Genomic DNA, 138,567 nt, shown 5'->3' on the forward strand with positions numbered 1-138,567 from the left:
AGCTTGCACTTTCAGAATCTGAGTGACTGAGACACAGCAGGGTGGCCCGAGGAGCGAAGCTTCTTTCAATAGCTTGCACTTTAAGAATCTGAGTGACTGAGACACAGCAGGGTGGCCCGAGGAGCGAAGCTTCTTTCAATAGCTTGCACTTTAAGAATCTGAGTGACTAAGAAACAGCAGGGTGCCCCGGGGAGCAGAGCTTCTTTCAATAGCTTGCACTTTCAGAATCTGAGTGACTGAGACACAGCAGGGTAGCCTGAGCAGCAGAGCTTCTTTCAATAGCTTGCACTTTCAGAATCTGAGTGACTGAGACACATTAGGGTGGCCCGAGCAGCAGAGCTTCTTTCAATAGCTTTCACTTTCAGAATCTGAGTGACTGAGACACATTAGGGTAGCCCGAGCAGGGGAGCTTCTTTCAATAGCTTGCACTTTCAGAATCTGAGTCTCTGAGACACACCAGGGTAGCCCGAGCAGCAGAGCTTCTTTCAATAGCTTGCACTTTCAGAATCTGAGTGACTGAGACACATTAGGGTGGCCCGAGCAGCAGAGCTTCTTTCAGTAGCTTGCACTTTCAGAATCTGAGTGACTGAGACACAGCAGGGTCGCCCGAGCAGCAGAGCTTCTTTCAATAGCCTGCACTTTCAGAATCTGAGTGACTGAGACACAGCAGGGTGGCCCGAGCAGCAGAGCGTCTTTCAATAGCTTGCACTTTAAGAATCTGAGTGACCGAGACACAGCAGGGTGGCCCGAGCAGCGGAACTTCTTTCAATAGCTTGCACTTTCAGCATCTGAGTGAACGAGACACAGCAGGGTAGCCCGAGCAGCGGAGCCTCTTTCAATAGCTTGCACTTTCAGACTATGAGTGACTGAGACACAGCAGGGTGGCTCGAGGAGCGGAGCTTCTTTCAGTAGCTTGCACTTTAAGAATCTGAGTGACTGAGACACATCAGGGTGGCCCGAGCAGCAGAGCTTCTTTCAGTAGCTTGCACTTTCAGAATCTGAGTGACTGAGACACAGCAGGGTCGCCCGAGCAGCAGAGCTTCTTTCAATAGCCTGCACTTTCAGAATCTGAGTGACTGAGACACAGCAGGGTGGCCCGAGCAGCAGAGCGTCTTTCAATAGCTTTCACTTTCAGAATCTGAGTGACTGAGACACAGCAGGGTAGCCCGAGGAGCAGAGCGTCTTTCAATAGCTTGCACTTTCAATCTCTGAGTGACCGAGACACAGCAGGGTGGCCCGAGCAGCGGAGCTTCTTTCAATAGCTTTCACTTTCAGCATCTGAGTGACCGAGACACAGCAGGGTGGCCCGGGGAGCTGAGCTTCTTTCCATAGCTTGCATTTTAAGAATCTGAGTGACTGAGACACTGCAGGGTGGCCCGAGCAGTAGAGCTTCTTTTGATAGCTTGCACTTTCAGCATCTGAGTGACTGAGACATAGCAGGGTGGCCCGAGGAGCGGAGCTTCTTTCAGTAGCTTGCACTTTAGGAATCTGAGTGACCGAGACACAGCAGGGTGGCCCAGACACAGCAGGGTGGCCCGGACACAGCAGGGTGGCCCGAGGAGCAGAGCTTCTTTCAATAGCTTGCACTTTCAGAATCTGAGTGACTGAGACACGGCAGGGTAGCCCGAGCAGCAGAGCTTCTTTCGATAGCTTGCACTTTCAGAATCTGAGTGACTAAGAAACAGCAGGGTGGCCCGAACAGCGGAGCTTCTTTCAATAGCTTGCACTTCCAGACTCTGATTGACTGAGACACAGCAGGGTGGCCCGAGCAGCGGAGCTTCTTTAAATAGCTTGCACTTTCACCCTCTGAGTGACTGAGACACAGCAGGGTGGCCCGAAGAGCGGAGCTTCTTTCAATAGCTTGCACTTTAAGAATCTGAGTGACTAAGAAACAGCAGGGTGGCCCGGGGAGCGGAGCTTCTTTCAATAGCTTGCAGTTTAAAAATCTGAGTGACTGAGACACAGCAGGGTGGCCCGAGCAGCAGAGCTTCTTTCAGTTGCTTGCACTTTAAGAATCGTGACCGAGACACAGCAGGGTGGCCCTAGCAGCAGAGCTTCTTTCAGTAGCTTGCCCTTTCAGAATCTGAGTGACCGAGACACAGCAGGGTGGCCCGGGAGCGGAGCTTCTTTCAATAGCTTGCACTTTAAGAATCTGAGTGACTGTGACACTGCAGGGTGGCCCGAGCAGCAGAGCTTCTTTCGATAGCTTGCACTTTCACAATCTGAGTGACTGAGACACAGCAGGGTGGCCCGAGGAGCAGAGATTCTATCAGTAGCTTGCACTTTCAGAATCTGAGTGAATGAGACACAGCAGGGTGGTCCGAGCAGCGGAGCATCTTACAATTGCTGCACTTTCAGACTCTGAGTAACTAAGAAACAGCAGGGTGTCCCGGGGAGCGGAGCTTCTTTCAATAGCTTGCACTTTCAGAATCTGAGTGACTGAGACGCAGCCGGGTGGCCCGAGGAGCAGAGCTTCTTTCAATAGCTTGCACTTTCAGAATCTGAGTGACTGAGACACAGCAGGGTGGCCGGAGCAGCAGAGCGTCTTTCAATAGCTTGCACTTTCAGAATCTGAGTGACTGAGACACAGCAGGGTGGCCCGAGCAGCAGAGCTTCTTTCAATAGCTTGCACTTTCAGACTCTGAGTGACTGAGGCACAGCAGGGTGACCCGAGCAGCAGAGCTTCTTTCAGTAGCTTGCACTTTCAGACTCTGAGTGACTGAGACACAGCAGGGTGGCTCGAGCAGCAGAGCTTCTTTCGATAGCTTGCACTTTCAGAATCTGAGTGACTGAGACACAGCAGGGTGCCCGAGGAGCGGCGCTTCTTTCAGTAGTTTTCACTTTCAGAATCTGAGTGACTGAGACACAGCAGGGTGGCCCGAGCAGCAGAGCGTCTTTCAATAGCTTGCACTTTCAGAATCTGAGTGACTGAGACACAGCAGGGGAGCCCGAGCAGCAGAGCTTCTTTCAATAGCTTGCACTTTCAGAATCTGAGTGACTGAGACACAGCAGGGTGGCCCGAGCAGCAGAGCTTCTTTCAGTAGCTTGCACTTTCAGAATCGTGGCAGAGACACAGCAGGGTGGCCCTAGCAGCAGAGCTTCTTTCAGTAGCTTGCCCTTTCAGAATCTGAGTGACCGAGACACAGCAGGGTGGCCCGGGAGCGGAGCTTCTTTCAATAGCTTGCACTTTAAGAATCTGAGTGACTGTGACACTGCAGGGTGGCCCGAGCAGCAGAGCTTCTTTCGATAGCTTGCACTTTCAGAATATGAGTGACTGAGATACAGCAGGGTGGCCCGAGGAGCGGAGCGTCTTTCAATAGCTTGCACTTTCAGACTCTGAGTGACTGAGACACAGCAGGGTGGCCCGAGCAGCAGAGCTTCTTTCGATAGCTTGCACTTTCAGAATCTGAGTGACTGAGACACAGCAGGGTGGCCCGAGGAGCGTAGCTTCTTTCAGTAGTTTTCACTTTCAGAAGCTGAGTGACTGAGACACAGCAGGGTGGCCCGAGCAGCAGAGCGTCTTTCAATAGCTTGCACTTTCAGAATCTGAGTGACTGAGACACAGCAGGGGAGTCCGAGCAGCAGAGCTTCTTTCAATAGCTTGCACTTTCAGAATCTGAGTGACTGAGACACAGCAGGGTGGCCCGAGCAGCAGAGCTTCTTTCAATAGCTTGCACTTTCAGACTCTGAGTGACTGAGACACAGCAGGGTGGCCCGAGCAGCAGAGCTTCTTTCAGTAGCTTGCACTTTCAGAATCGTGACCAAGACACAGCAGGATGGCCCTAGCAGCAGAGCTTCTTTCAGTAGCTTGCCCTTTCAGAATCTGAGTGACCGAGACACAGCAGGGTGGCCCGGGAGCGGAGCTTCTTTCAATAGCTTGCACTTTAAGAATCTGAGTGACTGTGACACTGCAGGGTGGCCCGAGCAGCAGAGCTTCTTTCGATAGCTTGCACTTTCACAATCTGAGTGACTGAGACACAGCAGGGTGGCCCGAGGAGCAGAGATTCTATCAGTAGCTTGCACTTTCAGAATCTGAGTGAATGAGACACAGCAGGGTGGTCCGAGCAGCGGAGCATCTTACAATTGCTGCACTTTCAGACTCTGAGTAACTAAGAAACAGCATGGTGGCCCGGGGAGAGGAGCTTCTTTCAATAGCTTGCACTTTCAGAATCTGAGTGACTGAGACGCAGCCGGGTGGCCCGAGGAGCAGAGCTTCTTTCAATAGCTTGCACTTTCAAAATCTGAGTGACTGAGACACAGCAGGGTGGCCCGAGCAGCAGAGCGTCTTTCAATAGCTTGCACTTTCAAAATCTGAGTGACTGAGACACAGCAGGGTGGCCCGAGCAGCAGAGCGTCTTTCAATAGCTTGCACTTTCAAAATCTGAGTGACTGAGACACAGCAGGGTGGCCCGAGCAGCAGAGCTTCTTTCAATAGCTTGCACTTTCAAAATCTGAGTGACTGAGACACAGCAGGGTGGCCCGAGCAGCAGAGCTTCTTTCAATAGCTTGCACTTTCAGAATCTGAGTGACTGAGGCACAGCAGGGTGGCCCGAGGAGCGGAGCGTCTTTCAATAGCTTGCACTTTCAGAATCTGAGTGAATGAGACACAGCAGGGTGGTCCGAGCAGCGGAGCATCTTACAATTGCTGCACTTTCAGACTCTGAGTAACTAAGAAACAGCAGGGTGGCCCGGGGAGCGGAGCTTCTTTCAATAGCTTGCACTTTCAGAATCTGAGTGACTGAGATGCAGCCGGGTGGCCCGAGGAGCAGAGCTTCTTTCAATAGCTTGCACTTTAAGAATCTGAGTGACTGAGACACTGCAGGGTGGCCCGAGCAGCAGCGCTTCTTTCGATAGCTTGCACTTTCACAATCTGAGTGACTGAGACACAGCAGGATGGCCCGAGGAGCAGAGATTCTATCAGTAGCTTGCACTTTCAGAATCTGAGTGACCGCGACACAGCAGGGTGGCCCGCGGAGCAGAGCGTCTTTCAGTAGCTTGCACTTTCAGAATCTGAGTGAATGAGACACAGCAGGGTGGTCCGAGCAGTGGAGCATCTTACAATTGCTGCACTTTCAGACTCTGAGTGACTAAGAAACAGCAGGGTGGCCCGGGGAGCGGAGCTTCTTTCAATAGCTTGCACTTTAAGAATCTGAGTGACTGAGACACTGCAGGGTGGCTCGAGCAGCAGAGCTTCTTTCAATAGCTTGCACCTTCATACTCTGAGTGACTGAGACACAGCAGGGTGGCCCGGACACAGCAGGGTGGCTAGAGTAGCAGAGCTTCTTCCAATAGCTTGCACTTTCAGAATCTGAGTGACTAAAAAACAGCGGGGTGGCCCAGGGAGCGGAGCTTCTTTCAATAGCTTGCACTTTCAGAATCTGAGTGACTAAGAAACAGCAGGGTGGCCAGAGTAGCAAAGCTTCTTCCAATAGCTTGCACTTTCAGAATCTGAGTGACTGACACACAGCAGGGTGGCCCGGACACAGCAGGGTGGCCCGAGCAGCAGAGCTTCTTCCAATAGCTTGCACTTTCAGAATCTGAGTGACTGACACACAGCAGGGTGGCCCGAGCAGCAGAGCTTCTTTCAATAGCTTGCACTTTCAGAATCTGAGTGACTGAGAGACAGCAGAGTGGCCCGAGCAGCAGAGCTTCTTTCAATAGCTTGCACTTTCAGAATCTGAGTGACCGAGACACAGCAGGGTGGCCCGAGCAGCTGAGCTTCTTTCAGTAGTTTGCCCTTTCAGAATCTGAGTGACCGAGACACAGCAGGGTGGCCCGAGCAGCAGAGCTTCTTTCAGTAGCTTGCTCTTTCAGAATCTGAGTGACCGAGACACAGCAGGGTCGCCCGAGCAGCAGAGCTTCTTTTGATAGCGTGCACTTTAAGAATCTGAGTGACTGAGACACGGCAGGGTGGCCCAGGGAGCGGAATTTATTTCAATAGCTTTCACTTTCAGAATCTGATTGACTGAAACACAGCAGGGTGGCCGGAGCAGCAGAGCGTCTTTCAATAGCTTGCACTTTCAGACTCTGAGTGACTGAGGCACAGCAGGGTGGCCCGAGCAGCAGAGCTTCTTTCAGTAGCTTGCACTTTCAGAATCTGAGTGACTGAGACGCAGCCGGGTGGCCCGAGGAGCGCAGCTTAATTCAGTAGCTTACACTTTAAGAATCTGAGTGACTGAGACATGGCGGGGTGGCCCGAGTCAATAGCAGTGACTGAGACACAGCAGGGTGGCCCGAGCAGCAGAGCGTCTTTCAACAGCTTGCACTTTCAAAATCTGAGTGACTGAGACACAGCAGGGTGGCCCAAGCAGCAGAGCGTCTTTCAATAGCTTGCACTTTCAAAATCTGAGTGACTGAGACACAGCAGGGTGGCCCGAGCAGCAGAGCTTCTTTCAATAGCTTGCACTTTCAAAATCTGAGTGACTGAGACACAGCAGGGTGGGCCGAGCAGCGGAGCTTCTTTCAATAGCTTGCAATTTCAGAATCTGAGTGACTGAGGCACAGCAGGGTGGCCCGAGGAGCGGAGCGTCTTTCAATAGCTTGCACTTTCAGAATCTGAGTGACTGAGACACAGCAGGATGGCCCGGGGAGTGGAGCTTCTTTCAATAGCTTGCACTTTCAGAATCTCAGTGACTGAGACACAGCAGGGTGGCCCGGGAGCAGAGCTTCTTTCAATAGCTTGCACTTTAAGAATCTGAGTGACTGAGAGGCAGTCAGGTGGCCCGAGGAGCAGAGCTTCTTTCAATAGCTTGCGCTTTAAGAATCTGAGTGACTGAGACACTGCAGGGTGGCCCGAGCAGCAGAGCTTCTTTCGATAGCTTGCACTTTCATACTCTGAGTGACTGAGACACAGCAGGGTGGCCCGGACACAGCAGGGTGGCTAGAGTAGCAGAGCTTCTTCCAATAGCTTGCACTTTCAGAATCTGAGTGACTAAGATACAGCAGGGTGGCCCAGGGAGCGGAGCTTCTTTCAATAGCTTGCACTTTCAGAATCTGAGTGACTAAGAAACAGCAGGGTGGCCAGAGTTGCAGAGCTTCTTCCAATAGCTTTCACTTTCAGAATCTGAGTGACTGACACACAGCAGGGTGGCCCGGACACAGCAGGGTGGCCCGAGCAGCAGAGCTTCTTTCAATAGCTTGCACTTTCAGAATCTGAGTGACTGAGACACAGCAGGGTGGCCCGAGCAGCTGAGCTTCTTTCAGTAGCTTGCCCTTTCAGAATCTGAGTGACCGAGACACAGCAGGGTGGCCCGAGCAGCAGAGCTTCTTTCAGTAGCTTGCCCTTTCAGAATCTGAGTGACCGAGACACAGCAGGGTGGCCCGAGCAGCAGAGCTTCTTTTGATAGCTTGCACTTTAAGAATCTGAGTGACTGAGACACGGCAGGGTGGCCCAGGGAGCGGAATTTATTTCAATAGCTTTCACTTTCAGAATCTGATTGACTGAAACACAGCAGGGTGGCCGGAGCAGCAGAGCGTCTTTCAATAGCTTGCACTTTCAGACTCTGAGTGACTGAGGCACAGCAGGGTGGCCCGAGCAGCAGAGCTTCTTTCAGTAGCTTGCACTTTCAGAATCTGAGTGACTGAGACGCAGCCGGGTGGCCCGAGGAGCGCAGCTTAATTCAGTAGCTTACACTTTAAGAATCTGAGTGACTGAGACATGGCGGGGTGGCCCGAGTCAATAGCAGTGACTGAGACACAGCAGGGTGGCCCGAGCAGCAGAGCGTCTTTCAACAGCTTGCACTTTCAAAATCTGAGTGACTGAGACACAGCAGGGTGGCCCAAGCAGCAGAGCGTCTTTCAATAGCTTGCACTTTCAAAATCTGAGTGACTGAGACACAGCAGGGTGGCCCGAGCAGCAGAGCTTCTTTCAATAGCTTGCACTTTCAAAATCTGAGTGACTGAGACACAGCAGGGTGGGCCGAGCAGCGGAGCTTCTTTCAATAGCTTGCAATTTCAGAATCTGAGTGACTGAGGCACAGCAGGGTGGCCCGAGGAGCGGAGCGTCTTTCAATAGCTTGCACTTTCAGAATCTGAGTGACTGAGACACAGCAGGATGGCCCGGGGATCAGAATCTCAGTGACTGAGACACAGCAGGGTGGCCCGGGAGCAGAGCTTCTTTCAATAGCTTGCACTTTAAGAATCTGAGTGACTGAGAGGCAGTCAGGTGGCCCGAGGAGCAGAGCTTCTTTCAATAGCTTGCGCTTTAAGAATCTGAGTGACTGAGACACTGCAGGGTGGCCCGAGCAGCAGAGCTTCTTTCGATAGCTTGCACTTTCATACTCTGAGTGACTGAGACACAGCAGGGTGGCCCGGACACAGCAGGGTGGCTAGAGTAGCAGAGCTTCTTCCAATAGCTTGCACTTTCAGAATCTGAGTGACTAAGATACAGCAGGGTGGCCCAGGGAGCGGAGCTTCTTTCAATAGCTTGCACTTTCAGAATCTGAGTGACTAAGAAACAGCAGGGTGGCCAGAGTAGCAGAGCTTCTTCCAATAGCTTTCACTTTCAGAATCTGAGTGACTGACACACAGCAGGGTGGCCCGGACACAGCAGGGTGGCCCGAGCAGCAGAGCTTCTTTCAATAGCTTGCACTTTCAGAATCTGAGTGACTGAGACACAGCAGGGTGGCCCGAGCAGCTGAGCTTCTTTCAGTAGCTTGCCCTTTCAGAATCTGAGTGACCGAGACACAGCAGGGTGTCCCGAGCAGCAGAGCTTCTTTCAGTAGCTTGCCCTTTCAGAATCTGAGTGACCGAGACACAGCAGGGTGGCCCGAGCAGCAGAGCTTCTTTTGATAGCTTGCACTTTAAGAATCTGAGTGACTGAGACACTGCACGGAGGCCGGAGCAGCAGAGCTTCTTTCGATAGCTTTCACTTTTAGAATCTGAGTGACTGAGACACGGCAGGGTGGCCCAGGGAGAGGAGCTTCTTTCAATAGCTTGCACTTTCAGAATCTGAGTGACTGAGACGCAGCCGGGTGGCCCGAGGAGCGGAGCTTCTTTCAATAGCTTGCACTTTAAGAATCTGAGTGACTGAGACACTGCAGGGTGGCCCAAGCAGCAGAGCTTCTTTCGAAAGCTTGCACTTTCAGAATCTGAGTGACTGAGATGCAGCCGAGTGTCCCGGCAGCGGAGCTTCTTTCAATGGCTTGCACTTTCAGAATCTGAATGACTGAGACACAGCAGGGTGGCCCGGGGAGCGGAGCTTCTTTCAATAGCTTGCAATTTCAGAATCTGAGTGACTAAAACACAGCAGGGTGGCCCGGGGAGTGGAGCTTCTTTCAATAGCTTGCACTTTCAGCATCTGAGTTACCGAGACACAGCAGGGTGTCCCGAGCAGCAGAGCTTCTTTCAGTAGCTTTCACTTTCAGATTCTGAGTGACCGAGACACAGCAGGGTGGCCCGAGCAGCAGAGCTTCTTTCAGTAGCTTGCACTTTCAGAATCTGAGTGAGTGAGACACAGCAGGGTGGCCCGAGCAGCAGAGCTTCTTTCAGTAGCTTGCACTTTCAGAATCTGAGTGACCGAGACAAAGCAGGGTGGCCAGAGCAGCAGAGCTTCTTTCAATAGCTTGCACTTTCAGAATCTGAGTGACCGAGACACAGCAGGGTGGCCCGAGCAGCAGAGCTTCTTTCAGAAGCTTGCCCTTTCAGAATCTGAGTGACTGAGACACAGCAGGGTGCCCCGAGCACCAGAGCTTCTTTCAGTAGCTTGCACTTTCAGACTCTGAGTGACTGAGACGCAGCCGGGTGGCCCGAGGAGCGGAGCTTCTATCAGTAGCTTGCCCTTTCAGAATCTGAGTGACTGAGACACAGCAGGGTGGCCCGAGCAGCGGAGCTTCTTTCAATAGCTTGCACTTTCAGAATATGAGTGACTGAGACGCAGCCGGGTGGCCCGAGGAGCGGAGCTTCTATCAGTAGCTTGCCCTTTCAGAATCTGAGTGACTGAGACACGGCAGGGTGGCCCGAGGAGCGGAGCTTCTTCCAATAGCTTGCACTTTCAGACTCTGAGTGACTAACAAACAGCATGGTGGCCCGGGGAGCAGAGCTTCTTTCAACAGCTTGCACTTTCAGAATCTGAGTGACTGAGACACAGAAGGGTGGCCTGTGCAACAGAGCTTCTTTCAACAGCTTGCACTTTCAGAATCTGAGTGACCGAGACACAGTAGGGTGGCCCGAGTAGCAGATCTTCTTTCAATAGCTTGCACTGAGTGATCGAGACACAGCAGGGTGGCCCGAGCAGCAGAGCTTCTTTCAGTAGCTTGCACTTTCAGAATCTGAGTGACCGAGACACAGCAGGGTGGCCCGAGCAGCAGTGCTTCTTTCAGTAGCTTTCACTTTCAGAATCTGAATGTCCGAGACACTGCAGGGTGGCCCGAGCTGCAGCGCTTCTTTCAGTAGCTTGCACTTTCAGAATCTGAGTGACCGAGACACAGCAGGGTGGCCCTAGCAGCAGAGCTTCTTTCAGTAGCTTGCCCTTTCAGAATCTGAGTGACCGAAACACAGCAGGGTGGCCCGAGCAGCAGAGCTTCTTTCAGTAGCTTGCACTTGCAGAATCTGAGTGACCGAGACACTGCAGGGTCGCCCGAGCAGCAGAGCTTCTTTCAGTAGCTTGCACTTTCAGAATCTGAGTGACCGAGACACTGCAGGGTGGCCAGAGTAGCAGAGCTTCTTTCAATAGCTTGCACTTTCAGAATCTGAGTGACTGAGACACAGCCGGGTGGCCTGAGGAGCGGAGCTTCTTTCAATAGCTTGCACTTTCAGAATCTGGGTAACTGAGACACGGCAGGGTGGCCCGAGTCAATAGCAGTGACTGAGACACAGCAGGGTGGCCCGAGCAGCAGAGCGTCTTTTAATAGCTTGCACTTTCAGAATCTGAGTGACTGAGACACAGCAGGGTAACCCGAGCAGCAGAGCTTCTTTCAATAGCTTGCACTTTCAGAATCTGAGTCACTGAGACACAGCAGGGTAGCCCGAGCAGCAGAGCTTCTTTCAATAGCTTGCACTTTCAGAATCTGAGTGACTGAGACACAGCAGGGTGGCCCGAGCAGCAGAGCTTCTTTCAATAGCTTGCACTTTCAGAATCTGAGTGACTGAGACACAGCAGGGTGGCCCGAGCAGCAGAGCTTCTTTCAGTAGCTTGCACTTTCAGAATCGTGACCGAGACACAGGAGGGTGGCCCTAGCAGAAGAACTTCTTTCAGTAGCTTGCCCTTTTAGAATCTGAGTGACCGAGACACAGCAGGGTGGCCCGAGAGCAGAGCTTCTTTCAGTAGCTTGCACTTTTAGAATCTGAGTGACTGAGCCACAGCAGGGTGGCCCGAGCAGCAGAGCTTCGTTCAGTAGCTTGCACTTTCAGAATCTGATTGGCCGAGACACAGCAGGGTGGACTGAGCTGCAGAGCTTCTTTCAGTAGCTTGCATTTTCAGAATCTGAGTGACCGAGACACAGTAGGGTGGCCCGAGTAGCAGAGCTTCTTTCAATAGCTTGCACTGAGTGATTGAGACAGAGCAGGGTGGCCCGAGCAGCAGAGCTTCTTTCAGTAGCTTGCACTTTCAGAATCTGAGTGACTGAGACACAGCAGGGTGGCCCGAGCAGCAGTGCTTCTTTCAGTAGCTTTCACTTTCAGAATCTGAATGTCCGAGACACAGCAGGGTGGCCCGAGCTGCAGAGCTTCTTTCAGTAGCTTGCACTTTCAGAATCGGAGTGACCGAGACACAGCAGGGTGGCACTAGCAGCAGAGCTTCTTTCAGTAGCTTGCCCTTTCAGAATCTGAGTGACCGAGACACAGCAGGGTGGCCCGAGCAGCAGAGCTTCTTTCAGTAGCTTGCACTTTCAGAATCTGAGTGACCGAGACACTGCAGGGTGGCCCGAGCAGCAGAGCTTCTTTCAGTAGCTTGCACTTTCAGAATCTGAGTGACCGAGACACTGCAGGGTGGCCAGAGTAGCAGAGCTTCTTTCAATAGCTTGCACTTTCAGAATCTGAGTGACTGAGACACAGCCGGGTGGCCTGAGGAGCGGAGCTTCTTTCAATAGCTTGCACTTTCAGAATCTGGGTGACTGGGACACGGCCAGGTGGCCCGAGGAGCGGAGCTTCTTTCAATAGCTTGCACTTTAAGAATCTGAGTGACTGAGACACGGCAGGGTGGCCCGAGTCAATAGCAGTGACTGAGACACAGCAGGGTGGCCCGAGCAGCAGAGCGTCTTTCAATAGCTTGCACTTTCAGAATCTGAGTGACTGAGACACAGCAGGGTAGCCCGAGCAGCAGAGCTTCTTTCAATAGCTTGCACTTTCAGAATCTGAGTGACTGAGACACAGCAGGGTAGCCCGAGCAGCAGAGCTTCTTTCAATAGCTTGCCCTTTCAGAATCTGAGTGACCGAGACACAGCAGGGTGGCCCGAGCAGCAGAGCTTCTTTCAGTAGCTTGCCCTTTCAGAATCTGAGTGACCGAGACACAGCAGGGTGGCCCGAGTAGCAGAGCTTCTTTTCATAGCTTGCACTTTAAGAATCTGAGTGACTGAGACACTGCATGGTGGCCCGAGCAGCAGAGCTTCTTTCGATAGCTTTCACTTTTAGAATCTGAGTGACTGAGACACAGCAGGGTGGCCCAGGGAGCGGAGTTTCTTTCAATAGCTTGCACTTTCAGAATCTGAGTGACTGAGACGCAGCCAGGTGGCCCAGGCACAGCAGGGTGGCACGGACAAAGCAGGGTGGCCCGAGGAGCGGAGCTTCTTTCAATAGCTTGCACTTTCAGAATGTGAGTGACTGAGACACAGCAGGGTAGCCCGAGCAGCAGAGCTTCTTTCGATAGCTTGCACTTTCAGAATCTGAGTGACTGAGACACAGCAGGGTGGCCCGAGGAGCGGAGCTACTTTCAATAGCTTGCACTTTAAGAATCTGAGTGACTAAGAAACAGCAGGGTGGCCCGGGGAGAGGAGCTTCTTTCGATAGCTTGCACTTTCAGAATCTGAGTGACTGAGATACAGCAGGGTGGCCCGAGGAGCGGAGCGTCTTTCAATAGCTTGCACTTTCAGACACTGAGTGACTGAGACACAGCAGGGTGGCCCGAGGAGCGGAGCTTCTTTCAATAGCTTGCACTTTAAGAATCTGAGTGACTAAGAAACAGCAGGGTGGCCCGGGGAGAGGAGCTTCTTTCAATAGCTTGCAGTTTAAGAATCTGAGTGACTGAGACACAGCAGGGTGGTCCGAGGAGCAGAGCGTCTTTCAGTAGCTTGCACTTTCAGAATCTGAGTGACTGAGACACAGCAGGGTGGCCCGAGCAGCAGAGCTTCTTTCAATAGCTTGCACTTTCAGAATCTGAGTGACTGAGACACAGCAGAGTGGCCGGAGCAGCAGAGCTTCTTTCAATAGCTTGCACTTTCAGAATCTGAGTGACTGAGACACAGCAGGGTGGCCCGAGCAGCTGAGCTTCTTTCAGTAGCTTGCCCTTTCAGAATCTGAGTGACGGAGACACAGCAGGGTGGCCCGAGCAGCAGAGCTTCTTTCAGTAGCTTGCCCTTTCAGAATCTGAGTGACTAAGAAACAGCAGGGTGGCCCGGGGAGAGGAGCTTCCTTCAATAGCTTGCATTTTAAGAATCTGAGTGACTGAGACACAGCAGGGTGGCCCGAGCAGCAGAGCTTCTTTCGATAGCTTGCACTTTAAGAATCTGAGTGACTAAGAAACAGCAGGGTGGCCCGGGGAGAGGAGCTTCTTTCAATAGCTTGCAGTTTAAGAATCTGAGTGACTGAGACACAGCAGGGTGGCCTGAGCAGCAGAGCTTCTTTCGATAGCTTGCACTATCAGAATCTGAGTGACTGAGACACAGCAGGGTGGCCCGAGGAGCAGAGCTTCTATCAGTAGTTTGCACTTTCAGAATCTGAGTGACCGAGAGACAGCAGGGTGGCCCGAGGAGCAGAGCGTCTTTCAGTAGCTTGCACTTTCAGAATCTGAGTGACTGAGACAGAGCAGGGTGGCCCAGACACAGCAGGGTGGCCCGAGGAGCAGAGCTTCTTTCAATAGCTTGCACTTTCAGAATCTGAGTGACTGAGACACGGCAGGGTAGCCCGAGCAGCAGAGCTTCTTTTGATAGCTTGCACTTTCAGAATCTGAGTGACTAAGAAACAGCAGGGTGGCCCGAGCAGCAGAGCTTCTTTCAAAAGCTTGCACTTTCAGAATCTGAGTGACTGAGACACAGCAGGGTGGCCCGAGCAGCAGAGCTTATTTCAATAGCTTGCACTTTCAGAATCTGAGTGACTGAGACACAGCAGGGTGGCCCGAGGAGCGAAGCTTCTTTCAATAGCTTGCACTTTAAGAATCTGAGTGACTGAGACACAGCAGGGTGGCCCGAGGAGCGAAGCTTCTTTCAATAGCTTGCACTTTAAGAATCTGAGTGACTAAGAAACAGCAGGGTGCCCCGGGGAGCAGAGCTTCTTTCAATAGCTTGCACTTTCAGAATCTGAGTGACTGAGACACAGCAGGGTAGCCTGAGCAGCAGAGCTTCTTTCAATAGCTTGCACTTTCAGAATCTGAGTGACTGAGACACATTAGGGTGGCCCGAGCAGCAGAGCTTCTTTCAATAGCTTTCACTTTCAGAATCTGAGTGACTGAGACACATTAGGGTAGCCCGAGCAGGGGAGCTTCTTTCAATAGCTTGCACTTTCAGAATCTGAGTCTCTGAGACACACCAGGGTAGCCCGAGCAGCAGAGCTTCTTTCAATAGCTTGCACTTTCAGAATCTGAGTGACTGAGACACATTAGGGTGGCCCGAGCAGCAGAGCTTCTTTCAGTAGCTTGCACTTTCAGAATCTGAGTGACTGAGACACAGCAGGGTCGCCCGAGCAGCAGAGCTTCTTTCAATAGCCTGCACTTTCAGAATCTGAGTGACTGAGACACAGCAGGGTGGCCCGAGCAGCAGAGCGTCTTTCAATAGCTTGCACTTTAAGAATCTGAGTGACCGAGACACAGCAGGGTGGCCCGAGCAGCGGAACTTCTTTCAATAGCTTGCACTTTCAGCATCTGAGTGAACGAGACACAGCAGGGTAGCCCGAGCAGCGGAGCCTCTTTCAATAGCTTGCACTTTCAGACTATGAGTGACTGAGACACAGCAGGGTGGCTCGAGGAGCGGAGCTTCTTTCAGTAGCTTGCACTTTAAGAATCTGAGTGACTGAGACACATCAGGGTGGCCCGAGCAGCAGAGCTTCTTTCAGTAGCTTGCACTTTCAGAATCTGAGTGACTGAGACACAGCAGGGTCGCCCGAGCAGCAGAGCTTCTTTCAATAGCCTGCACTTTCAGAATCTGAGTGACTGAGACACAGCAGGGTGGCCCGAGCAGCAGAGCGTCTTTCAATAGCTTTCACTTTCAGAATCTGAGTGACTGAGACACAGCAGGGTAGCCCGAGGAGCAGAGCGTCTTTCAATAGCTTGCACTTTCAATCTCTGAGTGACCGAGACACAGCAGGGTGGCCCGAGCAGCGGAGCTTCTTTCAATAGCTTTCACTTTCAGCATCTGAGTGACCGAGACACAGCAGGGTGGCCCGGGGAGCTGAGCTTCTTTCCATAGCTTGCATTTTAAGAATCTGAGTGACTGAGACACTGCAGGGTGGCCCGAGCAGTAGAGCTTCTTTTGATAGCTTGCACTTTCAGCATCTGAGTGACTGAGACACAGCAGGGTGGCCCGAGGAGCGGAGCTTCTTTCAGTAGCTTGCACTTTAGGAATCTGAGTGACCGAGACACAGCAGGGTGGCCCAGACACAGCAGGGTGGCCCGGACACAGCAGGGTGGCCCGAGGAGCAGAGCTTCTTTCAATAGCTTGCACTTTCAGAATCTGAGTGACTGAGGCACGGCAGGGTAGCCCGAGCAGCAGAGCTTCTTTCGATAGCTTGCACTTTCAGAATCTGAGTGACTAAGAAACAGCAGGGTGGCCCGAACAGCGGAGCTTCTTTCAATAGCTTGCACTTCCAGACTCTGATTGACTGAGACACAGCAGGGTGGCCCGAGCAGCGGAGCTTCTTTAAATAGCTTGCACTTTCACCCTCTGAGTGACTGAGACACAGCAGGGTGGCCCGAAGAGCGGAGCTTCTTTCAATAGCTTGCACTTTAAGAATCTGAGTGACTAAGAAACAGCAGGGTGGCCCGGGGAGCGGAGCTTCTTTCAATAGCTTGCAGTTTAAAAATCTGAGTGACTGAGACACAGCAGGGTGGCCCGAGCAGCAGAGCTTCTTTCAGTTGCTTGCACTTTAAGAATCGTGACCGAGACACAGCAGGGTGGCCCTAGCAGCAGAGCTTCTTTCAGTAGCTTGCCCTTTCAGAATCTGAGTGACCGAGACACAGCAGGGTGGCCCGGGAGCGGAGCTTCTTTCAATAGCTTGCACTTTAAGAATCTGAGTGACTGTGACACTGCAGGGTGGCCCGAGCAGCAGAGCTTCTTTCGATAGCTTGCACTTTCACAATCTGAGTGACTGAGACACAGCAGGGTGGCCCGAGGAGCAGAGATTCTATCAGTAGCTTGCACTTTCAGAATCTGAGTGAATGAGACACAGCAGGGTGGTCCGAGCAGCGGAGCATCTTACAATTGCTGCACTTTCAGACTCTGAGTAACTAAGAAACAGCAGGGTGTCCCGGGGAGCGGAGCTTCTTTCAATAGCTTGCACTTTCAGAATCTGAGTGACTGAGACGCAGCCGGGTGGCCCGAGGAGCAGAGCTTCTTTCAATAGCTTGCACTTTCAGAATCTGAGTGACTGAGACACAGCAGGGTGGCCGGAGCAGCAGAGCGTCTTTCAATAGCTTGCACTTTCAGAATCTGAGTGACTGAGACACAGCAGGGTGGCCCGAGCAGCAGAGCTTCTTTCAATAGCTTGCACTTTCAGACTCTGAGTGACTGAGGCACAGCAGGGTGGCCCGAGCAGCAGAGCTTCTTTCAGTAGCTTGCACTTTCAGACTCTGAGTGACTGAGACACAGCAGGGTGGCTCGAGCAGCAGAGCTTCTTTCGATAGCTTGCACTTTCAGAATCTGAGTGACTGAGACACAGCAGGGTGCCCGAGGAGCGGAGCTTCTTTCAGTAGTTTTCACTTTCAGAATCTGAGTGACTGAGACACAGCAGGGTGGCCCGAGCAGCAGAGCGTCTTTCAATAGCTTGCACTTTCAGAATCTGAGTGACTGAGACACAGCAGGGGAGCCCGAGCAGCAGAGCTTCTTTCAATAGCTTGCACTTTCAGAATCTGAGTGACTGAGACACAGCAGGGTGGCCCGAGCAGCAGAGCTTCTTTCAGTAGCTTGCACTTTCAGAATCGTGGCAGAGACACAGCAGGGTGGCCCTAGCAGCAGAGCTTCTTTCAGTAGCTTGCCCTTTCAGAATCTGAGTGACCGAGACACAGCAGGGTGGCCCGGGAGCGGAGCTTCTTTCAATAGCTTGCACTTTAAGAATCTGAGTGACTGTGACACTGCAGGGTGGCCCGAGCAGTAGAGCTTCTTTCGATAGCTTGCACTTTCAGAATATGAGTGACTGAGATACAGCAGGGTGGCCCGAGGAGCGGAGCGTCTTTCAATAGCTTGCACTTTCAGACTCTGAGTGACTGAGACACAGCAGGGTGGCCCGAGCAGCAGAGCTTCTTTCGATAGCTTGCACTTTCAGAATCTGAGTGACTGAGACACAGCAGGGTGGCCCGAGGAGCGTAGCTTCTTTCAGTAGTTTTCACTTTCAGAAGCTGAGTGACTGAGACACAGCAGGGTGGCCCGAGCAGCAGAGCGTCTTTCAATAGCTTGCACTTTCAGAATCTGAGTGACTGAGACACAGCAGGGGAGTCCGAGCAGCAGAGCTTCTTTCAATAGCTTGCACTTTCAGAATCTGAGTGACTGAGACACAGCAGGGTGGCCCGAGCAGCAGAGCTTCTTTCAATAGCTTGCACTTTCAGACTCTGAGTGACTGAGACACAGCAGGGTGGCCCGAGCAGCAGAGCTTCTTTCAGTAGCTTGCACTTTCAGAATCGTGACCAAGACACAGCAGGATGGCCCTAGCAGCAGAGCTTCTTTCAGTAGCTTGCCCTTTCAGAATCTGAGTGACCGAGACACAGCAGGGTGGCCCGGGAGCGGAGCTTCTTTCAATAGCTTGCACTTTAAGAATCTGAGTGACTGTGACACTGCAGGGTGGCCCGAGCAGCAGAGCTTCTTTCGATAGCTTGCACTTTCACAATCTGAGTGACTGAGACACAGCAGGGAGGCCCGAGGAGCAGAGATTCTATCAGTAGCTTGCACTTTCAGAATCTGAGTGAATGAGACACAGCAGGGTGGTCCGAGCAGCGGAGCATCTTACAATTGCTGCACTTTCAGACTCTGAGTAACTAAGAAACAGCAGGGTGGCCCGGGGAGAGGAGCTTCTTTCAATAGCTTGCACTTTCAGAATCTGAGTGACTGAGACGCAGCCGGGTGGCCCGAGGAGCAGAGCTTCTTTCAATAGCTTGCACTTTCAAAATCTGAGTGACTGAGACACAGCAGGGTGGCCCGAGCAGCAGAGCGTCTTTCAATAGCTTGCACTTTCAAAATCTGAGTGACTGAGACACAGCAGGGTGGCCCGAGCAGCAGAGCGTCTTTCAATAGCTTGCACTTTCAAAATCTGAGTGACTGAGACACAGCAGGGTGGCCCGAGCAGCAGAGCTTCTTTCAATAGCTTGCACTTTCAAAATCTGAGTGACTGAGACACAGCAGGGTGGCCCGAGCAGCAGAGCTTCTTTCAATAGCTTGCACTTTCAGAATCTGAGTGACTGAGGCACAGCAGGGTGGCCCGAGGAGCGGAGCGTCTTTCAATAGCTTGCACTTTCAGAATCTGAGTGAATGAGACACAGCAGGGTGGTCCGAGCAGCGGAGCATCTTACAATTGCTGCACTTTCAGACTCTGAGTAACTAAGAAACAGCAGGGTGGCCCGGGGAGCGGAGCTTCTTTCAATAGCTTGCACTTTCAGAATCTGAGTGACTGAGATGCAGCCGGGTGGCCCGAGGAGCAGAGCTTCTTTCAATAGCTTGCACTTTAAGAATCTGAGTGACTGAGACACTGCAGGGTGGCCCGAGCAGCAGCGCTTCTTTCGATAGCTTGCACTTTCACAATCTGAGTGACTGAGACACAGCAGGATGGCCCGAGGAGCAGAGATTCTATCAGTAGCTTGCACTTTCAGAATCTGAGTGACCGCGACACAGCAGGGTGGCCCGCGGAGCAGAGCGTCTTTCAGTAGCTTGCACTTTCAGAATCTGAGTGAATGAGACACAGCAGGGTGGTCCGAGCAGTGGAGCATCTTACAATTGCTGCACTTTCAGACTCTGAGTGACTAAGAAACAGCAGGGTGGCCCGGGGAGCGGAGCTTCTTTCAATAGCTTGCACTTTAAGAATCTGAGTGACTGAGACACTGCAGGGTGGCTCGAGCAGCAGAGCTTCTTTCAATAGCTTGCACCTTCATACTCTGAGTGACTGAGACACAGCAGGGTGGCCCGGACACAGCAGGGTGGCTAGAGTAGCAGAGCTTCTTCCAATAGCTTGCACTTTCAGAATCTGAGTGACTAAAAAACAGCGGGGTGGCCCAGGGAGCGGAGCTTCTTTCAATAGCTTGCACTTTCAGAATCTGAGTGACTAAGAAACAGCAGGGTGGCCAGAGTAGCAAAGCTTCTTCCAATAGCTTGCACTTTCAGAATCTGAGTGACTGACACACAGCAGGGTGGCCCGGACACAGCAGGGTGGCCCGAGCAGCAGAGCTTCTTCCAATAGCTTGCACTTTCAGAATCTGAGTGACTGACACACAGCAGGGTGGCCCGAGCAGCAGAGCTTCTTTCAATAGCTTGCACTTTCAGAATCTGAGTGACTGAGAGACAGCAGAGTGGCCCGAGCAGCAGAGCTTCTTTCAATAGCTTGCACTTTCAGAATCTGAGTGACCGAGACACAGCAGGGTGGCCCGAGCAGCTGAGCTTCTTTCAGTAGTTTGCCCTTTCAGAATCTGAGTGACCGAGACACAGCAGGGTGGCCCGAGCAGCAGAGCTTCTTTCAGTAGCTTGCTCTTTCAGAATCTGAGTGACCGAGACACAGCAGGGTCGCCCGAGCAGCAGAGCTTCTTTTGATAGCGTGCACTTTAAGAATCTGAGTGACTGAGACACGGCAGGGTGGCCCAGGGAGCGGAATTTATTTCAATAGCTTTCACTTTCAGAATCTGATTGACTGAAACACAGCAGGGTGGCCGGAGCAGCAGAGCGTCTTTCAATAGCTTGCACTTTCAGACTCTGAGTGACTGAGGCACAGCAGGGTGGCCCGAGCAGCAGAGCTTCTTTCAGTAGCTTGCACTTTCAGAATCTGAGTGACTGAGACGCAGCCGGGTGGCCCGAGGAGCGCAGCTTAATTCAGTAGCTTACACTTTAAGAATCTGAGTGACTGAGACATGGCGGGGTGGCCCGAGTCAATAGCAGTGACTGAGACACAGCAGGGTGGCCCGAGCAGCAGAGCGTCTTTCAACAGCTTGCACTTTCAAAATCTGAGTGACTGAGACACAGCAGGGTGGCCCAAGCAGCAGAGCGTCTTTCAATAGCTTGCACTTTCAAAATCTGAGTGACTGAGACACAGCAGGGTGGCCCGAGCAGCAGAGCTTCTTTCAATAGCTTGCACTTTCAAAATCTGAGTGACTGAGACACAGCAGGGTGGGCCGAGCAGCGGAGCTTCTTTCAATAGCTTGCAATTTCAGAATCTGAGTGACTGAGGCACAGCAGGGTGGCCCGAGGAGCGGAGCGTCTTTCAATAGCTTGCACTTTCAGAATCTGAGTGACTGAGACACAGCAGGATGGCCCGGGGAGTGGAGCTTCTTTCAATAGCTTGCACTTTCAGAATCTCAGTGACTGAGACACAGCAGGGTGGCCCGGGAGCAGAGCTTCTTTCAATAGCTTGCACTTTAAGAATCTGAGTGACTGAGAGGCAGTCAGGTGGCCCGAGGAGCAGAGCTTCTTTCAATAGCTTGCGCTTTAAGAATCTGAGTGACTGAGACACTGCAGGGTGGCCCGAGCAGCAGAGCTTCTTTCGATAGCTTGCACTTTCATACTCTGAGTGACTGAGACACAGCAGGGTGGCCCGGACACAGCAGGGTGGCTAGAGTAGCAGAGCTTCTTCCAATAGCTTGCACTTTCAGAATCTGAGTGACTAAGATACAGCAGGGTGGCCCAGGGAGCGGAGCTTCTTTCAATAGCTTGCACTTTCAGAATCTGAGTGACTAAGAAACAGCAGGGTGGCCAGAGTTGCAGAGCTTCTTCCAATAGCTTTCACTTTCAGAATCTGAGTGACTGACACACAGCAGGGTGGCCCGGACACAGCAGGGTGGCCCGAGCAGCAGAGCTTCTTTCAATAGCTTGCACTTTCAGAATCTGAGTGACTGAGACACAGCAGGGTGGCCCGAGCAGCTGAGCTTCTTTCAGTAGCTTGCCCTTTCAGAATCTGAGTGACCGAGACACAGCAGGGTGGCCCGAGCAGCAGAGCTTCTTTCAGTAGCTTGCCCTTTCAGAATCTGAGTGACCGAGACACAGCAGGGTGGCCCGAGCAGCAGAGCTTCTTTTGATAGCTTGCACTTTAAGAATCTGAGTGACTGAGACACGGCAGGGTGGCCCAGGGAGCGGAATTTATTTCAATAGCTTTCACTTTCAGAATCTGATTGACTGAAACACAGCAGGGTGGCCGGAGCAGCAGAGCGTCTTTCAATAGCTTGCACTTTCAGACTCTGAGTGACTGAGGCACAGCAGGGTGGCCCGAGCAGCAGAGCTTCTTTCAGTAGCTTGCACTTTCAGAATCTGAGTGACTGAGACGCAGCCGGGTGGCCCGAGGAGCGCAGCTTAATTCAGTAGCTTACACTTTAAGAATCTGAGTGACTGAGACATGGCGGGGTGGCCCGAGTCAATAGCAGTGACTGAGACACAGCAGGGTGGCCCGAGCAGCAGAGCGTCTTTCAACAGCTTGCACTTTCAAAATCTGAGTGACTGAGACACAGCAGGGTGGCCCAAGCAGCAGAGCGTCTTTCAATAGCTTGCACTTTCAAAATCTGAGTGACTGAGACACAGCAGGGTGGCCCGAGCAGCAGAGCTTCTTTCAATAGCTTGCACTTTCAAAATCTGAGTGACTGAGACACAGCAGGGTGGGCCGAGCAGCGGAGCTTCTTTCAATAGCTTGCAATTTCAGAATCTGAGTGACTGAGGCACAGCAGGGTGGCCCGAGGAGCGGAGCGTCTTTCAATAGCTTGCACTTTCAGAATCTGAGTGACTGAGACACAGCAGGATGGCCCGGGGAGTGGAGCTTCTTTCAATAGCTTGCACTTTCAGAATCTCAGTGACTGAGACACAGCAGGGTGGCCCGGGAGCAGAGCTTCTTTCAATAGCTTGCACTTTAAGAATCTGAGTGACTGAGAGGCAGTCAGGTGGCCCGAGGAGCAGAGCTTCTTTCAATAGCTTGCGCTTTAAGAATCTGAGTGACTGAGACACTGCAGGGTGGCCCGAGCAGCAGAGCTTCTTTCGATAGCTTGCACTTTCATACTCTGAGTGACTGAGACACAGCAGGGTGGCCCGGACACAGCAGGGTGGCTAGAGTAGCAGAGCTTCTTCCAATAGCTTGCACTTTCAGAATCTGAGTGACTAAGATACAGCAGGGTGGCCCAGGGAGCGGAGCTTCTTTCAATAGCTTGCACTTTCAGAATCTGAGTGACTAAGAAACAGCAGGGTGGCCAGAGTAGCAGAGCTTCTTCCAATAGCTTTCACTTTCAGAATCTGAGTGACTGACACACAGCAGGGTGGCCCGGACACAGCAGGGTGGCCCGAGCAGCAGAGCTTCTTTCAATAGCTTGCACTTTCAGAATCTGAGTGACTGAGACACAGCAGGGTGGCCCGAGCAGCTGAGCTTCTTTCAGTAGCTTGCCCTTTCAGAATCTGAGTGACCGAGACACAGCAGGGTGGCCCGAGCAGCAGAGCTTCTTTCAGTAGCTTGCCCTTTCAGAATCTGAGTGACCGAGACACAGCAGGGTGGCCCGAGCAGCAGAGCTTCTTTTGATAGCTTGCACTTTAAGAATCTGAGTGACTGAGACACTGCACGGAGGCCCGAGCAGCAGAGCTTCTTTCGATAGCTTTCACTTTTAGAATCTGAGTGACTGAGACACGGCAGGGTGGCCCAGGGAGAGGAGCTTCTTTCAATAGCTTGCACTTTCAGAATCTGAGTGACTGAGACGCAGCCGGGTGGCCCGAGGAGCGGAGCTTCTTTCAATAGCTTGCACTTTAAGAATCTGAGTGACTGAGACACTGCAGGGTGGCCCAAGCAGCAGAGCTTCTTTCGAAAGCTTGCACTTTCAGAATCTGAGTGACTGAGATGCAGCCGAGTGTCCCGGCAGCGGAGCTTCTTTCAATGGCTTGCACTTTCAGAATCTGAATGACTGAGACACAGCAGGGTGGCCCGGGGAGCGGAGCTTCTTTCAATAGCTTGCAATTTCAGAATCTGAGTGACTAAAACACAGCAGGGTGGCCCGGGGAGTGGAGCTTCTTTCAATAGCTTGCACTTTCAGCATCTGAGTTACCGAGACACAGCAGGGTGTCCCGAGCAGCAGAGCTTCTTTCAGTAGCTTTCACTTTCAGATTCTGAGTGACCGAGACACAGCAGGGTGGCCCGAGCAGCAGAGCTTCTTTCAGTAGCTTGCACTTTCAGAATCTGAGTGAGTGCGACACAGCAGGGTGGCCCGAGCAGCAGAGCTTCTTTCAGTAGCTTGCACTTTCAGAATCTGAGTGACCGAGACAAAGCAGGGTGGCCAGAGCAGCAGAGCTTCTTTCAATAGCTTGCACTTTCAGAATCTGAGTGACCGAGACACAGCAGGGTGGCCCGAGCAGCAGAGCTTCTTTCAGAAGCTTGCCCTTTCAGAATCTGAGTGACTGAGACACAGCAGGGTGCCCCGAGCACCAGAGCTTCTTTCAGTAGCTTGCACTTTCAGACTCTGAGTGACTGAGACGCAGCCGGGTGGCCCGAGGAGCGGAGCTTCTATCAGTAGCTTGCCCTTTCAGAATCTGAGTGACTGAGACACAGCAGGGTGGCCCGAGCAGCGGAGCTTCTTTCAATAGCTTGCACTTTCAGAATATGAGTGACTGAGACGCAGCCGGGTGGCCCGAGGAGCGGAGCTTCTATCAGTAGCTTGCCCTTTCAGAATCTGAGTGACTGAGACACGGCAGGGTGGCCCGAGGAGCGGAGCTTCTTCCAATAGCTTGCACTTTCAGACTCTGAGTGACTAACAAACAGCATGGTGGCCCGGGGAGCAGAGCTTCTTTCAACAGCTTGCACTTTCAGAATCTGAGTGACTGAGACACAGAAGGGTGGCCTGTGCAACAGAGCTTCTTTCAACAGCTTGCACTTTCAGAATCTGAGTGACCGAGACACAGTAGGGTGGCCCGAGTAGCAGATCTTCTTTCAATAGCTTGCACTGAGTGATCGAGACACAGCAGGGTGGCCCGAGCAGCAGAGCTTCTTTCAGTAGCTTGCACTTTCAGAATCTGAGTGACCGAGACACAGCAGGGTGGCCCGAGCAGCAGTGCTTCTTTCAGTAGCTTTCACTTTCAGAATCTGAATGTCCGAGACACTGCAGGGTGGCCCGAGCTGCAGCGCTTCTTTCAGTAGCTTGCACTTTCAGAATCTGAGTGACCGAGACACAGCAGGGTGGCCCTAGCAGCAGAGCTTCTTTCAGTAGCTTGCCCTTTCAGAATCTGAGTGACCGAAACACAGCAGGGTGGCCCGAGCAGCAGAGCTTCTTTCAGTAGCTTGCACTTGCAGAATCTGAGTGACCGAGACACTGCAGGGTCGCCCGAGCAGCAGAGCTTCTTTCAGTAGCTTGCACTTTCAGAATCTGAGTGACCGAGACACTGCAGGGTGGCCAGAGTAGCAGAGCTTCTTTCAATAGCTTGCACTTTCAGAATCTGAGTGACTGAGACACAGCCGGGTGGCCTGAGGAGCGGAGCTTCTTTCAATAGCTTGCACTTTCAGAATCTGGGTAACTGAGACACGGCAGGGTGGCCCGAGTCAATAGCAGTGACTGAGACACAGCAGGGTGGCCCGAGCAGCAGAGCGTCTTTTAATAGCTTGCACTTTCAGAATCTGAGTGACTGAGACACAGCAGGGTAACCCGAGCAGCAGAGCTTCTTTCAATAGCTTGCACTTTCAGAATCTGAGTCACTGAGACACAGCAGGGTAGCCCGAGCAGCAGAGCTTCTTTCAATAGCTTGCACTTTCAGAATCTGAGTGACTGAGACACAGCAGGGTGGCCCGAGCAGCAGAGCTTCTTTCAATAGCTTGCACTTTCAGAATCTGAGTGACTGAGACACAGCAGGGTGGCCCGAGCAGCAGAGCTTCTTTCAGTAGCTTGCACTTTCAGAATCGTGACCGAGACACAGCAGGGTGGCCCTAGCAGAAGAACTTCTTTCAGTAGCTTGCCCTTTTAGAATCTGAGTGACCGAGACACAGCAGGGTGGCCCGAGAGCAGAGCTTCTTTCAGTAGCTTGCACTTTTAGAATCTGAGTGACTGAGCCACAGCAGGGTGGCCCGAGCAGCAGAGCTTCGTTCAGTAGCTTGCACTTTCAGAATCTGATTGGCCGAGACACAGCAGGGTGGACTGAGCTGCAGAGCTTCTTTCAGTAGCTTGCATTTTCAGAATCTGAGTGACCGAGACACAGTAGGGTGGCCCGAGTAGCAGAGCTTCTTTCAATAGCTTGCACTGAGTGATTGAGACAGAGCAGGGTGGCCCGAGCAGCAGAGCTTCTTTCAGTAGCTTGCACTTTCAGAATCTGAGTGACTGAGACACAGCAGGGTGGCCCGAGCAGCAGTGCTTCTTTCAGTAGCTTTCACTTTCAGAATCTGAATGTCCGAGACACAGCAGGGTGGCCCGAGCTGCAGAGCTTCTTTCAGTAGCTTGCACTTTCAGAATCGGAGTGACCGAGACACAGCAGGGTGGCACTAGCAGCAGAGCTTCTTTCAGTAGCTTGCCCTTTCAGAATCTGAGTGACCGAGACACAGCAGGGTGGCCCGAGCAGCAGAGCTTCTTTCAGTAGCTTGCACTTTCAGAATCTGAGTGACCGAGACACTGCAGGGTGGCCCGAGCAGCAGAGCTTCTTTCAGTAGCTTGCACTTTCAGAATCTGAGTGACCGAGACACTGCAGGGTGGCCAGAGTAGCAGAGCTTCTTTCAATAGCTTGCACTTTCAGAATCTGAGTGACTGAGACACAGCCGGGTGGCCTGAGGAGCGGAGCTTCTTTCAATAGCTTGCACTTTCAGAATCTGGGTGACTGGGACACGGCCAGGTGGCCCGAGGAGCGGAGCTTCTTTCAATAGCTTGCACTTTAAGAATCTGAGTGACTGAGACACGGCAGGGTGGCCCGAGTCAATAGCAGTGACTGAGACACAGCAGGGTGGCCCGAGCAGCAGAGCGTCTTTCAATAGCTTGCACTTTCAGAATCTGAGTGACAGACACAGCAGGGTAGCCCGAGCAGCAGAGCTTCTTTCAATAGCTTGCACTTTCAGAATCTGAGTGACTGAGACACAGCAGGGTAGCCCGAGCAGCAGAGCTTCTTTCAATAGCTTGCACTTTCAGAATCTGAGTGACTGAGACACAGCAGGGTGGCCCGAGCAGCAGAGTTTCTTTCAGAAGCCTGCACTTTCAGAATCTGAGTGACTGAGACACAGCAGGGTAGCCCGAGCAGCAGAGCTTCTTTCAATAGCTTGCACTTTCAGAATCTGAGTGACTGAGACACATCAGGGTGGCCCGAGCAGCAGAGCTTCTTTCAATAGCTTGCACTTTCAGAATCTGAGTGACTGAGACACAGCAGGGTGGCCCGAGCAGCAGAGCTTCTTTCAGTAGCTTGCACTTTCAGAATCGTGACCGAGACACAGCAGGGTGGCCCTAGCAGCAGAGCTTCTTTCAGTAGCTTGCCCTTTCAGAATCTGAGTGACCGAGACACAGCAGGGAGGCCCGAGAAGCAGAGCTTCTTTCAGTAGCTTGCACTTTCAGAATCTGAGTGACTGAGACACAGCAGGGTGGCCCGAGCAGCAGAGCATCTTTCAGTAGCTTGCACTTTCAGACTCTGAGGGACTGAGACACAGCAGGGTGGCCCTAGCAGAAGAGCTTCTTTCAGTAGCTTGCCCTTTCAGAATCTGAGTGTCCGAGACACTGCAGGGTGGCCCGAGCAGCAGAGCTTCTTTCAGTAGCTTGCACTTTCAGAATCTGAGTGACCGAGACACAGCAGGGTGGCCCTAGCAGCAGAGCTTCTTTCAGTAGCTTGCCCTTTCAGAATCTGAGTGAGCGAGACACTGCAGGGTGGCACGAGCAGCAGAGCTTCTTTCAGTAGCTTGCACTTTCAGAATCTGAGTGACCGAGACACAGCAGGGTGGCCAGAGTAGCAGAGCTTCTTTCAGTAGCTTGCACTTTCAGAATCTGAGTGACCGAGACACAGCAGGGTGGCCCGAGCAGCAGAGCTTCTTTCAGTAGCTTGCACTTTCAGAATCTGAGTGACCGAGACACTGCAGGGTGGCCCGAGCAGCAGAGCTTCTTTCAGTAGCTTGCACTTTCCAAATCTGAGTGACCGAGACACTGCAGGGTGGCCAGAGTAGCAGAGCTACTTTCAATAGCTTGCACTTTCAGATACTGAGTGACTGAGACACAGCCGGGTGGCCCGAGGAGCGGAGCTTTTATCAATAGCTTGCACTTTCAGAATCTGGGTGACTGAGAGACGGCCGGGTGGCCCGAGGAGCGGAGCTTCTTTCAATAGCTTGCACTTTAAGAATCTGAGTGACTGAGACACAGCAGGGTGGCACGAGTCAATAGCAGTCACTGAGACACAGCAGGGTGGCCCGAGCAGTAGAGCGTCTTTCAATAGCTTGCACTTTCAGAATCTGAGTGACTGAGACACATTAGGGTGGCCCGAGCAGCAGAGCTTCTTTCGATAGCTTGCACTTTCCGAATCTGAGTGACTGAGACACAGTAGGGTGGCCCGAGGAGCGGAGCTTCTTTCAATAGCTTGCACTTTCAGAATCTGAGTGACTGAGACACAACAGGGTGGCCCGAGCAGCAGAGCTTCTTTCAATAGCTTGCACTTTCAGAATCTGATGCTAGCCTCGTCGTTTGTTTGATGTGAGCCACCAAGACCACCTGTAGGGAATCAGTGAAGAGAAGCCAAATCACAGGCATATTTGCGTTCCGTCACAAATGCCAGACTCCTCCCTCTAAACGCCATAGTGTATGCCTCTGCTGTCAGGGTGGCCTTGCCCGCTCACGCCCTACCCTGTGTACGCCTCTGCTGTCAGGGTGGCCTTGCCCGCTCAGGCACTACCCCGCCTACGCCTCTGCTGTCAGGATGGCCTTGCCAGCTCACGCCCTACCCTGTGTACGCCTCTGCTGTCAGGGTGGCCTTGCCCGCTCACGCCCTACCCTGTGTATGCCTCTGCTGTCAGGTTGGCCTTGCCCACTAACACCCTACCCTGTGTACGCCTCTGCTGTCACGGTGGCCTTGACCGCTCAGGCCCTACCCCGCCTACGCCTCTGCTGTCAGGATGGCCTTGCCCGCTCACGCCCTACCCTGTGTATGGCTCTGCTGTCAGGGTGGCCTTGCCCGCTCACGCCCTACCCTGTGTACGCCTCTGCTGTCAGGGTAGCCTTGCCCGCTCAGGCCCTACCCCGCCTACGCATCTGCTGTCAGGATGGCCTTGCTCGCTCACGCCCTACCCTGCCTACGCCTCTGCTGTCAGGGTGGCCTTGCCCGCTCATGCCCTACCCTGTGTACGCCTCTGCTGTCAGGGTGGCCTTGCCCGCTCACGCCCTACCCTGTGTATGCCTCTGCTGTCAGGGTGGCCTTGCCCGTTCACGCCGTACCTACCCTGTGTATGCCTCTGCTGTCAGGGTGGCCTTGCCCGCTCACGCCCTACCCTGTGTATGCCTCTGCTGTCAGGGTGGCCTTGCCTGCTCACGCCCTACCCTGTGTATGCCTCTGCTGTCAGGGTGGCCTTGCCCGCTCACGCCCTACCCTGTGTACGCCTCTGTTGTCAGGGTGGCCTTGCGTGCTCACGCCCTACCCTGTGTACGCCCCTGCTGTCAGGGTGGCCTTGCCCGCTCACGCCCTACTCTGTGTACGCCTCTGCTGTCAGGGTGGCCTTGCCCGCTCAGGCCCTACCCCATCTACGCCTCTGCTGTCAGGGTGGTCTTGCCTGCCCAGGCCCTACCCCGCCTACGCCTCTGCTGTCAGGATGGCATTGCCCGCTCAGGCCCTACCCCGTCTATGCCTCTGCTGTCAGGGTGGCCTTGCCTGATCAGGCAATAGCCCCCTCTATGCCTCTCCTGTCAGGGTGGCCTTCCCGCTCAGGGTGGCCTTGCCCGCTCACGCCCTACGCTGTCTATGCCTCTGCAGTCAGGGTGGCCTTGCCCGCTCATGCCTTACCCTGTGTACGCCTCTGCTGTCAGGGTGGCCTTGCCCGCTCACGCCCTACCCTGTGTACGCCTCTGCTGTCAGGGTAGCCTTGCCCGCTCACGCCCTACCCTGTGTACGCCTCTGCGGTCAGGGTGGCCTTGCCGCTCACGCCCTACGCTTTGTACGCCTCTGCTGTCAGGGTGGCCTTGCCCGCTCACGCCCTACCCTGTGTCTGCCTCTGCTGTCAGGGTGGCCTTGCCCGCTCACGCCCTACCCCGCCTACGCCTCTGCTGTCAGGGTGGCCTTGCCCGCTCACGCCCTACCCTGTGTACGCCTCTGCTGTCAGGGTGGCCTTGCCCGCTCAGGCCCTACCCCGCCTACGCCTCTGCTGTCAGGATGGCCTTGCCCGCTCACGCTCCACCCTGTGTAGGCCTCTGCTGTCAGGGTGGCCTTGCCCGCTCACGCCCTACCCTGTGTATGCCTCTGCTGTCAGGGTGGCCTTGCCCGCTCCCACCCTACCCTGTGTATGCCTCTGTTGTCAGAGTGGCCTTGCCTACTCACGCCTTACCCTGTGTGTGCCTCTGCTGTCAGGTTGGCCTTGCCCGCTCACGCCCTACCCTGTGTATGCCTCTGCTGTCAGCGTGGCCTTGCCCGCTCAGGCCCTACCCCGCCTACGCCTCTGCTGTCAGGATGGCCTTACCCGCTCACGCCCTACCCTGTGTATGCCTCTGCTGTCAGGGTGGCCTTGCCCGCTCATGCCCTACCCTGTGTACGCCTCTGCTGTCATGGTGGCCTTGCCCGCTCACGCCCTACCCAGTGTACCCCTCTGCTGTCAGGGTGGCCTTGCCCGCTCAGGCCCTACCCCGCCTACGCCTCTGCTGTCAGGATGGCCTTGCCCGCTCACGCCCTACCGTGTGTACGCCTCTGCTGTCAGGGTGGCCTTGCCCGCTCATGCCCTACCCTGTGAATGCCTCTCCTGTCAGGGTGGCCTTGCCCACTCACACCCTACCCTGTGTATGCCTCTGCTGTCAGGGTGGCCTTGCCCGCTCACGCCCTACCCTGTGTACACCTCTGCTGTCAGGGTGGCCTTGCCGGCTCACGCCCTACCCTGTGTACGCCTCTGCTGTCAGGTTGGCCTTGCCCGCTCACGCCCTACCCTGTGTACACCTCTGCTGTCAGGGTGGCCTTGCCGGCTCACGCCCTACCCTGTGTACGCCTCTGCTGTCAGGGTGGCCTTGCCCGCTCACGCACTACCCTGTGTATGCCTCTGCTGTCAGGGTGGCCTTGCCCACTCACGCCCTACCCCCCCGCCTCTCCTGTCAGGATGGCCTTGCCCGCTCACGCCCTACCCTGTCTATGCCTCCGCTGTCAGGTTGGTCTTGCCCGCTCACGCCCTACCCTGTGTACACCTCTGCTGTCAGGGTGGCCTTGCCCGCTCACGCCCTACCCTGTGTATGCCTCTGCTGTCAGGGTGGCATTGCCCGCTCACCCCCTACCCTGTGTACGCCTCTGCTGTCAGGGTGGCCTTGCCCGCTCACGCCCTACCCTGTGTACGCCTCTGTTGTCAGGGTGGCCTTGCCTGCTCACGCCCTACCCTGTGTACGCCCCTGCTGTCAGGGTGGCCTTGTCCGCTCACGCCCTACTCTGTGTACGCCTCTGCTGTCAGGGTGGCCTTGCCCGCTCAGGCCCTACCCCATCTACGCCTCTGCTGTCAGGGTGGTCTTGCCTGCCCAGGCCCTACCCCGCCTACGCCTCTGCTGTCAGGATGGCATTGCCCGCTCAGGCCCTATCCCGTCTATGCCTCTGCTGTCAGGGTGGCCTTGCCTGATCAGGCAATAGCCCCCTCTATGCCTCTCCTGTCAGGGTGGCCTTGCCCGCTCAGGGTGGCCTTGCCCGCTCACGCCCTACGCTGTCTATGCCTCTGCAGTCAGGGTGGCCTTGCCCGCTCATGCCCTACCCTGTGTACGCCTCTGCTGTCAGGGTGGCCTTGCCCGCTCACGCCCTACCCTGTGTACGCCTCTGCTGTCAGGGTGGCCTTGCCCGCTCACGCCCTACGCTGTGTACGCCTCTGCTGTCAGGGTGGCCTTGCCCGCTCACGCCCTACCCTGTGTCTGCCTCTGCTGTCAGGGTGGCCTTGCCCGCTCACGCCCTACCCCGCCTACGCCTCTGCTGTCAGGGTGGCCTTGCCCGCTCACGCCCTACCCTGTGTACGCCTCTGCTGTCAGGGTGGCCTTGCCCGCTCAGGCCCAACCCCGCCTACGCCTCTGCTGTCAGGATCGCCTTGCCCGCTCACGCTCCACCCTGTGTAGGCCTCTGCTGTCAGGGTGGCCTTGCCCGCTCACGCCCTACCCTGTGTTTGCCTCTGCTGTCAGGGTGGCCTTGCCCGCTCACACCCTACCCTGTGTATGCCTCTGCTGTCAGGGTGGCCTTGCCTACTCACGCCTTACCCTGTGTGTGCCTCTGCTGTCAGGTTGGCCTTGCCCGCTCACGCCCTACCCTGTGTATGCCTCTGCTGTCAGGGTGGCCTTACCCGCTCAGGCCCTACCCCGCCTACGCCTCTGCTGTCAGGATGGCCTTACCCGCTCACGCCCTACCCTGTGTATGCCTCTGCTGTCAGGGTGGCCTTGCCCGCTCATGCCCTACCCTGTGTACGCCTCTGCTGTCATGGTGGCCTTGCCCGCTCACGCCCTACCCAGTGTACCCCTCTGCTGTCAGGGTGGCCTTGCCCGCTCAGGCCCTACCCCGCCTACGCCTCTGCTGTCAGGATGGCCTTGCCCGCTCACGCCCTACCCTGTGTACGCCTCTGCTGTCAGGGTGGCCTTGCCCGCTCATGCCCTACCCTGTGAATGCCTCTCCTGTCAGGGTGGCCTTGCCCGCTCACACCCTACCCTGTGTATGCCTCTGCTGTCAGGGTGGCCTTGCCCGCTCACACCCTACCCTGTGTATGCCTCTGCTGTCAGGGTGGCCTTGCCCGCTCACGCCCTACCCTGTGTACGCCTCTGCTATCAGGGTGGCCTTGCCCGCTCAGACCCTACCCCACCTACGCCTCTGCTGTCAGGGTGGCCTTGCCCGCTCACGCCCTACCCTGTGTACGCCTCTGCTGTCAGGGTGGTCTTGCCCGCTCAGGCCCTACCCTGTGTACGCCTCTGCTGTCAGGGTGGCCTTGCCCGTTTAGGCCATACCCCGCCTACGCCTCTGCTGTCAGGATGGCCTTGCCCGCTCACGCCCTACCCTGTCTATGCCTCCGCTGTCAGGTTAGCCTTGCCCGCTCACGCCCTACCCTGTGTACACCTCTGCTGTCAGGGTGGCCTTGCCCGCTCACGCCCTACCCTGTGTACGCCTCTGCTGTCAGGGTGGCCTTGCCCGTTCACGCGCTACCCTGTGTATGCCTCTTCTGTCAGGGTGGCCTTGCCCACTCACGCCCTACCCCCCCACGCCTCTCCTGTCAGGGTGGCCTTGCCCACTCAGGCCCTACTACCCACGCCTCTCCTGTCAGGGTGGCCTTGCCCGCTCACGCCCTACCCTGTGTATGGCTCTGCTGTCATGGTGGCCTTGCCCGCTCCTGCCCATCCCTGTGTACGCCTATGCTGTCAGCGTGGCCTTGCCCGCTCCTGCCCTTCCCTGTGTACGCCTCTGCTGTCAGGGTGGCCTTGCCCGCTCACGCCCTACCCTGTGAATGCCTCTGCTCTCAGGGTGGCCTTGCCAGCTCATGCCCTACCCTGTGTATGCCTCTCTTGTCAGGGTGGCCTTGCCCGCTCACGCCCTACGCTGTGTATGCCTCTGCTGTCAGGGTGGCCTTGCCCGCTCACGCCCTACCCTGTGTATGCCTCTGCTGTCAGGGTGGCCTTGCCCGCTCACGCCCTACCCTGTATACGCCTCTGCTGTCAGGGTGGCCTTGCCCGCTCAGGCCCTACACCGCCTACGCCTCTGCTCTCAGGGTGGCCTTGCCCGCTCACGCCCTACCATGTGTATGCCTCTGCTGTCAGGGTGGCCTTGCCCGCTCACGCCCTACCCTGTGTATGCCTCTGCTGTCAGGGTGGCCTTGCCCGCTCAGGCCCTACTCCGCCTACGCCTCTGCTGTCAGGAGGGCCTTGCCCGCTCACGCCCTACCCTGTGTACGCCTCTGCTGTCAGGGTGGCCTTGCCCGCTCAGGCCCTACCCCGCCTACGCCTCTGCTGTCAGGGTGGCCTTGCCCGCTCACCCCCTACCCTGTGTATGCCTCCGCTGTCAGGGTGGCCTTGCCCGCTCACGCCCTACTCTGTGTACGCCTCTGCTGTCATGGTGGCCTTGCCTGCTCACCCCCTACCCAGTGTACCCCTCTGCTGTCAGGGTGGCCTTGCCCGCTCAGGCCCTACCCCGCCTATGCCTCTGCTGTCAGGATGGCCTTGCCCGCTCACGCCCTACCCTGTGTACGCCTCTGCTGTCAGGGTGGCCTTGCCCGCTCATGCCCTACCCTGTGAATGCCTCTCCTGTCAGGGTGGCCTTGCCCGCTCACACCCTACCCTGTGTATGCCTCTGCTGTCAGGGTGGCCTTGCCCGCTCACACCCTACCCTGTGTATGCCTCTGCTGTCAGGGTGGCCTTGCCCGCTCACGCCCTACCCTGTGTACGCCTCTGCTGTCAGGGTGGCCTTGCCCGCTCAGACCCTACCCCACCTACGCCTCTGCTGTCAGGGTGGCCTTGCCCGCTCACGCCCTACCCTGTGTACGCCTCTGCTGTCAGGGTGGTCTTGCCCGCTCAGGCCCTACCCTGTGTACGCCTCTGCTGTCAGGGTGGCCTTGCCCGTTTAGGCCATACCCCGCCTACGCCTCTGCTGTCAGGATGGCCTTGCCCGCTCACGCCCTACCCTGTCTATGCCTCCGCTGTCAGGTTGGCCTTGCCCGCTCACGCCCTACCCTGTGTACACCTCTGCTGTCAGGGTGGCCTTGCCCGCTCACGCCCTACCCTGTGTACGCCTCTGCTGTCAGGGTGGCCTTGCCCGCTCACGCCCTACCCTGTGTACGCCTCTGCGGTCAGGGTGGCCTTGCCCGCTCACGCCCTACCCTGTGTACGCCTCTGCTGTCAGGGTGGCCTTGCCCGCTCACGCCCTACTCTGTGTCTGCCTCTGCTGTCAGGGTGGCCTTGCCCGCTCACGCCCTACCCCGCCTACGCCTCTGCTGTCAGGGTGGCCTTGCCCGCTCACGCCCTACCCTGTGTACGCCTCTGCTGTCAGGGTGGCCTTGCCCGCTCAGGCCCAACCCCGCCTACGCCTCTGCTGTCAGGATGGCCTTGCCCGCTCACGCTCCACCCTGTGTAGGCCTCTGCTGTCAGGGTGGCCTTGCCCGCTCACGCCCTACCCTGTGTATGCCTCTGCTGTCAGGGTGGCCTTGCCCGCTCACACCCTACCCTGTGTATGCCTCTGCTGTCAGGGTGGCCTTGCCTACTCACGCCTTACCCTGTGTGTGCCTCTGCTGTCAGGTTGGCCTTGCCCGCTCACCCCCTACCCAGTGTACCCCTCTGCTGTCAGGGTGGCCTTGCCCGCTCAGGCCCTACCCCGCCTATGCCTCTGCTGTCAGGATGGCCTTGCCCGCTCACGCCCTACCCTGTGTACGCCTCTGCTGTCAGGGTGGCCTTGCCCGGTCATGCCCTACCCTGTGAATGCCTCTCCTGTCAGGGTGGCCTTGCCCGCTCACACCCTACCCTGTGTATGCCTCTGCTGTCAGGGTGGCCTTGCCCGCTCACACCCTACCCTGAGTATGCCTCTGCTGTCACGGTGGCCTTGCCCGCTCACGCCCTACCCTGTGTACGCCTCTGCTGTCAGGGTGGCCTTGCCCGCTCAGACCCTACCCCACCTACGCCTCTGCTGTCAGGGTGGCCTTGCCCGCTCACGCCCTACCCTGTGTACGCCTCTGCTGTCAGGGTGGTCTTGCCCGCTCAGGCCCTACCCTGTGTACGCCTCTGCTGTCAGGGTGGCCTTGCCGGTTTAGGCCATACCCCGCCTACGCCTCTGCTGTCAGGATGGCCTTGCCCGCTCACGCCCTACCCTGTCTATGCCTCCGCTGTCAGGTTGGCCTTGCCCGCTCACGCCCTATCCTGTGTACACCTCTGCTGTCAGGGTGGCCTTGCCCGCTCACGCCCTACCCTGTGTACGCCTCTGCTGTCAGGGTGGCCTTGCCCGCTCACGCCCTACCCTGTGTACGCCTCTGCGGTCAGGGTGGCCTTGCCCGCTCACGCCCTACCCTGTGTACGCCTCTGCTGTCAGGGTGGCCTTGCCCGCTCACGCCCTACTCTGTGTCTGCCTCTGCTGTCAGGGTGGCCTTGCCCGCTCACGCCCTACCCCGCCTACGCCTCTGCTGTCAGGGTGGCCTTGCCCGCTCACGCCCTACCCTGTGTACGCCTCTGCTGTCAGGGTGGCCTTGCCCGCTCAGGCCCAACCCCGCCTACGCCTCTGCTGTCAGCATGGCCTTGCCCGCTCACGCTCCACCCTGTGTAGGCCTCTGCTGTCAGGGTGGCCTTGCCCACTCACGCCCTACCCTGTGTATGCCTCTGCTGTCAGGGTGGCCTTGCCCGCTCACACCCTACCCTGTGTATGCCTCTGCTGTCAGGGTGGCCTTGCCTACTCACGCCTTACCCTGTGTGTGCCTCTGCTGTCAGGTTGGCCTTGCCCGTTCACGCCCTACCCTGTGTATGCCTCTGCTGTCACGGTGGCCTTGCCCGCTCAGGCCCTACCCCGCCTACGCCTCTGCTGTCAGGGTGGCCTTGCCCGCTCACGCCCTACCCTGTGTATGCCTCTGCTGTCAGGGTGGCCTTGCCCGCTCAGGCCCTACCCCGCCTACGCCTCTGCTGTCAGGGTGGCCTTGCCCGCTCACACCCTACCCTGTGTATGCCTCTGCTGTCAGGTTGGCCTTGCCCGCTCACGCCCTAACCTGTGTACGCCTCTGCTGTCAGGGTGGCCTTGCCCGCTCAGACCCTACCCCACCTACGCCTCTGCTGTCAGGGTGGCCTTGCCCGCTCACACCCTACCCTGTGTACACCTCTGCTGTCAGGGTGGTCTTGCCCGCTCAGGCCCTACCCTGTGTACGCCTCTGCTGTCAGGGTGGCCTTGCCCGTTTAGGCCATACCCCGCCTACGCCTCTGCTGTCAGGATGGCCTTGCCCGCTCACGCCCTACCCTGTCTAAGCCTCCGCTGTCAGGTTGGCCTTGCCCGCTCACGCCCTACCCTGTGTACACCTCTGCTGTCAGGGTGGCCTTGCCCGCTCACGCCCTACCCTGTGTACGCCTCTGCTGTCAGGGTGGCCTTGCCCGCTCACGCGCTACCCTGTGTATGCCTCTGCTGTCAGGGTGGCCTTGCCCACTCACGCCCTACCCCCCACGCCTCTCCTGTCAGGGTGGCCTTGCCCACTCAGGCCCTACCGCCCACGCCTCTCGTGTCAGGGTGGCCTTGCCCGCTCACGCCCTACCCTGTGTATGGCTCTGCTGTCATGGTGGCCTTGCCCGCTCCTGCCCATCCCTGTGTACGCCTATGCTGTCAGGGTGGCCTTGCCCGCTCCTGCCCTTCCCTGTGTACGCCTCTGCTGTCAGGGTGGCCTTGCCCGCTCACGCCCTACCCTGTGAATGCCTCTGCTCTCAGGGTGGCCTTGCCAGCTCATGCCCTACCCTGTGTATGCCTCTCTTGTCAGGGTGGCCTTGCCCGCTCACGCCCTACGCTGTGTATGCCTCTGCTGTCAGGGTGGCCTTGCCCGCTCACGCCCTACCCTGTGTATGCCTCTGCTGTCAGGGTGGCCTTGCCCGCTCACACCCTACCCTGTATACGCCTCTGCTGTCAGGGTGGCCTTGCCCGCTCAGGCCCTACCCCGCCTACGCCTCTGCTGTCAGGGTGGCCTTGCCCGCTCACGCCCTACCCTGTGTACGCCTCTGCTGTCAGGGTGGCCTTGCCCGCTCACACCCTACCCTGTGTATGCCTCTGCTGTCAGGGTGGCCTTGCCCGCTCAGGCCCTACTCCGCCTACGCCTCTGCTGTCAGGAGGGCCTTGCCCGCTCACGCCCTACCCTGTGTACGCCTCTGCTGTCAGTGTGGCCTTGCCCGCTCAGGCCCTACCCCGCTTACGCCTCTGCTGTCAGGGTGGCCTTGCCCGCTCACCCCCTACCCTGTGTATGCCTCTGCTGTCAGGGTGGCCTTGCCCGCTCACGCCCTACCTTGTGTATGCCTCTGCTGTCAGGGTGGCCTTGCCCGCTCACGACCTACCCTGTGTATGCCTCTGCTGTCAGGGTGGCCTTGCCCGCTCACGCCCTACCCTGTGTATGCCTCTGCTGTCAGGGTGGCCTTGCCCACTCAGGCCCTACCCCCCCACGCCTCTCCTGTCAGGGTGGCCTTGCCCGCTCACGCCCTACCCTGTGTATGGCTCTGCTGTCAGGGTGGCCTTGCCCGCTCCTGCCCTTCCCTGTGTACGCCTCTGCTGTCAGGGTGGCCTTGCCCGCTCCTGCCCTTCCCTGTGTACGCCTCTGCTGTCAGGGTGGCCTTGGTCGCTCAAGCCCTACCCTGTGTACGCCTCTGCTGTCAGGGTGGCCTTGCCCGCTCACGCCCTATCCTGTGTACGCCTCTGCTGTCAGGGTGGCCTTGCCCGCTCACGCCCTACCCTGGGTACGCCTCTGCTGTCAGGGTGGCCTTGCCCGCTCACGCCCTACCCTGTGTAAACGCCTCTGCTGTCAGGGTGGCCTTGCCCGCTCACGCCCTACCCTGTGTACGCCTCTGCTGTCAGGGTGGCCTTGCCCGCTAACGCCCTACCCTGTGTACGCCTCTGCTGTCAGGGTGGCCTTGCCCGCTCACGCCCTACCCTGTGTACGCCTCTGCTGTCAGGATGGCCTTGCCCGCTCACGCCCTACCCTGTGTATGCCTCTCCTGTCCGGGTGGCCTTGCCCGCTCACGCCCTACCCTGTGTATGCCTCTGCTGTCAGGGTGGCCTTGCCCGCTCACGCCCTACCCTGTGTATGCCTCTGCGGTCAGGGTGTCCTTGCCCACTCACGCCCTACCCCGCCTACGCCTCTGCTGTCAGGATGGCCTTGCCCGCTCATGCCCTACCATGTGTATGCCTCTGCTGTCATGATGGCCTTGCCCGCTCACGCTCTACCCTGTGTACGCCTCTGCTGTCAGGGTGGCCTTGCTCGCTCAAGCCCTACCCTGTGTACGCCTCTGCTGTCAGGGTGGCCTTGCCCGCTCACGCCCTACCCTGTGTACGCCTCTGCTGTCAGGGTGGCCTTGCCCGCTCACGCCCTACCCTGGGTACGCCTCTGCTGTCAGGGTGGCCTTGCCTGCTCACGCCCTACCCTGTGTAAACGCCTCTGCTGTCAGGGTGGCCTTGCCCGCTCACGCCCTACCCTGTGTACGCCTCTGCTGTCAGGGTGGCCTTGCCCGCTAACGCCCTACCCTGTGTACGCCTCTGCTGTCAGGGTGGCATTGCCAGCTCACACCCTACCCTGTGTACGCCTCTGCTGTCAGGATGGCCTTGCCCGCTCACGCCCTACCCTGTGTATGCCTCTCCTGTCCGGGTGGCCTTGCCCGCTCACGCCCTACCCTGTGTATGCCTCTGCTGTCAGGGTGGCCTTGCCCGCTCACGCCCTACCCTGTGTATGCCTCTGCGGTCAGGGTGTCCTTGCCCACTCACGCCCTACCCTGCCTACGCCTCTGCTGTCAGGATGGCCTTGCCCGCTCATGCCCTACCCTGTGTATGCCTCTGCTGTCATGATGGCCTTGCCCGCTCACGCTCTACCCTGTGTACGCCTCTGCTGTCAGGGTGGCCTTGCCCGCTCACGCCTTACCCTGTGTACGCCTCTGCTGTCAGGGTGGCCTTGCCTGCTCACGCCCTACCGTGTGTACGCCTCTGCTGTCAGGGTGGCCTTGCCCGCTCACGCCCTACCCTGTGTACGCCTCTGCTGTCAGGGTGGCCTTGCCCGCTCACGCCCTACCCTGTTTATGCCTCTGCTGTCAGGGTGGCCTTGCCCGCTCACGCCCTAGCCTGTGTATGCCTCTGCTGTCAGGGTGGCCTTGCCCGCTCACGCCCTACTCTGTGTACGCCTCTGCTGTCAGGGTGGCCTTGCCCGCTCACGCCCTACCCTGTGTACGCCTCTGCTGTCAGGGTGGCCTTGCTCGCTCACGCCCTACCCTGTGTATGCCTCTGCTGTCAGGGTGGCCTTGCCCGCTCACGCCCTACCCTGTGTACGCCTCTGCTGTCAGGGTGGCCTTGCCCACTCACGCCCTACCATCTGTATGCCTCTGCTGTCAGGGTGGAGTTGCCCACTCAGGCTCTACCCCGCCTACGCCTCTGCTATCAGGGTGGCCTTGCCCACTCACGCCCTACCCTGTGTATGCCTCTGCTGTCAGGGTGGCCTTGCCCGCTCACGCCCTACCCTGTGTATGCCTCTGCTGTCAGGGTGGCCTTGCCCGCTCCTGCCCTTCCCTGTGTACGTCTCTGCTGTCAGGGTGGCCTTGCCCACTCAAGTGGCCTTGCCCGCTCATGCCCTACCCTGTGTATGCCTCTGCTGTCAGGGTGGCCTTTCCCGCTCACACCCTTCCCTGTGTAAGCCTCTGCTGTCAGGGTGGCCTTGCCCGCTCACGTCCTACCCTGTGTACGCCTCTGCTGTCAGGGTGTCCTTGCCCGCTCACGCCCTACCCTGTGTATGCCTCTGCTGTCAGGATGGCCTTGCCCGCTCACGCCCTACCCCGCCTACGCCTCTGCTGTCAGGGTGGCCTTGCTCGCTCATGCCCTACCCTGTGTATGCCTCTGCTGTCAGGTTGGCCTTGCCCGCTCACGCCCTACCCTGTGTACGCCTTTGCTGTCAGGGTGGCCTTGCCTGCTCACGCCCTACCCTGTGTACGCCTCTGCTGTCAGGGTGGCCTTTGCCTGCTCACGCCCTACTCTGTGTATGCCTCTGCTGTCAGGGTGGCCTTGCCCGCTCACGCCCTACCCTGTGTATGCCTCTGCTATCAGGGAGGCCTTGCCCGCTCATGCCCTACCCTGTGTATGCCTTTGCTGTCAGGGTGGCCTTGCCCGCACAGGCTCTACCCTGCCTACGCCTCTGCTGTCAGGGTGGCCTTGCCCGCTCACGCCCTACCCAGTGTATGCCTCTGCTGTCAGGGTGGCCTTGCCCGCTCACGCCGTACCCTGTGTATGCCTCTGCTGTCAGGGTGGCCTTGCCCGTTCACGCCCTACCTACCCTGTGTATGCCTCTGCTGTCAGGGTGGCCTTGCACTCCTGCCCTTACCTGTGTACGCCTCTGCTGTCAGGGTGGCCTTGCCCGCTCACGCCCCACCCTGTGTATGCCTCTGCTGTCAGGATGGCCTTGCCCGCTCATGCCCTTCCCTGTGTATGCCTCTGCTGTCAGGGTGGCCTTGCCCGCTCACGCCCTACCCTGTGTATGCCTCTGCTGTCAGGGTGGCCTTGCCCGCTCATGCCCTTCCCTGTGTATGCCTCTGCTGTCAGGGTGGCCTTGCCCACTCAGGCCCTACCCTGTGTATGCCTCTCCTGTCCGGGTGGCCTTGCCCGCTCACGCCCTACCCTGTGTATGCCTCTGCTGTCAGGGTGGCCTTGCCCGCTCACGCCCTACCCTGTGTACGCCTCTGCTGTCAGGGTGGCCTTGCCCGCTCACGCGCTACCCTGTGTATGCCTCTGCTGTCAGGGTGGCCTTGCCCACTCACGCCCTACCCCCCCACGCCTCTCCTGTCAGGGTGGCCTTGCCCACTCAGGCCCTACCCCCCACGCCTCTCCTGTCAGGGTGGCCTTGCCCGCTCACGCCCTACCCTGTGTATGGCTCTGCTGTCATGGTGGCCTTGCCCGCTCCTGCCCATCCCTGTGTACGCCTATGCTGTCAGGGTGGCCTTGCCCGCTCCTGCCCTTCCCTGTGTACGCCTCTGCTGTCAGGGTGGCCTTGCCCGCTCACGCCCTACCCTGTGAATGCCTCTGCTCTCAGGGTGGCCTTGCCAGCTCATGCCCTACCCTGTGTATGCCTCTCTTGTCAGGGTGGCCTTGCCCGCTCACGCCCTACGCTGTGTATGCCTCTGCTGTCAGGGTGGCCTTGCCCGCTCACGCCCTACCCTGTGTATGCCTCTGCTGTCAGGGTGGCCTTGCCCGCTCACACCCTACCCTGTATACGCCTCTGCTGTCAGGGTGGCCTTGCCCGCTCAGGCCCTACCCCGCCTACGCCTCTGCTGTCAGGGTGGCCTTGCCCGCTCACGCCCTACCCTGTGTACGCCTCTGCTGTCAGGGTGGCCTTGCCCGCTCACACCCTACCCTGTGTATGCCTCTGCTGTCAGGGTGGCCTTGCCTGCTCAGGCCCTACTCCGCCTACGCCTCTGCTGTCAGGAGGGCCTTGCCCGCTCACGCCCTACCCTGTGTACGCCTCTGCTGTCAGTGTGGCCTTGCCCGCTCAGGCCCTACCCCGCCTACGCCTCTGCTGTCAGGGTGGCCTTGCCCGCTCACCCCCTACCCTGTGTATGCCTCCGCTGTCAGGGTGGCCTTGCCCGCGCACGCCCTACCTTGTGTATGCCTCTGCTGTCAGGGTGGCCTTGCCCGCTCACGACCTACCCTGTGTATGCCTCTGCTGTCAGGGTGGCCTTGCCCGCTCACGCCCTACCCTGTGTATGCCTCTGCTGTCAGGGTGGCCTTGCCCACTCAGGCCCTACCCCCCCACGCCTCTCCTGTCAGGGTGGCCTTGCCCGCTCACGCCCTACCCTGTGTATGGCTCTGCTGTCAGGGTGGCCTTGCCCGCTCCTGCCCTTCCCTGTGTACGCCTCTGCTGTCAGGGTGGCCTTGCCCGCTCCTGCCCTTCCCTGTGTACGCCTCTGCTGTCAGGGTGGCCTTGCTCGCTCAAGCCCTACCCTGTGTACGCCTCTGCTGTCAGGGTGGCCTTGCCCGCTCACGCCCTACCCTGTGTACGCCTCTGCTGTCAGGGTGGCCTTGCCCGCTCACGCCCTACTCTGGGTACGCCTCTGCTGTCAGGGTGGCCTTGCCCGCTCACGCCCTACCCTGGGTACGCCTCTGCTGTCAGGGTGGCCTTGCCCGCTCACGCCCTACCCTGTGTAAACGCCTCTGCTGTCAGGGTGGCCTTGCCCGCTCACGCCCTACCCTGTGTACGCCTCTGCTGTCAGGGTGGCCTTGCCCGCTCACGCCCTACCCTGGGTACGCCTCTGCTGTCAGGGTGGCCTTGCCCGCTCACGCCCTACCCTGTGTAAACGCCTCTGCTGTCAGGGTGGCCTTGCCCGCTCACGCCCTACCCTGTGTACGCCTCTGCTGTCAGGGTGGCCTTGCCCGCTCACGCCCTACCCTGTGTACGCCTCTGCTGTCAGGGTGGCCTTGCCCGCTAACGCCCTACCCTGTGTACGCCTCTGCTGTCAGGGTGGCCTTGCCCGCTCACGCCCTACCCTGTGTACGCCTCTGCTGTCAGGATGGCCTTGCCCACTCACACCCTACCCTGTGTATGCCTCTGCTGTCAGGGTGGCCTTGCCTGCTCACGCCCTACCCTGTGTATCGCTCTGCGGTCAGGGTGTCCTTGCCCACTCACGCCCTACCCCGCCTACGCCTCTGCTGTCAGGATGGCCTTGCCCGCTCATGCCCTACCCTGTGTATGCCTCTGCTGTCATGATGGCCTTGCCCGCTCACGCTCTACCCTGTGTACGCCTCTGCTGTCAGGGTGGCCTTGCTCGCTCAAGCCCTACCCTGTGTACGCCTCTGCTGTCAGGGTGGCCTTGCCCGCTCACGCCCTACCCTGTGTACGCCTCTGCTGTCAGGGTGGCCTTGCCCGCTCACGCCCTACCCTGTGTAAACGCCTCTGCTGTCAGGGTGGCCTTGCCCGCTCACGCCCTACCCTGTGTACGCCTCTGCTGTCAGGGTGGCCTTGCCCGCTAACGCCCTACCCTGTGTACGCCTCTGCTGCCAGGGTGGCATTGCCAGCTCACACCCTACCCTGTGTACGCCTCTGCTGTCAGGATGGCCTTGCCCGCTCACGCCCTACCCTGTGTATGCCTCTCCTGTCCGGGTGGCCTTGCCCGCTCACGCCCTACCCTGTGTATGCCTCTGCGGTCAGGGTGTCCTTGCCCACTCACGCCCTACCCCGCCTACGCCTCTGCTGTCAGGATGGCCTTGCCCGCTCATGCCCTACCCTGTGTATGCCTCTGCTGTCATGATGGCCTTGCCCGCTCACGCTCTACCCTGTGTACGCCTCTGCTGTCAGGGTGGCCTTGCCCGCTCACGCCTTACCCTGTGTACGCCTCTGCTGTCAGGGTGGCCTTGCCTGCTCACGCCCTACCGTGTGTACGCCTCTGCTGTCAGGGTGGCCTTGCCCGCTCACGCCCTACCCTGTGTACGCCTCTGCTGTCAGGGTGGCCTTGCCCGCTCACGCCCTACCCTGTTTATGCCTCTGCTGTCAGGGTGGCCTTGCCCGCTCACGCCCTAGCCTGTGTATGCCTCTGCTGTCAGGGTGGCCTTGCCCGCTCACGCCCTACTCTGTGTACGCCTCTGCTGTCAGGGTGGCCTTGCCTGCTCACGCCCTACCCTGTGTACGCCTCTGCTGTCAGGGTGGCCTTGCCCGCTCACGCCCTACCCTGTGTATGCCTCTGCTGTCAGGGTGGCCTTGCCCGCTCACGCCCTACCCTGTGTACGCCTCTGCTGTCAGGGTGGCCTTGCCCACTCACGCCCTACCATCTGTATGCCTCTGCTGTCAGGGTGGAGTTGCCCACTCAGGCTCTACCCCGCCTACGCCTCTGCTATCAGGGTGGCCTTGCCCACTCACGCCCTACCCTGTGTATGCCTCTGCTGTCAGGGTGGCCTTGCCCGCTCACGCCCTACCCTGTGTATGCCTCTGCTGTCAGGGTGGCCTTGCCCGCTCCTGCCCTTCCCTGTGTACGTCTCTGCTGTCAGGGTGGCCTTGCCCACTCAAGTGGCCTTGCCCGCTCATGCCCTACCCTGTGTATGCCTCTGCTGTCAGGGTGGCCTTGCCCGCTCACACCCTTCCCTGTGTACGCCTCTGCTGTCAGGGTGGCCTTGCCCGCTCACGTCCTACCCTGTGTACGCCTCTGCTGTCAGGGTGTCCTTGCCCGCTCACGCCCTACCCTGTGTATGCCTCTGCTGTCAGGATGGCCTTGCCCGCTCACGCCCTACCCCGCCTACGCCTCTGCTGTCAGGGTGGCCTTGCTCGCTCATGCCCTACCCTGTGTATGCCTCTGCTGTCAGGTTGGTCTTGCCCGCTCACGCCCTACCCTGTGTACGCCTTTGCTGTCAGGGTGGCCTTGCCTGCTCACGCCCTACCCTGTGTACGCCTCTGCTGTCAGGGTGGCATTTGCCTGCTCACGCCCTACTCTGTGTATGCCTCTGCTGTCAGGGTGGCCTTGCCCGCTCACGCCCTACCCTGTGTATGCCTCTGCTATCAGGGAGGCCTTGCCCGCTCATGCCCTACCCTGTGTATGCCTTTGCTGTCAGGGTGGCCTTGCCCGCACAGGCTCTACCCTGCCTACGCCTCTGCTGTCAGGGTGGCCTTGCCCGCTCACGCCCTACCCAGTGTATGCCTCTGCTGTCAGGGTGGCCTTGCCCGCTCACGCCGTACCCTGTGTATGCCTCTGCTGTCAGGGTGGCCTTGCCCGTTCACGCCCTACCTACCCTGTGTATGCCTCTGCTGTCAGGGTGGCCTTGGACTCCTGCCCTTACCTGTGTACGCCTCTGCTGTCAGGGTGGCCTTGCCCGCTCACGCCCCACCCTGTGTATGCCTCTGCTGTCAGGGTGGCCTTGCCCGCTCATGCCCTTCCCTGTGTATGCCTCTGCTGTCAGGGTGGCCTTGCCCGCTCACGCCCTACCCTGTGTATGCCTCTGCTGTCAGGGTGGCCTTGCCCGCTCATGCCCTTCCCTGTGTATGCCTCTGCTGTCAGGGTGGCCTTGCCCACTCAGGCCCTACCCTGTGTATGCCTCGCCTGTCCGCGTGGCCTTGCCCGCTCACGCCCTACCCTGTGTATGCCTCTGCTGTCAGGGTGGCCTTGCCCGCTCACGCCCTACCCTGTGTATGCCTCTGCGGTCAGGGTGTCCTTGCCCACTCACGCCCTACCCCGCCTACGCCTCTGCTGTCAGGATGGCCTTGCCCGCTCATGCCCTACCCTGTGTATGCCTCTGCTGTCATGATGGCCTTGCCCGCTCACGCTCTACCCTGTGTACGCCTCTGCTGTCAGGGTGGCCTTGCCCGCTCACGCCTTACCCTGTGTACGCCTCTGCTGTCAGGGTGGCCTTGCCTGCTCACGCCCTACCGTGTGTACGCCTCTGCTGTCAGGGTGGCCTTGCCCGCTCACGCCCTACCCTGTGTACGCCTCTGCTGTCAGGGTGGCCTTGCCTGCTCACGCCCTACCCTGTTTATGCCTCTGCTGTCAGGGTGGCCTTGCCCGCTCACGCCCTAGCCTGTGTATGCCTCTGCTGTCAGGGTGGCCTTGCCCGCTCACGCCCTACCCTGTGTACGCCTCTGCTCTCAGGGTGGCCTTGCCCGCTCACGCCCTACCCTGTGTACGCCTCTGCTGTCAGGGTGGCCTTGCCCGCTCACGCCCTACCCTGTGTACGCCTCTGCTGTCAGGGTGGCCTTGCCCACTCACGCCCTACCATCTGTATGCCTCTGCTGTCAGGGTGGAGTTGCCCACTCAGGCTCTACCCCGCCTACGCCTCTGCTATCAGGGTGGCCTTGCCCACTCACGCCCTAACCTGTGTATGCCTCTGCTGTCAGGGTGGCCTTGCCCGCTCACGCCCTACCCTGTGTATGCCTCTGCTGTCAGGGTGGCCTTGCCCGCTCCTGCCCTTCCCTGTGTACGTCTCTGCTGTCAGGGTGGCCTTGCCCACTCAAGTGGCCTTGCCCGCTCATGCCTTACCCTGTGTATGCCTCTGCTGTCAGGGTGGCCTTGCCCGCTCACACCCTTCCCTGTGTACGCCTCTGCTGTCAGGGTGGCCTTGCCCGCTCACGTCCTACCCTGTGTACGCCTCTGCTGTCAGGGTGTCCTTGCCCGCTCACGCCCTACCCTGTGTATGCCTCTGCTGTCAGGATGGCCTTGCCCGCTCACGCCCTACCCCGCCTACGCCTCTGCTGTCAGGGTGGCCTTGCTCGCTCATGCCCTACCCTGTGTATGCCTCTGCTGTCAGGTTGGCCTTGCCCGCTCACGCCCTACCCTGTGTACGCCTTTGCTGTCAAGGTGGCCTTGCCTGCTCACGCCCTACCCTGTGTACGCCTCTGCTGTCAGGGTGGCCTTTGCCTGCTCACGCCCTACTCTGTGTATGCCTCTGCTGTCAGGGTGGCCTTGCCCGCTCACGCCCTACCCTGTGTATGCCTCTGCTATCAGGGAGGCCTTGCCCGCTCATGCCCTACCCTGTGTATGCCTTTGCTGTCAGGGTGGCCTTGCCCGCACAGGCTCTACCCTGCCTACGCCTCTGCTATCAGGGTGGCCTTGCCCGCTCACGCCCTACCCAGTGTATGCCTCTGCTGTCAGGGTGGCCTTGCCCGCTCACGCCGTACCCTGTGTATGCCTCTGCTGTCAGGGTGGCCTTGCCCGTTCCCGCCCTACCTACCCTGTGTATGCCTCTGCTGTCAGGGTGGCCTTGCACTCCTGCCCTTACCTGTGTACGCCTCTGCTGTCAGGGTGGCCTTGCCCGCTCACGCCCCACCCTGTGTATGCCTCTGCTGTCAGGTTGGCCTTGCCCGCTCACGCCCTACCCTGTGTACGCCTTTGCTGTCAGGGTGGCCTTGCCTGCTCACGCCCTACCCTGTGTACGCCTCTGCTGTCAGGGTGGCCTTTGCCTGCTCACGCCCTACTCTGTGTATGCCTCTGCTGTCAGGGTGGCCTTGCCCGCTCACGCCCTACCCTGTGTATGCCTCTGCTATCAGGGAGGCCTTGCCCGCTCATGCCCTACCCTGTGTATGCCTTTGCTGTCAGGGTGGCCTTGCCCGCACAGGCTCTACCCTGCCTACGCCTCTGCTGTCAGGGTGGCCTTGCCCGCTCACGCCCTACCCAGTGTATGCCTCTGCTGTCAGGGTGGCCTTGCCCGCTCACGCCGTACCCTGTGTATGCCTCTGCTGTCAGGGTGGCCTTGCCCGTTCACGCCCTACCTACCCTGTGTATGCCTCTGCTGTCAGGGTGGCCTTGCACTCCTGCCCTTACCTGTGTACGCCTCTGCTGTCAGGGTGGCCTTGCCCGCTCACGCCCCACCCTGTGTATGCCTCTGCTGTCAGGGTGGCCTTGCCCGCTCATGCCCTTCCCTGTGTATGCCTCTGCTGTCAGGGTGGCCTTGCCCGCTCACGCCCTACCCTGTGTATGCCTCTGCTGTCAGGGTGGCCTTGCCCGCTCATGCCCTTCCCTGTGTATGCCTCTGCTGTCAGGGTGGCCTTGCCCACTCAGGCCCTACCCTGTGTATGCCTCTCCTGTCCGGGTGGCCTTGCCCGCTCACGCCCTACCCTGTGTATGCCTCTGCTGTCAGGGTGGCCTTGCCCGCTCACGCCCTACCCTGTGTACGCCTCTGCTGTCAGGGTGGCCTTGCCCGCTCACGCGCTACCCTGTGTATGCCTCTGCTGTCAGGGTGGCCTTGCCCACTCACGCCCTACCCCCCCACGCCTCTCCTGTCAGGGTGGCCTTGCCCACTCAGGCCCTACCCCCCACGCCTCTCCTGTCAGGGTGGCCTTGCCCGCTCACGCCCTACCCTGTGTATGGCTCTGCTGTCATGGTGGCCTTGCCCGCTCCTGCCCATCCCTGTGTACGCCTATGCTGTCAGGGTGGCCTTGCCCGCTCCTGCCCTTCCCTGTGTACGCCTCTGCTGTCAGCGTGGCCTTGCCCGCTCACGCCCTACCCTGTGAATGCCTCTGCTCTCAGGGTGGCCTTGCCAGCTCATGCCCTACCCTGTGTATGCCTCTCTTGTCAGGGTGGCCTTGCCCGCTCACGCCCTACGCTGTGTATGCCTCTGCTGTCAGGGTGGCCTTGCCCGCTCACGCCCTACCCTGTGTATGCCTCTGCTGTCAGGGTGGCCTTGCCCGCTCACACCCTACCCTGTATACGCCTCTGCTGTCAGGGTGGCCTTGCCCGCTCAGGTCCTACCCCGCCTACGCCTCTGCTGTCAGGGTGGCCTTGCCCGCTCACGCCCTACCCTGTGTACGCCTCTGCTGTCAGGGTGGCCTTGCCCGCTCACACCCTACCCTGTGTATGCCTCTGCTGTCAGGGTGGCCTTGCCCGCTCAGGCCCTACTCCGCCTACGCCTCTGCTGTCAGGAGGGCCTTGCCCGCTCACGCCCTACCCTGTGTACGCCTCTGCTGTCAGTGTGGCCTTGCCCGCTCAGGCCCTACCCCGCCTACGCCTCTGCTGTCAGGGTGGCCTTGCCCGCTCACCCCCTACCCTGTGTATGCCTCCGCTGTCAGGGTGGCCTTGCCCGCGCACGCCCTACCTTGTGTATGCCTCTGCTGTCAGGGTGGCCTTGCCCGCTCACGACCTACCCTGTGTATGCCTCTGCTGTCAGGGTGGCCTTGCCCGCTCACGCCCTACCCTGTGTATGCCTCTGCTGTCAGGGTGGCCTTGCCCACTCAGGCCCTACCCCCCCACGCCTCTCCTGTCAGGGTGGCCTTGCCCGCTCACGCCCTACCCTGTGTATGGCTCTGCTGTCAGGGTGGCCTTGCCCGCTCCTGCCCTTCCCTGTGTACGCCTCTGCTGTCAGGGTGGCCTTGCCCGCTCCTGCCCTTCCCTGTGTACGCCTCTGCTGTCAGGGTGGCCTTGCTCGCTCAAGCCCTACCCTGTGTACGCCTCTGCTGTCAGGGTGGCCTTGCCCGCTCACGCCCTACCCTGTGTACGCCTCTGCTGTCAGGGTGGCCTTGCCCGCTCACGCCCTACCCTGGGTACGCCTCTGCTGTCAGGGTGGCCTTGCCCGCTCACGCCCTACCCTGTGTAAACGCCTCTGCTGTCAGGGTGGCCTTGCCCGCTCACGCCCTACCCTGTGTACGCCTCTGCTGTCAGGGTGGCCTTGCCCGCTCACGCCCTACCCTGGGTACGCCTCTGCTGTCAGGGTGGCCTTGCCCGCTCACGCCCTACCCTGTGTAAACGCCTCTGCTGTCAGGGTGGCCTTGCCCGCTCACGCCCTACCCTGTGTACGCCTCTGCTGTCAGGGTGGCCTTGCCCGCTCACGCCCTACCCTGTGTACGCCTCTGCTGTCAGGGTGGCCTTGCCCGCTAACGCCCTACCCTGTGTACGCCTCTGCTGTCAGGGTGGCCTTGCCCGCTCACGCCCTACCCTGTGTACGCCTCTGCTGTCAGGATGGCCTTGCCCGCTCACACCCTACCCTGTGTATGCCTCTGCTGTCAGGGTGGCCTTGCCTGCTCACGCCCTACCCTGTGTATGCCTCTGCGGTCAGGGTGTCCTTGCCCACTCACGCCCTACCCCGCCTACGCCTCTGCTGTCAGGATGGCCTTGCCCGCTCATGCCCTACCCTGTGTATGCCTCTGCTGTCATGATGGCCTTGCCCGCTCACGCTCTACCCTGTGTATGCCTCTGCTGTCAGGGTGGCCTTGCCCGCTCACACCCTACCCTGTATACGCCTCTGCTGTCAGGGTGGCCTTGCCCGCTCAGGTCCTACCCCGCCTACGCCTCTGCTGTCAGGGTGGCCTTGCCCGCTCACGCCCTACCCTGTGTACGCCTCTGCTGTCAGGGTGGCCTTGCCCGCTCACACCCTACCCTGTGTATGCCTCTGCTGTCAGGGTGGCCTTGCCCGCTCAGGCCCTACTCCGCCTACGCCTCTGCTGTCAGGAGGGCCTTGCCCGCTCACGCCCTACCCTGTGTACGCCTCTGCTGTCAGTGTGGCCTTGCCCGCTCAGGCCCTACCCCGCCTACGCCTCTGCTGTCAGGGTGGCCTTGCCCGCTCACCCCCTACCCTGTGTATGCCTCCGCTGTCAGGGTGGCCTTGCCCGCGCACGCCCTACCTTGTGTATGCCTCTGCTGTCAGGGTGGCCTTGCCCGCTCACGACCTACCCTGTGTATGCCTCTGCTGTCAGGGTGGCCTTGCCCGCTCACGCCCTACCCTGTGTATACCTCTGCTGTCAGGGTGGCCTTGCCCACTCAGGCCCTACCCCCCCACGCCTCTCCTGTCAGGGTGGCCTTGCCCGCTCACGCCCTACCCTGTGTATGGCTCTGCTGTCAGGGTGGCCTTGCCCGCTCCTGCCCTTCCCTGTGTACGCCTCTGCTGTCAGGGTGGCCTTGCCCGCTCCTGCCCTTCCCTGTGTACGCCTCTGCTGTCAGGGTGGCCTTGCTCGCTCAAGCCCTACCCTGTGTACGCCTCTGCTGTCCGGGTGGCCTTGCCCGCTCACGCCCTACCCTGTGTACGCCTCTGCTGTCAGGGTGGCCTTGCCCGCTCACGCCCTACCCTGGGTACGCCTCTGCTGTCAGGGTGGCCTTGCCCGCTCACGCCCTACCCTGTGTAAACGCCTCTGCTGTCAGGGTGGCCTTGCCCGCTCACGCCCTACCCTGTGTACGCCTCTGCTGTCAGGGTGGCCTTGCCCGCTCACGCCCTACCCTGGGTACGCCTCTGCTGTCAGGGTGGCCTTGCCCGCTCACGCCCTACCCTGTGTAAACGCCTCTGCTGTCAGGGTGGCCTTGCCCGCTCACGCCCTACCCTGTGTACGCCTCTGCTGTCAGGGTGGCCTTGCCCGCTCACGCCCTACCCTGTGTACGCCTCTGCTGTCAGGGTGGCCTTGCCCGCTAACGCCCTACCCTGTGTACGCCTCTGCTGTCAGGGTGGCCTTGCCCGCTCACGCCCTACCCTGTGTACGCCTCTGCTGTCAGGATGGCCTTGCCCGCTCACACCCTACCCTGTGTATGCCTCTGCTGTCAGGGTGGCCTTGCCTGCTCACGCCCTACCCTGTGTATGCCTCTGCGGTCAGGGTGTCCTTGCCCACTCACGCCCTACCCCGCCTACGCCTCTGCTGTCAGGATGGCCTTGCCCGCTCATGCCCTACCCTGTGTATGCCTCTGCTGTCATGATGGCCTTGCCCGCTCACGCTCTACCCTGTGTACGCCTCTGCTGTCAGGGTGGCCTTGCTCGCTCAAGCCCTACCCTGTGTACGCCTCTGCTGTCAGGGTGGCCTTGCCCGCTCACGCCCTACCCTGTGTACGCCTCTGCTGTCAGGGTGGCCTTGCCCGCTCACGCCCTACCCTGTGTAAACGCCTCTGCTGTCAGGGTGGCCTTGCCCGCTCACGCCCTACCCTGTGTACGCCTCTGCTGTCAGGGTGGCCTTGCCCGCTAACGCCCTACCCTGTGTACGCCTCTGCTGCCAGGGTGGCATTGCCAGCTCACACCCTACCCTGTGTACGCCTCTGCTGTCAGGATGGCCTTGCCCACTCACGCCCTACCCTGTGTATGCCTCTCCTGTCCGGGTGGCCTTGCCCGCTCACGCCCTACCCTGTGTATGCCTCTGCGGTCAGGGTGTCCTTGCCCACTCACGCCCTACCCCGCCTACGCCTCTGCTGTCAGGATGGCCTTGCCCGCTCATGCCCTACCCTGTGTATGCCTCTGCTGTCATGATGGCCTTGCCCGCTCACGCTCTACCCTGTGTACGCCTCTGCTGTCAGGGTGGCCTTGCCCGCTCACACCTTACCCTGTGTACGCCTCTGCTGTCAGGGTGGCCTTGCCTGCTCACGCCCTACCGTGTGTACGCCTCTGCTGTCAGGGTGGCCTTGCCCGCTCACGCCGTACCCTGTGTACGCCTCTGCTGTCAGGGTGGCCTTGCCCGCTCACGCCCTACCCTGTTTATGCCTCTGCTGTCAGGGTGGCCTTGCCCGCTCACGCCCTAGCCTGTGTATGCCTCTGCTGTCAGGGTGGCCTTGCCCGCTCACGCCCTACTCTGTGTACGCCTCTGCTGTCAGGGTGGCCTTGCCCGCTCACGCCCTACCCTGTGTACGCCTCTGCTGTCAGGGTGGCCTTGCCCGCTCACGCCCTACCCTGTGTATGCCTCTGCTGTCAGGGTGGCCTTGCCCGCTCACGCCCTACCCTGTGTACGCCTCTGCTGTCAGGGTGGCCTTGCCCACTCACGCCCTACCATCTGTATGCCTCTGCTGTCAGGGTGGAGTTGCCCACTCAGGCTCTACCCCGCCTACGCCTCTGCTATCAGGGTGGCCTTGCCCACTCACGCCCTACCCTGTGTATGCCTCTGCTGTCAGGGTGGCCTTGCCCGCTCACGCCCTACCCTGTGTATGCCTCTGCTGTCAGGGTGGCCTTGCCCGCTCCTGCCCTTCCCTGTGTACGTCTCTGCTGTCAGGGTGGCCTTGCCCACTCAAGTGGCCTTGCCCGCTCATGCCCTACCCTGTGTATGCCTCTGCTGTCAGGGTGGCCTTGCCCGCTCACACCCTTCCCTGTGTACGCCTCTGCTGTCAGGGTGGCCTTGCCCGCTCACGTCCTACCCTGTGTACGCCTCTGCTGTCAGGGTGTCCTTGCCCGCTCACGCCCTACCCTGTGTATGCCTCTGCTGTCAGGATGGCCTTGCCCGCTCACGCCCTACCCCGCCTACGCCTCTGCTGTCAGGGTGGCCTTGCTCGCTCATGCCCTACCCTGTGTATGCCTCTGCTGTCAGGTTGGCCTTGCCCGCTCACGCCCTACCCTGTGTACGCCTTTGCTGTCAGGGTGGCCTTGCCTGCTCACGCCCTACCCTGTGTACGCCTCTGCTGTCAGGGTGGCCTTTGCCTGCTCACGCCCTACTCTGTGTATGCCTCTGCTGTCAGGGTGGCCTTGCCCGCTCACGCCCTACCCTGTGTATGCCTCTGCTATCAGGGAGGCCTTGCCCGCTCATGCCCTACCCTGTGTATGCCTTTGCTGTCAGGGTGGCCTTGCCCGCACAGGCTCTACCCTGCCTACGCCTCTGCTGTCAGGGTGGCCTTGCCCGCTCACGCCCTACCCAGTGTATGCCTCTGCTGTCAGGGTGGCCTTGCCCGCTCACGCCGTACCCTGTGTATGCCTCTGCTGTCAGGGTGGCCTTGCCCGTTCACGCCCTACCTACCCTGTGTATGCCTCTGCTGTCAGGGTGGCCTTGGACTCCTGCCCTTACCTGTGTACGCCTCTGCTGTCAGGGTGGCCTTGCCCGCTCACGCCCCACCCTGTGTATGCCTCTGCTGTCAGGGTGGCCTTGCCCGCTCATGCCCTTCCCTGTGTATGCCTCTGCTGTCAGGGTGGCCTTGCCCGCTCACGCCCTACCCTGTGTATGCCTCTGCTGTCAGGGTGGCCTTGCCCGCTCATGCCCTTCCCTGTGTATGCCTCTGCTGTCAGGGTGGCCTTGCCCACTCAGGCCCTACCCTGTGTATGCCTCGCCTGTCCGCGTGGCCTTGCCCGCTCACGCCCTACCCTGTGTATGCCTCTGCTGTCAGGGTGGCCTTGCCCGCTCACGCCCTACCCTGTGTATGCCTCTGCGGTCAGGGTGTCCTTGCCCACTCACGCCCTACCCCGCCTACGCCTCTGCTGTCAGGATGGCCTTGCCCGCTCATGCCCTACCCTGTGTATGCCTCTGCTGTCATGATGGCCTTGCCCGCTCACGCTCTACCCTGTGTACGCCTCTGCTGTCAGGGTGGCCTTGCCCGCTCACGCCTTACCCTGTGTACGCCTCTGCTGTCAGGGTGGCCTTGCCTGCTCACGCCCTACCGTGTGTACGCCTCTGCTGTCAGGGTGGCCTTGCCCGCTCACGCCCTACCCTGTGTACGCCTCTGCTGTCAGGGTGGCCTTGCCTGCTCACGCCCTACCCTGTTTATGCCTCTGCTGTCAGGGTGGCCTTGCCCGCTCACGCCCTAGCCTGTGTATGCCTCTGCTGTCAGGGTGGCCTTGCCCGCTCACGCCCTACCCTGTGTACGCCTCTGCTGTCAGGGTGGCCTTGCCCGCTCACGCCCTACCCTGTGTACGCCTCTGCTGTCAGGGTGGCCTTGCCCGCTCACGCCCTACCCTGTGTACGCCTCTGCTGTCAGGGTGGCCTTGCCCACTCACGCCCTACCATCTGTATGCCTCTGCTGTCAGGGTGGAGTTGCCCACTCAGGCTCTACCCCGCCTACGCCTCTGCTATCAGGGTGGCCTTGCCCACTCACGCCCTACCCTGTGTATGCCTCTGCTGTCAGGGTGGCCTTGCCCGCTCACGCCCTACCCTGTGTATGCCTCTGCTGTCAGGGTGGCCTTGCCCGCTCCTGCCCTTCCCTGTGTACGTCTCTGCTGTCAGGGTGGCCTTGCCCACTCAAGTGGCCTTGCCCGCTCATGCCTTACCCTGTGTATGCCTCTGCTGTCAGGGTGGCCTTGCCCGCTCACACCCTTCCCTGTGTACGCCTCTGCTGTCAGGGTGGCCTTGCCCGCTCACGTCCTACCCTGTGTACGCCTCTGCTGTCAGGGTGTCCTTGCCCGCTCACGCCCTACCCTGTGTATGCCTCTGCTGTCAGGATGGCCTTGCCCGCTCACGCCCTACCCCGCCTACGCCTCTGCTGTCAGGGTGGCCTTGCTCGCTCATGCCCTACCCTGTGTATGCCTCTGCTGTCAGGTTGGCCTTGCCCGCTCACGCCCTACCCTGTGTACGCCTTTGCTGTCAAGGTGGCCTTGCCTGCTCACGCCCTACCCTGTGTACGCCTCTGCTGTCAGGGTGGCCTTTGCCTGCTCACGCCCTACTCTGTGTATGCCTCTGCTGTCAGGGTGGCCTTGCCCGCTCACGCCCTACCCTGTGTATGCCTCTGCTATCAGGGAGGCCTTGCCCGCTCATGCCCTACCCTGTGTATGCCTTTGCTGTCAGGGTGGCCTTGCCCGCACAGGCTCTACCCTGCCTACGCCTCTGCTATCAGGGTGGCCTTGCCCGCTCACGCCCTACCCAGTGTATGCCTCTGATGTCAGGGTGGCCTTGCCCGCTCACGCCGTACCCTGTGTATGCCTCTGCTGTCAGGGTGGCCTTGCCCGTTCACGCCCTACCTACCCTGTGTATGCCTCTGCTGTCAGGGTGGCCTTGCACTCCTGCCCTTACCTGTGTACGCCTCTGCTGTCAAGGTGGCCTTGCCCGCTCACGCCCCACCCTGTGTATGCCTCTGCTGTCAGGGTGGCCTTGCCCGCTCATGCCCTTCCCTGTGTATGCCTCTGCTGTCAGGGTGGCCTTGCCCGCTCACGCCCTACCCTGTGTATGCCTCTGCTGTCAGGGTGGCCTTGCCCGCTCATGCCCTTCCCTGTGTATGCCTCTGCTGTCAGGGTGGCCTTGCCCACTCAGGCCCAAGCCCCCCACGCCTCTCCTGTTAGGGTGGCCTTGCCCGCTCACGCCCTACCCTGTGTATGCCTCTGCTGTCAGGGTGGCCTTGCCCACTCACGCCCTACCCTGTGTATGCCTCTGCTGTCAGGGTGGCCTTGCCCGCTCATGCCCTTCCCTGTGTATGCCTCTGCTGTCAGGGTGGCCTTGCCCGCTCACGCCCTACCCTGTGTACGCCTCTGCTGTCAGGGTGGCCTTGCCCGCTCATGCCCTACCCTGTGTACGCCTCTGCTGTCAGGGTGGCCTTGCCCGCTCACGCCCTACCCTGTGTATGCCTCTGCTGTCAGGCTGGCCTTGCCCGCTCACGCCCTACCCTGTGTATGCCTCTGCTGTCAGGGTGGCCTTGCCCGCTCACGCCCTACCCTGTGTACACCTCTGCTGATAGGGTGGCCTTGCTCGCTCACACCCTACCCTGTGTATGCCTCTGCTGTCAGGCTGGCCTTGCCCGCTCACGCCCTACCCTGTGTACGCCTCTGCTGTCAGGGTGGCCTTGCCCGCTCAGACCCTACCCCACCTACGCCTCTGCTGTCAGGGTGGTCTTGCCCGCTCAGGCCCTACCCTGTGTACGCCTCTGCTGCCAGGGTGGCCTTGCCCGTTTAGGCCATACCCCGCCTACGCCTCTGCTGTCAGGATGGCCTTGCCCGCTCACGCCCTACCCTGTCTATGCCTCAGCTGTCAGGTTGGCCTTGCCCGCTCACGCCCTACACTGTGTACACCTCTGCTGTCAGGGTGGCCTTGCCCGCTCACGCCCTACCCTGTGTACGCCTCTGCTGTCAGGGTGGCCTTGCCCGCTCACGCGCTACCCTGTGTATGCCTCTGCTGTCAGGGTGGCCTTGCCCACTCACGCCCTACCCCCCCACGCCTCTCCTGTCAGGGTGGCCTTGCCCACTCAGGCCCTACCCCCCACGCCTCTCCTGTCAGGATGGCCTTGCCCGCTCACGCCCTACCCTGTCTATGCCTCCGCTGTCAGGTTGGCCTTGCCCGCTCACGCCCTACCCTGTGTACACCTCTGCTGTCAGGGTGGACTTGCCCGCTCACGCCCTACCCTGTGTATGCCTCTGCTGTCAGGGTGGCCTTGCCCGCTCACGCCCTACCCTGTGTACGCCTCTGCTGTCAGGGTGGCCTTGCCCGCTCACACCCTACCCTGTGTACGCCTCTGTTGTCAGGGTGGCCTTGCCTGCTCACGCCCTACCCTGTGTACGCCCCTGCTGTCAGGGTGGCCTTGCCCGCTCACGCCCTACTCTGTGTACGCCTCTGCTGTCAGGGTGGCCTTGCCCGCTCAGGCCCTACCCCATCTACGCCTCTGCTGTCAGGGTGGTCTTGCCTGCCCAGGCCCTACCCCGCCTACGCCTCTGCTGTCAGGATGGCATTGCCCACTCAGGCCCTATCCCGTCTATGCCTCTGCTGTCAGGGTGGCCTTGCCTGATCAGGCAATAGCCCCCTCTATGCCTCGCCTGTCAGGGTGGCCTTGCCCGCTCAGGGTGGCCTTGCCTGCTCACGCCCTACGCTGTCTATGCCTCTGCAGTCAGGGTGGCCTTGCCCGCTCATGCCCTACCCTGTGTACGCCTCTGCTGTCAGGGTGGCCTTGCCCGCTCACGCCCTACCCTGTGTACGCCTCTGCTGTCAGGGTGCCATTGCCTGCTCACGCCCTACCCTGTGTACGCCTCTGCGGTCAGGGTGGCCTTGCCCGCTCACGCCCTACGCTGTGTACGCCTCTGCTGTCAGGGTGGCCTTGCCCGCTCACGCCCTACCCTGTGTCTGCCTCTGCTGTCAGGGTGGCCTTGCCCGCTCACGCCCTACCCCGCCTATGCCTCTGCTGTCAGGGTGGCCTTGCCCGCTCACGCCCTACCCTGTGTACGCCTCTGCTGTCAGGGTGGCCTTGCCCGCTCAGGGCCAACCCCGCCTACGCCTCTGCTGTCAGGATGGCCTTGCCCGCTCACGCTCCACCCTGTGTAGGCCTCTGCTGTCAGGGTGGCCTTGCCCGCTCACGCCCTACCCTGTGTATGCCTCTGCTGTCAGGGTGGCCTTGCCCGCTCACACCCTACCCTGTGTATGCCTCTGCTGTCAGGGTGGCCTTGCCTACTCACGCCTTACCCTGTGTGTGCCTCTGCTGTCAGGTTGGCCTTGCCCGCTCACGCCCTACCCTGTGTATGCCTCTGCTGTCAGGGTGGCCTTGCCCGCTCAGGCCCTACCCCGCCTATGCCTCTGCTGTCAGGATGGCCTTACCCGCTCACGCCCTACCCTGTGTATGCCTCTGCTGTCAGGGTGGCCTTGCCCGCTCATGCCCTACCCTGTGTACGCCTCTGCTGTCATGGTGGCCTTGCCCGCTCACGCCCTACCCAGTGTACCCCTCTGCTGTCAGGGTGGCCTTGCCCGCTCAGGCCCTACCCCGCCTACGCCTCTGCTGTCAGGATGGCCTTGCCCGCTCACGCCCTACCCTATGTACGCCTCTGCTGTCAGGGTGGCCTTGCCCGCTCACGCCCTACCCTGTGTATGCCTCTGCTGTCAGGCTGGCCTTGCCCGCTCACGCCCTACCCTGTGTATGCCTCTGCTGTCAGGGTGGCCTTGCCCGCTCACGCCCTACCCTGTGTACGCCTCTGCTGATAGGGTGGCCTTGCTCGCTCACACCCTACCCTGTGTATGCCTCTGCTGTCAGGCTGGCCTTGCCCGCTCACGCCCTACCCTGTGTACGCCTCTGCTGTCAGGGTGGCCTTGCCCGCTCAGACCCTACCCCACCTACGCCTCTGCTGTCAGGGTGGTCTTGCCCGCTCAGGCCCTACCCTGTGTACGCCTCTGCTGTCAGGGTGGCCTTGCCCGTTTAGGCCATACCCCGCCTACGCCTCTGCTGTCAGGATGGCCTTGCCCGCTCACGCCCTACCCTGTCTATGCCTCAGCTGTCAGGTTGGCCTTGCCCGCTCACGCCCTACACTGTGTACACCTCTGTTGTCAGGGTGGCCTTGCCCGCTCACGCCCTACCCTGTGTACGCCTCTGCTGTCAGGGTGGCCTTGCCCGCTCACGCGCTACCCTGTGTATGCCTCTGCTGTCAGGGTGGCCTTGCCCACTCACGCCATACCCCCCCACGCCTCTCCTGTCAGGGTGGCCTTGCCCACTCAGGCCCTACCCCCCACGCCTCTCCTGTCAGGATGGCCTTGCCCGCTCACGCCCTACCCTGTCTATGCCTCCGCTGTCAGGTTGGCCTTGCCCGCTCACGCCCTACCCTGTGTACACCTCTGCTGTCAGGGTGGACTTGCCCGCTCACGCCCTACCCTGTGTATGCCTCTGCTGTCAGGGTGGCCTTGCCCGCTCACGCCCTACCCTGTGTACGCCTCTGCTGTCAGGGTGGCCTTGCCCGCTCACACCCTACCCTGTGTACGCCTCTGTTGTCAGGGTGGCCTTGCCTGCTCACGCCCTACCCTGTGTACGCCCCTGCTGTCAGGATGGCCTTGCCCGCTCACGCCCTACTCTGTGTACGCCTCTGCTGTCAGGGTGGCCTTGCCCGCTCAGGCCCTACCCCATCTACGCCTCTGCTGTCAGGGTGGTCTTGCCTGCCCAGGCCCTACCCCGCCTACGCCTCTGCTGTCAGGATGGCATTGCCCACTCAGGCCCTATCCCGTCTATGCCTCTGCTGTCAGGGTGGCCTTGCCTGATCAGGCAATAGCCCCCTCTATGCCTCGCCTGTCAGGGTGGCCTTGCCCGCTCAGGGTGGCCTTGCCTGCTCACGCCCTACGCTGTCTATGCCTCTGCAGTCAGGGTGGCCTTGCCCGCTCATGCCCTACCCTGTGTACGCCTCTGCTGTCAGGGTGGCCTTGCCCGCTCACGCCCTACCCTGTGTACGCCTCTGCTGTCAGGGTGGCATTGCCCGCTCACGCCCTACCCTGTGTACGCCTCTGCGGTCAGGGTGGCCTTGCCCGCTCACGCCCTACGCTGTGTATGCCTCTGCTGTCAGGGTGGCCTTGCCCGCTCACGCCCTACCCTGTGTCTGCCTCTGCTGTCAGGGTGGCCTTGCCCGCTCACGCCCTACCCCGCCTATGCCTCTGCTGTCAGGGTGGCCTTGCCCGCTCACGCCCTACCCTGTGTACGCCTCTGCTGTCAGGGTGGCCTTGCCCGCTCAGGCCCAACCCCGCCTACGCCTCTGCTGTCAGGATGGCCTTGCCCGCTCACGCTCCACCCTGTGTAGGCCTCTGCTGTCAGGGTGGCCTTGCCCGCTCACGCCCTACCCTGTGTATGCCTCTGCTGTCAGGGTGGCCTTGCCCGCTCACACCCTACCCTGTGTATGCCTCTGCTGTCAGGGTGGCCTTGCCTACTCACGCCTTACCCTGTGTGTGCCTCTGCTGTCAGGTTGGCCTTGCCCGCTCACGCCCTACCCTGTGTATGCCTCTGCTGTCAGGGTGGCCTTGCCCGCTCAGGCCCTACCCCGCCTACGCCTCTGCTGTCAGGATGGCCTTACCCGCTCACGCCCTACCCTGTGTATGCCTCTGCTGTCAGGGTGGCCTTGCCCGCTCATGCCCTACCCTGTGTACGCCTCTGCTGTCATGGTGGCCTTGCCCGCTCACGCCCTACCCAGTGTACCCCTCTGCTGTCAGGGTGGCCTTGCCCGCTCAGGCCCTACCCCGCCTACGCCTCTGCTGTCAGGATGGCCTTGCCCGCTCACGCCCTACCCTATGTACGCCTCTGCTGTCAGGGTGGCCTTCCCCGCTCATGCCCTACCCTGTGAATGCCTCTCCTGTCAGGGTGGCCTTGCCCGCTCACACCCTACCCTGTGTATGCCTCTGCTGTCAGGGTGGCCTTGCCCGCTCACACCCTACCCTGTGTATGCCTCTGCTGTCAGGGTGGCCTTGCCCGCTCACACCCTACCCTGTGTATGCCTCTGCTGTCAGGGTGGCCTTGCCCGCTCACACCCTACCCTGTGTACGCCTCTGCTGTCAGGGTGGCCTTGCCCGCTCAGACCCTACCCCACCTACGCCTCTGCTGTCAGGGTGGCCTTGCCCGCTCACGTCCTACCCTGTGTACGCCTCTGCTGTCAGGGTGGTCTTGCCCGCTCAGGCCCTACCCTGTGTACGCCTCTGCTGTCAGGGTGGCCTTGCCCGTTTAGGCCATACCCCGCCTACGCCTCTGCTGTCAGGATGGCCTTGCCCGCTCACGCCCTACCCTGTCTATGCCTCCGCTGTCAGGTTGGCCTTGCCCGCTCACGCCCTACCCTGTGTACACCTCTGCTGTCAGGCTGGCCTTGCCCGCTCACGCCCTACCCTGTGTACGCCTCTGCTGTCAGGGTGGCCTTGCCCGCTCACGCGCTACCCTGTGTATGCCTCTGCTGTCAGGGTGGCCTTGCCCACTCACGCCCTACCCCCCCCACGCCTCTCCTGTCAGGGTGGCCTTGCCCACTCAGGCCCTACCACCCACGCCTCTCCTGTCAGGGTGGCCTTGCCCGCTCACGCCCTACCCTGTGTATGGCTCTGCTGTCATGGTGGCCTTGCCCGCTCCTGCCCATCCCTGTGTACGCCTATGCTGTCAGGGTGGCCTTGCCCGCTCCTGCCCTTCCCTGTGCACGCCTCTGCTGTCAGGGTGGCCTTGCCCGCTCACGCCCTACCCTGTGAATGCCTCTGCTCTCAGGGTGGCCTTGCCAGCTCATGCCCTACCCTGTGTATGCCTCTCTTGTCAGGGTGGCCTTGCCCGCTCACGCCCTACACTGTGTATGCCTCTGCTGTCAGGGTGGCCTTGCCCGCTCACGCCCTACCCTGTGTATGCCTCTGCTGTCAGGGTGGCCTTGCCCGCTCACGCCCTACCCTGTATACGCCTCTGCTGTCAGGGTGGCCTTGCCCGCTCAGGCCCTACCCCGCCTACGCCTCTGCTGTCAGGGTGGCCTTGCCCGCTCACGCCCTACCCTGTGTACGCCTCTGCTGTCAGGGTGGCCTTGCCCGCTCACGCCCTACCCTGTGTATGCCTCTGCTGTCAGGGTGGCCTTGCCCACTCAGGCCCTACCCCGTCTACGCCTCTGCTGTCAGGGTGGCCTTGCCCGCTCACCCCCTACCCTGTGTATGCCTCCGCTGTCAGGGTGGCCTTGCCCGCTCACGCCCTACCCTGTGTACGCCCCTGCTGTCAGGGTGGCCTTGCCCGCTCACGCCCTACTCTGTGTACGCCTCTGCTGTCAGGGTGGCCTTGCCTGCTCAGGCCCTACCCCATCTACGCCTCTGCTGTCAGGGTGGTCTTGCCTGCCCAGGCCCTACCCCGCCTACGCCTCTGCTGTCAGGATGGCATTGCCCGCTCAGGCCCTATCCCGTCTATGCCTCTGCTGTCAGGGTGGCCTTGCCTGATCAGGCAATAGCCCCCTCTATGCCTCTCCTGTCAGGGTGGCCTTGCCCGCTCAGGGTGGCCTTGCCCGCTCACGCCCTATGCTGTCTATGCCTCTGCAGTCAGGGTGGCCTTCCCGCTCATGCCCTACCCTGTGTACGCCTCTGCTGTCAGGGTGGCCTTGCCCGCTCACGCCCTACCCTGTGTACGCCTCTGCTGTCAGGGTGGCCTTGCCCGCTCACGCCCTACCCTGTGTACGCCTCTGCGGTCAGGGTGGCCTTGCCCGCTCACGCCCTACGCTGTGTACGCCTCTGCTGTCAGGGTGGCCTTGCCCGCTCACGCCCTACCCTGTGTCTGCCTCTGCTGTCAGGGTGGCCTTGCCCGCTCACGGCCTACCCCGCCTACGCCTCTGCTGTCAGGGTGGCCTTGCCCGCTCACGCCCTACCCTGTGTATGCCTCTGCTGTCAGGGTGGCCTTGCCCGCTCAGGCCCAACCCCGCCTACGCCTCTGCTGTCAGGATGGCCTTGCCCGCTCACACTCCACCCTGTGTAGGCCTCTGCTGTCAGGGTGGCCTTGCCCGCTCACGCCCTACCCTGTGTATGCCTCTGCTGTCAGGGTGGCCTTGCCCGCTCACACCCTACCCTGTGTATGCCTCTGCTGTCAGGGTGGCCTTGCCTACTCACGCCTTACCCTCTGTGTGCCTCTGCTGTCAGGTTGGCCTTGCCCGCTCACGCCCTACCCTGTGTATGCCTCTGCTGTCAGGGTGGCCTTGCCCGCTCAGGCCCTACCCCGCCTACGCCTCTGCTGTCAGGATGGCCTTACCCGCTCACGCCCTACCCTGTGTATGCCTCTGCTGTCAGGGTGGCCTTGCCCGCTCATGCCCTACCCTGTGTACGCCTCTGCTGTCATGGTGGCCTTGCCCGCTCACCCCCTACCCAGTGTACCCCTCTGCTGTCAGGGTGGCCTTGCCCGCTCAGGCCCTACCCCGCCTATGCCTCTGCTGTCAGGATGGCCTTGCCCGCTCACGCCCTACCCTGGGTACGCCTCTGCTGTCAGGGTGGCCTTGCCTGCTCATGCCCTACCCTGTGAATGCCTCTCCTGTCAGGGTGGCCTTGCCCGCTCACACCCTACCCTGTGTATGCCTCTGCTGTCAGGGTGGCCTTGCCCGCTCACACCCTACCCTGTCTATGCCTCTGCTGTCAGGGTGGCCTTGCCCGCTCACGCCCTACCCTGTGTACGCCTCTGCTGTCAGGGTGGCCTTGCCCGCTCAGACCCTACCCCACCTACGCCTCTGCTGTCAGGGTGGCCTTGCCCGCTCACGCCCTACCCTGTGTACGCCTCTGCTGTCAGGGTGGTCTTGCCCGCTCAGGCCCTACCCTGTGTACGCCTCTGCTGTCAGGGTGGCCTTGCCCGTTTAGGCCATACCCCGCCTACGCCTCTGCTCTCAGGATGGCCTTGCCCGCTCACGCCCTACCCTGTCTATGCCTCCGCTGTCAGGTTGGCCTTGCCCGCTCACGCCCTACCCTGTGTACACCTCTGCTGTCAGGGTGGCCTTGCCCGCTCATGCCCTACCCTGTGTACGCCTCTGCTGTCAGGGTGGCCTTGCCCGCTCACGCCCTACCCTGTGTACGCCTCTGCGGTCAGGGTGGCCTTGCCCGCTCACGCCCTACGCTGTGTACGCCTCTGCTGTCAGGGTGGCCTTGCCCGCTCACGCCCTACTCTGTGTCTGCCTCTGCTGTCAGGGTGGCCTTGCCCGCTCACGCCCTACCCCGCCTACGCCTCTGCTGTCAGGGTGGCCTTGCCCGCTCACGCCCTACCCTGTGTACGCCTCTGCTGTCAGGGTGGCCTTGCCCGCTCAGGCCCAACCCCGCCTACGCCTCTGCTGTCAGGATGGCCTTGCCCGCTCACGCTCCACCCTGTGTAGGCCTCTGCTGTCAGGGTGGCCTTGCCCGCTCACGCCCTACCCTGTGTATGCCTCTGCTGTCAGGGTGGCCTTGCCCGCTCACACCCTACCCTGTGTATGCCTCTGCTGTCAGGGTGGCCTTGCCTACTCACGCCTTACCCTGTGTGTGCCTCTGCTGTCAGGTTGGCCTTGCCCGCTCACGCCCTACCCTGTGTATGCCTCTGCTGTCAGGGTGGCCTTGCCCGCTCAGGCCCTACCCCGCCTACGCCTCTGCTGTCAGGATGGCCTTACCCGCTCACGCCCTACCCTGTGTATGCCTCTGCTGTCAGGGTGGCCTTGCCTGCTCATGCCCTACCCTGTGTACGCCTCTGCTGTCATGGTGGCCTTGCCCGCTCACGCCCTACCCAGTGTACCCCTCTGCTGTCAGGGTGGCCTTGCCCGCTCAGGCCCTACCCCGCCTACGCCTCTGCTGTCAGGATGGCCTTGCCCGCTCACGCACTACCCTGTGTACGCCTCTGCTGTCAGGGTGGCCTTGCCCGCTCATGCCGTACCATGTGAATGCCTCTCCTGTCAGGGTGGCCTTGCCCGCTCACACCCTACCCTGTGTATGCCTCTGCTGTCAGGGTGGCCTTGCCCGCTCACACCCTACCCTGTGTATGCCTCTGCTGTCAGGGTGGCCTTGCCTGCTCACGCCCTACCCTGTGTACGCCTCTGCTGTCAGGGTGGCCTTGCCCGCTCAGACCCTACCCCACCTATGCCTCTGCTGTCAGGGTGGCCTTGCCCGCTCACGCCCTACCCTGTGTACGCCTCTGCTGTCAGGGTGGTCTTGCCCGCTCAGGCCCTACCCTGTGTACGCCTCTGCTGTCAGGGTGGCCTTGCCCGTTTAGGCCATACCCCGCCTACGCCTCTGCTGTCAGTATGGCCTTGCCCGCTCACGCCCTACCCTGTCTATGCCTCCGCTGTCAGGTTGGCCTTGCCCGCTCACGCCCTACCCTGTGTACACCTCTGCTGTCAGGGTGGCCTTGCCCGCTCACGCCCTACCCTGTGTACGCCTCTGCTGTCAGGGTGGCCTTGCCCGCTCACGCGCTACCCTGTGTATGCCTCTGCTGTCAGGGTGGCCTTGCCCACTCACGCCCTACCCCCCCACGCCTCTCCTGTCAGGGTGGCCTTGCCCACTCAGGCCCTACCCCCCACGCCTCTCCTGTCAGGGTGGCCTTGCCCGCTCACGCCCTACCCTGTGTATGGCTCTGCTGTCATGGTGGCCTTGCCCGCTCCTGCCCATCCCTGTGTACGCCTATGCTGTCAGGGTGGCCTTGCCCGCTCCTGCCCTTCCCTGTGTACGCCTCTGCTGTCAGGGTGGCCTTGCCCGCTCATGCCCTACCCTGTGAATGCCTCTGCTCTCAGGGTGGCCTTGCCAGCTCATGCCCTACCCTGTGTATGCCTCTTGTCAGGGTGGCCTTGCCCGCTCACGCCCTACGCTGTGTATGGCTCTGCTGTCAGGGTGGCCTTGCCCGCTCACGCCCTACCCTGTGTATGCCTCTGCTGTCAGGGTGGCCTTGCCCGCTCACGCCCTACCCTGTGTACGCCTCTGCTGTCAGGGTGGCCTTGCCCGCTCACGCCCTACCCTGTGTACACCTCTGCTGTCAGGGTGGCCTTGCCCGCTCACGCCCTACCCTGTGTACGCCTCTGCTGTCAGGGTGGCCTTGCCCGCTCACGCGCTACCCTGTGTATGACTCTGCTGTCAGGGTGGCCTTGCCCACTCACGCCCTACCCCCCCACGCCTCTCCTGTCAGGGTGGCCTTGCCCACTCAGGCAATACCCCCCACGCCTCTCCTGTCAGGGTGGCCTTGCCTGCTCACGCCCTACCCTGTGTATGGCTCTGCTGTCATGGTGGCCTTGCCCGCTCCTGCCCATCCCTGTGTACGCCTATGCTGTCAGGGTGGCCTTGCCCGCTCCTGCCCTTCCCTGTGTACGCCTCTGCTGTCAGGGTGGCCTTGCCCGCTCACGCCCTACCCTGTGAATGCCTCTGCTCTCAGGGTGGCCTTGCCAGCTCATGCCCTACCCTGTGTATGCCTCTTGTCAGGGTGGCCTTGCCCGCTCACGCCCTACGCTGTGTATGGCTCTGCTGTCAGGGTGGCCTTGCCCGCTCACGCCCTACCCTGTGTATGCCTCTGCTGTCAGGGTGGCCTTGCCCGCTCACGCCCTACCCTGTATACGCCTCTGCTGTCAGGGTGGCCTTGCCCGCTCAGGCCCTACCCCGCCTACGCCTCTGCTGTCAGGGTGGCCTTGCCCGCTCACGCCCCACCCTGTGTACGCCTCTGCTGTCAGGGTGGCCTTGCCCGCTCACGCCCTACCCTGTGTATGCCTCTGCTGTCAGGGTGGCCTTGCCCGCTCAGGCCCTACTCCGCCTACGCCTCTGCTGTCAGGAGGGCCTTGCCCGCTCACGCCCTACCCTGTGTACGCCTCTGCTGTCAGTGTGGCCTTGCCCGCTCAGGTCCTACCCCGCCTACGCCTCTGCTGTCAGGGTGGCCTTGCCCGCTCACCCCCTACCCTGTGTATGCCTCCGCTGTCAGGGTGGCCTTGCCCGCTCACGCCCTACCTTGTGTATGCCTCTGCTGTCAGGGTGGCCTTGCCCGCTCAGACCCTACCCTGTGTACGCCTCTGCTGTCAGGGTGGCCTTGCCCACTCACGCCCTACCCTGTGTATGCCTCTGCTGTCAGGGTGGCCTTGCCCACTCAGGCCCTACCCCCCCACGCCTCTCCTGTCAGGGTGGCCTTGCCCGCTCACGCCCTACCATGTGTATGGCTCTGCTGTCAGGGTGGCCTTGCCCGCTCCTGCCCTTCCCTGTGTACGCCTCTGCTGTCAGGGTGGCCTTGCCCGCTCCTGCCCTTCCCTGTGTACGCCTCTGCTGTCAGGGTGGCCTTGCTCGCTCAAGCCCTACCCTGTGTACGCCTCTGCTGTCAGGGTGGCCTTGCCCGCTCACGCCCTACCCTGGGTACGCCTCTGCTGTCAGGGTGGCCTTGCCCGCTCACGCCCTACCCTGTGTAAACGCCTCTGCTGTCAGGGTGGCCTTGCCCGCTCACGCCCTACCCTGTGTACGCCTCTGCTGTCAGGGTGGCCTTGCCCGCTAACGCCCTACCCTGTGTACGCCTCTGCTGTCAGGGTGGCCTTGCCCGCTCACGCCCTACCCTGTGTACGCCTCTGCTGTCAGGATGGCCTTGCCCGCTCACGCCCTACCCTGTGTATGCCTCTCCTGTCCGGGTGGCCTTGCCCGCTCACGCCCTACCCTGTGTATGCCTCTGCTGTCAGGGTGGCCTTGCCCGCTCACGCCCTACCCTGTGTATGCCTCTGCGGTCAGGGTGTCCTTGCCCACTCACGCCCTACCCCGCCTACGCCTCTGCTGTCAGGATGGCCTTGCCCGCTCATGCCCTACCCTGTGTATGCCTCTGCTGTCATGATGGCCTTGCCCGCTCACGCTCTACCCTGTGTACGCCTCTGCTGTCAGGGTGGCCTTGCCCGCTCACGCCTTACCCTGTGTAAGCCTCTGCTGTCAGGGTGGCCTTGCCCGCTCACGCCCTACCGTGTGTACGCCTCTGCTGTCAGGGTGACCTTGCCCGCTCACGCCCTACCCTGTGTACGCCTCTGCTGTCAGGGTGGCCTTGCCCGCTCACGCCCTACCCTGTTTATGCCTCTGCTGTCAGGGTGGCCTTGCCCGCTCACGCCCTAGCCTGTGTATGCCTCTGCTGTCAGGGTGGCCTTGCCCGCTCACGCCCTACTCTGTGTACGCCTCTGCTGTCAGGGTGGCCTTGCCCGCTCACGCCCTACCCTGTGTACGCCTCTGCTGTCAGGGTGGCCTTGCCCGCTCACGCCCTACCCTGTGTATGCCTCTGCTGTCAGGGTGGCCTTGCCCGCTCACGCCCTACCCTGTGTACGCCTCTGCTGTCAGGGTGGCCTTGCCCACTCACGCCCTACCATCTGTATGCCTCTGCTGTCAGGGTGGAGTTGCCCACTCAGGCTCTACCCCGCCTACGCCTCTGCTATCAGGGTGGCCTTGCCCACTCACGCCCTACCGTGTGTATGCCTCTGCTGTCAGGGTGGCCTTGCCCGCTCACGCCCTACCCTGTGTATGCCTCTGCTGTCAGGGTGGCCTTGCCCGCTCCTGCCCTTCCCTGTGTACGTCTCTGCTGTCAGGGTGGCCGTGCCCACTCAAGTGGCCTTGCCCGCTCATGCCCTACCCTGTGTATGCCTCTGCTGTCAGGGTGGCCTTGCCCGCTCACACCCTTCCCTGTGTACGCCTCTGCTGTCAGGGTGGCCTTGCCCGCTCACGGTCTACCCTGTGTACGCCTCTGCTGTCAGGGTGTCCTTGCCCGCTCACGCCCTACCCTGTGTATGCCTCTGCTGTCAGGATGGCCTTGCCCGCTCACGCCCTACCCCGCCTACGCCTCTGCTGTCAGGGTGGCCTTGCTCGCTCATGCCCTACCCTGTGTATGCCTCTGCTGTCAGGGTGGCCTTGCCCGCTCACGCCCTACCCTGTGTACGCCTCTGCTGTCAGGGTGGCCTTGCCTGCTCACGCCCTACCCTGTGTACGCCTCTGCTGTCAGGGTGGCCTTTGCCTGCTCACGCCCTACTCTGTGTATGCCTCTGCTGTCAGGGTGGCCTTGCCCGCTCACGCCCTACCCTGTGTATGCCTCTGCTATCAAGGAGGCCTTGCCCGCTCATGCCCTACCCTGTGTATGCCTTTGCTGTCAGGATGGCCTTGCCCGCACAGGCTCTACCCTGTGTATGCCTCTGCTGTCAGGGTGGCCTTGCCCACTCACGCCCTACCCCCCCACGCCTCTCCTGTCAGGGTGGCCTTGCCCACTCAGGCCCTACCCCCCACGCCTCTCCTGTCAGGGTGGCCTTGCCCGCTCACGCCCTACCCTGTGTATGGCTCTGCTGTCATGGTGGCCTTGCCCGCTCCTGCCCATCCCTGTGTACGCCTATGCTGTCTGGGTGGCCTTGCCCGCTCCTGCCCTTCCCTGTGTACGCCTCTGCTGTCAGGGTGGCCTTGCCCGCTCACGCCCTACCCTGTGAATGCCTCTGCTCTCAGGGTGGCCTTGCCAGCTCATGCCCTACCCTGTGTATGCCTCTTGTCAGGGTGGCCTTGCCCGCTCACGCCCTACGCTGTGTATGGCTCTGCTGTCAGGGTGGCCTTGCCCGCTCACGCCCTACCCTGTGTATGCCTCTGCTGTCAGGGTGGCCTTGCCCGCTCACGCCCTACCCTGTGTACGCCTCTGCTGTCAGGGTGGCCTTGCCCGCTCACGCCCTACCCTGTGTACACCTCTGCTGTCAGGGTGGCCTTGCCCGCTCACGCCCTACCCTGTGTACGCCTCTGCTGTCAGGGTGGCCTTGCCCGCTCACGCGCTACCCTGTGTATGCCTCTGCTGTCAGGGTGGCCTTGCCCACTCACGCCCTACCCCCCCACGCCTCTCCTGTCAGGGTGGCCTTGCCCACTCAGGCCCTACCCCCCACGCCTCTCCTGTCAGGGTGGCCTTGCCCGCTCACGCCCTACCCTGTGTATGGCTCTGCTGTCATGGTGGCCTTGCCCGCTCCTGCCCATCCCTGTGTACGCCTATGCTGTCAGGGTGGCCTTGCCCGCTCCTGCCCTTCCCTGTGTACGCCTCTGCTGTCAGGGTGGCCTTGCCCGCTCACGCCCTACCCTGTGAATGCCTCTGCTCTCAGGGTGGCCCTGCCAGCTCATGCCCTACCCTGTGTATGCCTCTTGTCAGGGTGGCCTTGCCCGCTCACGCCCTACGCTGTGTATGGCTCTGCTGTCAGGGTGGCCTTGCCCGCTCACGCCCTACCCTGTGTATGCCTCTGCTGTCAGGAGGGCCTTGCCCGCTCACGCCCTACCCTGTGTACGCCTCTGCTGTCAGTGTGGCCTTGCCCGCTCAGGCCCTACCCCGCCTACGCCTCTGCTGTCAGGGTGGCCTTGCCCGCTCACCCCCTACCCTGTGTATGCCTCCGCTGTCAGGGTGGCCTTGCCCGCTCACGCCCTACCTTGTGTATGCCTCTGCTGTCAGGGTGGCCTTGCCCGCTCACGCCCTACCCTGTGTACGCCTCTGCTGTCAGGGTGGCCTTGCCCACTCACGCCCTACCCTGTGTATGCCTCTGCTGTCAGGGTGGCCTTGCCCACTCAGGCCCTACCCCCCCACGCCTCTCCTGTCAGGGTGGCCTTGCCCGCTCACGCCCTACCCTGTGCATGGCTCTGCTGTCAGGGTGGCCTTGCCCGCTCCTGCCCTTCCCTGTGTACGCCTCTGCTGTCAGGGTGGCCTTGCCCGCTCCTGCCCTTCCCTGTGTACGCCTCTGCTGTCAGGGTGGCCTTGCTCGCTCAAGCCCTACCCTGTGTACGCCTCTGCTGTCAGGGTGGCCTTGCCCGCTCACGCCCTACCCTGTGTACGCCTCTGCTGTCAGGGTGGCCTTGCCCGCTCACGCCCTACCCTGGGTACGCCTCTGCTGTCAGGGTGGCCTTGCCCGCTCACGCCCTACCCTGTGTAAACGCCTCTGCTGTCAGGGTGGCCTTGCCCGCTCACGCCCTACCCTGTGTACGCCTCTGCTGTCAGGGTGGCCTTGCCCGCTAATGCCCTACCCTGTGTACGCCTCTGCTGTCAGGGTGGCCTTGCCCGCTCACGCCCTACCCTGTGTACGCCTTTGCTGTCAGGATGGCCTTGCCCGCTCACGCCCTACCCTGTGTATGCCTCTCCTGTCCGGGTGGCCTTGCCCGCTCACGCCCTACCCTGTGTATGCCTCTGCTGTCAGGGTGGCCTTGCCGCTCACGCCCTACCCTGTGTATGCCTCTGCGGTCAGGGTGTCCTTGCCCACTCACGCCCTACCCCGCCTACGCCTCTGCTGTCAGGATGGCCTTGCCCGCTCATGCCCTACCCTGTGTATGCCTCTGCTGTCATGATGGCCTTGCCCGCTCAAGCTCTACCCTGTGTACGCCTCTGCTGTCAGGGTGGCCTTGCCCGCTCACGCCTTACCCTGTGTACGCCTCTGCTGTCAGGGTGGCCTTGCCCGCTCACGCCCTACCGTGTGTACGCCTCTGCTGTCAGGGTGGCCTTGCCCGCTCACGCCCTACCCTGTGTACGCCTCTGCTGTCAGGGTGGCCTTGCCTGCTCACGCCCTACCCTGTTTATGCCTCTGCTGTCAGGGTGGCCTTGCCCGCTCATGCCCTAGCCTGTGTATGCCTCTGCTGTCAGGGTGGCCTTGCCCGCTCACGCCCTACTCTGTGTACGCCTCTGCTGTCAGGGTGGCCTTGCCCGCTCACGCCCTACCCTGTGTACGCCTCTGCTGTCAGGGTGGCCTTGCCCGCTCACGTCCTACCCTGTGTACGCCTCTGCTGTCAGGGTGTCCTTGCCCGCTCACGCCCTACCCTGTGTATGCCTCTGCTGTCAGGATGGCCTTGCCCGCTCACGCCCTACCCTGTGTACGCCTCTGCTGTCAGGGTGGCCTTTGCCTGCTCACGCCCTACTCTGTGTATGCCTCTGCTGTCAGGGTGGCCTTGCCCGCTCACGCCCTACCCTGTGTATGCCTCTGCTATCAGGGAGGCCTTGCCCGCTCATGCCCTACCCTGTGTATGCCTTTGCTGTCAGGGTGACCTTGCCCGCACAGGCTCTACCCTGCCTACGCCTCTGCTGTCAGGGTGGCCTTGCCCGCTCACGCCCTACCCAGTGTATGCCTCTGCTGTCAGGGTGGCCTTGCCCGCTCACGCCCTACCCTGTGTATGCCTCTGCTGTCAGGGTGGCCTTGCCCGTTCACGCCCTACCTACCCTGTGTATGCCTCTGCTGTCAGGGTGGCCTTGCCGCTCCTGCCCTTACCTGTGTACGCCTCTGCTGTCAGGGTGGTCTTGCCCGCTCACGCCCCACCCTGTGTATGCCTCTGCTGTCAGGGTGGCCTTGCCCGCTCATGCCCTTCCCTGTGTATGCCTCTGCTGTCAGGGTGGCCTTGCCCGCTCACGCCCTACCCTGTGTATGCCTCTGCTGTCAGGGTGGCCTTGCCCGCTCATGCCCTTCCCTGTGTATGCCTCTGCTGTCAGGGTGGCCTTGCCCACTCAGGCCCAAGCCCCCCACGCCTCTCCTGTCAGGGTGGCCTTGCCCGCTCACGCCCTACCCTGTGTATGCCTCTGCTGTCAGGGTGGCCTTGCCCACTCACACCCTACCCTGTGTATGCCTCTGCTGTCAGGGTGGCCTTGCCCGCTCATGCCCTTCCCTGTGTATGCCTCTGCTGTCAGGGTGGCCTTGCCCGCTCACGCCCTACCCTGTGTACGCCTCTGCTGTCAGGGTGGCCTTGCCCGCTCACGCCCTACCTGTGTATGCCTCTGCTGTCAGGGTGGCCTTGCCCGCTCACGCCCTACCCTGTGTATGCCTCTGCTGTCAGGCTGGCCTTGCCCGCTCACGCCCTACCCTGTGTATGCCTCTGCTGTCAGGGTGGCCTTGCCCGCTCACGCCCTACCCTGTGTACGCCTCTGCTGATAGGGTGGCCTTGCTTGCTCACACCCTACCCTGTGTATGCCTCTGCTGTCAGGCTGGCCTTGCCCGCTCACGCCCTACCCTGTGTATGCCTCTGCTGTCAGGGTGGCCTTGCCCGCTCAGGCCCTACCCTGTGTATGCCTCTGCTGTCAGGGTGGCCTTGTCCGCTCACGCCCTACCCTGTGTACGCCTCTGCTGTCAGGGTGCCCTTGCCCGCTCACGCCCTACCCTGTGTATGCCTCTGCTATCAGGGTGGCCTTGCCCGCTCATGCCCTACCCTGTGTATGCCTCTGCTGTCAGGATGGCCATGCCCGCTCACGCTCTACCCCGCCTACGCCTCTGCTGTCAGGGAGGCCTTGCCCGCTCATGCCCTACCCTGTGTATGCCTCTGCTGTCAGGGTGGCCTTGCCCACTCAAGTGGCCTTGCCCGCTCATGCCCTACCCTGTGTATGCCTCTGCTGTCAGGGTGGCCTTGCCCACTCACACCCTTCCCTGTGTACGCCTCTGCTGTCAGGGTGGCCTTGCCCGCTCACGTCCTACCCTGTGTACGCCTCTGCTGTCAGGGTGTCCTTGCCCGCTCACGCCCTACCCTGTGTATGCCTCTGCTGTCAAGATGGCCTTGCCCGCTCACGCCCTACCCCGCCTACGCCTCTGCTGTCAGGGTGGCCTTGCTCGCTCATGCCCTACCCTGTGTACGCCTCTGCTGTCAGGGTGGCCTTGCCCGCTCACGCCCTACTCTGTGTACGCCTCTGCTGTCAGGGTGGCCTTGCCCGCTCACACCCTTCCCTGTGTACGCCTCTGCTGTCAGGGTGGCCTTGCCCGCTCACGTCCTACCCTGTGTACGCCTCTGCTGTCAGGGTGTCCTTGCCCGCTCACGCCCTACCCTGTGTATGCCTCTGCTGTCAGGATGGCCTTGAACGCTCACGCCCTACCCCGCCTACGCCTCTGCTGTCAGGGTGGCCTTGCTCGCTCATGCCCTACCCTGTGTATGCCTCTGCTGTCAGGGTGGCCTTGCCCGCTCATGCCCTACCCTGTGTACGCCTCTGCTGTCAGGGTGGCCTTGCCTGCTCACGCCCTACCCTGTGTACGCCTCTGCTGTCAGGGTGGCCTTTGCCTGCTCACGCCCTACTCTGTGTATGCCTCTGCTGTCAGGGTGGCCTTGCCCGCTCACGCCCTACCCTGTGTATGCCTCTGCTATCAGGGAGGCCTTGCCCGCTCATGCCCTACCCTGTGTATGCCTTTGCTGTCAGGGTGGCCTTGCCCGCTCACGCCCTACCCTGTGTACGCCTCTGCTGTCAGGGTGGCCTTGCCCGCTCACGCCCTACCCTGTTTATGCCTCTGCTGTCAGGGTGGCCTTGCCCGCTCACGCCCTAGCCTGTGTATGCCTCTGCTGTCAGGGTGGCCTTGCCCGCTCACGCCCTACTCTGTGTACGACTCTGCTGTCAGGGTGGCCTTGCCCGCTCACGCCCTACCCTGTGTACGCCTCTGCTGTCAGGGTGGCCTTGCCCGCTCACGCCCTACCCTGTGTATGCCTCTGCTGTCAGGGTGGCCTTGCCCGCTCACGCCCTACCCTGTGTACGCCTCTGCTGTCAGGGTGGCCTTGCCCACTCACGCCCTACCATCTGTATGCCTCTGCTGTCAGGGTGGAGTTGCCCACTCAGGCTCTACCCCGCCTACGCCTCTGCTATCAGGGTGGCCTTGCCCACTCACGCCCTACCCTGTGTATGCCTCTGCTGTCAGGGTGGCCTTGCCCGCTCACGCCCTACCCTGTGTATGCCTCTGCTGTCAGGGTGGCCTTGCCCGCTCCTGCCCTTCCCTGTGTACGTCTCTGCTGTCAGGGTGGCCTTGCCCACTCAAGTGGCCTTGCCCGCTCATGCCCTACCCTGTGTATGCCTCTGCTGTCAGGGTGGCCTTGCCCGCTCACACCCTTCCCTGTGTACGCCTCTGCTGTCAGGGTGGCCTTGCCCGCTCACGGTCTACCCTGTGTACGCCTCTGCTGTCAGGGTGTCCTTGCCCGCTCACGCCCTACCCTGTGTATGCCTCTGCTGTCAGGATGGCCTTGCCCGCTCACGCCCTACCCCGCCTACGCCTCTGCTGTCAGGGTGGCCTTGCTCGCTCATGCCCTACCCTGTGTATGCCTCTGCTGTCAGGGTGGCCTTGCCCGCTCACGCCCTACCCTGTGTACGCCTCTGCTGTCAGGGTGGCCTTGCCTGCTCACGCCCTACCATGTGTACGCCTCTGCTGTCAGGGTGGCCTTTGCCTGCTCACGCCCTACTCTGTGTATGCCTCTGCTGTCAGGGTGGCCTTGCCCGCTCACGCCCTACCCTGTGTATGCCTCTGCTATCAGGGAGGCCTTGCCCGCTCATGCCCTACCCTGTGTATGCCTTTGCTGTCAGGATGGCCTTGCCCGCACAGGCTCTACCCTGTGTATGCCTCTGCTGTCAGGGTGGCCTTGCCCACTCACGCCCTACCCCCCCACGCCTCTCCTGTCAGGGTGGCCTTGCCCACTCAGGCCCTACCCCCCACGCCTCTCCTGTCAGGGTGGCCTTGCCCGCTCACGCCCTACCCTGTGTATGGCTCTGCTGTCATGGTGGCCTTGCCCGCTCCTGCCCATCCCTGTGTACGCCTATGCTGTCTGGGTGGCCTTGCCCGCTCCTGCCCTTCCCTGTGTACGCCTCTGCTGTCAGGGTGGCCTTGCCCGCTCACGCCCTACCCTGTGAATGCCTCTGCTCTCAGGGTGGCCTTGCCAGCTCATGCCCTACCCTGTGTATGCCTCTTGTCAGGGTGGCCTTGCCCGCTCACGCCCTACGCTGTGTATGGCTCTGCTGTCAGGGTGGCCTTGCCCGCTCACGCCCTACCCTGTGTATGCCTCTGCTGTCAGGGTGGCCTTGCCCGCTCACGCCCTACCCTGTGTACGCCTCTGCTGTCAGGGTGGCCTTGCCCGCTCACGCCCTACCCTGTGTACACCTCTGCTGTCAGGGTGGCCTTGCCCGCTCACGCCCTACCCTGTGTACGCCTCTGCTGTCAGGGTGGCCTTGCCCGCTCACGCGCTACCCTGTGTATGCCTCTGCTGTCAGGGTGGCCTTGCCCACTCACGCCCTACCCCCCCACGCCTCTCCTGTCAGGGTGGCCTTGCCCACTCAGGCCCTACCCCCCACGCCTCTCCTGTCAGGGTGGCCTTGCCCGCTCACGCCCTACCCTGTGTATGGCTCTGCTGTCATGGTGGCCTTGCCCGCTCCTGCCCATCCCTGTGTACGCCTATGCTGTCAGGGTGGCCTTGCCCGCTCCTGCCCTTCCCTGTGTACGCCTCTGCTGTCAGGGTGGCCTTGCCCGCTCACGCCCTACCCTGTGAATGCCTCTGCTCTCAGGGTGGCCTTGCCAGCTCATGCCCTACCCTGTGTATGCCTCTTGTCAGGGTGGCCTTGCCCGCTCACGCCCTACGCTGTGTATGGCTCTGCTGTCAGGGTGGCCTTGCCCGCTCACGCCCTACCCTGTGTATGCCTCTGCTGTCAGGAGGGCCTTGCCCGCTCACGCCCTACCCTGTGTACGCCTCTGCTGTCAGTGTGGCCTTGCCCGCTCAGGCCCTACCCCGCCTACGCCTCTGCTGTCAGGGTGGCCTTGCCCGCTCACCCCCTACCCTGTGTATGCCTCCGCTGTCAGGGTGGCCTTGCCCGCTCACGCCCTACCTTGTGTATGCCTCTGCTGTCAGGGTGGCCTTGCCCGCTCACGCCCTACCCTGTGTACGCCTCTGCTGTCAGGGTGGCCTTGCCCACTCACGCCCTACCCTGTGTATGCCTCTGCTGTCAGGGTGGCCTTGCCCACTCAGGCCCTACCCCCCCACGCCTCTCCTGTCAGGGTGGCCTTGCCCGCTCACGCCCTACCCTGTGCATGGCTCTGCTGTCAGGGTGGCCTTGCCCGCTCCTGCCCTTCCCTGTGTACGCCTCTGCTGTCAGGGTGGCCTTGCCCGCTCCTGCCCTTCCCTGTGTACGCCTCTGCTGTCAGGGTGGCCTTGCTCGCTCAAGCCCTACCCTGTGTACGCCTCTGCTGTCAGGGTGGCCTTGCCCGCTCACGCCCTACCCTGTGTACGCCTCTGCTGTCAGGGTGGCCTTGCCCGCTCACGCCCTACCCTGGGTACGCCTCTGCTGTCAGGGTGGCCTTGCCCGCTCACGCCCTACCCTGTGTAAACGCCTCTGCTGTCAGGGTGGCCTTGCCCGCTCACGCCCTACCCTTTGTACGCCTCTGCTGTCAGGGTGGCCTTGCCCGCTAATGCCCTACCCTGTGTACGCCTCTGCTGTCAGGGTGGCCTTGCCCGCTCACGCCCTACCCTGTGTACGCCTTTGCTGTCAGGATGGCCTTGCCCGCTCACGCCCTACCCTGTGTATGCCTCTCCTGTCCGGGTGGCCTTGCCCGCTCACGCCCTACCCTGTGTATGCCTCTGCTGTCAGGGTGGCCTTGCCCGCTCACGCCCTACCCTGTGTATGCCTCTGCGGTCAGGGTGTCCTTGCCCACTCACGCCCTACCCCGCCTACGCCTCTGCTGTCAGGATGGCCTTGCCCGCTCATGCCCTACCCTGTGTATGCCTCTGCTGTCATGATGGCCTTGCCCGCTCAAGCTCTACCCTGTGTACGCCTCTGCTGTCAGGGTGGCCTTGCCCGCTCACGCCTTACCCTGTGTACGCCTCTGCTGTCAGGGTGGCCTTGCCCGCTCACGCCCTACCGTGTGTACGCCTCTGCTGTCAGGGTGGCCTTGCCCGCTCACGCCCTACCCTGTGTACGCCTCTGCTGTCAGGGTGGCCTTGCCTGCTCACGCCCTACCCTGTTTATGCCTCTGCTGTCAGGGTGGCCTTGCCCGCTCATGCCCTAGCCTGTGTATGCCTCTGCTGTCAGGGTGGCCTTGCCCGCTCACGCCCTACTCTGTGTACGCCTCTGCTGTCAGGGTGGCCTTGCCCGCTCACGCCCTACCCTGTGTACGCCTCTGCTGTCAGGGTGGCCTTGCCCGCTCACGTCCTACCCTGTGTACGCCTCTGCTGTCAGGGTGTCCTTGCCCGCTCACGCCCTACCCTGTGTATGCCTCTGCTGTCAGGATGGCCTTGCCCGCTCACGCCCTACCCTGTGTACGCCTCTGCTGTCAGGGTGGCCTTTGCCTGCTCACGCCCTACTCTGTGTATGCCTCTGCTGTCAGGGTGGCCTTGCCCGCTCACGCCCTACCCTGTGTATGCCTCTGCTATCAGGGAGGCCTTGCCCGCTCATGCCCTACCCTGTGTATGCCTTTGCTGTCAGGGTGACCTTGCCCGCACAGGCTCTACCCTGCCTACGCCTCTGCTGTCAGGGTGGCCTTGCCCGCTCACGCCCTACCCAGTGTATGCCTCTGCTGTCAGGGTGGCCTTGCCCGCTCACGCCCTACCCTGTGTATGCCTCTGCTGTCAGGGTGGCCTTGCCCGTTCACGCCCTACCTACCCTGTGTATGCCTCTGCTGTCAGGGTGGCCTTGCCGCTCCTGCCCTTACCTGTGTACGCCTCTGCTGTCAGGGTGGTCTTGCCCGCTCACGCCCCACCCTGTGTATGCCTCTGCTGTCAGGGTGGCCTTGCCCGCTCATGCCCTTCCCTGTGTATGCCTCTGCTGTCAGGGTGGCCTTGCCCGCTCACGCCCTACCCTGTGTATGCCTCTGCTGTCAGGGTGGCCTTGCCCGCTCATGCCCTTCCCTGTGTATGCCTCTGCTGTCAGGGTGGCCTTGCCCACTCAGGCCCAAGCCCCCCACGCCTCTCCTGTCAGGGTGGCCTTGCCCGCTCACGCCCTACCCTGTGTATGCCTCTGCTGTCAGGGTGGCCTTGCCCACTCACACCCTACCCTGTGTATGCCTCTGCTGTCAGGGTGGCCTTGCCCGCTCATGCCCTTCCCTGTGTATGCCTCTGCTGTCAGGGTGGCCTTGCCCGCTCACGCCCTACCCTGTGTACGCCTCTGCTGTCAGGGTGGCCTTGCCCGCTCACGCCCTACCCTGTGTATGCATCTGCTGTCAGGGTGGCCTTGCCCGCTCACGCCCTACCCTGTGTATGCCTCTGCTGTCAGGCTGGCCTTGCCCGCTCACGCCCTACCCTGTGTATGCCTCTGCTGTCAGGGTGGCCTTGCCCGCTCACGCCCTACCCTGTGTACGCCTCTGCTGATAGGGTGGCCTTGCTTGCTCACACCCTACCCTGTGTATGCCTCTGCTGTCAGGCTGGCCTTGCCCGCTCACGCCCTACCCTGTGTATGCCTCTGCTGTCAGGGTGGCCTTGCCCGCTCAGGCCCTACCCTGTGTATGCCTCTGCTGTCAGGGTGGCCTTGTCCGCTCACGCCCTACCCTGTGTACGCCTCTGCTGTCAGGGTGCCCTTGCCCGCTCACGCCCTACCCTGTGTATGCCTCTGCTATCAGGGTGGCCTTGCCCGCTCATGCCCTACCCTGTGTATGCCTCTGCTGTCAGGATGGCCATGCCCGCTCACGCTCTACCCCGCCTACGCCTCTGCTGTCAGGGAGGCCTTGCCCGCTCATGCCCTACCCTGTGTATGCCTCTGCTGTCAGGGTGGCCTTGCCCACTCAAGTGGCCTTGCCCGCTCATGCCCTACCCTCTGTATGCCTCTGCTGTCAGGGTGGCCTTGCCCGCTCACACCCTTCCCTGTGTACGCCTCTGCTGTCAGGGTGGCCTTGCCCGCTCACGTCCTACCCTGTGTACGCCTCTGCTGTCAGGGTGTCCTTGCCCGCTCACGCCCTACCCTGTGTATGCCTCTGCTGTCAAGATGGCCTTGCCCGCTCACGCCCTACCCCGCCTACGCCTCTGCTGTCAGGGTGGCCTTGCTCGCTCATGCCCTACCCTGTGTACGCCTCTGCTGTCAGGGTGGCCTTGCCCGCTCACGCCCTACTCTGTGTACGCCTCTGCTGTCAGGGTGGCCTTGCCCGCTCACACCCTTCCCTGTGTACGCCTCTGCTGTCAGGGTGGCCTTGCCCGCTCACGTCCTACCCTGTGTACGCCTCTGCTGTCAGGGTGTCCTTGCCCGCTCACGCCCTACCCTGTGTATGCCTCTGCTGTCAGGATGGCCTTGCCCGCTCACGCCCTACCCCGCCTACGCCTCTGCTGTCAGGGTGGCCTTGCTCGCTCATGCCCTACCCTGTGTATGCCTCTGCTGTCAGGGTGGCCTTGCCCGCTCACGCCCTACCCTGTGTACGCCTCTGCTGTCAGGGTGGCCTTGCCTGCTCACGCCCTACCCTGTGTACGCCTCTGCTGTCAGGGTGGCCTTTGCCTGCTCACGCCCTACTCTGTGTATGCCTCTGCTGTCAGGGTGGCCTTGCCCGCTCACGCCCTACCCTGTGTATGCCTCTGCTATCAGGGAGGCCTTGCCCGCTCATGCCCTACCCTGTGTATGCCTTTGCTGTCAGGGTGGCCTTGCCCGCACAGGCTCTACCATGCCTACGCCTCTGCTGTCAGGGTGGCCTTGCCCGCTCATGCGCTACCCTGTGTATGCCTCTGCTGTCAGGGTGGCCTTGCCCACTCACGCCCTACCCACCCACGCCTCTCCTGTCAGGGTGGCCTTGCCCACTCAGGCCCTACCCCGCACGCCTCTCCTGTCAGGGTGGCCTTGCCCGCTCACGCCCTACCCTGTGTATGGCTCTGCTGTCATGGTGGCCTTGCCCACTCCTGCCCATCCCTGTGTACACCTATGCTGTCAGGGTGGCCTTGCCCGCTCCTGCCCTTCCCTGTGTACGCCTCTGCTGTCAGGGTGGCCTTGCCCGCTCACGCCCTACCCTGTGAATGCCTCTGCTGTCAGGGTGGCCTTGTCCGCTCACGCCCTACCCTGTGTACGCCTCTGCTGTCAGGGTGGCCTTGCCCGCTCACGCCCTACCCTGTGTATGCCTCTGCTATCAGGGTGGCCTTGCCCGCTCATGCCCTACCCTGTGTATGCCTCTGCTGTCAGGATGGCCATGCCCGCTCACGCTCTACCCCGCCTACGCCTCTGCTGTCAGGGAGGCCTTGCCCGCTCATGCCCTACCCTGTGTATGCCTCTGCTGTCAGGGTGGCCTTGCCCGCTCCTGCCCTTCCCTGTGTACCTCTCTGCTGTCAGGGTGGCCTTGCCCACTCAAGTGGCCTTGCCCGCTCATGCCCTACCCTGTGTATGCCTCTGCTGTCAGGGTGGCCTTGCCCGCTCACACCCTTCCCTGTGTACGCCTCTGCTGTCAGGGTGGCCTTGCCCGCTCACGTCCTACCCTGTGTACGCCTCTGCTGTCAGGGTGTCCTTGCCCGCTCATGCCCTACCCTGTGTATGCCTCTGCTGTCAGGATGGCCTTGCCCGCTCACGCCCTACCCCGCCTACGCCTCTGCTGTCAGGGTGGCCTTGCTCGCTCATGCCCTACCCTGTGTACGCCTCTGCTGTCAGGGTGGCCTTGCCCGCTCACGCCCTACTCTGTGTACGCCTCTGCTGTCAGGGTGGCCTTGCCCGCTCACACCCTTCCCTGTGTACGCCTCTGCTGTCAGGGTGGCCTTGCCCGCTCACGTCCTACCCTGTGTACGCCTCTGCTGTCAGGGTGTCCTTGCCCGCTCACGCCCTACCCTGTGTATGCCTCTGCTGTCAGGATGGCCTTGCCCGCTCACGCCCTACCCCGCCTACGCCTCTGCTGTCAGGGTGGCCTTGCTCGCTCATGCCCTACCCTGTGTATGCCTCTGCTGTCAGGGTGGCCTTGCCCGCTCACGCCCTACCCTGTGTACGCCTCTGCTGTCAGGGTGGCCTTGCCTGCTCACGCCCTACCCTGTGTACGCCTCTGCTGTCAGGGTGGCCTTTGCCTGCTCACGCCCTACTCTGTGTATGCCTCTGCTGTCAGGGTGGCCTTGCCCGCTCACGCCCTACCCTGTGTATGCCTCTGCTATCAGGGAGGCCTTGCCCGCTCATGCCCTACCCTGTGTATGCCTTTGCTGTCAGGGTGGCCTTGCCCGCTCACGTCCTACCCTGTGTACGCCTCTGCTGTCAGGGTGTCCTTGCCCGCTCACACCCTACCCTGTGTATGCCTCTGCTGTCAGGATGGCCTTGCCCGCTCACGCCCTACCCCGCCTACGCCTCTGCTGTCAGGGTGGCCTTGCTCGCTCATGCCCTACCCTGTGTACGCCTCTGCTGTCAGGGTGGCCTTGCCCACTCACGCCCTACCATCTGTATGCCTCTGCTGTCAGGGTGGAGTTGCCCACTCAGGCTCTACCCCGCCTACGCCTCTGCTATCAGGGTGGCCTTGCCCACTCACGCCCTACCCTGTGTATGCCTCTGCTGTCAGGGTGGCCTTGCCCGCTCACGCCCTACCCTGTGTATGCCTCTGCTGTCAGGGTGGCCTTGCCCGCTCCTGCCCTTCCCTGTGTACGTCTCTGCTGTCAGGGTGGCCTTGCCCACTCAAGTGGCCTTGCCCGCTCATGCCCTACCCTGTGTATGCCTCTGCTGTCAGGGTGGCCTTGCCCGCTCACACCCTTCCCTGTGTACGCCTCTGCTGTCAGGGTGGCCTTGCCCGCTCACGTCCTACCCTGTGTACGCCTCTGCTGTCAGGGTGTCCTTGCCCACTCACGCCCTACCCTGTGTATGCCTCTGCTGTCAGGATGGCCTTGCCCGCTCACGCCCTACCCCGCCTACGCCTCTGCTGTCAGGGTGGCCTTGCTCGCTCATGCCCTACCCTGTGTATGCCTCTGCTGTCAGGGTGGCCTTGCCCGCTCACGCCCTACCCTGTGTACGCCTCTGCTGTCAGGGTGGCCTTGCCTGCTCACGCCCTACCCTGTGTACGCCTCTGCTGTCAGGGTGGCCTTTGCCTGCTCACGCCCTACTCTGTGTATGCCTCTGCTGTCAGGGTGGCCTTGCCCGCTCACGCCCTACCCTGTGTATGCCTCTGCTGTCAGGGTGGCCTTGCCCGCTCACGCCCTACCCTGTGTACGCCTCTGCTGTCAGGGTGGCCTTGCCCACTCACGCCCTACCATCTGTATGCCTCTGCTGTCAGGGTGGAGTTGCCCACTCAGGCTCTACCCCGCCTACGCCTCTGCTATCAGGGTGGCCTTGCCCACTCACGCCCTACCCTGTGTATGCCTCTGCTGTCAGGGTGGCCTTGCCCGCTCACGCCCTACCCTGTGTATGCCTCTGCTGTCAGGGTGGCCTTGCCCGCTCCTGCCCTTCCCTGTGTACGTCTCTGCTGTCAGGGTGGCCTTGCCCACTCAAGTGGCCTTGCCCGCTCATGCCCTACCCTGTGTATGCCTCTGCTGTCAGGGTGGCCTTGCCCGCTCACACCCTTCCCTGTGTACGCCTCTGCTGTCAGGGTGGCCTTGCCCGCTCACGTCCTACCCTGTGTACGCCTCTGCTGTCAGGGTGTCCTTGCCCACTCACGCCCTACCCTGTGTATGCCTCTGCTGTCAGGATGGCCTTGCCCGCTCACGCCCTACCCCGCCTACGCCTCTGCTGTCAGGGTGGCCTTGCTCGCTCATGCCCTACCCTGTGTATGCCTCTGCTGTCAGGGTGGCCTTGCCCGCTCACGCCCTACCCTGTGTACGCCTCTGCTGTCAGGGTGGCCTTGCCTGCTCACGCCCTACCCTGTGTACGCCTCTGCTGTCAGGGTGGCCTTTGCCTGCTCACGCCCTACTCTGTGTATGCCTCTGCTGTCAGGGTGGCCTTGCCCGCTCACGCCCTACCCTGTGTATGCCTCTGCTATCAGGGAGGCCTTGCCCGCTCATGCCCTACCCTGTGTATGCCTTTGCTGTCAGGATGGCCTTGCCCGCACAGGCTCTACCCTGTGTATGCCTCTGCTGTCAGGGTGGCCTTGCCCACTCACGCCCTACCCCCCCACGCCTCTCCTGTCAGGGTGGCCTTGCCCACTCAGGCCCTACCCCCCACGCCTCTCCTGTCAGGGTGGCCTTGCCCGCTCACGCCCTACCCTGTGTATGGCTCTGCTGTCATGGTGGCCTTGCCCGCTCCTGCCCATCCCTGTGTACGCCTATGCTGTCAGGGTGGCCTTGCCCGCTCCTGCCCTTCCCTGTGTACGCCTCTGCTGTCAGGGTGGCCTTGCCCGCTCACGCCCTACCCTGTGAATGCCTCTGCTCTCAGGGTGGCCTTGCCAGCTCATGCCCTACCCTGTGTATGCCTCTTGTCAGGGTGGCCTTGCCCGCTCACGCCCTACGCTGTGTATGGCTCTGCTGTCAGGGTGGCCTTGCCCGCTCACGCCCTACCCTGTGTATGCCTCTGCTGTCAGGGTGGCCTTGCCCGCTCACGCCCTACCCTGTGTACGCCTCTGCTGTCAGGGTGGCCTTGCCCACTCACGCCCTACCCTGTGTACACCTCTGCTGTCAGGGTGGCCTTGCCCGCTCACGCCCTACCCTGTGTACGCCTCTGCTGTCAGGGTGGCCTTGCCCGCTCACGCGCTACCCTGTGTATGCCTCTGCTGTCAGGGTGGCCTTGCCCACTCACGCCCTACCCCCCCACGCCTCTCCTGTCAGGGTGGCCTTGCCCACTCAGGCCCTACCCCCCACGCCTCTCCTGTCAGGGTGGCCTTGCCCGCTCACGCCCTACCCTGTGTATGGCTCTGCTGTCATGGTGGCCTTGCCCGCTCCTGCCCATCCCTGTGTACGCCTATGCTGTCAGGGTGGCCTTGCCCGCTCCTGCCCTTCCCTGTGTACGCCTCTGCTGTCAGGGTGGCCTTGCCCGCTCACGCCCTACCCTGTGAATGCCTCTGCTCTCAGGGTGGCCTTGCCAGCTCATGCCCTACCCTGTGTATGCCTCTTGTCATGGTGGCCTTGCCCGCTCACGCCCTACGCTGTGTATGGCTCTGCTGTCAGGGTGGCCTTGCCCGCTCACGCCCTACCCTGTGTATGTCTCTGCTGTCAGGAGGGCCTTGCCCGCTCACGCCCTACCCTGTGTACGCCTCTGCTGTCAGTGTGGCCTTGCCCGCTCAGGCCCTACCCCGCCTACGCCTCTGCTGTCAGGGTGGCCTTGCCCGCTCACCCCCTACCCTGTGTATGCCTCCGCTGTCAGGGTGGCCTTGCCCGCTCACGCCCTACCTTGTGTATGCCTCTGCTGTCAGGGTGGCCTTGCCCGCTCACGCCCTACCCTGTGTACGCCTCTGCTGTCAGGGTGGCCTTGCCCACTCACGCCCTACCCTGTGTATGCCTCTGCTGTCAGGGTGGCCTTGCCCACTCAGGCCCTACCCCCCCACGCCTCTCCTGTCAGGGTGGCCTTGCCCGCTCACGCCCTACCCTGTGTATGGCTCTGCTGTCAGGGTGGCCTTGCCCGCTCCTGCCCTTCCCTGTGTACGCCTCTGCTGTCAGGGTGGCCTTGCCCGCTCCTGCCCTTCCCTGTGTACGCCTCTGCTGTCAGGGTGGCCTTGCTCGCTCAAGCCCTACCCTGTGTACGCCTCTGCTGTCAGGGTGGCCTTGCCCGCTCACGCCCTACCCTGTGTACGCCTCTGCTGTCAGGGTGGCCTTGCCCGCTCACGCCCTACCCTGGGTACGCCTCTGCTGTCAGGGTGGCCTTGCCCGCTCACGCCCTACCCTGTGTAAACGCCTCTGCTGTCAGGGTGGCCTTGCCCGCTCACGCCCTACCCTGTGTACGCCTCTGCTGTCAGGGTGGCCTTGCCCGCTAACGCCCTACCCTGTGTACGCCTCTGCTGTCAGGGTGGCCTTGCCCGCTCACGCCCTACCCTGTGTACGCCTTTGCTGTCAGGATGGCCTTGCCCGCTCACGCCCTACCCTGTGTATGCCTCTCCTGTCCGGGTGGCCTTGCCCGCTCACGCCCTACCCTGTGTATGCCTCTGCTGTCAGCGTGGCCTTGCCCGCTCACGCCCTACCCTGTGTATGCCTCTGCGGTCAGGGTGTCCTTGCCCACTCACGCCCTACCCCGCCTACGCCTCTGCTGTCAGGATGGCCTTGCCCGCTCATGCCCTACCCTGTGTATGCCTCTGCTGTCATGATGGCCTTGCCCGCTCACGCTCTACCCTGTGTACGCCTCTGCTGTCAGGGTGGCCTTGCCCGCTCACGCCTTACCCTGTGTATGCCTCTGCTGTCAGGGTGGCCTTGCCCGCTCACGCCCTACCGTGTGTACGCCTCTGCTGTCAGGGTGGCCTTGCCCGCTCACGCCCTACCCTGTTTATGCCTCTGCTGTCAGGGTGGCCTTGCCCGCTCACGCCCTAGCCTGTGTATGCCTCTGCTGTCAGGGTGGCCTTGCCCGCTCACGCCCTACTCTGTGTACGCCTCTGCTGTCAGGGTGGCCTTGCCCGCTCATGCCCTACCCTGTGTACGCCTCTGCTGTCAGGGTGGCCTTGCCCGCTCACGTCCTACCCTGTGTTCGCCTCTGCTGTCAGGGTGTCCTTGCCCGCTCACGCCCTACCCTGTGTATGCCTCTGCTGTCAGGATGGCCTTGCCCGCTCATGCCCTACCCTGTGTACGCCTCTGCTGTCAGGGTGGCCTTTGCCTGCTCACGCCCTACTCTGTGTATGCCTCTGCTGTCAGGGTGGCCTTGCCCGCTCACGCCCTACCCTGTGTATGCCTCTGCTATCAGGGAGGCCTTGCCCGCTCATGCCCTACCCTGTGTATGCCTTTGCTGTCAGGGTGACCTTGCCCGCACAGGCTCTACCCTGCCTACGCCTCTGCTGTCAGGGTGGCCTTGCCCGCTCACGCCCTACCCAGTGTATGCCTCTGCTGTCAGGGTGGCCTTGCCCGCTCACGCCCTCCCCTGTGTATGCCTCTGCTGTCAGGGTGGCCTTGCCCGTTCACGCCCTACCTACCCTGTGTATGCCTCTGCTGTCAGGGTGGCCTTGCCGCTCCTGCCCTTACCTGTGTACGCCTCTGCTGTCAGGGTGGTCTTGCCCGCTCACGCCCCACCCTGTGTATGCCTCTGCTGTCAGGGTGGCCTTGCCCGCTCATGCCCTTCCCTGTGTATGCCTCTGCTGTCAGGGTGGCCTTGCCCGCTCACGCCCTACCCTGTGTATGCCTCTGCTGTCAGGGTGGCCTTGCCCGCTCATGCCCTTCCCTGTGTATGCCTCTGCTGTCAGGGTGGCCTTGCCCACTCAGGCCCAAGCCCCCCACGCCTCTCCTGTCAGGGTGGCCTTGCCCGCTCACGCCCTACCCTGTGTATGCCTCTGCTGTCAGGGTGGCCTTGCCCACTCACACCCTACCCTGTGTATGCCTCTGCTGTCAGGGTGGCCTTGCCCGCTCATGCCCTTCCCTGTGTATGCCTCTGCTGTCAGGGTGGCCTTGCCCGCTCACGCCCTACCCTGTGTACGCCTCTGCTGTCAGGGTGGCCTTGCCCGCTCACGCCCTACCCTGTGTATGCCTCTGCTGTCAGGGTGGCCTTGCCCGCTCACGCCCTACCCTGTGTATGCCTCTGCTGTCAGGCTGGCCTTGCCCGCTCACGCCCTACCCTGTGTATGCCTCTGCTGTCAGGGTGGCCTTGCCCGCTCACGCCCTACCCTGTGTACGCCTCTGCTGATAGGGTGGCCTTGCTTGCTCACACCCTACCCTGTGTATGCCTCTGCTGTCAGGCTGGCCTTGCCCGCTCACGCCCTACCCTGTGTATGCCTCTGCTGTCAGGGTGGCCTTGCCCGCTCAGGCCCTACCCTGTGTATGCCTCTGCTGTCAGGGTGGCCTTGTCCGCTCACGCCCTACCCTGTGTACGCCTCTGCTGTCAGGGTGCCCTTGCCCGCTCACGCCCTACCCTGTGTATGCCTCTGCTATCAGGGTGGCCTTGCCCGCTCATGCCCTACCCTGTGTATGCCTCTGCTGTCAGGATGGCCAAGCCCGCTCACGCTCTACCCCGCCTACGCCTCTGCTGTCAGGGAGGCCTTGCCCGCTCATGCCCTACCCTGTGTATGCCTCTGCTGTCAGGGTGGCCTTGCCCACTCAAGTGGCCTTGCCCGCTCATGCCCTACCCTGTGTATGCCTCTGCTGTCAGGGTGGCCTTGCCCGCTCACACCCTTCCCTGTGTACGCCTCTGCTGTCAGGGTGGCCTTGCCCGCTCACGTCCTACCCTGTGTACGCCTCTGCTGTCAGGGTGTCCTTGCCCGCTCACGCCCTACCCTGTGTATGCCTCTGCTGTCAGGATGGCCTTGCCCGCTCACGCCCTACCCCGCCTACGCCCCTGCTGTCAGGGTGGCCTTGCTCGCTCATGCCCTACCCTGTGTACGCCTCTGCTGTCAGGGTGGCCTTGCCCGCTCACGCCCTACTCTGTGTACGCCTCTGCTGTCAGGGTGGCCTTGCCCGCTCACACCCTTCCCTGTGTACGCCTCTGCTGTCAGGGTGGCCTTGCCCGCTCACGTCCTACCCTGTGTACGCCTCTGCTGTCAGGGTGTCCTTGCCCGCTCACGCCCTACCCTGTGTATGCCTCTGCTGTCAGGATGGCCTTGCCCGCTCACGCCCTACCCCGCCTACGCCTCTGCTGTCAGGGTGGCCTTGCTCGCTCATGCCCTACCCTGTGTATGCCTCTGCTGTCAGGGTGGCCTTGCCCGCTCACGCCCTACCCTGTGTACGCCTCTGCTGTCAGGGTGGCCTTGCCTGCTCACGCCCTACCCTGTGTACGCCTCTGCTGTCAGGGTGGCCTTTGCCTGCTCACGCCCTACTCTGTGTATGCCTCTGCTGTCAGGGTGGCCTTGCCCGCTCACGCCCTACCCTGTGTATGCCTCTGCTATCAGGGAGGCCTTGCCCGCTCATGCCCTACCCTGTGTATGCCTTTGCTGTCAGGGTGGCCTTGCCCGCACAGGCTCTACCCTGCCTACGCCTCTGCTGTCAGGGTGGCCTTGCCCGCTCATGTGCTACCCTGTGTATGCCTCTGCTGTCAGGGTGGCCTTGCCCACTCACGCCCTACCCACCCACGCCTCTCCTGTCAGGGTGGCCTTGCCCACTCAGGCCCTACCCCCCACGCCTCTCCTGTCAGGGTGGCCTTGCCCGCTCACGCCCTACCCTGTGTATGGCTCTGCTGTCATGGTGGCCTTGCCCACTCCTGCCCATCCCTGTGTACGCCTATGCTGTCAGGGTGGCCTTGCCCGCTCCTGCCCTTCCCTGTGTACGCCTCTGCTGTCAGGGTGGCCTTGCCCGCTCACGCCCTACCCTGTGAATGCCTCTGCTGTCAGGGTGGCCTTGTCCGCTCACGCCCTACCCTGTGTACGCCTCTGCTGTCAGGGTGGCCTTGCCCGCTCACGCCCTACCCTGTGTATGCCTCTGCTATCAGGGTGGCCTTGCCCGCTCATGCCCTACCCTGTGTATGCCTCTGCTGTCAGGATGGCCATGCCCGCTCACGCTCTACCCCGCCTACGCCTCTGCTGTCAGGGAGGCCTTGCCCGCTCATGCCCTACCCTGTGTATGCCTCTGCTGTCAGGGTGGCCTTGCCCGCTCCTGCCCTTCCCTGTGTACGTCTCTGCTGTCAGGGTGGCCTTGCCCACTCAAGTGGCCTTGCCCGCTCATGCCCTACCCTGTGTATGCCTCTGCTGTCAGGGTGGCCTTGCCCGCTCACACCCTTCCCTGTGTACGCCTCTGCTGTCAGGGTGGCCTTGCCCGCTCACGTCCTACCCTGTGTACGCCTCTGCTGTCAGGGTGTCCTTGCCCGCTCACGCCCTACCCTGTGTATGCCTCTGCTGTCAGGATGGCCTTGCCCGCTCACGCCCTACCCCGCCTACGCCTCTGCTGTCAGGGTGGCTTTGCTCGCTCATGCCCTACCCTGTGTACGCCTCTGCTGTCAGGGTGGCCTTGCCCGCTCACGCCCTACTCTGTGTACGCCTCTGCTGTCAGGGTGGCCTTGCCCGCTCACACCCTTCCCTGTGTACGCCTCTGCTGTCAGGGTGGCCTTGCCCGCTCACGTCCTACCCTGTGTACGCCTCTGCTGTCAGGGTGTCCTTGCCCGCTCACGCCCTACCCTGTGTATGCCTCTGCTGTCAGGATGGCCTTGCCCGCTCACGCCCTACCCCGCCTACGCCTCTGCTGTCAGGGTGGCCTTGCTCGCTCATGCCCTACCCTGTGCATGCCTCTGCTGTCAGGGTGGCCTTCCCCGCTCACGCCCTACCCTGTGTACGCCTCTGCTGTCAGGGTGGCCTTGCCTGCTCACGCCCTACCCTGTGTACGCCTCTGCTGTCAGGGTGGGCTTTGCCTGCTCACGCCCTACTCTGTGTATGCCTCTGCTGTCAGGGTGGCCTTGCCCGCTCACGCCCTACCCTGTGTATGCCTCTGCTATCAGGGAGGCCTTGCCCGCTCATGCCCTACCCTGTGTATGCCTTTGCTGTCAGGGTGGCCTTGCCCGCACAGGCTCTACCCTGCCTACGCCTCTGCTGTCAGGGTGGCCTTGCCCGCTCATGCGCTACCCTGTGTATGCCTCTGCTGTCAGGGTGGCCTTGCCCACTCACACCCTTCCCTGTGTACGCCTCTGCTGTCAGGGTGGCCTTGCCCGCTCACGCCCTACCCTGTGAATGCCTCTGCTCTCAGGGTGGCCTTGCCAGCTCATGCCCTACCCTGTGTATGCCTCTTGTCAGGGTGGCCTTGCCCGCTCACGCCCTACGCTGTGTATGGCTCTGCTGTCAGGGTGGCCTTGCCCGCTCACGCCCTACCCTGTGTATGCCTCTGCTGTCAGGGTGGCCTTGCCCGCTCACGCCCTACCCTGTATACGCCTCTGCTGTCAGGGTGGCCTTGCCCGCTCAGGCCCTACCCCGCCTACGCCTCTGCTGTCAGGGTGGCCTTGCCCGCTCACACCCTACCCTGTGTACGCCTCTGCTGTCAGGGTGGCCTTGCCCGCTCACGCCCTACCCTGTGTACGCCTCTGCTGTCAGGGTGGCCTTGCCCGCTCACGCCCTACCCTGTGTATGCCTCTGCTATCAGGGTGGCCTTGCCCGCTCATGCCCTACCCTGTGTATGCCTCTGCTGTCAGGATCGCCATGCCCGCTCACGCTCTACCCCGCCTACGCCTCTGCTGTCAGGGAGGCCTTGCCCGCTCATGCCCTACCCTGTGTATGCCTCTGCTGTCAGGGTGGCCTTGCCCGCTCCTGCCCTTCCCTGTGTACGTCTCTGCTGTCAGGGTGGCCTTGCCCACTCAAGTGGCCTTGCCCGCTCATGCCCTACCCTGTGTATGCCTCTGCTGTCAGGGTGGCCTTGCCCGCTCACACCCTTCCCTGTGTACGCCTCTGCTGTCAGGGTGGCCTTGCCCGCTCACGTCCTACCCTGTGTACGCCTCTGCTGTCAGGGTGTCCTTGCCCGCTCACGCCCTACCCTGTGTATGCCTCTGCTGTCAGGATGGCCTTGCCCGCTCACGCCCTACCCCGCCTACGCCTCTGCTGTCAGGGTGGCCTTGCTCGCTCATGCCCTACCCTGTGTACGCCTCTGCTGTCAGGGTGGCCTTGCCCGCTCACGCCCTACTCTGTGTACGCCTCTGCTGTCAGGGTGGCCTTGCCCGCTCACACCCTTCCCTGTGTACGCCTCTGCTGTCAGGGTGGCCTTGCCCGCTCACGTCCTACCCTGTGTAGGTCTCTGCTGTCAGGGTGTCCTTGCCCGCTCACGCCCTACCCTGTGTATGCCTCTGCTGTCAGGATGGCCTTGCCCGCTCACGCCCTACCCCGCCTACGCCTCTGCTGTCAGGGTGGCCTTGCTCGCTCATGCCCTACCCTGTGTATGCCTCTGCTGTCAGGGTGGCCTTGCCCGCTCACGCCCTACCCTGTGTACGCCTCTGCTGTCAGGGTGGCCTTGCCTGCTCACGCCCTACCCTGTGTACGCCTCTGCTGTCAGGGTGGCCTTGCCCGCTCATGCCCTACCCTGTGTATGCCTTTGCTGTCAGGGTGGCCTTGCCCGCACAGGCTCTACCCTGCCTACGCCTCTGCTGTCAGGGTGGCCTTGCCCGCTCACGCCCTACCCTGTGTATGCCTCTGCTATCAGGGAGGCCTTGCCCGCTCATGCCCTACCCTGTGTATGCCTTTGCTGTCAGGGTGGCCTTGCCCGCACAGGCTCTACCCTGCCTACGCCTCTACTGTCAGGGTGGCCTTGCCCGCTCACGCGCTACCCTGTGTATGCCTCTACTGTCAGGGTGGCCTTGCCCACTCACACCCTTCCCTGTGTACGCCTCTGCTGTCAGGGTGGCCTTGCCCGCTCACGCCCTACCCTGTGAATGCCTCTGCTCTCAGGGTGGCCTTGCCAGCTCATGCCCTACCCTGTGTATGCCTCTTGTCAGGGTTGCCTTGCCCGCTCACGCCCTACGCTGTGTATGGCTCTGCTGTCAGGGTGGCCTTGCCCGCTCACGCCCTACCCTGTGTATGCCTCTGCTGTCAGGGTGGCCTTGCCCGCTCACGCCCTACCCTGTATACGCCTCTGCTGTCAGGGTGGCCTTGCCCGCTCAGGCCCTACCCCTCCTACGCCTCTGCTGTCAGGGTGGCCTTGCCCGCTCACGCCCTACCCTGTGTACGCCTCTGCTGTCAGGGTGGCCTTGCCCGCTCACGCCCTACCCTGTGTATGCCTCTGCTGTCAGGGTGGCCTTGCCCGCTCAGGCCCTACTCCGCCTAAGCCTCTGCTGTCAGGAGGGCCTTGCCCGCTCACGCCCTACCCTGTGTACGCCTCTGCTGTCAGTGTGGCCTTGCCCGCTCAGGCCCTACCCCGCCTACGCCTCTGCTGTCAGGGTGGCCTTGCCCGCTCACCCCCTACCCTGTGTATGCCTCCGCTGTCAGGGTGGCCTTGCCCGCTCACGCCCTACCTTGTGTATGCCTCTGCTGTCAGGGTGGCCTTGCCCGCTCACGCCCTACCCTGTGTACGCCTCTGCTGTCAGGGTGGCCTTGCCCACTCACGCCCTACCCTGTGTATGCCTCTGCTGTCAGGGTGGCCTTGCCCACTCAGGCCCTACCCTCTGTATGGCTCTGCTGTCAGGGTGGGCTTGCCCACTCAGGCTCTACCCCACCTATGCCTCTCCTGTCAGGGTGGCCTTGCCCGCTCACGCCCTACACTGTGTATGGCTCTGCTGTCAGGGTGGCCTTGCCCGCTCCTGCCCTTCCCTGTGTACGCCGCTGCTGTCAGGGTGGCCTTGCCCGCTCCTGCCCTTCCCTGTGTACGCCTCTGCTGTCAGGGTGGCCTTGCTCGCTCAAGCCCTACCCTGTGTAAGCCTCTGCTGTCAGGGTGGCCTTGCCCGCTCACGCCCTACCGTGTGAACGCCTCTGCTGTCAGGGTGGCCTTTCCCGCTCAGGTGGCCTTGCCCACTCACGCCCTACCCTGTGTATGCCTCTGCTGTCAGGGTGGCCTTGCCCGCTCATGCCCTACCCTGTGTACGCCTCTGCTGTTAGGGTGGCCTTGCCCGCTCACGCCCTACCCTGTATATGCCTCTGCTGTCAGGGTGGCCTTGCCCATTCACGCCCTACCTACCCTGTGTATGCCTCTGCTGTCAGGGTGGCCTTGCCCGCTCCTGCCCTTCCCTGTGTACGCCTCTGCTGTCAGGGTGGCCTTGCCTGCTCATGCCCTTCCCTGTGTATGCCTCTGCTGTCAGGGTGGCCTTGCCCGCTCATGCCCTACCCTGTGTATGCCTCTGCTGTCAGGATGGCCATGCCCGCTCACGCTCTACCCCGCCTACACCTCTGCTGTCAGGGAGGCCTTGCCCGCTCATGCCCTACCCTGTGTATGCCTCTGCTGTCAGGGTGTCCTTGCCCACTCACGCCCTACCCCGCCTACGCCTCTGCTGTCAGGATGGCCTTGCCCGCTCATGCCCTACCCTGTGTATGCCTCTGCTGTCAGGATGGCCATGCCCGCTCACGCTCTACCCTGTGTATGCCTCTGCTGTCAGGGTGGCCTTGCCCGCTCACGCCCTACCCTGTGTACGCCTCTGCTGTCAGGGTGGCCTTGCCCGCTCACGCCCTACCATGTGTACGCCTCTGCTGTCAGGGTGGCCTTGCCCGCTCACGCCCTACCCTGTGTACGCCTCTGCTGTCAGGGTGGCCTTGCCCGCTCACGCCCTACCATGTGTACGCCTCTGCTGTCAGGGTGGCCTTGCCCGCTCACGCCCTACCCTGTGTACGCCTCTGCTGTCAGGGTGGCCTTGCCCGCTCACGCCCTACCCTGTGTACGCCTCTGCTGTCAGGGTGGCCTTGCCCGCTCACGCCCTACCCTGTGTACGCCTCTGCTGTCAGGGTGGCCTTGCCCGCTCACGCCCTACCCTGTGTACGCCTCTGCTGTCAGGGTGGCCTTGCCCGCTCACGCCCTACCCTGAGTATGCCTCTGCTGTCAGGGTGGCCTTGCCCGCTCACGCCCTACCCTGTGTACGCCTCTGCTGTCAGGGTGGCCTTGCCCGCTCACGCCCTACCCTGTGTACGCCTCTGCTGTTAGGGTGGCCTTGCCCGCTCACGCCCTACCCTGTATACGCCTCTGCTGTCAGGGTGGCCTTGCCCATTCACGCCCTACCTACCCTGTGTATGCCTCTGCTGTCAGGGTGGCCTTGCCCGCTCCTGCCCTTCCCTCTGTACGCCTCTGCTGTCAGGGTGGCCTTGCCCCTCACGCCCTACCCTGTGTATGCCTCTGATGTCAGGGTGGCCTTGCCTGCTCATGCCCTTCCCTGTGTATGCCTCTGCTGTCAGGGTGGCCTTGCCCGCTCACGCCCTACCCTGTGTATGCCTCTGCTGTCAGGGTGGCCTTGCCCGCTCATGCCCTTCCCTGTGTATGCCTCTGCTGTCAGGGTGGCCTTGCCCGCTCACGCCCTACCCTGTGTATGCCTCTGCTGTCAGGGTTGCCTTGCCCGCTCACGCCCTACCCTGTGTATGCCTCTGCTGTCAGGTTGGCCTTGCCCGCTCAGGTCCTACCCCGCCTACGCCTCTTCTGTCAGGGTGGCTTTGCCCGCTCACGCCCTACCCTGTGTATGCCTATGCTGTCAGGGTGGCCTTGCCCGCTCACGCCCTACCCTGTGTATGCCTCTGCTGTCAGGGTGGCCTTGCCCGCTCACGCCCTACCCTCTGTATGGCTCTGCTGTCAGGGTGGGCTTGCCCACTCAGGCTCTACCCCGCCTACGCCTCTGCTGTCAGGGGGCCTTGCCCGCTCATGCCCTACCCTGTGTATGCCTCTGCTGTCAGGGTGGCCTTGCCCGCTCACGCCCTACCCTGCGTATGCCTCTGCTGTCAGGGTGGCCTTGCCCGCTCACGCCCTACCCTGTGTATGACTCTGCTGTCAGGGTGGCCTTGCCCGCTCACGCCCTACCCTGTGTACGCCTCTGCTGTCAGGGTGGCCTTGCCCGCTCACGCCCTACCGTGTGTACGCCTCTGCTGTCAGGGTGGCCTTGCCCGCTCAGGTGGCCTTGCCCGCTCAGGCCCTACCCTGTGTATGCCTCTGCTGTCAGGGTGGCCTTGCCCGCTCACACCCTTCCCTGTGTACGCCTCTGCTGTCAGGGTGGCCTTGCCCGCTCACGTCCTACCCTGTGTACGCCTCGGCTGTCAGGGTGGCCTTGCCCGCTCACACCCTACCCTGTGTACGCCTCTGCTGTCAGGATGGCCTTGCCCGCTCACGCCCTACCCCGCCTACGCCTCTGCTGTAAGGGTGGCCTTGCCCGCTCATGCCCTACCCTGTGTACGCCTCTGCTGTCAGGGTGGCCTTGCCCGCTCACGCCCTACCCTGTGTATGCCTCTGCTGTCAGGGTGGCCTTGCCTGCTCATGCCCTTCCCTGTGTATGCCTCTGCTGTCAGGGTGGCCTTGCCCGCTCACGCCCTACCCTGTGTATGCCTCTGCTGTCAGGGTGGCCTTGCCCGCTCATGCCCTTCCCTGTGTATGCCTCTGCTGTCAGGGTGGCCTTGCCCGCTCACGCCCTACCCTGTGTACGCCACTGCTGTCAGGGTGGCCTTGCCCGCTCACGCCCTACCCTGTGTATGCCTCTGCTGTCAGGGTGGCCTTGCCCGCTCACGCCCTACCCTGTGTACGCCTCTGCTGTCAGGGTGGCCTTGCCCGCTCATGCCCTACCCTGTGTACGCCTCTGCTGTTAGGGTGGCCTTGCCCGCTCACGCCCTACCCTGTATACGCCTCTGCTGTCAGGGTGGCCTTGCCCATTCACGCCCTACCTACCCTGTGTATGCCTCTGCTGTCAGGGTGGCCTTGCCCGCTCCTGCCCTTCCCTCTGTACGCCTCTGCTGTCAGGGTGGCCTTGCCCCTCACGCCCTACCCTGTGTATGCCTCTGCTGTCAGGGTGGCCTTGCCTGCTCATGCCCTTCCCTGTGTATGCCTCTGCTGTCAGGGTGGCCTTGCCCGCTCACGCCCTACCCTGTGTATGCCTCTGCTGTCAGGGTGGCCTTGCCCGCTCATGCCCTTCCCTGTGTATGCCTCTGCTGTCAGGGTGGCCTTGCCCGCTCACGCCCTACCCTGTGTACGCCTCTGCTGTCAGGGTGGCCTTGCCCGCTCACGCCGCCCTTCCCTGTGTATGCCTCTGCTGTCAGGGTGGCCTTGCCCGCTCACGCCCTACCCTGTGTATGCCTCTGCTGTCAGGGTGGCCTTGCCCGCTCACGCCCTACCCTGTGTATGCCTCTGCTGTCAGGGTGGCCTTGCCCGCTCAGGTCCTACCCCGCCTACGCCTCTGCTGTCAGGGTGGCCTTGCCCGCTCACTCCCTACCCTGTGTACGCCTCTGCTGTCAGGGTGGCCTTGCCCGCTCATGCCCTACCCTGTGTACGCCTCTGCTGTCAGGGTGGCCTTGCCCACTCACGCCCTACCCTGTGTACGCCTCTGCTGTCAGGGTGGCCTTGCCCACTCACGCCCTACCCTCTGTATGGCTCTGCTGTCAGGGTGGGCTTTACCACTCAGGCTCTACCCCGCCTACGCCTCTGCTGTCAGGGGGCCTTGCCCGCTCATGCCCTACCCTGTGTATGCCTCTGCTGTCAGGGTGGCCTTGCCCGCTCACGCCCTACCCTGCGTATGCCTCTGCTGTTAGGGTGGCCTTGCCCGCTCACGCCCTACCCTGTGTATGACTCTGCTGTCAGGGTGGCCTTGCCCGCTCACGCCCTACCCTGTGTACGCCTCTGCTGTCAGGGTGGCCTTGCCCATTCACGCCCTACCTACCCTGTGTATGCCTCTGCTGTCAGGGTGGCCTTGCCCGCTCCTGCCCTTCCCTGTGTACGCCTCTGCTGTCAGGGTGGCCTTGCCCGCTCACACCCTACCCTGTGTATGCCTCTGCTGTCAGGGTGGCCTTGCCCGCTCACGCCCTACCCTGTGTATGCCTCTGCTGTCAGGGTGGCCTTGCCTGCTCACGCCCTTCCCTGTGTATGCCTCTGCTGTCAGGGTGGCCTTGCCCGCTCATGCCCTACCCTGTGTATGCCTCTGCTGTCAGGGTGGCCTTGCCCGCTCACGCCCTACCCTGCGTATGCCTCTGCTGTCAGGGTGGCCTTGCCCGCTCACGCCCTACCCTGTGTACGCCTCTGCTGTCAGGGTGGCCTTGCCTGCTCACGCCCTACCCTGTGTACGCCTCTGCTGTCACGGTGGCCTTTGCCTGCTCACGCCCTACTCTGTGTATGCCTCTGCTGTCAGGGTGGCCTTGCCCGCTCACGCCCTACCCTGTGTATGCCTCTGCTATCAGGGAGGCCTTGCCCGCTCATGCCCTACCCTGTGTATGCCTTTGCTGTCAGGGTGGCCTTGCCCGCACAGGCTCTACCCTGCCTACGCCTCTGCTGTCAGGGTGGCCTTGCCCGCTCACGCGCTACCCTGTGTATGCCTCTGCTGTCAGGGTGGCCTTGCCCACTCACACCCTTCCCTGTGTACGCCTCTGCTGTCAGGGTGGCCTTGCCCGCTCACGCCCTACCCTGTGAATGCCTCTGCTCTCAGGGTGGCCTTGCCAGCTCAGGCCCTACCCTGTGTATGCCTCTTGTCAGGGTGGCCTTGCCCGCTCACGCCCTACGCTGTGTATGGCTCTGCTGTCAGGGTGGCCTTGCCCGCTCACGCCCTACCCTGTGTATGCCTCTGCTGTCAGGGTGGCCTTGCCCGCTCACGCCCTACCCTGTATACGCCTCTGCTGTCAGGGTGGCCTTGCCCGCTCAGGCCCTACCCCGCCTACGCCTCTGCTGTCAGGGTGGCCTTGCCCGCTCACGCCCTACCCTGTGTACGCCTCTGCTGTCAGGGTGGCCTTGCCCGCTCACGCCCTACCCTGTGTATGCCTCTGCTGTCAGGGTGGCCTTGCCCGCTCAGGCCCTACTCCGCCTACGCCTCTGCTGTCAGGAGGGCCTTGCCCGCTCACGCCCTACCCTGTGTACGCCTCTGCTGTCAGTGTGGCCTTGCCCGCTCAGGCCCTACCCCGCCTAAGCCTCTGCTGTCAGGGTGGCCTTGCCCGCTCACCCCCTACCCTGTGTATGCCTCCGCTGTCAGGGTGGCCTTGCCCGCTCACGTCCTACCTTGTGTATGCCTCTGCTGTCAGGGTGGCCTTGCCCGCTCACGCCCTACCCTGTGTACGCCTCTGCTGTCAGGGTGGCCTTGCCCACTCACGCCCTACCCTGTGTATGCCTCTGCTGTCAGGGTGGCCTTGCCCACTCAGGCCCTACCCTCTGTATGGCTCTGCTGTCAGGGTGGGCTTGCCCACTCAGGCTCTACCCCGCCTATGCCTCTCCTGTCAGGGTGGCCTTGCCCGCTCACGCCCTACCCTGTGTATGGCTCTGCTGTCAGGGTGGCCTTGCCCGCTCCTGCCCTTCCCTGTGTACGCCGCTGCTGTCAGGGTGGCCTTGCCCGCTCCTGCCCTTCCCTGTGTACGCCTCTGCTGTCAGGGTGGCCTTGCTCGCTCAAGCCCTACCCTGTGTACGCCTCTGCTGTCAGGGTGGCCTTGCCCGCTCACGCCCTACCATGTGAACGCCTCTGCTGTCAGGGTGGCCTTTCCCGCTCAGGTGGCCTTGCCCGCTCACGCCCTACCCTGTGTATGCCTCTGCTGTCAAGGTGGCCTTGCCCGCTCATGCCCTACCCTGTGTACGCCTCTGCTGTTAGGGTGGCCTTGCCCGCTCACGCCCTACCCTGTATATGCCTCTGCTGTCAGGGTGGCCTTGCCCATTCACGCCCTACCTACCCTGTGTATGCCTCTGCTGTCAGGGTGGCCTTGCCCGCTCCTGCCCTTCCCTGTGTACGCCTCTGCTGTCAGGGTGGCCTTGCCCGCTCACGCCCTACCCTGTGTATGCCTCTGCTGTCAGGGTGGCCTTGCCTGCTCATGCCCTTCCCTGTGTATGCCTCTGCTGTCAGGGTGGCCTTGCCCGCTCATGCCCTACCCTGTGTATGCCTCTGCTGTCAGGATGGCCATGCCCGCTCACGCTCTACCCCGCCTACGCCTCTGCTGTCAGGGAGGCCTTGCCCGCTCATGCCCTACCCTGTGTATGCCTCTGCTGTCAGGGTGTCCTTGCCCACTCACGCCATACCCCGCCTACGCCTCTGCTGTCAGGATGGCCTTGCCCGCTCATGCCCTACCCTGTATATGCCTCTGCTGTCAGGATGGCCATGCCCGCTCACGCTCTACCCTGTGTATGCCTCTGCTGTCAGGGTGGCCTTGCCCGCTCACGCCCTACCCTGTGTACGCCTCTGCTGTCAGGGTGGCCTTGCCCGCTCACGCCCTACCATGTGTACGCCTCTGCTGTCAGGGTGGCCTTGCCCGCTCACGCCCTACCATGTGTACGCCTCTGCTGTCAGGGTGGCCTTGCCCGCTCACGCCCTACCCTGTGTACGCCTCTGCTGTCAGGGTGGCCTTGCCCGCTCACGCCCTACCCTGTGTACGCCTCTGCTGTCAGGGTGGCCTTGCCCGCTCACGCCCTACCCTGTGTACGCCTCTGCTGTCAGGGTGGCCTTGCCCGCTCACGCCCTACCCTGTGTACGCCTCTGCTGTCAGGGTGGCCTTGCCCGCTCACGCCCTACCCTGTGTACGCCTCTGCTGTCAGGGTGGCCTTGCCCGCTCACGCCCTACCCTGTGTACGCCTCTGCTGTCAGGGTGGCCTTGCCCGCTCACGCCCTACCCTGTATACGCCTCTGCTGTCAGGGTGGCCTTGCCCAATCACGCCCTACCTACCCTGTGTATGCCTCTGCTGTCAGGGTGGCCTTGCCCGCTCCTGCCCTTCCCTCTGTACGCCTCTGCTGTTAGGGTGGCCTTGCCCGCTCATGCCCTACCCTGTATACGCCTCTGCTGTCAGGGTGGCCTTGCCCGCTCCTGCCCTTCCCTCTGTACGCCTCTGCTGTCAGGGTGGCCTTGCCCCTCACGCCCTACCCTGTGTATGCCTCTGCTGTCAGGGTGGCCTTGCCTGCTCATGCCCTTCCCTGTGTATGCCTCTGCTGTCAGGGTGGCCTTGCCCGCTCACGCCCTACCCTGTGTATGCCTCTGCTGTCAGGGTGGCCTTGCCCGCTCATGCCCTTCCCTGTGTATGCCTCTGCTGTCAGGGTGGCCTTGCCCGCTCACGCCCTACCCTGTGTATGCCTCTGCTGTCAGGTTGGCCTTGCCCGCTGAGGTCCTACCCCGCCTACGCCTCTTCTGTCAGGGTGGCCTTGCCCGCTCACACCCTACCCTGTGTACGCCTCTGCTGTCAGGGTGGCCTTGCCCGCTCCCGCCACCCTTCCCTGTGTATGCCTCTGCTGTCAGGGTGGCCTTGCCCGCTCACGCCCTACCCTGTGTATGCCTCTGCTGTCAGGGTGGCCTTGCCCGCTCACGCCCTACCCTGTGTATGCCTCTGCTGTCAGGGTGGCCTTGCCCGCTCACGCCCTACCCTCTGTATGGCTCTGCTGTCAGGGTGGGCTTGCCCACTCAGGCTCTACCCCGCCTACGCCTCTGCTGTCAGGGGGCCTTGCCCGCTCATGCCCTACCCTGTGTATGCCTCTGCTGTCAGGGTGGCCTTGCCCGCTCACGCCCTACCCTGCGTATGCCTCTGCTGTCAGGGTGGCCTTGCCCGCTCACGCCCTACCCTGTGTATGACTCTGCTGTCAGGGTGGCCTTGCCCGCTCACGCCCTACCCTGTGTACGCCTCTGCTGTCAGGGTGGCCTTGCCCGCTCACGCCCTACCGTGTGTACGCCTCTGCTGTCAGGGTGGCCTTGCCCGCTCAGGTGGCCTTGCCCGCTCACGCCCTACCCTGTGTATGCCTCTGCTGTCAGGGTGGCCTTGCCCGCTCACACCCTTCCCTGTGTACGCCTCTGCTGTCAGGGTGGCCTTGCCCGCTCACGTCCTACCCTGTGTACGCCTCGGCTGTCAGGGTGGCCTTGCCCGCTCACACCCTACCCTGTGTACGCCTCTGCTGTCAGGATGGCCTTGCCCGCTCACGCCCTACCCCGCCTATGCCTCTGCTGTAAGGGTGGCCTTGCCCGCTCATGCCCTACCCTGTGTACGCCTCTGCTGTCAGGGTGGCCTTGCCCGCTCACGCCCTACCCTGTGTATGCCTCTGCTGTCAGGGTGGCCTTGCCCGCTCACGCCCTACCCTGTGTACGCCTCTGCTGTCAGGGTGGCCTTGCCCGCTCACGCCCTACCCTGTGTATGCCTCTGCTGTCAGGGTGGCCTTGCCCGCTCACGCCCTACCCTGTGTACGCCTCTGCTGTCAGGGTGGCCTTGCCCGCTCATGCCCTACCCTGTGTACGCCTCTGCTGTCAGGGTGGCCTTGCCCGCTCACGCCCTACCCTGTATACGCCTCTGCTGTCAGGGTGGCCTTGCCCATTCACGCCCTACCTACCCTGTGTATGCCTCTGCTGTCAGGGTGGCCTTGCCCGCTCCTGCCCTTCCCTCTGTACGCCTCTGCTGTCAGGGTGGCCTTGCCCCTCACGCCCTACCCTGTGTATGCCTCTGCTGTCAGGGTGGCCTTGCCTGCTCATGCCCTTCCCTGTGTATGCCTCTGCTGTCAGGGTGGCCTTGCCCGCTCACGCCCTACCCTGTGTATGCCTCTGCTGTCAGGGTGGCCTTGCCCGCTCATGCCCTTCCCTGTGTATGCCTCTGCTGTCAGGGTGGCCTTGCCCGCTCACGCCCTACCCTGTGTACGCCTCTGCTGTCAGGGTGGCCTTGCCCGCTCACGCCGCCCTTCCCTGTGTATGCCTCTGCTGTCAGGGTGGCCTTGCCCGCTCACGCCCTACCCTGTGTATGCCTCTGCTGTCAGGGTGGCCTTGCCCGCTCACGCCCTACCCTGTGTATGCCTCTGCTGTCAGGGTGGCCTTGCCCGCTCAGGTCCTACCCCGCCTACGCCTCTGCTGTCAGGGTGGCCTTGCCCGCTCACGCCCTACCCTGTGTACGCCTCTGCTGTCAGGGTGGCCTTGCCCGCTCACGCCCTACCCTGTGTACGCCTCTGCTGTCAGGGTGGCCTTGCCCACTCACGCCCTACCCTGTGTACGCCTCTGCTGTCAGGGTGGCCTTGCCTGCTCACGCCCTACCCAGTGTACGCCTCTGCTGTCAGGGTGGCCTTGCCCACTCACGCCCTACCCTCTGTATGGCTCTGCTGTCAGGGTGGGCTTTACCACTCAGGCTCTACCCCGCCTACGCCTCTGCTGTCAGGGGGCCTTGCCCGCTCATGCCCTACCCTGTGTATGCCTCTGCTGTCAGGGTGGCCTTGCCCGCTCACGCCCTACCCTGCGTATGCCTCTGCTGTCAGGGTGGCCTTGCCCGCTCACGCCCTACCCTGTGTATGACTCTGCTGTCAGGGTGGCCTTGCCCGCTCACGCCCTACCCTGTGTACGCCTCTGCTGTCAGGGTGGCCTTGCCCATTCACGCCCTACCTACCCTGTGTATGCCTCTGCTGTCAGGGTGGCCTTGCCCGCTCCTGCCCTTCCCTGTGTACGCCTCTGCTGTCAGGGTGGCCTTGCCCGCTCACGCCCTACCCTGTGTATGCCTCTGCTGTCAGGGTGGCCTTGCCTGCTCATGCCCATCCCTGTGTATGCCTCTGCTGTCAGGGTGGCCTTGCCCGCTCATGCCCTACCCTGTGTATGCCTCTGCTGTCAGGATGGCCATGCCCGCTCACGCTCTACCCCGCCTACGCCTCTGCTGTCAGGGAGGCCTTGCCCGCTCATGCCCTACCCTGTGTATGCCTCTGCTGTCAGGGTGTCCTTGCCCACTCACGCCCTACCCCGCCTACGCCTCTGCTGTCAGGATGGCCTTGCCCGCTCATGCCCTACCCTGTGTATGCCTCTGCTGTCAGGATGGCCATGCCCGCTCACGCTCTACCCTGTGTATGCCTCTGCTGTCAGGGTGGCCTTGCCCGCTCACGCCCTACCCTGTGTACGCCTCTGCTGTCAGGGTGGCCTTGCCCGCTCACGCCCTACCATGTGTACGCCTCTGCTGTCAGGGTGGCCTTGCCCGCTCACGCCCTACCCTGTGTACGCCTCTGCTGTCAGGGTGGCCTTGCCCGCTCACGCCCTACCATGTGTACGCCTCTGCTGTCAGGGTGGCCTTGCCCGCTCACGCCCTAACCTGTGTACGCCTCTGCTGTCAGGGTGGCCTTGCCCGCTCACGCCCTACCCTGTGTACGCCTCTGCTGTCAGGGTGGCCTTGCCCGCTCACGCCCTACCCTGTGTACGCCTCTGTTGTCAGGGTGGCCTTGCCCGCTCACGCCCTACCCTGTGTACGCCTCTGCTGTCAGGGTGGCCTTGCCCGCTCACGCCCTACCCTGTGTATGCCTCTGCTGTCAGGGTGGCCTTGCCCGCTCACGCCCTACCCTGTGTACGCCTCTGCTGTCAGGGTGGCCTTGCCCGCTCACGCCCTACCCTGTGTACGCCTCTGCTGTTAGGGTGGCCTTGCCCGCTCACGCCCTACCCTGTATACGCCTCTGCTGTCAGGGTGGCCTTGCCCATTCACGCCCTACCTACCCTGTGTATGCCTCTGCTGTCAGGGTGGCCTTGCCCGCTCCTGCCCTTCCCTCTGTACGCCTCTGCTGTCAGGGTGGCCTTGCCCCTCACGCCCTACCCTGTGTATGCCTCTGCTGTCAGGGTGGCCTTGCCTGCTCATGCCCTTCCCTGTGTATGCCTCTGCTGTCAGGGTGGCCTTGCCCGCTCACGCCCTACCCTGTGTATGCCTCTGCTGTCAGGGTGGCCTTGCCCGCTCATGCCCTTCCCTGTGTATGCCTCTGCTGTCAGGGTGGCCTTGCCCGCTCACGCCCTACCCTGTGTATGCCTCTGCTGTCAGGGTTGCCTTGCCCGCTCACGCCCTACCCTGTGTATGCCTCTGCTGTCAGGTTGGCCTTGCCCGCTCAGGTCCTACCCCGCCTACGCCTCTTCTGTCAGGGTGGCCTTGCCTGCTTACGCCCTACCCTGTGTACGCCTCTGCTGTCAGGGTGGCCTTGCCCGCTCACGCCGCCCTTCCCTGTGTATGCCTCTGCTGTCAGGGTGGCCTTGCCCGCTCACGCCCTACCCTGTGTATGCCTCTGCTGTCAGGGTGGCCTTGCCCGCTCACGCCCTACCCTGTGTATGCCTCTGCTGTCAGGGTGGCCTTGCCCGCTCACGCCCTACCCTCTGTATGGCTCTGCTGTCAGGGTGGGCTTGCCCACTCAGGCTCTACCCCGCCTACGCCTCTGCTGTCAGGGGGCCTTGCCCGCTCACGCCCTACCCTGTGTATGCCTCTGCTGTCAGGGTGGCCTTGCCCGCTCACACCCTACCCTGCGTATGCCTCTGCTGTCAGGGTGGCCTTGCCCGCTCACGCCCTACCCTGTGTATGACTCTGCTGTCAGGATGGCCTTGCCCGCTCACGCCCTACCCTGCGTATGCCTCTGCTGTCAGGTTGGCCTTGCCCGCTCCTGCCCTTCCCTCTGTACGCCTCTGCTGTCAGGGTGGCCTTGCCCGCTCACGCACTACCCTGTGTACGCCTCTGCTGTCAGGGTGGCCTTGCCCGCTCATGCCCTACCCTATGTACGCCTCTGCTGTCAGGGTGGCCTTGCCCGCTCACGCCCTACCCTGTGTACGCCTCTGCTGTCAGGGTGGCCTTGCCCGCTCACACCCTACCCTGTGTATGCCTCTGCTGTCAGGGTGGCCTTGCCCGCTCACGTCCTACTCTGTGTACGCCTCGGCTGTCAGGGTGGCCTTGCCCGCTCACGCCCTACCCTGTGTATGCCTCTGCTGTCAGGGTGGCCTTGCCCGCTCACACCCTTCCCTGTGTACGCCTCTGCTGTCAGAGTGGCCTTGCCCGCTCACGCCCTACCCTGTGTATGCCTCTGCTGTCAGGGTGGCCTTGCCCGCTCACACCCTTCCCTGTGTACGCCTCTGCTGTCAGGGTGGCCTTGCCCGCTCACGCCCTACCCTGTGTACGCCTCTGCTGTCAGGGTGGCCTTGCCCGCTAACGCCCTACCCTGTGTACGCCTCTGCTGTAAGGGTGGCCTTGCCCGCTCATGCCCTACCCTGTGTACGCCTCTGCTGTCAGGGTGGCCTTGCCCGCTCACGCTCTACCCTGTGTATGCCTCTGCTGTCAGGGTGGCCTTGCCCGCTCACGCCCTACCCTGTGTACGCCTCTGCTGTCAGGGTGGCCTTGCCCGCTCACGCCCTACCCTGTGTATGCCTCTGCTGTCAGGGTGGCCTTGCCCGCTCACCCCCTACCCTGTGTACGCCTCTGCTGTCAGGGTGGCCTTGCCCGCTCATGCCCTACCCTGTGTACGCCTCTGCTGTTAGGGTGGCCTTGCCCGCTCACGCCCTACCCTGTATACGCCTCTGCTGTCAGGGTAGCCTTGCCCATTCACGCCCTACCTACCCTGTGTATGCCTCTGCTGTCAGGGTGGCCTTGCCCGCTCCTGCCCCTCCTCTGTACGCCTCTGCTGTCAGGGTGGCCTTGCCCCTCACGCCCTACCCTGTGTATGCCTCTGCTGTCAGGGTGGCCTTGCCTGCTCATGCCCTTCCCTGTGTATGCCTCTGCTGTCAGGGTGGCCTTGCCCGCTCACGCCCTACCCTGTGTATGCCTCTGCTGTCAGGGTGGCCTTGCCCGCTCATGCCCTTCCCTGTGTATGCCTCTGCTGTCAGGGTGGCCTTGCCCGCTCATGCCCTACCCTGTGTATGCCTCTGCTGTCAGGGTGGCCTTGCCCGCTCATGCCCTTCCCTGTGTATGCCTCTGCTGTCAGGGTGGCCTTGCCCGCTCACGCCCTACCCTGTGTACGCCTCTGCTGTCAGGGTGGCCTTGCCCGCTCACGCCGCCCTTCCCTGTTTATGCCTCTGCTGTCAGGGTGGCCTTGCCCGCTCACGCCCTACCCTGTGTATGCCTCTGCTGTCAGGGTGGCCTTGCCCGCTCAGGTCCTACCCCGCCTACGCCTCTGCTGTCAGGGTGGCCTTGCCCGCTCACGCCCTACCCTGTGTACGCCTCTGCTGTCAGGGTGGCCTTGCCCGCTCACGCCCTACCCTGTGTACGCCTCTGCTGTCAGGGTGGCCTTGCCCACTCACGCCCTACCCTGTGTACACCTCTGCTGTCAGGGTGGCCTTGCCTGCTCACGCCCTACCCTGTGTACGCCTCTGCTGTCAGGGTGGCCTTGCCCACTCACGCCCTACCCTCTGTATGGCTCTGCTGTCAGGGTGGGCTTTACCACTCAGGCTCTACCCCGCCTACGCCTCTGCTGTCAGGGGGCCTTGCCCGCTCATGCCCTACCCTGTGTATGCCTCTGCTGTCAGGGTGGCCTTGCCCGCTCACGCCCTACCCTGCGTATGCCTCTGCTGTCAGGGTGGCCTTGCCCGCTCACGCCCTACCCTGTGTATGACTCTGCTGTCAGGGTGGCCTTGCCCGCTCACGCCCTACCCTGTGTACGCCTCTGCTGTCAGGGTGGCCTTGCCCGCTCACGCCCTACCGTGTGTACGCCTCTGCTGTCAGGGTGGCCTTGCCCGCTCAGGTGGCCTTGCCCGCTCACGCCCTACCCTGTGTATGCCTCTGCTGTCAGGGTGGCCTTGCCCGCTCACACCCTTCCCTGTGTACGCCTCTGCTGTCAGGGTGGCCTTGCCTGCTCACGTCCTACCCTGTGTACGCCTCGGCTGTCAGGGTGGCCTTGCCCGCTCACACCCTACCCTGTGTACGCCTCTGCTGTCAGGATGGCCTTGCCCGCTCACGCCCTACCCCGCCTACGCCTCTGCTGTAAGGGTGGCCTTGCCCGCTCATGCCCTACCCTGTGTACGCCTCTGCTGTCAGGGTGGCCTTGCCCGCTCACGCCCTACCCTGTGTATGCCTCTGCTGTCAGGGTGGCCTTGCCCGCTCAGGCCCTACCCTGTGTATGCCTCTGCTGTCAGGGTGGCCTTGCCCGCTCACGCCCTACCCTGTGTATGCCTCTGCTGTCAGGGTGGCCTTGCCTGCTCAGGTCCTACCCCGCCTACGCCTCTGCTGTCAGGGTGGCCTTGCCCGCTCACGCCCTACCCTGTGTACGCCTCTGCTGTCAGGGTGGCCTTGCCCGCTCACGCCCTACCCTGTGTACGCCTCTGCTGTCAGGGTGGCCTTGCCCGCTCACGCCCTACCCTGTGTATGCCTCTGCTGTCAGGGTGGCCTTGCCCACTCACGCCCTACCCTGTGTACGCCTCTGCTGTCAGGTTGGCCTTGCCCGCTCACGCCCTACCCTGTGTACGCCTCTGCTGTCAGGGTGGCCTTGCCCACTCACGCCCTACCCTCTGTATGGCTCTGCTGTCAGGGTGGGCTTGCCCACTCAGGCTCTACCCCGCCTACGCCTCTGCTGTCAGGGTGGCCTTGCCCGCTCATGCCCTACCCTGTGTATGCCTCTGCTGTCAGGGTGGCCTTGCCCGCTCACGCCCTACCCTGTGTATGCCTCTGCTGTCAGGGTGGCCTTGCCCGCTCACGCCCTACCCTGTGTATGCCTCTGCTGTCAGGGTGGCCTTGCCCGCTCACGCCCTACCCTTTGTACGCTTCTGCTGTCAGGGTGGCCTTGCCCGCTCACGCCCTACCATGTGTACGCCTCTGCTGTCAGGGTGGCCTTGCCCACTCAGGTGGCTTTGCCCGCTCACGCCCTACCCTGTGTATGCCTCTGCTGTCAGGGTGGCCTTGCCCGCTCACACACTTCCCTGTGGACGCCTCTGCTGTCAGGGTGGCCTTGCCCGCTCACGTCCTACCCTGTGTACGCCTCGGCTGTCAGGGTGGCCTTGCCCGCTCACACCCTACCCTGTGTACGCCTCTGCTGTCAGGATGGCCTTGCCCGCTCACGCCCTACCCCGCCTACGCCTCTGCTGTCAGGGTGGCCTTGCCCGCTCATGCCCTACCCTGTGTACGCCTCTGCTGTCAGGGTGGCCTTGCCCGCTCACGCCCTACCCTGTGTATGCCTCTGTTGTCAGGGTGGCCTTGCCCGCTCATGCCCTACCCTCTGTATGCCTCTGCTGTCAGGATGGCCATGCCTGCTCACACTCTACCCCGCCTACGCCTCTGCTGTCAGGGAGGCCTTGCCCGCTCATGCCCTACCCTGTGTATGCCTCTGCTGTCAGGGTGGCCTTGTCCGCTCACGCCCTACCCTGTGTACGCCTCTGCTGTCAGGGTGGCCTTGCCCGCTCAAGCCCTACCCTGTGTATGCCTCTGCTGTCAGGGTGGCCTTGCCCGCTCACGCCCTACCCTGTGTATGCCTCTGCTGTCAGGGTGGCCTTGCCCGCTCAGGCCCTACCCTGTGTATGCCTCTGCTGTCAAGGTGGCCTTGCCCGCTCACGCCCTACTCTGTGTATGCCTCTGCTGTCAGGGTGGCCTTGCCCGCTCAGGTCCTACCCCGCCTACGCCTCTGCTGTCAGGGTGGCCTTGCCCGCTCACGCCCTACCCTGTGTACGCCTCTGCTGTCAGGGTGGCCTTGCCCGCTCACGCCCTACCCTGTGTACGCCTCTGCTGTCAGGGTGGCCTTGCCCGCTCACGCCCTACCCTGTGTGTGCCTCTGCTGTCAGGGTGGCCTTGCCCGCTCACGCACTACCCTGTGTACGCCTCTGCTGTCAGGGTGGCCTTGCCCGCTCACGCCCTACCCTGTGTACGCCTCTGCTATCAGGGTGGCCTTGCCCACTCACGCCCTACCCTCTGTATGGCTCTGCTGTCAGGGTGGGCTTGCCCATTCAGGCTCTACCCCGCCTACGCCTCTGCTGTCAGGGTGGCCTTGCCCGCTAACGCCCTACCCTGTGTATGCCTCTGCTGTCAGGGTGGCCTTGCCCGCTCACACCCTACCCTGTGTATGCCTCTGCTGTCAGGGTGGCCTTGCCCGCTCACGCCCTACCCTTTGTACGCCTCTGCTGTCAGGGTGGCCTTGCCCGCTCACGCCCTACCGTGTGTACGCCTCTGCTGTCAGGGTGGCCTTGCCCACTCAGGTGGCCTTGCCCGCTCACGCCCTACCCTGTGTATGCCTCTGCTGTCAGGGTGGCCTTGCCCGCTCACACCCTTCCCTGTGTACGCCTCTGCTGTCAGGGTGGCCTTGCCCACTCACGTCCTACTCTGTGTACGCCTCGGCTGTCAGGGTGGCCTTGCCCGCTCACACCCTACCCTGTGTACGCCTCTGCTGTCAGGATGGCCTTGCCCGCTCACGCCCTACCCCGCCTACGCCTCTGCTGTCAGTGTGGCCTTGCCCGCTCATGCCCTACCCTGTGTACGCCTCTGCTGTCAGGGTGGCCTTGCCCGCTCACGCCCTACCCTGTGTATGCCTCTGTTGTCAGGGTGGCCTTGCCCGCTCATGCCCTACCCTGTGTATGCCTCTGCTGTCAGGATGGGCATGCCCGCTCACACTCTACCCCGCCTACGCCTCTGCTGTCAGGGAGGCCTTGCCCGCTCATGCCCTACCCTGTGTATGCCTCTGCTGTCAGTGTGGCCTTGTCCGCTCACGCCCTACCCTGTGTACGCCTCTGCTGTCAGGGTGGCCTTGCCCGCTCACGCCCTACCCTGTGTATGCCTCTGCTGTCAGGGTGGCCTTGCCCGCTCATGCCCTACCCTGTGTATGCCTCTGCGGTCAGGGTGTCCTTGCCCACTCACGCCCTACCCCGCCTATGCCTCTGCTGTCAGGATGGCCTTGCCCGCTCATGACCTACCCTGTGTATGCCTCTGCTGTCAGGATGGCCATGCCCGCTCACGCTCTACCCTGTGTACGCCTCTGCTGTCAGGGTGGCCTTGCCCGCTCACGCCCTACCCTGTGTACGCCTCTGCTGTCAGGGTGGCCTTGCCCGCTCACGCCCTACCCTGTGTATGCCTCTGCTGTCAGGGTGGCCTTGCCCGCTCACGCCCTACCCTGTGTACGCCTCTGCTGTCAGGGTGGCCTTGCCCGCTCACGCCCTACCCTGTGTATGCCTCTGCTGTCAGGGTGGCCTTGCCCGCTCACGCCCTAACCTGTGTACGCCTCTGCTGTCAGGGTGGCCTTGCCCACTCACGCCCTACCCTGTGTATGCCTCTGCTGTCAGGGTGGCCTTGCCCGCTCAGGTCCTTCCACGCCTACCCCTCTGCTGTCAGGGTGGCCTTGCCCGCTCACGCCCTACCCTGAGTACGCCTCTGCTGTCAGGGTGGCCTTGCCCGCTCACGCCCTACCCTGTGTACGCCTCTGCTGTCAGGGTGGCCTTGCCCGCTCACACCCTACCCTGTGTATGCCTCTGCTGTCAGGGTGGCCTTGCCCGCTCACGCCCTACCCTTTGTACGCCTCTGCTGTCAGGGTGGCCTTGCCCGCTCACGCCCTACCGTGTGTACGCCTCTGCTGTCAGGGTGGCCTTGCCCACTCAGGTGGCCTTGCCCGCTCACGCCCTACCCTGTGTATGCCTCTGCTGTCAGGGTGGCCTTGCCCGCTCACACCCTTCCCTGTGTACGCCTCTGCTGTCAGGGTGGCCTTGCCCGCTCACGTCCTACTCTGTGTACGCCTCGGCTGTCAGGGTGGCCTTGCCCGCTCACACCCTACTCTGTGTACGCCTCTGCTGTCAGGAGGGCCTTGCCCGCTCACGCCCTACCCCGCCTACGCCTCTGCTGTCAGGGTGGCCTTGCCCGCTCATGCCCTACCCTGTGTACGCCTCTGCTGTCAGGGTGGCCTTGCCCGCTCACGCCCTACCCTGTGTATGCCTCTGTTGTCAGGGTGGCCTTGCCCGCTCATGCCCTACCCTGTGTATGCCTCTGCTGTCAGGATGGGCATGCCCGCTCACACTCTACCCCGCCTACGCCTCTGCTGTCAGGGAGGCCTTGCCCGCTCATGCCCTACCCTGTGTATGCCTCTGCTGTCAGGGTGGCCTTGTCCGCTCACGCCCTACCCTGTGTACTCCTCTGCTGTCAGGGTGGCCTTGCCCGCTCACGCCCTACCCTGTGTATGCCTCTGCTGTCAGGGTGGCCTTGCCCGCTCATGCCCTACCCTGTGTATGCCTCTGCGGTCAGGGTGTCCTTGCCCACTCACGCCCTACCCCGCCTATGCCTCTGCTGTCAGGATGGCCTTGCCCGCTCATGCCCTACCCTGTGTATGCCTCTGCTGTCAGGGTGGCCTTGCCCGCTCACGCCCTACCCTGTGTATGCCTCTGCTGTCAGGGTGGCCTTGCCTGCTCAGGTCCTACCCCGCCTACGCCTCTGCTGTCAGGGTGGCCTTGCCCGCTCACGCCCTACCCTGTGTACGCCTCTGCTGTCAGGGTGGCCTTGCCCGCTCACGCCCTACCCTGTGTACGCCTCTGCTGTCAGGGTGGCCTTGCCCGCTCACATCCTACCCTGTGTATGCCTCTGCTGTCAGGGTGGCCTTGCCCGCTCACACCCTACCCTGTGTATGCCTCTGCTGTCAGGGTGGCCTTGCCCGCTCACGCCCTACCCTTTGTACGCCTCTGCTGTCAGGGTGGCCTTGCCCGCTCACGCCCTACCGTGTGTACGCCTCTGCTGTCAGGGTGGCCTTGCCCACTCAGGTGGCCTTGCCCGCTCACGCCCTACCCTGTGTATGCCTCTGCTGTCAGGGTGGCCTTGCCCGCTCACACCCTTCCCTGTGTACGCCTCTGCTGTCAGGGTGGCCTTGCCCGCTCACGTCCTACTCTGTGTACGCCTCGGCTGTCAGGGTGGCCTTGCCCGCTCACACCCTACCCTGTGTACGCCTCTGCTGTCAGGATGGCCTTGCCCGCTCACGCCCTACCCCGCCTACGCCTCTGCTGTCAGGGTGGCCTTGCCCGCTCATGCCCTACCCTGTGTACGCCTCTGCTGTCAGGGTGGCCTTGCCCGCTCACGCCCTACCCTGTGTATGCCTCTGTTGTCAGGGTGGCCTTGCCCGCTCATGCCCTACCCTGTGTATGCCTCTGCTGTCAGGATGGGCATGCCCGCTCACACTCTACCCCGCCTACGCCTCTGCTGTCAGGGAGGCCTTGCCCGCTCATGCCCTACCCTGTGTATGCCTCTGCTGTCAGGGTGGCCTTGTCCGCTCACGCCCTACCCTGTGTACGCCTCTGCTGTCAGGGTGGCCTTGCCCGCTCACGCCCTACCCTGTGTATGCCTCTGCTGTCAGGGTGGCCTTGCCCGCTCATGCCCTACCCTGTGTATGCCTCTGCGGTCAGGGTGTCCTTGCCCACTCACGCCCTACCCCGCCTATGCCTCTGCTGTCAGAATGGCCTTGCCCGCTCATGACCTACCCTGTGTATGCCTCTGCTGTCAGGATGGCCATGCCCGCTCACGCTCTACCCTGTGTACGCCTCTGCTGTCAGGGTGGCCTTGCCCGCTCACGCCCTACCCTGTGTACGCCTCTGCTGTCAGGGTGGCCTTGCCCGCTCACGCCCTACCCTGTGTATGCCTCTGCTGTCAGGGTGGCCTTGCCCGCTCACGCCCTACCCTGTGTACGCCTCTGCTGTCAGGGTGGCCTTGCCCGCTCACGCCCTACCCTGTGTATGCCTCTGCTGTCAGGGTGGCCTTGCCCGCTCACGCCCTAACCTGTGTACGCCTCTGCTGTCAGGGTGGCCTTGCCCACTCACGCCCTACCCTGTGTACGCCTCTGCTGTCAGGGTGGCCTTGCCCGCTCACGCCCTACCCACTGTACGCCTCTGCTGTTAGGGAGGCCTTGCCCGCTCACGCCCTACCCTGTGTATGCCTCTGCTGTCAGGGTGGCCTTGCCCGCTCACGCCCTACCCTGTGTATGCCTCTGCTGTCAGGCTGTCAGGGTGGCCTTGCCCGCTCACGCCCTACCCTGTTTACGCCTCTGCTGTTAGGGAGGCCTTGCCCGCTCACGCCCTACCCTGTGTATGCCTCTGCTGTCAGGGTGGCCTTGCCCGCTCACGCCCTACCCTGTGTATGCCTCTGCTGTCAGGGTGGCCTTGCCCGCTCAGGTCCTTCCACGCCTACCCCTCTGCTGTCAGGGTGGCCTTGCCCGCTCACGCCCTACCCTGAGTACGCCTCTGCTGTCAGGGTGGCCTTGCCCGCTCACGCCCTACCCTGTGTACGCCTCTGCTGTCAGGGTGGCCTTGCCCGCTCACACCCTACCCTGTGTATGCCTCTGCTGTCAGGGTGGCCTTGCCCGCTCACGCCCTACCCTTTGTACGCCTCTGCTGTCAGGGTGGCCTTGCCCGCTCACGCCCTACCGTGTGTACGCCTCTGCTGTCAGGGTGGCCTTGCCCACTCAGGTGGCCTTGCCCGCTCACGCCCTACCCTGTGTATGCCTCTGCTGTCAGGGTGGCCTTGCCCGCTCACACCCTTCCCTGTGTACGCCTCTGCTGTCAGGGTGGCCTTGCCCGCTCACGTCCTACTCTGTGTACGCCTCGGCTGTCAGGGTGGCCTTGCCCGCTCACACCCTACCCTGTGTACGCCTCTGCTGTCAGGATGGCCTTGCCCGCTCACGCCCTACCCCGCCTACGCCTCTGCTGTCAGGGTGGCCTTGCCCGCTCATGCCCTACCCTGTGTACGCCTCTGCTGTCAGGGTGGCCTTGCCCGCTCACGCCCTACCCTGTGTATGCCTCTGTTGTCAGGGTGGCCTTGCCCGCTCATGCCGTACCCTGTGTATGCCTCTGCTGTCAGGATGGGCATGCCCGCTCACACTCTACCCCGCCTACGCCTCTGCTGTCAGGGAGGCCTTGCCCGCTCATGCCCTACCCTGTGTATGCCTCTGCTGTCAGGGTGGCCTTGTCCGCTCACGCCCTACCCTGTGTACGCCTCTGCTGTCAGGGTGGCCTTGCCCGCTCACGCCCTACCCTCTGTATGCCTCTGCTGTCAGGGTGGCCTTGCCCGCTCATGCCCTACCCTGTGTATGCCTCTGCGGTCAGGGTGTCCTTGCCCACTCACGCCCTACCCCGCCTATGCCTCTGCTGTCAGGATGGCCTTGCCCGCTCATGCCCTACCCTGTGTATGCCTCTGCTGTCAGGATGGCCATGCCCGCTCACGCTCTACCCTGTGTACGCCTCTGCTGTCAGGGTGGCCTTGCCCGCTCACGCCCTACCCTGTGTACGCCTCTGCTGTCAGGGTGGCCTTGCCCGCTCACGCCCTACCCTGTGTATGCCTCTGCTGTCAGGGTGGCCTTGCCCGCTCACGCCCTAACCTGTGTACGCCTCTGCTGTCAGGGTGGCCTTGCCCACTCACGCCCTACCCTGTGTACGCCTCTGCTGTCAGGGTGGCCTTGCCCGCTCACGCCCTACCCTGTGTACGCCTCTGCTGTTAGGGAGGCCTTGCCCGCTCACGCCCTACCCTGTGTATGCCTCTGCTGTCAGGGTGGCCTTGCCCGCTCACGCCCTACCCTGTGTATGCCTCTGCTGTCAGGGTGGCCTTGCCCACTCACGCCCTACCCTGTTTATGCCTCTGCTGTTAGGGAGGCCTTGCCCGCTCACGCCCTACCCTGTGTATGCCTCTGCTGTCAGGGTGGCCTTGCCCGCTCACGCCCTACCCTGTGTATGCCTCTGCTGTCAGGGGGGCCTTGCCCGCTCAGGTCCTTCCCCGCCTACCCCTCTTCTGTCAGGGTGGCCTTGCCCGCTCACGCCCTACCCTGTGTACGCCTCTGCTGTCAGGGTGGCCTTGCCCGCTCACGCCCTACCCTGTGTACGCCTCTGCTGTCAGGGTGGCCTTGCCCGCTCACGCCCTACCCTGTGTACGCCTCTGCTGTCAGGGTGGCCTTGCCCACTCACGCCCTACCATCTGTATGGCTCTGCTGTCAGGGTGGGCTTGCCCACTCAGGCTCTACCCCGCCTACGCCTCTGCTGTCAGGGTGGCCTTGCCCGCTCATCCCCTACCCTGTGTATGCCTCTGCTGTCAGGGTGGCCTTGCCCGCTCACGTCCTACCCTGTGTACGCCTCGGCTGTCAGGGTGGCCTTGCCCGCTCACACCCTACCCTGTGTACGCCTCTGCTGTCAGAATGGCCTTGCCCGCTCACGCCCTACCCCGCTTACGCCTCTGCTGTCAGGGTGGCCTTGCCCGCTCATGCCCTACCCTATGTACGCCTCTGCTGTCAGGGTGGCCTTGCCCGCTCACGCCCTACCCTGTGTATGCCTCTGCTGTCAGGGTGGCCTTGCCCGCTCACGCCCTACCCTTTGTACGCCTCTGCTGTCAGGGTGGCCTTGCCCGCTCACGCCCTACCGTGTGTACGCCTCTGCTGTCAGGGTGGCCTTGCCCACTCAGGTGGCTTTGCCCGCTCACGCCCTACCCTGTGTATGCCTCTGCTGTCAGGCTGTCAGGGTGGCCTTGCCCGCTCACGCCCTACCCTGTTTACGCCTCTGCTGTTAGGGAGGCCTTGCCCGCTCACGCCCTACCCTGTGTATGCCTCTGCTGTCAGGGTGGCCTTGCCCGCTCACGCCCTACCCTGTGTATGCCTCTGCTGTCAGGGTGGCCTTGCCCGCTCAGGTCCTTCCACGCCTACCCCTCTGCTGTCAGGGTGGCCTTGCCTGCTCAGGTCCTACCCCGCCTACGCCTCTGCTGTCAGGGTGGCCTTGCCCGCTCACGCCCTACCCTGTGTACGCCTCTGCTGTCAGGGTGGCCTTGCCCGCTCACGCCCTACCCTGTGTACGCCTCTGCTGTCAGGGTGGCCTTGCCCGCTCACGCCCTACCCTGTGTATGCCTCTGCTGTCAGGGTGGCCTTGCCCGCTCACGCCCTACCCTGTGTACGCCTCTGCTGTCAGGTTGGCCTTGCCCGCTCACGCCCTACCCTGTGTACGCCTCTGCTGTCAGGGTGGCCTTGCCCACTCACGCCCTACCCTCTGTATGGCTCTGCTGTCAGGGTGGGCTTGCCCACTCAGGCTCTACCCCGCCTACGCCTCTGCTGTCAGGGTGGCCTTGCCCGCTCATGCCCTACCCTGTGTATGCCTCTGCTGTCAGGGTGGCCTTGCCCGCTCACGCCCTACCCTGTGTATGCCTCTGCTGTCAGGGTGGCCTTGCCCGCTCACGCCCTACCCTGTGTATGCCTCTGCTGTCAGGGTGGCCTTGCCTGCTCACGCCCTACCCTTTGTACGCCTCTGCTGTCAGGGTGGCCTTGCCCGCTCACGCCCTACTGTGTGTACGCCTCTGCTGTCAGGGTGGCCTTGCCCACTCAGGTGGCTTTGCCCGCTCACGCCCTACCCTGTGTATGCCTCTGCTGTCAGGGTGGCCTTGCCCGCTCACACCCTTCCCTGTGGACGCCTCTGCTGTCAGGGTGGCCTTGCCCGCTCACGTCCTACCCTGTGTACGCCTCGGCTGTCAGGGTGGCCTTGCCCGCTCACACCCTACCCTGTGTACGCCTCTGCTGTCAGGATGGCCTTGCCCGCTCACGCCCTACCCCGCCTACGCCTCTGCTGTCAGGGTGGCCTTGCCCGCTCATGCCCTACCCTGTGTACGCCTCTGCTGTCAGGGTGGCCTTGCCCGCTCACACCCTACCCTGTGTATGCCTCTGTTGTCAGGGTGGCCTTGCCCGCTCATGCCCTACCCTGTGTATGCCTCTGCTGTCAGGATGGCCATGCCTGCTCACACTCTACCCCGCCTACGCCTCTGCTGTCAGGGAGGCCTTGCCCGCTCACGCCCTACCCTGTGTATGCCTCTGCTGTCAGGGTGGCCTTGTCCGCTCACGCCCTACCCTGTGTACGCCTCTGCTGTCAGGGTGGCCTTGCCCGCTCAAGCCCTACCCTGTGTATGCCTCTGCTGTCAGGGTGGCCTTGCCCGCTCACGCCCTACCCTGTGTATGCCTCTGCTGTCAGGGTGGCCTTGCCCGCTCAGGCCCTACCCTGTGTATGCCTCTGCTGTCAGGGTGGCCTTGCCCGCTCACGCACTACCCTGTGTACGCCTCTGCTGTCAGGGTGGCCTTGCCCGCTCACGCCCTACCCTGTGTACGCCTCTGCTATCAGGGTGGCCTTGCCCACTCACGCCCTACCCTCTGTATGGCTCTGCTGTCAGGGTGGGCTTGCCCATTCAGGCTCTACCCCGCCTACGCCTCTGCTGTCAGGGTGGCCTTGCCCGCTCATGCCCTACCCTGTGTATGCCTCTGCTGTCAGGGTGGCCTTGCCCGCTAACGCCCTACCCTGTGTATGCCTCTGCTGTCAGGGTGGCCTTGCCCGCTCACACCCTACCCTGTGTATGCCTCTGCTGTCAGGGTGGCCTTGCCCGCTCACACCCTTCCCTGTGTGCGCCTCTGCTGTCAGGGTGGCCTTGCCCGCTCACGTCCTACTCTGTGTACGCCTCGGCTGTCAGGGTGGCCTTGCCCGCTCACACCCTACCCTGTGTACGCCTCTGCTGTCAGGATGGCCTTGCCCGCTCACGCCCTACCCCGCCTACGCCTCTGCTGTCAGGGTGGCCTTGCCCGCTCATGCCCTACCCTGTGTACGCCTCTGCTGTCAGGGTGGCCTTGCCCGCTCACGCCCTACCCTGTGTATGCCTCTGTTGTCAGGGTGGCCTTGCCCGCTCATGCCCTACCCTGTGTATGCCTCTGCTGTCAGGATGGGCATGCCCGCTCACACTCTACCCCGCCTACGCCTCTGCTGTCAGGGAGGCCTTGCCCGCTCATGCCCTACCCTGTGTATGCCTCTGCTGTCAGGGTGGCCTTGTCCGCTCACGCCCTACCCTGTGTACGCCTCTGCTGTCAGGGTGGCCTTGCCCGCTCACGCCCTACCCTGTGTATGCCTCTGCTGTCAGGGTGGCCTTGCCCGCTCATGCCCTACCCTGTGTATGCCTCTGCGGTCAGGGTGTCCTTGCCCACTCACGCCCTACCCCGCCTATGCCTCTGCTGTCAGGATGGCCTTGCCCGCTCATGCCCTACCCTGTGTATGCCTCTGCTGTCAGGATGGCCATGCCCGCTCACGCTCTACCCTGTGTACGCCTCTGCTGTCAGGGTGGCCTTGCCCGCTCACGCCCTACCCTGTGTACGCCTCTGCTGTCAGGGTGGCCTTGCCCGCTCACGCCCTACCCTGTGTACGCCTCTGCTGTCAGGGTGGCCTTGCCCGCTCACGCCCTACCCTGTGTACGCCTCTGCTGTCAGGGTGGCCTTGCCCGCTCACGCCCTACCCTGTGTACGCCTCTGCTGTCAGGGTGGCCTTGCCCGCTCACGCCCTAACCTGTGTACGCCTCTGCTGTCAGGGTGGCCTTGCCCGCTCACGCCCTACCCTGTGTACGCCTCTGCTGTCAGGGTGGCCTTGCCCGCTCACGCCCTACCCTGTGTACGCCTCTGCTGTTAGGGAGGCCTTGCCCGCTCACGCCCTACCCTGTGTATGCCTCTGCTGTCAGGGTGGCCTTGCCCGCTCACGCCCTACCCTGTGTATGCCTCTGCTGTCAGGCTGTCAGGGTGGCCTTGCCCGCTCACGCCCTACCCTGTTTACGCCTCTGCTGTTAGGGAGGCCTTGCCCGCTCACGCCCTACCCTGTGTATGCCTCTGCTGTCAGGGTGGCCTTGCCCGCTCACGCCCTAGCCTGTGTATGCCTCTGCTGTCAGGGTGGCCTTGCCCGCTCAGGTCCTTCCACGCCTACCCCTCTGCTGTCAGGGTGGCCTTGCCCGCTCACGCCCTACCCTGAGTACGCCTCTGCTGTCAGGGTGGCCTTGCCCGCTCACGCCCTACCGTGTGTACGCCTCTGCTGTCAGGGTGGCCTTGCCCACTCAGGTGGCCTTGCCCGCTCACGCCCTACCCTGTGTATGCCTCTGCTGTCAGGGTGGCCTTGCCCGCTCACACCCTTCCCTGTGTACGCCTCTGCTGTCAGGGTGGCCTTGCCCGCTCATGCCCTACCCTGTGTATGCCTCTGCTGTCAGGATGGCCATGCCCGCTCACGCTCTACCCTGTGTACGCCTCTGCTGTCAGGGTGGCCTTGCCCGCTCACGCCCTACCTTGTGTACGCCTCTGCTGTCAGGGTGGCCTTGCCCGCTCACGCCCTACCCTGTGTACGCCTCTGCTGTCAGGGTGGCCTTGCCCGCTCACGCCCTACCCTGTGTACGCCTCTGCTGTCAGGGTGGCCTTGCCCGCTCACGCCCTACCCTGTGTATGCCTCTGCTGTCAGGGTGGCCTTGCCCGCTCACGCCCTAACCTGTGTACGCCTCTGCTGTCAGGGTGGCCTTGCCCACTCACGCCCTACCCTGTGTACGCCTCTGCTGTCAGGGTGGCCTTGCCCGCTCACGCCCTACCCTGTGTACGCCTCTGCTGTTAGGGAGGCCTTGCCCGCTCACGCCCTACCCTGTGTATGCCTCTGCTGTCAGGGTGGCCTTGCCCGCTCACGCCCTACCCTGTGTATGCCTCTGCTGTCAGGCTGTCAGGGTGGCCTTGCCCGCTCACGCCCTACCCTGTTTACGCCTCTGCTGTTAGGGAGGCCTTGCCCGCTCACGCCCTACTCTGTGTATGCCTCTGCTGTCAGGGTGGCCTTGCCCGCTCACGCCCTACCCTGTGTATGCCTCTGCTGTCAGGGTGGCCTTGCCCGCTCAGGTCCTTCCACGCCTACCCCTCTGCTGTCAGGGTGGCCTTGCCCGCTCACGCCCTACCCTGAGTACGCCTCTGCTGTCAGGGTGGCCTTGCCCGCTCACACCCTACCGTGTGTACGCCTCTGCTGTCAGGGTGGCCTTGCCCACTCAGGTGGCCTTGCCCGCTCACGCCCTACCCTGTGTATGCCTCTGCTGTCAGGGTGGCCTTGCCCGCTCACACCCTTCCCTGTGTACGCCTCTGCTGTCAGGGTGGCCTTGCCCGCTCACGTCCTACTCTGTGTACGCCTCGGCTGTCAGGGTGGCCTTGCCCGCTCACACCCTACCCTGTGTACGCCTCTGCTGTCAGGATGGCCTTGCCCGCTCACGCCCTACCCCGCCTACGCCTCTGCTGTCAGGGTGGCCTTGCCCGCTCATGCCCTACCCTGTGTACGCCTCTGCTGTCAGGGTGGCCTTGCCCGCTCACGCCCTACCCTGTGTATGCCTCTGTTGTCAGGGTGGCCTTGCCCGCTCATGCCCTACCCTGTGTATGCCTCTGCTGTCAGGATGGGCATGCCCGCTCACACTCTACCCCGCCTACGCCTCTGCTGTCAGGGAGGCCTTGCCCGCTCATGCCCTACCCTGTGTATGCCTCTGCTGTCAGGGTGGCCTTGTCCGCTCACGCCCTACCCTGTGTACGCCTCTGCTGTCAGGGTGGCCTTGCCCGCTCACGCCCTACCCTGTGTATGCCTCTGCTGTCAGGGTGGCCTTGCCCGCTCATGCCCTACCCTGTGTATGCCTCTGCGGACAGGGTGTCCTTGCCCACTCACGCCCTACCCCGCCTATGCCTCTGCTGTCAGGATGGCCTTGCCCGCTCATGCCCTACCCTGTGTATGCCTCTGCTGTCAGGATGGCCATGCCCGCTCACGCTCTACCCTGTGTACGCCTCTGCTGTCAGGGTGGCCTTGCCCGCTCACGCCCTACCCTGTGTACGCCTCTGCTGTCAGGGTGGCCTTGCCCGCTCACGCCCTACCCTGTGTATGCCTCTGCTGTCAGGGTGGCCTTGCCCGCTCACGCCCTAACCTGTGTACGCCTCTGCTGTCAGGGTGGCCTTGCCCACTCACGCCCTACCCTGTGTACGCCTCTGCTGTCAGGGTGGCCTTGCCCGCTCACGCCCTACCCTGTGTACGCCTCTGCTGTTAGGGAGGCCTTGCCCGCTCACGCCCTACCCTGTGTATGCCTCTGCTGTCAGGGTGGCCTTGCCCGCTCACGCCCTACCCTGTGTATGCCTCTGCTGTCAGGCTGTCAGGGTGGCCTTGCCCACTCACGCCCTACCCTGTTTACGCCTCTGCTGTTAGGGAGGCCTTGCCCGCTCACGCCCTACCCTGTGTATGCCTCTGCTGTCAGGGTGGCCTTGCCCGCTCACGCCCTACCCTGTGTATGCCTCTGCTGTCAGGGTGGCCTTGCCCGCTCAGGTCCTTCCCCGCCTACCCCTCTGCTGTCAGGGTGGCCTTGCCCGCTCACGCCCTACCCTGAGTACGCCTCTGCTGTCAGGGTGGCCTTGCCCGCTCACGCCCTACCCTGTGTACGCCTCTGCTGTCAGGGTGGCCTTGCCCGCTCACGCCCTACCCTGTGTACGCCTCTGCTGTCAGGGTGGCCTTGCCCGCTCACGCCCTACCCTGTGTACGCCTCTGCTGTCAGGGTGGCCTTGCCCACTCACGCCCTACCCTCTGTATGGCTCTGCTGTCAGGGTGGGCTTGCCCACTCAGGCTCTACCCCGCCTACGCCTCTGCTGTCAGGGTGGCCTTGCCCGCTCATCCCCTACCCTGTGTATGCCTCTGCTGTCAGGGTGGCCTTGCCCGCTCACGTCCTACCCTGTGTACGCCTCGGCTGTCAGGGTGGCCTTGCCCGCTCACACCCTACCCTGTGTACGCCTCTGCTGTCAGAATGGCCTTGCCCGCTCACGCCCTACCCCGCTTACGCCTCTGCTGTCAGGGTGGCCTTGCCCGCTCATGCCCTACCCTGTGTATGCCTCTGCTGTCAGGGTGGCCTTGCCCGCTCACGCCCTACCCTGTGTATGCCTCTGCTGTCAGGGTGGCCTTGCCCGCTCACGCCCTACCCTTTGTACGCCTCTGCTGTCAGGGTGGCCTTGCCCGCTCACGCCCTACCGTGTGTACGCCTCTGCTGTCAGGGTGGCCTTGCCCACTCAGGTGGCTTTGCCCGCTCACGCCCTACCCTGTGTATGCCTCTGCTGTCAGGGTGGCCTTGCCCGCTCACACCCTTCCCTGTGGACGCCTCTGCTGTCAGGGTGGCCTTGCCCGCTCACGTCCTACCCTGTGTACGCCTCGGCTGTCAGGGTGGACTTGCCCGCTCACACCCTACCCTGTGTACGCCTCTGCTGTCAGGATGGCCTTGCCCGCTCACGCCCTACCCCGCCTACGCCTCTGCTGTCAGGGTGGCCTTGCCTGCTCATGCCCTACCCTGTGTACGCCTCTGCTGTCAGGGTGGCCTTGCCCGCTCACGCCCTACCCTGTGTATGCCTCTGTTGTCAGGGTGGCCTTGCCCGCTCATGCCCTACCCTGTGTATGCCTCTGCTGTCAGGATGGCCATGCCTGCTCACACTCTACCCCGCCTACGCCTCTGCTGTCAGGGAGGCCTTGCCCGCTCATGCCCTACCCTGTGTATGCCTCTGCTGTCAGGGTGGCCTTGTCCGCTCACGCCCTACCCTGTGTACGCCTCTGCTGTCAGGGTGGCCTTGCCCGCTCAAGCCCTACCCTGTGTATGCCTCTGCTGTCAGGGTGGCCTTGCCCGCTCACGCCCTACCCTGTGTATGCCTCTGCTGTCAGGGTGGCCTTGCCCGCTCAGGCCCTACCCTGTGTATGCCTCTGCTGTCAGGGTGGCCTTGCCCGCTCACGCCCTACTCTGTGTATGCCTCTGCTGTCAGGGTGGCCTTGCCCGCTCAGGTCCTACCCCGCCTACGCCTCTGCTGTCAGGGTGGCCTTGCCCGCTCACGCCCTACCCTGTGTACGCCTCTGATGTCAGGGTGGCCTTGCCCGCTCACGCCCTACCCTGTGTACGCCTCTGTTGTCAGGGTGGCCTTGCCCGCTCACGCCCTACCCTGTGTGTGCCTCTGCTGTCAGGGTGGCCTTGCCCGCTCACGCACTACCCTGTGTACGCCTCTGCTGTCAGGGTGGCCTTGCCCGCTCACGCCCTACCCTGTGTACGCCTCTGCTATCAGGGTGGCCTTGCCCACTCACGCCCTACCCTCTGTATGGCTCTGCTGTCAGGGTGGGCTTGCCCATTCAGGCTCTACCCCGCCTACGCCTCTGCTGTCAGGGTGGCCTTGCCCGCTCATGCCCTACCCTGTGTATGCCTCTGCTGTCAGGGTGGCCTTGCCCGCTAACGCCCTACCCTGTGTATGCCTCTGCTGTCAGGGTGGCCTTGCCCGCTCACACCCTACCCTGTGTATGCCTCTGCTGTCAGGGTGGCCTTGCCCGCTCACGCCCTACCCTTTGTACGCCTCTGCTGTCAGGGTGGCCTTGCCCGCTCACGCCCTACCGTGTGTACGCCTCTGCTGTCAGGGTGGCCTTGCCCACTCAGGTGGCCTTGCCCGCTCACGCCCTACCCTGTGTATGCCTCTGCTGTCAGGGTGGCCTTGCCCGCTCACACCCTTCCCTGTGTACACCTCTGCTGTCAGGGTGGCCTTGCCCGCTCACGTCCTACTCTGTGTACGCCTCGGCTGTCAGGGAGGCCTTGCCCGCTCACACCCTACCCTGTGTACGCCTCTGCTGTCAGGATGGCCTTGCCCGCTCACGCCCTACCCCGCCTACGCCTCTGCTGTCAGGGTGGCCTTGCCCGCTCATGCCCTATCCTGTGTACGCCTCTGCTGTCAGGGTGGCCTTGCCCGCTCATGCCCTACCCTGTGTATGCCTCTGTTGTCAGGGTGGCCTTGCCCGCTCATGCCCTACCCTGTGTATGCCTCTGCTGTCAGGATGGGCATGCCCGCTCACACTCTACCCCGCCTACGCCTCTGCTGTCAGGGAGGCCTTGCCCGCTCATGCCCTACCCTGTGTATGCCTCTGCTGTCAGGGTGGCCTTGTCCGCTCACGCCCTACCCTGTGTACGCCTCTGCTGTCAGGATGGCCTTGCCCGCTCACGCCCTACCCTGTGTATGCCTCTGCTGTCAGGGTGGCCTTGCCCGCTCATGCCCTACCCTGTGTATGCCTCTGCGGTCAGGGTGTCCTTGCCCACTCACGCCCTACCCCGCCTATGCCTCTGCTGTCAGGATGGCCTTGCCCGCTCATGCCCTACCCTGTGTATGCCTCTGCTGTCAGGATGGCCATGCCCGCTCACGCTCTACCCTGTGTACGCCTCTGCTGTCAGGGTGGCCTTGCCCGCTCACGCCCTACCCTGTGTACGCCTCTGCTGTCAGGGTGGCCTTGCCCGCTCACGCTCTACCCTGTGTACGCCTCTGCTGTCAGGGTGGCCTTGCCCGTTCACGCCCTACCCTGTGTACGCCTCTGCTGTCAGGGTGGCCTTGCCCGCTCACGCCCTAACCTGTGTACGCCTCTGCTGTCAGGGTGGCCTTGCCCACTCACGCCCTACCCTGTGTACGCCTCTGCTGTCAGGGTGGCCTTGCCCGCTCACGCCCTACCCTGTGTACGCCTCTGCTGTTAGGGAGGCCTTGCCCGCTCACGCCCTACCCTGTGTATGCCTCTGCTGTCAGGGTGGCCTTGCCCGCTCACGCCCTACCCTGTGTATGCCTCTGCTGTCAGGCTGTCAGGGTGGCCTTGCCCGCTCACGCCCTACCCTATTTACGCCTCTGCTGTTAGGGAGGCCTTGCCCGCTCACGCCCTACCCTGTGTATGCCTCTGCTGTCAGGGTGGCCTTGCCCGCTCACGCCCTACCCTGTGTATGCCTCTGCTGTCAGGGTGGCCTTGCCCGCTCAGGTCCTTCCACGCCTACCCCTCTGCTGTCAGGGTGGCCTTGCCCGCTCACGCCCTACCCTGAGTACGCCTCTGCTGTCAGGGTGGCCTTGCCCGCTCACGCCCTACCCTGTGTACGCCTCTGCTGTCAGGGTGGCCTTGCCCGGTCACACCCTACCCTGTGTATGCCTCTGCTGTCAGGGTGGCCTTGCCCGCTCACGCCCTACCCTTTGTACGCCTCTGCTGTCAGGGTGGCCTTGCCCGCTCACGCCCTACCGTGTGTACGCCTCTGCTGTCAGGGTGGCCTTGCCCACTCAGGTGGCCTTGCCCGCTCACGCCCTACCCTGTGTACGCCTCTGCTGTCAGGGTGGCCTTGCCCGCTCACGTCCTACTCTGTGTATGCCTCTGCTGTCAGGGTGGCCTTGCCCGCTCACGTCCTACTCTGTGTACGCCTCGGCTGTCAGGGTGGCCTTGCCCGCTCACACCCTACCCTGTGTACGCCTCTGCTGTCAGGATGGCCTTGCCCGCTCACGCCCTACCCCGCCTACGCCTCTGCTGTCAGGGTGGCCTTGCCCGCTCATGCCCTACCCTGTGTACGCCTCTGCTGTCAGGGTGGCCTTGCCCGCTCACGCCCTACCCTGTGTATGCCTCTGTTGTCAGGGTGGCCTTGCCCGCTCATGCCCTACCCTGTGTATGCCTCTGCTGTCAGGATGGGCATGCCCGCTCACACTCTACCCCGCCTACGCCTCTGCTGTCAGGGAGGCCTTGCCCGCTCATGCCCTACCCTGTGTATGCCTCTGCTGTCAGGGTGGCCTTGTCCGCTCACGCCCTACCCTGTGTACGCCTCTACTGTCAGGGTGGCCTTGCCCGCTCACGCCCTACCCTGTGTATGCCTCTGCTGTCAGGGTGGCCTTGCCCGCTCATGCCCTACCCTGGGTATGCCTCTGCGGTCAGGGTGTCCTTGCCCACTCACGCCCTACCCCGCCTATGCCCCTGCTGTCAGGATGGCCTTGCCCGCTCATGCCCTACCCTGTGTATGCCTCTGCTGTCAGGATGGCCATGCCCGCTCACGCTCTACCCTGTGTACGCCTCTGCTGTCAGGGTGGCCTTGCCCGCTCACGCCCTACCCTGTGTACGCCTCTGCTGTCAGGGTGGCCTTGCCCGCTCACGCCCTACCCTGTGTACGCCTCTGCTGTCAGGGTGGCCTTGCCCGCTCACGCCCTACCCTGTGTATGCCTCTGCTGTCAGGGTGGCCTTGCCCGCTCACGCCCTAACCTGTGTACGCCTCTGCTGTCAGGGTGGCCTTGCCCACTCACGCCCTACCCTGTGTACGCCTCTGCTGTCAGGGTGGCCTTGCCCGCTCACGCCCTACCCTGTGTACGCCTCTGCTGTTCGGGAGGCCTTGCCCGCTCACGCCCTACCCTGTGTATGCCTCTGCTGTCAGGGTGGCCTTGCCCGCTCACGCCCTACCCTGTGTATGCCTCTGCTGTCAGGCTGTCAGGGTGGCCTTGCCCACTCACGCCCTACCCTGTTTACGCCTCTGCTGTTAGGGAGGCCTTGCCCGCTCACGCCCTACCCTGTGTATGCCTCTGCTGTCAGAGTGGCCTTGCCCGCTCACGCCCTACCCTGTGTATGCCTCTGCTGTCAGGGTGGCCTTGCCCGCTCAGGTCCTTCCCCGCCTACCCCTCTGCTGTCAGGGTGGCCTTGCCCGCTCACGCCCTACCCTGAGTACGCCTCTGCTGTCAGGGTGGCCTTGCCCACTCACGCCCTACCCTGTGTACGCCTCTGCTGTCAGGGTGGCCTTGCCCGCTCACACCCTACCCTGTGTACGCCTCTGCTGTCAGGGTGGCCTTGCCCGCTCACGCCCTACCCTGTGTACGCCTCTGCTGTCAGGGTGGCCTTGCCCACTCACGCCCTACCCTCTGTATGGCTCTGCTGTCAGGGTGGGCTTGCCCACTCAGGCTCTACCCCGCCTACGCCTCTGCTGTCAGGGTGGCCTTGCCCGCTCATCCCCTACCCTGTGTATGCCTCTGCTGTCAGGGTGGCCTTGCCCGCTCACGTCCTACCCTGTGTACGCCTCGGCTGTCAGGGTGGCCTTGCCCGCTCACACCCTACCCTGTGTACGCCTCTGCTGTCAGAATGGCCTTGCCCGCTCACGCTCTACCCCGCCTACGCCTCTGCTGTCAGGGTGGCCTTGCCCGCTCATCCCCTACCCTGTGTATGCCTCTGCTGTCAGGGTGGCCTTGCCCGCTCACATCCTACCCTGTGTACGCCTCGGCTGTCAGGGTGGCCTTGCCCGCTCATGCCCTACCCTGTGTACGCCTCTGCTGTCAGGGTGGCCTTGCCCGCTCACGCCCTACTCTGTGTATGCCTCTGCTGTCAGGGTGGCCTTGCCCGCTCACGCCCTACCCTTTGTACGCCTCTGCTGTCAGGGTGGCCTTGCCCGCTCACGCCCTACCGTGTGTACGCCTCTGCTGTCAGGGTGGCCTTGCCCACTCAGGTGGCTTTGCCTGCTCACACCCTACCCTGTGTATGCCTCTGCTGTCAGGGTGGCCTTGCCCGCTCACACCCTTCCCTGTGGACGCCTCTGCTGTCAGGGTGGCCTTGCCCGCTCACGTCCTACCCTGTGTACGCCTCGGCTGTCAGGGTGGACTTGCCCGCTCACACCCTACCCTGTGTACGCCTCTGCTGTCAGGATGGCCTTGCCCGCTCACGCCCTACCCCGCCTACGCCTCTGCTGTCAGGGTGGCCTTGCCCGCTCATGCCCTACCCTGTGTACGCCTCTGCTGTCAGGGTGGCCTTGCCCGCTCACGCCCTACCCTGTGTATGCCTCTGTTGTCAGGGTGGCCTTGCCCGCTCATGCCCTACCCTGTGTATGCCTCTGCTGTCAGGATGGCCATGCCTGCTCACACTCTACCCCGCCTACGCCTCTGCTGTCAGGGAGGCCTTGCCCGCTCATGCCCTACCCTGTGTATGCCTCTGCTGTCAGGGTGGCCTTGTCCGCTCAAGCCCTACCCTGTGTATGCCTCTGCTGTCAGGGTGGCCTTGCCCGCTCACGCCCTACCCTGTGTATGCCTCTGCTGTCAGGGTGGCCTTGCCCGCTCAGGCCCTACCCTGTGTATGCCTCTGCTGTCAGGGTGGCCTTGCCCGCTCACGCCCTACTCTGTGTATGCCTCTGCTGTCAGGGTGGCCTTGCCCGCTCAGGTCCTACCCCGCCTACGCCTCTGCTGTCAGGGTGGCCTTGCCCACTCACGCCCTACCCTGTGTACGCCTCTGCTGTCAGGGTGGCCTTGCCCGCTCACGCCCTACCCTGTGTGCCTCTGCTGTCAGGGTGGCCTTGCCCGCTCACGCACTACCCTGTGTACGCCTCTGCTGTCAGGGTGGCCTTGCCCGCTCACGCCCTACCCTGTGTACGCCTCTGCTATCAGGGTGGCCTTGCCCACTCACGCCCTACCCTCTGTATGGCTCTGCTGTCAGGGTGGGCTTGCCCATTCAGGCTCTACCCCGCCTACGCCTCTGCTGTCAGGGTGGCCTTGCCCGCTCATGCCCTACCCTGTGTATGCCTCTGCTGTCAGGGTGGCCTTGCCCGCTAACGCCCTACCCTGTGTATGCCTCTGCTGTCAGGGTGGCCTTGCCCACTCAGGTGGCCTTGCCCGCTCACGCCCTACCCTGTGTATGCCTCTGCTGTCAGGGTGGCCTTGCCCGCTCACGCCCTACCGTGTGTACGCCTCTGCTGTCAGGGTGGCCTTGCCCACTCAGGTGGCCTTGCCCGCTCACGCCCTACCCTGTGTATGCCTCTGCTGTCAGGGTGGCCTTGCCCGCTCACACCCTTCCCTGTGTACGCCTCTGCTGTCAGGGTGGCCTTGCCCGCTCACGTCCTACTCTGTGTACGCCTCGGCTGTCAGGGTGGCCTTGCCCGCTCACACCCTACCCTGTGTACGCCTCTGCTGTCAGGATGGCCTTGCCCGCTCACGCCCTACCCCGCCTACGCCTCTGCTGTCAGGGTGGCCTTGCCCGCTCATGCCCTACCCTGTGTACACCTCTGCTGTCAGGGTGGCCTTGCCCGCTCACGCCCTACCCTGTGTATGCCTCTGTTGTCAGGGTGGCCTTGCCCGCTCATGCCCTACCCTGTGTATGCCTCTGCTGTCAGGATGGGCATGCCCGCTCACACTCTACCCCGCCTACGCCTCTGCTGTCAGGGAGGCCTTGCCCGCTCATGCCCTACCCTGTGTATGCCTCTGCTGTCAGGGTGGCCTTGTCCGCTCACGCCCTACCCTGTGTACGCCTCTGCTGTCAGGGTGGCCTTGCCCGCTCACGCCCTACCCTGTGTATGCCTCTGCTGTCAGGGTGGCCTTGCCCGCTCATGCCCTACCCTGTGTATGCCTCTGCGGTCAGGGTGTCCTTGCCCACTCACGCCCTACCCCGCCTATGCCTCTGCTGTCAGGATGGCCTTGCCCGCTCATGCCCTACCCTGTGTATGCCTCTGCTGTCAGGATGGCCATGCCCGCTCACGCTCTACCCTGTGTACGCTTCTGCTGTCAGGGTGGCCTTGCCCGCTCACGCCCTACCCTGTGTACGCCTCTGCTGTCAGGGTGGCCTTGCCCGCTCACGCCCTACCCTGTGTACGCCGCTGTTGTCAGGGTGGCCTTGCCCGCTCACGCCCTACCCTGTGTATGCCTCTGCTGTCAGGGTGGCCTTGCCCGCTCACGCCCTAACCTGTGTACGCCTCTGCTGTCAGGGTGGCCTTGCCCACTCACGCCCTACCCTGTGTACGCCTCTGCTGTCAGGGTGCCCTTGCCCGCTCACGCCCTACCCTGTGTACGCCTCTGCTGTTAGGGAGGCCTTGCCCGCTCACGCCCTAACCTGTGTACGCCTCTGCTGTCAGGGTGGCCTTGCCCGCTCACGCCCTACCCTGTGTATGCCTCTGCTGTCAGGGTGGCCTTGCCCGCTCAGGTCCTTCCCCGCCTACCCCTCTGCTGTCAGGGTGGCCTTGCCCGCTCACGCCCTACCCTGTGTATGCCTCTGCTGTCAGGGTGGCCTTGCCCGCTCACGCCCTACCCTCTGTATGGCTCTGCTGTCAGGGTGGCCTTGCCCGCTCACGCCCTACCCTGTGTACGCCTCTGCTGTCAGGGTGGCCTTGCCCACTCACGCCCTACCCTCTGTATGGCTCTGCTGTCAGGGTGGCCTTGCCCGCTCACGTCCTACCCTGTGTACGCCTCTGCTGTCAGAATGGCCTTGCCCGCTCACGCCCTACCCCGCTTATGCCTCTGCTGTCAGGGTGGCCTTGCCCGCTCATGCCCTACCCTGTGTACGCCTCTGCTGTCAGGGTGGCCTTGCCCGCTCACGCCCTACCCTGTGTATGCCTCTGTTGTCAGGGTGGCCTTGCCCGCTCATGCCCTACCCTGTGTATGCCTCTGCTGTCAGGATGGCCATGCCCGCTCACGCTCTACCCCGCCTACGCCTCTGCTGTCAGGGAGGCCTTGCCCGCTCATGCCCTACCCTGTGTATGCCTCTGCTGTCAGGGTGGCCTTGCCCGCTCACGTCCTACCCTGTGTACGCCTCGGCTGTCAGGGTGGCCTTGCCCGCTCACACCCTACCCTGTGTACGCCTCTGCTGTCAGAATGGCCTTGCCCGCTCACGCCCTACCCCGCTTATGCCTCTGCTGTCAGGGTGGCCTTGCCCGCTCATGCCCTACCCTGTGTACGCCTCTGCTGTCAGGGTGGCCTTGCCCGCTCACGCCCTACCCTGTGTATGCCTCTGTTGTCAGGGTGGCCTTGCCCGCTCATGCCCTACCCTGTGTATGCCTCTGCTGTCAGGATGGCCATGCCCGCTCACGCTCTACCCCGCCTACGCCTCTGCTGTCAGGGAGGCCTTGCCCGCTCATGCCCTACCCTGTGTATGCCTCTGCTGTCAGGGTGGCCTTGTCCGCTCACGCCCTACTCTGTGTATGCCTCTGCTGTCAGGGTGGCCTTGCCCGCTCACGCCCTACCCTGTGTACGCCTCTGCTGTCAGGGTGGCCTTGCCCGCTCACGCCCTACCCTGTGTATGCCTCTGCTGTCAGGGTGGCCTTGCCCGCTCAGGCCCTACCCTGTGTATGCCTCTGCTGTCAGGGTGGCCTTGCCCGCTCACGCCCTACTCTGTGTATGCCTCTGCTGTCAGGGTGGCCTTGCCCGCTCAGGTCCTACCCCGCCTACGCCTCTGCTGTCAGGGTGGCCTTGCCCGCTCACGCCCTACCCTGTGTACGCCTCTGCTGTCAGGGTGGCCTTGCCCGCTCACGCCCTACCCTGTGTACGCCTCTGCTGTCAGGGTGGCCTTGCCCGCTCACGCCCTACCCTGTGTGTGCCTCTGCTGTCAGGGTGGCCTTGCCCGCTCACGCCCTACCCTGTGTACGCCTCTGCTGTCAGGGTGGCCTTGCCCGCTCACGCCCTACCCTGTGTACGCCTCTGCTGTCAGGGTGGCCTTGCCCACTCACGCCCTACCCTCTGTATGGCTCTGCTGTCAGGGTGGGCTTGCCCACTCAGGCTCTACCCCGCCTACGCCTCTGCTGTCAGGGTGGCCTTGCCCGCTCATGCCCTACCCTGTGTATGCCTCTGCTGTCAGGGTGGCCTTGCCCGCTCACGCCCTACCCTGTGTATGCCTCTGCTGTCAGGGTGGCCTTGCCCGCTCACGCCCTACCCTTTGTATGCCTCTGCTGTCAGGGTGGCCTTGCCCGCTCACGCCCTACCGTGTGTACGCCTCTGGTGTCAGGGTGGCCTTGCCCACTCAGGTGGCCTTGCCCGCTCACGCCCTACCCTGTTTATGCCTCTGCTGTCAGGGTGGCCTTGCCCGCTCACACCCTTCCCTGTGTATGCCTCTGCTGTCAGGGTGGCCTTGCCCGCTCACGTCCTACCCTGTGTACGCCTCGGCTTTCAGGGTGGCCTTGCCCGCTCACACCCTACCCTGTGTACGCCTCTGCTGTCAGGATGGCCTTGCCCGCTCACGCCCTACCCCACCTACGCCTCTGCTGTCAGGGTGGCCTTGCCCGCTCATGCCCTACCCTGTGTACGCCTCTGCTGTCAGGGTGGCCTTGCCCGCTCACGCCCTACCCTGTGTATGCCTCTGTTGTCAGGGTGGCCTTGCCCGCTCATGCCCTACCCTGTGTATGCCTCTGCTGTCAGGATGGCCATGCCCGCTCACGCTCTACCCCGCCTACGCCTCTGCTGTCAGGGAGGCCTTGCCCGCTCATGCCCTACCCTGTGTATGCCTCTGCTGTCAGGGTGGCCTTGTCCGCTCACGCCCTACCCTGTGTACGCCTCTGCTGTCAGGGTGGCCTTGCCCGCTCACGCCCTACCCTGTGTATGCCTCTGCTGTCAGGGTGGCCTTGCCCGCTCATGCCCTACCCTGTGTATGCCTCTGCGGTCAGGGTGTCCTTGCCCACTCACGCCCTACCCCGCCTATGCCTCTGCTGTCAGGATGGCCTTGCCCGCTCATGCCCTACCCTGTGTATGCCTCTGCTGTCAGGATGGCCATGCCCGCTCACGCTCTACCCTGTGTACGCCTCTGCTGTCAGGGTGGCCTTGCCCGCTCACTCCCTACCCTGTGTACGCCTCTGCTGTCAGGGTGGCCTTGCCCGCTCACGCCCTACCCTGTGTACGCCTCTGCTGTCAGGGTGGCCTTGCCCGCTCACGCCCTACCCTGTGTACGCCTCTGCTGTCAGGGTGGCCTTGCCCGCTCACGCCCTAACCTGTGTACGCCTCTGCTGTCAGGGTGGCCTTGCCCGCTCACGCCCTACCCTGTGTACGCCTCTGCTGTCAGGGTGGCCTTGCCCGCTCACGCCCTACCCTGTGTACGCCTCTGCTGTTAGGGTGGCCTTGCCCGCTCACGCCCTACCCTGTGTACACCTCTGCTGTCAGGGTGGCCTTGCCCGCTCACGCCCTACCCTGTGTATGCCTCTGCTGTCAGGGTGGCCTTGCCCGCTCAGGTCCTACCCCGCCTACGCCTCTGCTGTCAGGGTGGCCTTGCCCGCTCACGCCCTACCCTGTGTACGCCTCTGCTGTCAGGGTGGCCTTGCCCGCTCACGCCCTACCCTGTGTACGCCTCTGCTGTCAGGGTGGCCTTGCCCGCTCACGCCCTACCCTGTGTACGCCTCTGCTGTCAGGGTGGCCTTGCCCGCTCACGCCCTACCCTGTGTACGCCTCTGCTGTCAGGGTGGCCTTGCCCACTCACGCCCTACCCTCTGTATGGCTCTGCTGTCAGAGTGTGCTTGCCCACTCAGGCTCTACCCCGCCTACGCCTCTGCTGTCAGGGTGGCCTTGCCCGCTCATGCCCTACCCTGTGTATGCCTCTGCTGTCAGGGTGGCCTTGCCCGCTCACGCCCTACCCTGTGTATGCCTCTGCTGTCAGGGTGGCCTTGCCCGCTCACGCCCTACCCTGTGTATGCCTGTGCTGTCAGGGTGGCCTTGCCCGCTCCTGCCCTTCCCTGTGTACGCCTCTGCTGTCAGGATGGCCTTGCCCGCTCAGGTGGCCTTGCCCGCTCACGCCCTACCCTGTGTATGTCTCTGCTGTCAGGGTGGCCTTGCCCGCTCACGCCCTACCCTGTGTATGCCTCTGCTGTCAGGGTGGCCTTGCCCGCTCAGGCCCTACCCTGTGTATGCCTCTGCTGTCAGGGTGGCCTTGCCCGCTCAGGCCCTACCCTGTGTATGCCTCTGCTGTCAGGGTGGCCTTGCCCGCTCAGGCCCTACCCTGTGTACGCCTCTGCTGTCAGGGTGGCCTTGCCCGCTCACGCCCTACCCTGTGTATGCCTCTGCTGTCAGGGTGGCCTTGCCCACTCAGGCCCAACCCCCCCATGCCTCTCCTGTCAGGGTGGCCTTGCCCACTCACGCCCTACCCTGTGTATGCCTCTGCTGTCAGGGTGGCCTTGCCCGCTCAGGCCCTACCCTGTGTATGCCTCTGCTGTCAGGGTGGCCTTGCCCGCTCAGGCCCTACCCTGTGTACGCCTCTGCTGTCAGGGTGGCCTTGCCCGCTCAGGCCCTACCCTGTGTACGCCTCTGCTGTCAGGGTGGCCTTGCCCGCTCAGGCCCTACCCTGTGTACGCCTCTGCTGTCAGGGTGGCCTTGCCCGCTCACGCCCTACCCTGTGTGTGCCTCTGCTGTCAGGGTGGCCTTGCCCGCTCACGCCCTACCCTGTGTACGCCTCTGCTGTCAGGGTGGCCTTGCCCGCTCACGCCCTACCCTGTGTACGCCTCTGCTGTCAGGGTGGCCTTGCCCACTCACGCCCTACCCTCTGTATGGCTCTGCTGTCAGGGTGGGCTTGCCCACTCAGGCTCTACCCCGCCTACGCCTCTGCTGTCAGGGTGGCCTTGCCCGCTCATGCCCTACCCTGTGTATGCCTCTGCTGTCAGGGTGGCCTTGCCCGCTCACGCCCTACCCTGTGTATGCCTCTGCTGTCAGGGTGGCCTTGCCCGCTCACGCCCTACCCTTTGTATGCCTCTGCTGTCAGGGTGGCCTTGCCCGCTCACGCCCTACCGTGTGTACGCCTCTGGTGTCAGGGTGGCCTTGCCCACTCAGGTGGCCTTGCCCGCTCACGCCCTACCCTGTTTATGCCTCTGCTGTCAGGGTGGCCTTGCCCGCTCACACCTTCCCTGTGTATGCCTCTGCTGTCAGGGTGGCCTTGCCCGCTCACGTCCTACCCTGTGTACGCCTCGGCTGTCAGGGTGGCCTTGCCCGCTCACACCCTACCCTGTGTACGCCTCTGCTGTCAGGGTGGCCTTGCCCGCTCATGCCCTACCCTGTGTACGCCTCTGCTGTCAGGGTGGCCTTGCCCGCTCACGCCCTACCCTGTGTATGCCTCTGTTGTCAGGGTGGCCTTGCCCGCTCATGCCCTACCCTGTGTATGCCTCTGCTGTCAGGATGGCCATGCCCGCTCACGCTCTACCCCGCCTACGCCTCTGCTGTCAGGGAGGCCTTGCCCGCTCATGTCCTACCCTGTGTATGCCTCTGCTGTCAGGGTGGCCTTGTCCGCCCACGCCCTACCCTGTGTATGCCTCTGCGGTCAGGGTGTCCTTGCCCACTCACGCCCTACCCCGCCTATGCCTCTGCTGTCAGGATGGCCTTGCCTGCTCATGCCCTACCCTGTGTATGCCTCTGCTGTCAGGATGGCCATGCCCGCTCACGCTCTACCCTGTGTACGCCTCTGCTGTCAGGGTGGCCTTGCCCGCTCACTCCCTACCCTGTGTATGCCTCTGCTGTCAGGGTGGCCTTGCCCGCTCACGCCCTACCCTGTGTACGCCTCTGCTGTCAGGGTGGCCTTGCCCGCTCACGCCCTACCCTGTGTACGCCTCTGCTGTCAGGGTGGCCTTGCCCGCTCACGCCCTAACCTGTGTACGCCTCTGCTGTCAGGGTGGCCTTGCCCGCTCACGCCCTACCCTGTGTACACCTCTGCTGTCAGGGTGGCCTTGCCCGCTCACGCCCTACCCTGTGTACGCCTCTGCTGTCAGGGTGGCCTTGCCCGCTCACACCCTTCCCTGTGTACGCCTCTGCTGTCAGGGTGGCCTTGCCCGCTCACGTCCTACTCTGTGTACGCCTCGGCTGTCAGGGTGGCCTTGCCCGCTCATGCCCTACCCTGTGTACGCCTCTGCTGTCAGGGTGGCCTTGCCCGCTCACGCCCTACCCTGTGTACGCCTCTGCTGTCAGGGTGGCCTTGCCCGCTCACGCCCTACCCTGTGTACGCCTCTGCTGTCAGGGTGGCCTTGCCCGCTCACACCCTTCCCTGTGTACGCCTCTGCTGTCAGGATGGCCTTGCCCGCTCACGCCCTACCCCGCCTACGCCTCTGCTGTCAGGGTGGCTTTGCCCGCTCATGCCCTACCCTGTGTACGCCTCTGCTGTCAGGGTGGCCTTGCCCGCTCACGCCCTACCCTGTGTATGCCTCTGTTGTCAGGGTGGCCTTGCCCGCTCATGCCCTACCCTGTGTATGCCTCTGCTGTCAGGATGGGCATGCCCGCTCACACTCTACCCCGCCTACGCCTCTGCTGTCAGGGAGGCCTTGCCCGCTCATGCCCTACCCTGTGCATGCCTCTGCTGTCAGGGTGGCCTTGTCCGCTCACGCCCTACCCTGTGTACGCCTCTGCTGTCAGGGTGGCCTTGCCCGCTCACGCCCTACCCTGTGTATGCCTCTGCTGTCAGGGTGGCCTTGCCCGCTCATGCCCTACCCTGTGTATGCCTCTGCGGACAGGGTGTCCTTGCCCACTCACGCCCTACCCCGCCTATGCCTCTGCTGTCAGGATGGCCTTGCCCGCTCATGCCCTACCCTGTGTATGCCTCTGCTGTCAGGATGGCCATGCCCGCTCACGCTGTACCCTGTGTACGCCTCTGCTGTCAGGGTGGCCTTGCCCACTCACGCCCTACCCTGTGTACGCCTCTGCTGTCAGGGTGGCCTTGCCCGCTCACGCCCTACCCTGTGTATGCCTCTGCTGTCAGGGTGGCCTTGCCCGCTCACGCCCTAACCTGTGTACGCCTCTGCTGTCAGGGTGGCCTTGCCCACTCACGCCCTACCCTGTGTACGCCTCTGCTGTCAGGGTGGCCTTGCCCGCTCACGCCCTACCCTGTGTACGCCTCTGCTGTTAGGGAGGCCTTGCCCGCTCACGCCCTACCCTGTGTATGCCTCTGCTGTCAGGGTGGCCTTGCCCGCTCACGCCCTACCCTGTGTATGCCTCTGCTGTCAGGCTGTCAGGGTGGCCTTGCCCACTCACGCCCTACCCTGTTTACGCCTCTGCTGTTAGGGAGGCCTTGCCCGCTCACGCCCTACCCTGTGTATGCCTCTGCTGTCAGGGTGGCCTTGCCCGCTCACGCCCTACCCTGTGTATGCCTCTGCTGTCAGGGTGGCCTTGCCCGCTCAGGTCCTTCCCCGCCTACCCCTCTGCTGTCAGGGTGGCCTTGCCCGCTCACGCCCTACCCTGAGTACGCCTCTGCTGTCAGGGTGGCCTTGCCCGCTCACGCCCTACCCTGTGTACGCCTCTGCTGTCAGGGTGGCCTTGCCCACTCACGCCCTACCCTCTGTATGGCTCTGCTGTCAGGGTGGGCTTGCCCACTCAGGCTCTACCCCGCCTACGCCTCTGCTGTCAGGGTGGCCTTGCCCGCTCATCCCCTACCCTGTGTATGCCTCTGCTGTCAGGGTGGCCTTGCCCGCTCACGTCCTACCCTGTGTACGCCTCGGCTGTCAGGGTGGCCTTGCCCGCTCACACCCTACCCTGTGTACGCCTCTGCTGTCAGAATGGCCTTGCCCGCTTACGCCCTACCCCGCTTACGCCTCTGCTGTCAGGGTGGCCTTGCCCGCTCATGCCCTACCCTGTGTACGCCTCTGCTGTCAGGGTGGCCTTGCCCGCTCACGCCCTACCCTGTGTATGCCTCTGCTGTCAGGGTGGCCTTGCCCGCTCACGCCCTACCCTTTGTACGCCTCTGCTGTCAGGGTGGCCTTGCCCGCTCACGCCCTACCGTGTGTACGCCTCTGCTGTCAGGGTGGCCTTGCCCACTCAGGTGGCTTTGCCCGCTCACGCCCTACCCTGTGTATGCCTCTGCTGTCAGGGTGGCCTTGCCCGCTCACACCCTTCCCTGTGGACGCCTCTGCTGTCAGGGTGGCCTTGCCCGCTCACGTCCTACCCTGTGTACGCCTCGGCTGTCAGGGTGGACTTGCCCGCTCACACCCTACCCTGTGTACGCCTCTGCTGTCAGGATGGCCTTGCCCGCTCACGCCCTACCCCGCCTACGCCTCTGCTGTCAGGGTGGCCTTGCCTGCTCATGCCCTACCCTGTGTACGCCTCTGCTGTCAGGGTGGCCTTGCCCGCTCACGCCCTACCCTGTGTATGCCTCTGTTGTCAGGGTGGCCTTGCCCGCTCATGCCCTACCCTGTGTATGCCTCTGCTGTCAGGATGGCCATGCCTGCTCACACTCTACCCCGCCTACGCCTCTGCTGTCAGGGAGGCCTTGCCTGCTCATGCCCTACCCTGTGTATGCCTCTGCTGTCAGGGTGGCCTTGTCCGCTCACGCCCTACCCTGTGTACGCCTCTGCTGTCAGGGTGGCCTTGCCCGCTCAAGCCCTACCCTGTGTATGCCTCTGCTGTCAGGGTGGCCTTGCCCGCTCACGCCCTACCCTGTGTATGCCTCTGCTGTCAGGGTGGCCTTGCCCGCTCAGGCCCTACCCTGTGTATGCCTCTGCTGTCAGGGTGGCCTTGCCCGCTCACGCCCTACTCTGTGTATGCCTCTGCTGTCAGGGTGGCCTTGCCCGCTCAGGTCCTACCCCGCCTACGCCTCTGCTGTCAGGGTGGCCTTGCCCGCTCACGCCCTACCCTGTGTACGCCTCTGATGTCAGGGTGGCCTTGCCCGCTCACGCCCTACCCTGTGTACGCCTCTGTTGTCAGGGTGGCCTTGCCCGCTCACGCCCTACCCTGTGTGTGCCTCTGCTGTCAGGGTGGCCTTGCCCGCTCACGCACTACCCTGTGTACGCCTCTGCTGTCAGGGTGGCCTTGCCCGCTCACGCCCTACCCTGTGTACGCCTCTGCTATCAGGGTGGCCTTGCCCACTCACGCCCTACCCTCTGTATGGCTCTGCTGTCAGGGTGGGCTTGCCCATTCAGGCTCTACACCGCCTACGCCTCTGCTGTCAGGGTGGCCTTGCCCGCTCATGCCCTACCCTGTGTATGCCTCTGCTGTCAGGGTGGCCTTGCCCGCTAACGCCCTACCCTGTGTATGCCTCTGCTGTCAGGGTGGCCTTGCCCGCTCACACCCTACCCTGTGTATGCCTCTGCTGTCAGGGTGGCCTTGCCCGCTCACGCCCTACCCTTTGTACGCCTCTGCTGTCAGGGTGGCCTTGCCCGCTCACGCCCTACCGTGTGTACGCCTCTGCTGTCAGGGTGGCCTTGCCCACTCAGGTGGCCTTGCCCGCTCACGCCCTACCCTGTGTATGCCTCTGCTGTCAGGGTGGCCTTGCCGGCTCACACCCTTCCCTGTGTACGCCTCTGCTGTCAGGGTGGCCTTGCCCGCTCACGTCCTACTCTGTGTACGCCTCGGCTGTCAGGGTGGCCTTGCCCGCTCACACCCTACCCTGTGTACGCCTCTGCTGTCAGGATGGCCTTGCCCGCTCACGCCCTACCCCGCCTACGCCTCTGCTGTCAGGGTGGCCTTGCCCGCTCATGCCCTATCCTGTGTACGCCTCTGCTGTCAGGGTGGCCTTGCCCGCTCATGCCCTACCCTGTGTATGCCTCTGTTGTCAGGGTGGCCTTGCCCGCTCATGCCCTACCCTGTGTATGCCTCTGCTGTCAGGATGGGCATGCCCGCTCACACTCTACCCCGCCTACGCCTCTGCTGTCAGGGAGGCCTTGCCCGCTCATGCCCTACCCTGTGTATGCCTCTGCTGTCAGGGTGGCCTTGTCCGCTCACGCCCTACCCTGTGTACGCCTCTGCTGTCAGGGTGGCCTTGCCCGCTCACGCCCTACCCTGTGTATGCCTCTGCTGTCAGGGTGGCCTTGCCCGCTCATGCCCTACCCTGTGTATGCCTCTGCGGTCAGGGTGTCCTTGCCCACTCACGCCCTACCCCGCCTATGCCTCTGCTGTCAGGATGGCCTTGCCCGCTCATGCCCTACCCTGTGTATGCCTCTGCTGTCAGGATGGCCATGCCCGCTCACGCTCTACCCTGTGTACGCCTCTGCTGTCAGGGTGGCCTTGCCCGCTCACGCCCTACTCTGTGTACG

The sequence above is a fragment of the Ambystoma mexicanum genome, chromosome 12 (genome assembly GCF_040938575.1).
Source record: "Ambystoma mexicanum isolate Mex_15411 chromosome 12, UKY_AmexF1_1, whole genome shotgun sequence".
NCBI classification, from domain to species: domain Eukaryota; kingdom Metazoa; phylum Chordata; class Amphibia; order Caudata; family Ambystomatidae; genus Ambystoma; species Ambystoma mexicanum.